The following is a 143871-nucleotide window of genomic DNA, read 5'->3' as shown; positions in this document are numbered from 1 at the left end:
TCCAAAGGACAGGCCAGGTAAGCACCTGTAATGTCCAGAGACATTTGCACCTTGATGAATGGGAGAGTGAAGAAACTGAATTTCTACTGAGTCGCATTTCCCCAGTTCTGTATGATATCCTTGCCACAGGGATGGGAGTCCCTGCTGCAGTCCCACCCCTCCATCATGCTCCCTCTCCAAGGGACTCCTCTGAAGCTCTCACTTCGGTCTTCACTGCTCTGAGGGGGTACAAAGTGAAAAGGAGGAAAAAGAATTAACTTGGTGTCAGTGGAAATATTGCTCCTGAGTTTGCCCCAGCTGCCAGATGTGGAAGTGGCTGGCAGGGGCAGAAGAGCTGCAGGTTTTGGACTGGAGCAGGTTTTGGACTGGAGCAGGTTTTGGACAGGAGCAGGTTTTCAGTTGTCATTGACAGATATTTGTGGGAAGCTCTGAATGTCCAAACCTCCTCAGCCATTCTCTTGGCATTCAGCACAGTAGCTGAGGGGGCTAAAGCTGGGCTGGAAGCTGCAGCCAGGGAGTCTCACCATTAATTCTGCCATTTCACCCTGCACATCTGACCTCTTTAAGAGTGATTTGATGTTTCTTTAAGAAACACCCTGTCTCTATGAAGAAATGCCAACAGAGAAGTTTCAAGCTTGCTATTTTTATTTAAGCTGTTGGAACGGTATGGACATAATGTAAGAAATGAGACAAGCCAAGAGGGTGTCTCTGTCAGTCAATGACTCAGTCTTCAGATCAGACAGATGCAAGCCCATATAAACAGGTTCAGCCCAAAAGCCATGATAATAAATAATTTATTTTCATACATTTAAAAACACCAGATACAGTAAAACGAGTGTTTTCTTTGGAAGCAGGCAGTACTGGTCGGTTGGATCTGCTTCCCACACCAGCAATAACATGCTCTGAATGAGTGGAGGGAGATTCTGACCACCATTCTGCCAGAGCCTACTTGGTTGAAGACTGCTGAGTCTTAAAAAATCGCTCTGAAAGGAATTAATTCAGTGCTTTGAGGTCCGTGGCATCGTCAAGATTTCATTCCATCACTGGAAGCAGCAGAAAGATGGAGTCAGCCAGGTGGGCATCTGAAGAAAATGGACTTTCAAGGCATTTTTTCTCATCATTGTGGAATTGCTGAGTTACCCACAGCTAATGGAAAATGTCTCAGGACATTTAAAAATTATTTTAGATGATCTGACCTGCCACATTAAGCTGGGAAAAGAAATACATGGCAAAACATGGGAACAGCGGTGTGCTCCAGGCGAGGAGGACAGCAGTCATTGCCAAGGAGCCCCTGGGAGCTCCAATGATCTTGCAGGGCCCAGCTGGCTGAGAGGCACCCAAGTGACCCTACAGATGAAGGAGTTTGGTGTCAATGCAGCAGCCTGACCTCTGATGTTTTAGGGTTTGAGATCCCTGCTGGTCTAATCAAAAATTTTAATATCTTACTCCTTCAAAGTCTCACTGCTGGTATGTGAGGTAAAAATCAATACAGGAACAAAAATATATGCCCAAGTGTGCAGGTAAGGTTTCCAAATATTTCAAATCCTCTGTTTAAGTTGCAATTAGAAAAGAATTCATCAGTAAGCTGGATATGACCTTGCCAGGAGAAAGGAAGAATAAAGCAGGCAGTATCTTAAGCATCATATTCCAGGGTAAGTGGTCTCTCAGTCTGGTACCCATGCATCTTACTTTGAGGACAAACCATATGAACACAAATCTTTACTTATTATTTAATATGGTCATTTAGGAAGCAAAACAAATAGATATTTATTTTTACTATCATTTAGCTGTGTATATTTTGTATTTGTCTAAACAAGGCAAAAGTACAAACTGCTTTTCTCACTGAGCTCCCAGGGAATTTGGCAGATTTCTGCTGCATCTTTGGGTGTAAACGTGGAGTCACACCCACTCTTACTTGCAGCAGCCCCATTCACATATTTGCATTTATAAACTGAGATCCTGTCCTGTCTCCATTTATAGATCAAATGCAGTAAGTTTAGCAGTGAGAAGTGAAAAGATTTCTGTAGCTGCTGGAACTGGGTGGGCTCTGCAAGCCCCAGCTGCTCGTGGGTTTATCATCAGCAGCAAAGTCCATGGGGTTGATAAGCGGAGACATGACCTGACTTCCCTGTACAGCCTGGGGTTGTCTATGAGGGTGACCTCCGAGCTGATGGGCATAAGGAGCACTGTTTAACAGTCCTCACTTCCTCAGGTGCTGCTGCACTTCCAACACCTGCAGTGGGCAGGGAGCACCTCTGCCAACTCAAACACCTCTCATCAGAAGGATAACTAATCCCTCGGAATAGCCATGGGATATCCAATGCTGCTTTGAAAAGCCAAGGATTAGGTTCACATGTCCTGGAAGACAGCACCCAGAATGGGTTTATTTGAGGGTTTTGAAAGAGTTGGAAGGGAAGAGAGTGTGGAGCAGATTCTTTTACTTGAGGTCCTTCGTCAACAGGACAGGAAGAGACGTGCAGGTCAGGGCACTGAAAAATAAAAGGCAAAGCAGGTACAATCAATGACAAATATGGCCAAAAGCCAGGCTCTCAGGCTGAAGGCTCCAAGATATCAAATACTTTGTCAGTCTCAGCAAGCTGGTAAATTAAGAGAAGGGTTTGGAGCTGATCCTCACAAAGAGTGCTTTCAGCCCCAGCTCCTACTTCTCCTACTTCAATACTCTGGCAGCTGGGAGAGGGCACAGGGAGCCTAATTTATGCATCCAGCAGCAGTTTATGACAGGCTCCATCTCATCTCAAGCATGTGACATAGACACACATCATTGTCCAATTCGCAGATTTTTGTATCTAAAAGTTTAATAAGCGCTTCATTTGATTTCTTAATGCATTTCACAGAAAGTGAACATTTTTCCTGGCAGAGCAGGGACTCTCAGCTCTTTTATCTGCACCCCATAAAGGGCTGGGATGCCTCTTTCAGCTTGGCCCATAATTTCAGAGTAATCCAGATTTTGTTTTTCCTGCAGGTCTAAATGAAAAGTGAATGTTTTAAGTGAAGGAGTAAGAGGTACATTGAATTTGGAAATATGACCCAAGTAGCAGGAGAGCTGTGGAAAAATTCAAGGAGTTACTAAAATCTTTAAAACTCAATTGTTTAGAAATTAGGCACATAGTTTTAAAATTACATTTTGGCAAAGCTATGTAAGTTACCCTTCCCATCATATATTTTATTAAACCTTTGCCATATATCCAGTCTTAACTGGCCAGCAATCTCCCCCAGGAGTGTCCCCTGGTTTCCTCCAAACTCACTAAATGACCAGAGCACATGTCCAGACATTGCTCATCAGCACTTGTAGAAGCCTTGGTGCTTGATTCTAAATTCCTGTCAGCAAAGGTGAACTCCTGCCATTTTCCCTTAGCAGTGGGTCCTCAGGAAGGGAGGCCACTGGAGGAGATGATCTTTCTCTCCCATGATATTGCAAGTATCATAAGCTGAGCAGCTTTGAGTTTCTTAAGAATGAGCTGCTTCTCTCACGCTGTAGGAGCAGAAGAACATCTGGTCTTAGCTACTGTTTTTCAACTGGATCATCTTGTGCCTCACTAAAATGAATGAGAAACACATGCAAGCTGTATTTTCAAAAAGTTGTATTTCATTGATGCAACTCAAGTAGTGATTTTCACATGCAATTAGATACACAGATGTAGACAAGCAACAATTTACACACACACACTGCATTTCCAGCGAGGCCCTACGAGCATTCCCAGATGCTTTACACATGGAAATAGGCACAGGGAGAGGAGGCATGGGAAAGTATTCACATGTGCAATTGTATCTTCCCACAGCAATGCCTGGGAATTAGAAAGGACTGACTGAGACAATATTTTGGATGTAAAATCTGATGACACTTTCAATTCTGTTCTGCAGGCCCCACTATAAATAATGCTAATTATTAATTATGATCTGCCTACAACAGCACTTCCCCAGGCACTTTGCAATAGGCCAGAGAAAAGGAGCTGAAATCACCCTGATGTTATTCTGCTTTTGAGAAGAGTATTGGAACAGCCATCAGTGTCCAAAGCACTGCAGGAAGAGTATAAAGATGTCCCCAAGACATTGATGAAGAGTGAGAAACTGAAGAGTAACTGGAGCCCTCTGCTTTGGAGACAGGGTGGGAGAGTTGGGGCTCCTCATCCTGGAGAAGGGAGGACTCTGGGAAGACCTCAGAGCCCCTTTCAGTGTCTAAAGAGGTTCCAGGAGAGCTGGAGACGGACTTGGGACAAGGGATGGAGGGACAGGACACAGGGTATGCCTTTAAGTGACAGATGGCATGATTAGATAGGATATTGGGAAGAAATTCTCTCCTGTGAGGGTGGGCAGGCCCTGGCACAGGGTGCCCAGAGCAGCTGTGGCTGCCCCTGGATCCCTGGGAGTGTTCAAGGCCAGGCTGGACGGGGCTTTGAGCAACTTGGGATAGTGGGAGGTGTCCCTGCCCATGGCAGGGGTGGAATGGGATGAGCTTTAGGATTTCTTCCAACACAAACCATTCTGTGAGTCCATGATTCGATGTCCCTGGATAGCTGCAGTCACCAGCGTCTGACATCTTTCCCCAGAAACGTCCATAAAGGATGCAGGGCATGAAGGCAGTGCCAGCTGGGTCACAAGTCACAACCACTGAGTTCCCAACAGCTGAATGCCTGGATGTGCAGGTCCTTGCACATGGAATTACCTGCTGGAATCCTGGCTGAGAGCTTGCAACAGCCTCTGCTCATTTCTCTAAACAGATAATTTCTTTGACCCCCTTCAGTCCCTGTTTCTATTAACAGGCCAAGCAAGCTCTAAGTGCCAACATACTGAAGAAGTGGAAAAGTTGGTTTATAGAAAGGAAAAAAGGGGAAGGAAAAGAAAAACAAAAGCCAAGTTATTTCCACAATGTTTGCATTCCCATGTCTTAACCACAGCATTCCCAGCACGTGCATTTTTATGGCGCATCTGAAAACCAACCACGATGCAAAAGAAGTTTCAAAGTGTTTAAGGAAAGGAAAGCTGAGAGGGACATAAGGGGAGTGAAGTCAGACAGGGAGGAGCAGAGCACGGCAGCAGTGCTGGACTCTGCTGTCTCTCTCCTGCAGTCTCAGACAGGACCTTGCTCTGCAGGTGACCCAGGACAGCAGCACAAGTTCAGGACAGGAAGGTCTGTAAAACTCAGTTACTTAGAGGGTTTTCATTTCCCTTTTGGTAGGTTGAAGTAGCAGAGCATGACCAAAATATGTGTAAGTGCAGTTCTTTTGTCCCCGTAGTTAAAACAAAGTGAGTTTTGGAGGTGTGGCTGTTGCCCAGGTGGGGAGAGGGACTGGAAGGTGTCCTGTGCTGTCCCTGGTGGTGGTCAGTGGCGGAGAGAGGGGAGCACAGGGACCCGTGGTGTTAGGGAGGATATGTAAGTGTGGAACATTGCTGATGTCGTTTACTGGACCATGGACGTTTAAGGGATCAGAGCCCTTGGACAGTCAGTGCCACAGCCAGTACCAGTTTATACACCCCTGCAGCACCTCCTCTGCACACAAGGGACAGCAGCAGCCCCTCACCCACTGAATTCCTGTCCCCAACAAAGCTCCATGCAGATGCCAGGAGCCACTTCCCAAGCAGTGAGTCCATCCTGTGTGATGGGGCTCCTTTACTCTCTGAGGATTTTGTCAAGACCTCAGTATTATTAAAATGTTACTTTTAAAGTAAATTTCCTTTTTTTTTTCCTTGTAGTTTATAGAGTGTTGCTGAAGACCCTCTCCCAGCTCAAAACGAGGATCCATTCCAGGTTTGCAGTCATATCAACAGTAGGTTGGTGATTTATTTTAGAGGTGCTGGTGTAATTACCCATACTTCACACATGCCTCCCATTCAAACTGAGTTCCCTGCAGCTAATGAGTCTTCCCAGAGAGGAGAAGGAGGAGGTCTGGTTGGTTCACTAAACCCCTGTGCAAGTGAATGAGCTTCTAGAATGAATCCAGTGTCTGTAATGACAGCATGTCCTTAAAGCTGTCAGGCCTTATTACAAATAAAAATGGCTCAGCTTCCTTAAACTGAACATTTCAGCCACATTTTGCCAACAACACCATGCTGATGTTCTTTTTTTCCCCAGCATTTCTGTTTGGGTCAAAACACTGATGGATTTATTTTGCCATTATAACTTCTGTCATCTATAGCAGCATGTTGGCTACACAAGGCAGGGTTTGGCCAATAGTGCCCCAAAAGATACTCTTAAATATTTGGATACCTGAATCCAACGTGTGCTGATACTGGAAATGTTTGGAGCAGGGATTACAATCAGAATTATGAAATGCTGCCTTTGGTGCCAAGTTGAAGTGGTGTTTTTGGCAGGCAGTGATGGGATGAGCTTTGTCACCATCACACCCTGGTGGGGTATCTTTGTGGGCTGCATTTTTGCACCCTGCATTAATCTGGGTGTATCTGTGCATTACAGAGAGGTGATGCAAAGCAGAGCTTGCCAGGTACCTGGAGGAGGTGGGATGGACCTTTGGTAGCCTGTTAGAGCCACCAGCTGCCCACCAGCCCTCTTTGCGCAAGACAGCCACGGGTTGGATCGGGGTGTGGTGAGTGGGTGGTGCCAGGTGCTGGTCTGGGCCTTGCTGGTGGCCATCCCGCCTGCAGAGCTGCTCAGGGCAGCCTTTGAACTCTGTCTGAACGAGCTGAGCACTGGCCCTCACATAAATGAGAGCAGCCTGGAGACTGTTATAAATTACAGGGCTGCTCCAGCCCCAGAGGCAGGCACACATCTGGCTGGGCTCCCACCAGGGCAATGGGGCTGGACGTGTTGCTCTGGCTCCGGCTCAGTCAGACTTCCCTTTCTGGGGTGATCTTCTCACGGCTGCTCAAGGTGGGCTTGGGCTGTCAGAGATGGGAAACCTCTTCCATCTTCCCTTTGCTGGAAATACCAGTCCTGATGTAAAGTGTTGTCAGCTTCCGTGCCTGAATTCCTGATGGCGACTGTCCCACTGACCGGCCTGGCCCAGGTAGGGTCACCCTTCTGTCCCCATCGCCCACAGCTCTCTTCAGGATTCCTTGACAGGATCTGCCTCAACAGTGGCACTTTTTCTGCCCAGGGTTTGGATCCAAACCAGCAAAAACACTCTCAGCTGAGCTCCAGGTGCCCTCTGAGCTGGACCTTGCTGACCTTGTCCAGCCCTCGTTCTGGATTGCTGGGCTGATCTCAGCAAAGAGGCTCAAAGCAGGTGAAAGTCCCCCAGACCAACATCTCCCACCCCTTGTGTCCTCCCTGCACAGGTGTGAAGACAAACCCTGGCCCTTTCCATTTAAACTCTGTAGACCTGAGATACTGTTCTACAGCTGCTACTGGCTCTTCAGTTGAAAAGGTTTTGAGTTTTACCTTTTTCTCTAATCATCTAAAAATTAGTTTCTGGAAAGGCAACCAGAAAGAACCAGCAAACCCCCAGTGCAAACCAGTCAGGAGCCCTGATAATTTTCCTGGAATGGGACATAAGCAAAGCAAACTAAGGAATTCTCATATTAACACAAAACATTTCATTCACTTCCTTGCAGGTGATTTCACTGCTCCTGAGCATGAAAACCCTTCCAAGTGCAGTTCCCCTCTCCCAAGTCAGGTAGAGAAGTAGGAGCTTGGGCCACCCTAAGGGCAATGGGCAGCACTTACAGTGCTTACACTCCCCATCACGAATGAGCCATGGAGCCCTGGCCAGTACACAGCTCTGCTCTTCCTTTAGAATGAGGCAATAATCAGTCTTCATGTTGGCTTTTCACTTAGGTGCCCATGAGGATTCTGAATCTCTTCAACTGGCAGAAGAATGGCATGGAAAAAAAATGGACTTTTTTTTTTCCTGTATATTCAAATAAATTGGTGGAATATCAGCTATATAAGCTGATGCATCTCTTCTCAGAAGATTAACTCTTAACTTTATATATGAGTTTTGGAGGTTTAAATATTTGGGATCTGGAAAAAAATGCCCATGCTGCTGGGATCCTTTCAGTCTGATAGCCAACTTTACCTCCCACATCAGTCCCTTGTCGCACATGCTCTGTTCCAAAAGCCTCCTGTCCCAAAACCCAGGGCTTTTCCAAGAAAAGGAAGAGTGTTCAGTTTTTACCTTTTATCTGGTTGCATGTTCAGGGCTGAATGCAGCTCCCAGGAAATCTTGGACAATTCAGCTGACCTGCCCAAGAGAGAAAAATTCATTGTTTGTGTCTGTGGTGTGATGATCCAGAGTCCCCCAGATAGAAGGTGCTACAGAGGAATGGAAAAATTGGATTTTTAAAGTGCTGGGGGTGCCTAGAAGGGGGATGAGGTCTGTGCATGGCTATGCCAGCCTGGGGAGTACAAAGTGGGTTCCCATATGGTCAGTTTTTAGGATTTCTCCTGTTTCAAATCTGCATAAATGGTCCACTCAAGGAGGCCAAACTATTAAAAACAGCTGACAACGAAAAAGGGGGAGGTGAACGCCAAGCAAGCAGCAAGTAAACTCTGTAACTGAGCTGACAGATGGCAAATTAATGTTGTCAAATAGAAAGAAGTACATAAAGCTAAGGAGCACTATGACCAGATTGCTTTCTTGCACATGGAGTCTTTAATCATATGGATATCCTTGCTATTTTTACTCTAATGAGATTGGGAAAGAAAAATAAGACCGAGGCATCAAATTTAAGATGAATTTGCTTTGAATCCACAAGAAATTGAAGCCCTTACAGAAACAAGGAGAATTATTTGCCAGGCAAAATTTGTATCACAGATGAACTTGTTTGTGCTTCTGAATTTTGATGTGTTTATTTTATTGGTAATATTGCTGTAGCCAACAAGAGTAATAGCCAGTGTAGACAAGCAGGCAAAGGAAGTTGAGTGAAAAATGATGTTCATGGAGCTTTTTGCCCTTAGGCAAAGGCAAAAATAGAACCTAGCCCACCAAAACCCTTACCTCTCATTGGTAAAAGGGGAAAAATAGGAAAAAAAACATTTCTTTTGCAAGGTACAACTTGATGAAATACCAACGAGCCAAGTACATGAACACCAAATTATTATTTTCCCTTTGTGGGGTTTATAATGAGAATACAAATTTAATTTGTTCCATGTATTTCTTTAATGGTAAGTGTGAAGATGTCTTTTAATCAAGAGGTTAATGTGGGCTCTGACAACTGTTAAGGTATTCACACCTCTGATTAAAGGGAGGATCCGCTGTGTTTGAGCAGGGAGCTCGGTAAACAAATACATCAATCATGAGAAAATCCCCCCAGAATGTGCACAGTCAGAGAGAGCTGCCAAGGCAGTTAAAAGGAAGCAATTTTCCACAGTGCTTGGAGGTAGGTAATATAAAATAATCCATAATTAAGTTTAATCATGGCTTATCAGACTTTCCTAGGTCTGTGAGCATTGTGGCTAATGTTTAACATATTGCCTCAGCTCTAAGTTTCCTCTGATGCCATTTCATTGATGCAACGAGCCCCTTTTATTTGGAAGTGGCAGATGTGATAAATGTGTCTGGAGGCCAGATTTGTCACTGATATGACTTGGGATAGCTCAGCAAGTGCTGATATTGGGATCCTCTGATAATAAAAATTGGGTTTGCTCAGTGGAGCCAATGGAACAATCCAATTTACACAGAAGAGCCTGGCCCAGCTGTTGGAATGGTCAGATCCAAGCCTCTCAGTCTCCTTCAGAGGAGGCTCAAGGAAGAGCACAGCACCTCCTACACCTACCTAAAGGAGGGGGCAGTCAGGGGGTCGGGCTGTCCTCAAGGCAACAGGGACAGGAGGAGAGGGAACGGCCTCAGGCTGGGCCAGGGCAGGCTCAGGGTGGACAGCAGCAGGAATTTCCCCATGGAAAGGGGGGTCAGGGATTGGGAGGAGCTGCCCAGGGAGGTTTGGAGTGCCCATCCCTGGAGGTGTCCGAGAAAGGGCTGGAGGCGGCACTCAATGCTTTGGGCTGGGGACAAGATGGGCATGGGGCACAAGCTGGACTTGATGGTCTGGGAGGTCTCTCCCGGCCTTAATGATTCTGGGATTCTGGGATTTTTTTATTTTATTGATTTAAGCTAGAAGCTGCGTCAACCCCCTGTAAGGCCAGTAGTTGCTTTACTGGAAGGGGAAAGAAGTTTTCTTCTTTACTAGAAGGGGAAAGAGGTTACAGGCAAGAAACCTGTAAAGCTCCACAGGCTTCTTGTCTGCATCAAACAGGAAACAGCTCTGGGGTCAGAGCTCAGGATACAGAAGGTCATGCAGTTGGGGATGGCCTAAGCTGCTTGTTAGAACTAAAGAAGTCTTCTGTCCCCATCCCGCTTACATATTAGGAGTATAGAATTCTTACTTCACTATAATGCTGTGGATCTTTTTTTTCTTGGTTTCTCAGCATTTAACAAAAGCTGAGAAAAGTTTTGCAGGTAATTTTTCCATTTCAGAAAGAAATCCAGTTTGGAACAAAGTGGGAACTGTTCATTAATCAAAATATGCCAATTAATACTGTCAAAAGAAATGTTCATATGTACTGAGATGACATTTACAGAATTTAATTTATTATCATTAAAACACCATCCTGAAAAAAAGAAAAAATTCACTGAAATGCAAAGTATCTTACTTTTGATAAAAAATTTGAAGGAAATATTCTGGAGAGGGGACACATTTTGAAACATCCTTGTCCACTTTGGCAGTTTTTTGATTGGCTGCAGAACAGGCTTTTCACAGAGCTCCCCTTTTAACTGGCCAAGAGAATCTCTGCTGACTGTTCCTCAAACCTACTCTTCCAGCATAATGTTTAAATGCTGATTCCCAGTTTTTAATCCAGGCCATCATATTTTCCTTTGATTTCAGGAACATCTGGACTTAGGCAAACCTCTCTTTATGTTTGCTGTGGCCTTGCTGAGCCATGCCAGGGGCTTTGTGAGCCGTGTGTGATTTGCAGGCTCCAACTCTGTGAGACCCCAGGGTCCTCAGCATCCCCCAAAGGCTGTGACTCCCCATGCCATGTGGGGATTGACTCCTGATCCTTTATCACTTAGTTCCCATGGAAAAATCCTGCCCTTGGCCCTGGCACAGGGTGGCCAGAGCAGCTGTGGCTGCCCCTGGATCCCTGGCAGTGTCCAAGGCCAGGTTGGGCACTGGGGCTTGGAGCAGCCTGGGATAGTGGAAGGTGTCCCTGCCCATGGCAGGGGGTGGGATGGGATGGGCTTTAAGGTCCCACCCAACCCCAGCCATTCTGGGATGCTGTGACCCAAATTACAATGGGCTGTTTCCACACAGCAGAATTGTGCAGTGCATCAGCTGTGGCCCGGGGGCGTGGGGGTTTAGGTGTGAAGGGCTGTAGATACTGCTGTTATCCCAAATGCTGGGGCCTGGAGAAGGGCTCAGAGGGCTCTCAACCATCCCCATTCCCTCCTGAGCCTGGCAGGGATGGAGCTGTGCTCTCCTGTCAGAGCAGATTGTGCTTCCCTGCTGGTCCACGGCTTTGGGCTCAGTTCTTCCAGAGCTGTGCATATAAGAAACCAGCTCATAAATAAAGTGTTTGCTGTTTCTCTGGCAAAAGGAAGAAAAGCTACAAACACTTACAATTGATTTTTGTTTTTCAAAGTGTTTGGATGGAAGCTGAAAGTCTATCACAAAGATGCTTCTTTGGCTTTGATTTGACACTAGATTTCAGTCGGTCCAATGGAATTTTAATGCTGTGGCCAAATATAACATCAAATAATGAAGAACTTCAATGGTAAACATTAACACAAACAGGCATCGAGTATATTAAACATCTTTTAGAATGCAACAGGCCAAATCTGCAAATTGGGAACAGGTCCCTGTGCTGGCACACTATAAAAGCAGGCTTCAGTTTGCCATCTCCAGGACCTGCCGATGGAATACAGGGAATATCTGAGCTGGAGTCCATTACCTGTTTAGATTAAACTCTGTGTAGCATTGATTCAGTTATTTATTTTGGCTAAAGGAAGCAGTGTTCAAACATGGGTGCCTAAATGGGATGTCCATAGCCCAAACCTGCACTAAGGGGACCAAGTGCTTATTCTGTAAGTCTGGCCACTGAGGTCAACAACTGAGCCCAAGGTCAATGTTGAAAATAGGGCCAGATTTTACAAATTCAGGGCCTGCTGTGTGTGGTTTTTCAAAAATGCAAAATCCCTGCTAGCTCCCAGGGGGTGCAGGTGGGAGGGCTGAGAGCTGACCCAGGGACAGGGAGTGCCCCTGGAGCACAGCATGTCCTGCCCCAGGATGGGCCCTGTCCCTTACCTGTAATGAGCACCCTCCATGGGTGACTCTGGCCACATCACCAACTCCTTTAAAATTGCCCAGTCAAAATTAACCTGAAAACTGCCACTGCTCAAGTTCTGTCTGCCTAAAATGGATTAATTATCTTTCACTGCCCAGGCTTTAAGGGGTTGCTGCCATGCATCCAAGTTGTAGGGATTAATGGCTAGAAAGCATCTGATGGGGGTTCAGCTCTCCTGGCTTTGGGCACACTGAGTGGGTTTTGGTGAAAAAGAGTCCAATATTGGAAATGTGCACTGGACTGAGGAGTGGTGCTCCTGCTTTCCCCAGTAAGTAAATAATAAATAATGCAATAAATATACCCCGTAACAAGTCTTCCATTAAAATAATGCCTTAGCTCTAGAAGCAGTTCATGCATGAACCCCCATAGCATGCAAAGGCACAGACATGTTGCCTGAGCATTACATTCTTCTCTTGGCAACTGAGCTGGATCCCAAATGCCAGCTTCCAGCAGGGTTGTTTTCCCCACTTTGATTTTTAATTACAGATCACATGGAAGGATGGAGAGGAAAGGCCCAAGTTTTGGGAGTTTTTTTGTTGGATTTTTTTTTGTTTTTTGTTCCTCATTTAATAATAATTTAATTTGTATTCTGATCTTCAAATCCCAATAGCATCATGTGAAGTAGAGAAACTCAGCAGGGGAGGGGGAGGAGTGATAGGGGAGGGAGCCAGGGCTTTCTATTTCCATATGGTGAGCCTCTCTTCCTCGTGATCACAGCTTGTCATCTGTCTTCTTTTAAACTTCAGATCCCCTTTAAAAATCTTCCCAGCAAAGAACAGGCCATAAATGTGACATAAAGACAGTCCAAGTGAAGAGATTACCATGGGGTAATGGTGAAGCATGATTTCATTACAGGATTTCTTTACACGGGGGCACGGATGCAAAAATAACCCAGTCCCCAGGAATTGGGTGTTTCTGGAGTGGTGCACAGTGGCCCAAGTGTTATTTATATTCTGGGCAGATTAGCCTGTGCATTCCCCTTCCATTTACTTGGCAGACAAAATGATTCATGTCTTCCTGATAAACTGGGATCAGATCAATGACCACCTCGATTTATCTGGGTTTAAAACAGATCATCATTGTGGCCCAGCTGAGCCTCCAGCCCCGCTGCATCACCCTGCCAGGGACCACTCAGTCTTAATATCCCACCAGCTGAAGGAAGGAATTCTTTCTAGCTTAGAGACTTTCTGTAAAGTAACTAATGTCATCTCCTGATGTGCAGCCATGGGAGAACAGAACAGATATTGCACCTGGGGGTTTGAGCCCCAGATGCTGCCTACATGCAATGTTTCTGAGCATCTCTCTTAATTGAGTTATTTCACACAAACTGCTTCAAACATGAAGTGAAGAGTTTGTAATTGAACTCAGTGTAATGCAAGGATCCCTGCACTGATCTCCATGCATGCCCCTTGCAGTGCTGCAGTGAGGGGGGACTCACTCACAACAGCCCATTTGTCCTGGAAACCCTGGACATCATTAAAACATAATGATTTCTGCAGAAAGACCTCCCTTCCCTCCTAGGCTCTGCTCCTGCAGGAATGGTTTGTTCTGCTGATGGAGCAGGAGTGCCACAGGCTGGGTCTGGCAGCGGGAGGGGAGCTGGGGAGCAGCAAAGGGAGTGCTCAGCCAAAGACCCTCCCCAGGTGTGAGCAGGGCTCCAGAGCCCCTCAGAGCCATGCCCCAAGCAGCTCCTGGGAATCGTGGGCATGGGGACAGCCAGTCCAGTTCCCTTCCTATAAGGAGGGAAATCCTTCACTGCAATGGGGACCCATAGAATGGGAATTCCAGACTTGGGTCAAGGCATATTTCCAATTTTAACTTTGAAATCAGTTGCTGGAGGTTCCTGCATCCTGACATAGCCAAAGCATGTCCCTGTACCCACAGGATCTCTGTACCAGAGCCATCCTTTCTGTCTTTCTCATCCCATAGATGCTGCAGAACAGATCCAGAGGTGGAAGGAGTATTGCTGTGGAGCAGCCTTGGCACCCAGCTCACAGCCCCATGAAGACTTGACTGGAGGTGGCTCAGACCCTCCAGGCACAGTGGTGTGGGCACCAAAGCTCCTACTGGGAGTTCCAGCCATGCAGCCCTCAATTCTCACTGATCCAGCCCCCCCAGCCCTCACCTCCCACTACTCCTGCCCCTCACCCCTCACTTCCCACTGCTCCTGGTCCCCCAGTCCTCAATTCCCACTGCTCCAGCTCCCCCAGCCCTCACCTCCCACTGCTCCTGCCCCTAACCCCTCACTTCCCACTGCTCCTGGTCCCCCAGTCCTCAATTCCCACTGCTCCTTGTCTCCCAGTCCTCAATTCCCACTGCTCCTCGTCCCCCAGCCCTCAATTCCCACTGCTCCAGCCCCTCCCCTCCCCAGCTCTCAATTCCCACTGGTCCAGCCCCCCCCCCAGCCCTCTCAATTCCCACTGCTCCTGCTCCCCCAGCTCTCTCTGGGGCTGCTCTGCTCAGCAGGTGCCTCTTTGTCCTTCCCTTCCCACCTGTGACGGTGCAGATGGAGGTGTGGGATCAGCCCTCTGCAGTCCCTGCTGCAGATAAATCCAGGTCATGGCCCTCATAGGAGCCCCATGGGACATCCAGGAACTCTTGCAGGACACTGTGCCCAGCTGGCCCAGCGCCGGGGGCCACGGTGGTGTGGGCTGTGCCAGGCTTTTCTGATGATCTGCTCTGTTTGGATGAAACATTATACAGAAAGATATAGGCAAAGCATTATGCTCACAGCCTTTGCCAACAAGTTATGTTTTAATGTAATTTAACTGTAATCTCAGAGTGTTTTTGTTAGCTATAATTAGTAAAATATGTCTGTTTTCTGTGTTCCTTGAAGACGTCTGAACTCCTGCCAGTTCCCTATAGTTTTCCTGACATGCAGTGTAACAAGCAGACCACCAAAATGTATTTACCAATAACTGTTTATTTACATTCCATGAAATCTAATAACATTTGCTGCCTTCATTCGGGATAAATGCTGGCCAAAGTGTAAAGCATAAAAAAATAAACACTGCCTTACTCTCCAACCTAGTCCACAGAATATTTTATTTTTGCTCAATTTGTCCTACCTGTTAACATTTTGGTATTCTGCTGCTTGGAAGTTGAAAAACTTTAAAAAAGGTTGAAAAAGTTCTGTAATGTATCTTCCTGTTCAGTCCAAAACCTTGCAGGGATTTCCTGGACATTTTATTTTTAATTTTAAAGTCTGCATGAGGCTGGTATTTCATTTCTTTGTTTTCAGCTCTTGCAAGCATTTGAAATGATCTTGCAGAGAAAATATCCAGGGCACCAAACAGCAGCGCTGGTTAGTGTTGCACCAGTGCCAGTGTAAAGCACTGCTTCTTCTCCCAGAGTCATTGGCTTTGCAGGTGTAAAAATAATCACAATTAGGTCTGTATCTTGTTACTAACCAATGTGGTCTAGTTCAAGAAAGTGTAACTGGGGGCAGAATTGTCATCTCAAACCTCAAACAGGTTCCTCTCCTCCTGTATCTGGATTTGTTGATCTGAGTCCATGCCCGGCAAACTCTGATGGTGCAGGGAGGAGAGGTCACATCCAACAGCTGTGGGCAGCATCCACAGCTGGGACAGTGTGAGCCCAGCCCATCTCTGTCAGGCACGTGTGGTCCTGGCCCAGCTGGGGAGAGAGGATTGGGGTGAGCCTGGCTCTGGAGGGTGAGCCTGGCTCTGGAGGGTGAGCCTGGCTCTGGAGGATGAGCCTGGCTCTGGAGCTGCGTCTGGCTCTGGAGTTGTGCCTGGCTCTGGAGCAGGGATTGCTGACCCAGGACAGTCTCAGCACTCACCCATCTCAGAGCTTGGCAGCAGTGGGTGCCTGTGGAGCAGCTTGGTGGGCCAGGCTGGGCCGGGCTGGGCCGGGCTGTACATGCAGGATGCCAGGTTTCCTGGTGCCATGGGTGTGTTGTGCCATAGCCCAGGCAGAGCTGGGCACAGTCATGGCTGAACTGAGCAGCCAGATGGGTTTGGAGGGAGCCCAAGCTCACCCTGCGCTGCTCTGGGCAATGTCACCGAGTCCCCTCCAGGGCCAGCAGGGCCTGGGCGGCTGAAGAGCTGCTGTCATTGCTGTGCCAGCACCCGGTGTGTGTCCCTACTGAGCCCGAGCTGTGCCTGGCACGTGCAGCTGGGCTGGTACAGGGCTGTCCCACTGCTCTGCAGCCAGCACTGGCCTTGCATCCTGCCCCAAAGACTTTTCCTTGTAAACTCACCCAGTCCAGCCTCTCTGGCATGTGATTTGTGGGGCCTTTCACACCATCTAGCGAACCTCAGTTCAACCAGATCTGAGGCCTGAGACACCTCACTGGTGCTTTGGAAGGGCAGCTCCGTGCCTTGGGTCTCAATGGGACAACAGTCCCTCTCCTGGGGTCACTGCGGGGTCTTTGGAGGAACTGGCTCCTTGACGAGCCCCAAACCACCATGACACTGCTGCACCTTTAGAGAATTAACCTTTAGAGCTGTTCCCTGGAAGGCCATCTCCATCTTCACTGTGACATAACTGGTATTTTGTTAAGGCAGAACCCTCTGCACTGTAGATGTTTTCAGGTAAGGAGCTCCAGAACTGGGGCTAATTTGAATATTAACAAATTAAGCCTCAGATTACCAGAGTTCTCCAGGAGATTCTGAGCAGCCCCATTCTGAGGCAGAGATCATAGGACATCTCAACTCCATGTTTCCAAACTGCCTTGAGCTCTCTTGTTTCTGCACTCACTTCAATCGAGGGTAAGATTTCCCCTGCCTTCAAATGAGAGCAAAGTTTTAATGCTTTTGGGGGGTTTGCTTGAAAAATGTCAGGCTCAAAGGTAATAGAAATGAAATTCAAAATCCAGTCCAAGAAAAAGCAGTGGCTGGTGTGGGGTGTGGTGCCTGCCCTGTTGGCATTTCCCTCTGACCTCAGCAGTGATGGCACAGAACTTTTTCCCCTGCCATGTTGCCCATCTACCCAGGCTGCTAGCAGATCTCAAGTATAGATCCTTTGGGATAAAAAAAAAAAACAAACAAGCAAAAAAACCCAAAAAATCTGAAAAATATGGAAATTACATAGAATTCTGTGATTCTAGACCCATTTTTATTTTATTTCATTGCCTTTCTGGGTTCTGTAATTTTCTAGCTGCAGAGCTCCTAGTGTATGGTTGAACTTGTACTGGTGAGATGTTTGGGGAGGGGAGGAAGGAGAGGGGTCCAAAATGCATTAAAAACTCCAGGAAGACTTCTCTGCTGTTGACCACATTCAACAGACAACACACCACAGCATCCCCTTGGTGTTCTGGCAGGATGCTCAGTAAATTGAGCTGCAAATAACCCCATAAACTGTTTACTGCTGAAATTTTGTTTCCAAAAGCAAAGAGCTTTAGAGAGCAAGTGTGTAAAGATGCAGCACCATGTGATGGGCGTGGAGAGGAAACCAGGCAAGAGGTGGGCATGCATGTAGGGCTGGTCCTGCCCCTCCAGGGCCAGTCCTGCCCCCTCAGCACCTTCCATTCAACCCAGTGCTCCCTCAGCAGCTGCTCTGGTGGGAGATTTCAGGCTCCAGGGAACCCCGTTCTGCTGGGCTCGGCCAGGCAGGAGCTGCCACCAGCCAGTCCAGAGAGATGATTTGGAGCATTTAGCACTGCTATAGACCAGCCTGGGCAAGTGAGAGGCCAAGAGGATTTTCTGGAGATAATTATAAATATTGGGAATTGAAAAAGAAAATTGGGATGTGCTGACAGAAGGAAAACCAAAGGAAACAGCTTCTGCCCCGAGTTTACAACCAAGCTGTCCTGCAGTTGTTGCTGGACTCAGGGAAGATGTGACTTTGGAATGGGAGAGGAAATCACCTTAGGGCATCTGAACCACAGGAAAAATTTGGGAGACAATGGATAAAAATAATAAACAGGCCAAGCAAAAACAAAAATCCTTTGTAGAAAGGAGAATCCTTCACCACATGAATGTGACTGAGCACAGTCCCCAAGCCATTAGTCATCAAGTGCTTTATTGTAAGTTCTGGTTCTTTCTCATTTAAGCTGGAAATGTCTCTATTTTCTGTCTGTAAAAGTGACAATAGAAAACCAGTGTGACAATCTGGGCTCTTGGACAGTGGTGGGAAGATGCCAGGCTGAGAGAGTTTGGGGTGTTCAGCTTGGAGAAGAGAAGGCTACAGGGAGACCTTAGAGGCCATTCCAGCAGCTAAAGGGACTCCAGGAGAGATGGAGAGGGACTGGGGGCAAGGGATGGCGGGACAGGCCAAGGGGGAATGGCTTTAAGCTGGAGGAGGGCAGGGTTAGGTGGGATATGGGGAAGGAATTGCTTCCTGGGAGGATGGGCAGGCCCTGGCACAGGGTGCCCAGAGAAGCTGTGGCTGCCCCTGGATCCCTAGAAGTGTCCAAGAAGCTGGATGGGGCTTGGAGCAGCCTGGGATAGTGGGAGGTGTCCGTGCCATGGCAGGGGTGGAACAAGGTGATGTCTAAGATCCCTTCCAATCCTTATAATTCAATAAAACTGCAACATGGCAAATATTAAAAATAAAGCAGGCCAAGAACATTGAGTTGTTCTAATTTATTGGAACTTGTCGACATAGACTGGTCTCCTTTTTTCATTTGAAATTGGGATTCTCTGTGAAAGTGTGTGGAGAGTGTGGAACTGGATGGGCTTGAAAGGTCACCTGGCTGAGTCCCTCTGCCCCCAGCTGAGCCTTGGCTCAGTCCCTTTGTAGAATGCTCGGCAGAAGAGGTGGAAAAAGTAGGCCAGGCTCTGCTCACAAACACACCTCTTACATGTTGCCAATTCTAATGGAACCAAGGAATGAATTAGAATTAAAAGCTGGGCAAAAGAGACCAAAACCTGGTTGAACTCTCAAAGGGACAGTGAGTCCAGCTGTAGCTACTGGCTAGACATGTGTAAAAAACTTTAGAAACTGGGCAGAATAGGCCTGTGTGTTCTTAGAGAGAAAGAGACAGTGAAGGTGAGAGGGGAAAGCAGCCTCCTTCACACAGCCCTGAGCCCTCCTTGACCGCACCCCACCCCAACTCTGCTCCCTCTTTCCAACTCTCCAGCTATTTTTTGGTGATTTATTTCACAATCAAAACCTGCTTTGCAAGAAAAAAAAAAAATCAAACAACAACCCAGAAAGCTGTCTGACTCATCCAGGCAGGATCCAGTTAGGTTTGGATGGGAAAAGCAGCAGAGGGGTGCAGGAGCAGCTGCTGGGACAGCATCTCTGGGATGTCAATTCAGGCCTGACCAAAGTAGCTTCTTTTTTTTCTTTTTTTCTTTTTTTTTTTTTTTTCTTTTTTTTATTTTCCTTTTTTTAAAGTACTCTGACAATTAGTGGTAAAAAGGTCACTAGTAAAAATGTGTTTTGTGGTTTGCAACTTTGCATTAAAAAAACCACCACACTTCTGGCACCGCGTGCCAGGGCTGGCAGCCTTTCCCCAGCCAGGACTGAATAAGCACACAGCCTGAAAAGCCCATTCACATCAGTCCCTCTAGGTCAGGCTCTCCTTAAGTTAGCAGGGTATTTGGGAGTTTGTGTTGCACCTGCCTGCAGTACATCTGGCTGGAGAATTGAAAAAAAGCAGGGGTTTAATGTTGCCTGGTCCCAGCTTCTCACTCTCTGTGAGCCCTGCAATATATAATTTGCAATTAAAATATAATGAAATCAAATTGTGAGATCATTTCAAAGTTAGCGACCTTAGTGTTTAACAGGTTGTGAATGTTTTGAGAAAGGCTGAGGTGATAGAAATATTTTATTCCATATTCTTTATCCTTTAGAGACCTCAGAGTAATAAACAATTAAGTTGAATTCAAACTAACTGTGGATACTACAAATTCTCCTTTATTGTGTGTCCAATACACTGCTTTTTTTTCTTTACTCTCTTAAAGAACAGGGACCACACTTGAGGTGTTATCAGAGATGATGAAAGCAACTAAACATCACAGTTCCATGGAAGGTTTTGCAATAGGAAATCGTATCAAATACAGCTTGGGAGGGATCTGATGCTCTATCTCGAATACTTCCAAGCTGGCATTATTTCAAGCCAGACATCTGGGGTCAGGTGCCTTGTTAACACATTTAGGGCTTGTCTTCAGTGAGTTTCATGGAAGAAGCAGCAAGTTGTTGAACTTGTATGAGACGTTGAACTTGTATAACTTGTTGTATGAGACGTTGAACTTCCCAGCCTGATTTCTCATGGATTTTGTCCTCCTTTCAGCCCCACCACCTCTCAGTTTCCTCTCACCTCTGTGACACAACCCAGCTGCCTCCCTGTGTGGAAGAGCCTCGAGTGCAGTGGCATTAATGAGATTTCTCAGTAGGATATTCTTGCCGAAAAATTACCAGTGTCAATGACCAGCCCAATCCATCTTGTGACTGGCTCTGGTCTAGAAGTGAAGTGTTTTTTTCTGAAGTTGTTATAGAGTTGTAATCCATTTTCTTCCTAATGGGCAAAATGACTTTGGCAATGTTTGGGTGGAATTCCAGCCACATTGGAAAGGAACAGAAGCCGCATTTTTTCCTTTAACAAGCTAAGATTTCATTTCTACACTTTCAAAGTTCATGATGGGATCCATAGGAAAACAGAGGCAAAACCCTGCTGGGTCTGGACTTCCTGATGAAGATGCTCTGCAGAACACAGTGCTGGCTCAAGGACACGGCTTCCAGCTCTTTTACATCATGCAATTCCAGTGCTGTCATGTTGGGGTGGGTTTCAGAAGGAGAGAAAAACTACAATACTGTGACAAACAGCAAAAAATAGTAGACAACACCTGCAGAGTACAGGTGAGATCACACAGCAGCAATTCAGGGATCAGAGCATGAAAAAGGGAAAAATTAATCTGTTTTTTCTCTGGATGATGCTCCCCAGGGATGAGCACATTCCCTCCAGAAGCTTCACACTCCACCCAACCTGCGCCATCAACCAGGAGCTACACTGGTGACTTAGGAAAATGAGGAATTCATTAAAGCATTGACACCTGCCCTCGCCACTGTAACTGTGGCAGGATTTACGGTGTTGGTTTGGAGGGTTTCATGGAACTGTGGTCCATCTGTCTGGAAACACATCAGGGCTGCAGGGGGCTGCTGCCAGGGAGGGAGGGGAACTCAGGTCGGGCCGTTTCCTCCCGCTCCCAGGCTCAGTTGCTTTCGAGATGCACGGTGCTCTTCTTTCATCTCTTGGATTCAAATCCACCATAATAAATAAAATTCTTCCTGTCTGAAAGATACATTAATTTGGTGGTCTCAAAAGTAATGAAAATAAATACTTGACTTGGCATGTAGAGCCCAACTGGAGTGAGGAGCAGAATGTGTGTACTTGGAGCTGTTTTTACAAGAACATAAGCTGTGGAAAAAGCTTGGCTTTTTGCTCACAGGCTCTCTGCGACTGAAGAGAAATGGAGAGACTTGAGAAGTTCAATCAAACAGACAGAAACATTGTCAAGTATGAGTTTTCTATCTCGGTTTAAATGGTTTGAAAAGTGCAGATGAAAGCACTGCAAGAGGAGGCACTGTCTGAACCCAGAGGGATGCCTGGCACAGCACTGGCTCTGCCAATGGAGAGGTGGCAAGGCTGGCCTGCATTGTTTCAGGTCTTTTTAGAACACATATGGAGAAATTGCAACAAAACCAAGGTTTTGTTAAATTAAAACCATTTAATTCCCCAATTAAAAGGAACCACCAACCACCATTCACTGTGGCTGTGGTTGGAAGAGCCTGGTCTTTATGCCCTGGGGGTGAGTTGGTGTGTGTGCTGGTCAAGTTAATAATTCCAGTTATGATCAGTGCTGGATCCAGTATCCTTTCCTCATGTGGCAGCAGTGGGAAGGGCTGGCAGAATGGGCAATGGCAGCCTGGCAAAGTGAGATGTGCTCACAGCCAGGCTGGACTGGAGGTGATCCTTCTCTTCCCCAGCATGTGGCCATGGGCCTTGCCTGGCACCCAGGCCTGGGACTGCCAGGGCAGGCCAGTCCTGGGCTCTTGGGGCTGCTCTGTGCACAGCTCATAGGGAAAACATCCACTTGTTCTTTGGCTGGTGTTTCTGGTTCTCCACTGGTGTTTCTGGGCCACCCGGGCCAGGTGTGTTCACACACAAGTACACACATGTGTACACATGGAATCATTGAATCATTAAATTGTTAGGGTTGGGAAAAAAACTCCCAGCCCACTGAGTCCAGGCTGTGCCCCATGCCCACTTTGTCCCCAGCCCAGAGCTCTGAGTGCCACCTCCAGCCCTTCCTTGGGCACTTCCAGGGATGGGCACTCCAAACCTCCTGGGCATCCCCTGCCAAGGCCTGACCGCTCTTTCCATGGGGCAATTGCTCCTGGTGTCCACCCTGAGCCTTCCCTGGCACATGTCCATACACAAATACACACATACACACACAAAACCCCCACTTGGTTCTGCCCTTCCCATGCCCCACTGAGGGCAGGGCAGGACATGCCTGGACACTCAGACTCCTTCTGCAGCTGGGGTTTGGATCATGGTGTCAGTTCCTGCACAGCTGCTGCTGCAACAACTGAGGTTGCCAAGGCCGCTGGTGCAGCCAGCGACACTTCTGACCCCAGCAAGGGTGGCACTGGCACAGGGAGAGGCACTGACACAGGGAGAGGCACTGGCACAGGGAGAGGCACTGACACAGGGAGAGGCACTGGCACAGGGAGAGGCACTGGCACAGGGTGTCCCAGGACAGCTCTTCCCAAGCCAATGGGTGCAGCAGCCCCATCGCTGAAAAGCTGAGCCCTTCTCAGGCTTTGCTGCTATTTAGCATAACAGTGGGTTTGGTTGTCGTGTTCCTCAAATGATGTTTATCATTTGAGCATAGATTAATTGTCCAACATTATCTGTATGTATGAACTATGGCAAATCATATTTACATTATTCAGAATACAGACAGAAGCTCCTGGTTACTTTGGACCACCTTTGACTTGCTAACAATTATCTTTTCCTTTGTCTAAAAGAGATGTGTTCCTCAGACAGTGTTCTTCTTACTCTGCAAACTGAATATTCTGGTGAAATATATCCATGTGGCTGCTTGGTAGTACAGTGAGTGATGAAGTAAAAAACACACTTTAATAAGCTTTGTAGAAAATATCTGGCACCTGAATGCCGTAGAATGAGAAAGCCATTTCAGTTGTGAATTAATGAATTGCATCATAAAGCCAGCTTTGAGGCTGACGCAGATATGAATAAAAACCAACATGTGTGCCTTACAAAGAACCCGATATTCTATAAAATGCTGCAGCATAAAGAGGTTAATAAAAAGCTCAGCTTATTTTAGATTAAATTAATAGGGAGTCTGAGGAATGCATCCAGGATCTCTTCTCTCTGCTGATAACCAGGATCATTACTGGCAGGTTCTGGGAAGGGAGCTGGGACAAGTGGCACCTACTGTGAGGTGCAGAGTCCAGAATCACTCCAGGCTGATGGGGGGGGGAAGGTGCCATTCTGGAAGGTCTGTGATGGTGGGACAGTCCTGGGGCAGGTTCTTGAGAGAGTCAGACACCACTGGGTGAGTTCTGTGTTCAGGGCTCATTCTGAGCCCACTGATTTTCCTTCTCTGGAAAAGCCAGCAGAGACACCACAGTCTGGAGAGAGCAGTGCTTCATTCAACACTTCTGACAGCACTTCCAGCTGTGTTTCAATGAGTTGTTATTTTGATAAACAGCGTCCATGCCAGGACCTTTCCAGGTGAAAAAGCACACACTCAGCACTTCCCAGGAGCTGCAGCATTCCATTTGGATGCAGAATCCCTGTGATTTCATCTCCAGAAGCTGCTTGGTTTCATTATAACATTGCTTTGTGCTGGTTGTGTTTTGAAAAGTTGGCTACTGTGGTGGACTCAGCCCATGACAGGGTTGAGATAGGGTCAGTTTAGATACAAAACATCCAGGAAAAGCAGCTGTGGGGCTTGGAGCTCCCTGTGTCAGCTGTTTTTAGCACAGGCAGTGCAGCATTTCCAACAGCAGCACTGGGCAGGGCAGTGATGAGCTTTGTGTGACTGTGACCAGCCAACATGAGCAAAGGGATCACTGCTGGAGACCGTCCCTAAATCAGGGGCTTTCAGACACCATCCAGCACCAGGCAGTGTGTCCAAGGACACTGAGGGAGGGCATCTTTTACTAGCAGGTTATTTGGTTTGGTTGTGCTGGGTTGTATCTCCTCTTCACCATCTTCTGCCTCACAAGGATTGCCTCCAAATAGTCCAAAACTGTAAACTACCTTAACAAAAAACAAGCAAAAATGGGAAAGCCAGGAAATAAAAATATATTCATGGTTGTAGAGAGGTGCCAAATTGTTTAATATGCCACAAAGATTAATTTAAATGTTGGGAAGCACACAAGTTACCCAAAGCCATTGCTACCTACTGCAAGGAGCTCATCTCCTCTTTCCCCTTTCTTACATAGCCTCCTAATCTGTTTGTCCCTGAATGGGTGAGGAGCTTTGGAAGTATATTTTCTAGCAGGCTAATTCAGATTTCAACAAAGAATTTAGCCCCAATGTTCTGAGTCACGTGATACTCATATTTCCTATTTAGCTTTGGGAAGCAGGAGAATTAATCAGGCTGTAAGCACACTGATACAAAAAAAAAGCAGGAAAAAATTTAATAAAAGCTACAGTGTTAACAAATACTGAACTAATGACCTTTGATATATGAAGCAAATGCTTCACCTACTAGCCTATACAAGGTTTCATTACCAGCCATGGGAATTTACAGGTGTTAAATTAGCTGCAAGATAGCTCCCATATTGTTGCCTGACTGCAATAGAACATATTGAAAAAGTTAATAAAGAATTGAGCATAGGGGCTGCAGGGTTCAAACAAGACCCACTTGCCAGTTCAGTCTGAGGTCTTCATCAAGCTAAATTCCAGCACAGGCCATGGTTTTGTGTGTAATTGTTCATTCCCTTTGCTCAGGCTGCAGGACAGCATCCACCATAGATGCACCAACTGCCAGAGAAAAGGAGAGGCAACACAGAGGCAACCTGGAGCTGCCCTGATCAGGTGGAGTATTGACATATGCCCTCTTTTGATTTTTTAACCTTTTTACCACAGTCAACAGATAAAAATTATTCTAAATGGAAAACCTGGACTTCCTTTTCTGAATCTGCTGCCACCAATCTCTTGGGGAATTGTAGAGGTTGAAAATGCACCCAGACTTTCCAGGCAGCTGTGATCAAAGCACAGGTAACAGCCTGTAACATTTCACAGTCAGCTATTGAATCCCACACAAAGGGTATTCCACGTTGTTCACAAGTCCTGACAGAGACAGGATGCTCACATCACTGCTGGGAGTCATTCAGTGCAAACCTGATCCCTTCCATCAGTGCCTCCCAATGCCTCCCAGTGCTTCCCAGTGCCTCCAGTGGTCACTGGTGTGATGGGAATGGGCTCCCTCTGCACACTCTTTGGAGTAGTTACTGTTTCCTCTCTTGTAGATAAAATTATGTTTTAAAATTACAGTGTATTACGCCTAGGGGCAGGAAGGAGAGGTGAAGGGAAGAAGGGGGTGGATTTTACATAAGTGGAACTCTGAGATGAAATTATCTATTTTTTTTTTAAACAAGATTTTGTGTATTCAGAAACCCCTTGGGATCACCAAACCCCCAGTTCGAACACTCAATTTCATCTAATAATATGCATAATTTACCAAGTCTTTAATATACATCTCACAAATATTGAAAAACATGGGCTGATGGTGCCATCATTGGCCGTGCAAATTGCAATAAAAAGTGGAAGTGAAAAAGCAAAAAATAAACAGAGAAGGAGTTTCAGAAAGCCTTGATAAATCCCCAGTGTGTACTCAGAGCATCTCCAGGCCTGCCTGCTTCCCAGACCGTGGTGTCACAGCCCAAGTTTTGTGATGGGAGTGGGAGACTGGGGGCAACTCACACTTCCCAACTGACACTTGCTATAAGAAAGAGTCAAATCAAGAGGCTTTGACTAAGCTGAACAGAAGAATCAAAAGAATCAAAGACAAGAGAAGGAAGGCAAGGAAGAAAGAGCAGATCCACCTGGTTATTCATGGGGTTGTGTGTGTGTGTGTGTGTGTGTGTGTGTGTGTGTGATCACTTCTCCTATGGCTGATTTTGTACCCAGAGCTTGAATGGCTTCACCACCAAAGGCAGTGCACTGCTACAGTGGACAATCCATCCCTCAGCTGGGCACTGGAAATGCAGAGGGGATCAGTGCTCTACTGAGCAATTGCAGCTCTAACTTAGGTAGATGAGGTCACAAATAAAGGCAAAGGGCTGGGGCAGGAGAGGAAGGGGCAGCTCTGTCCATTTGCTGACATTCGAGTTTACAGACTTCAGACATTCTCCTTGGTGCTACGGAGAAGTCACATATTGTTCCACAAATACAGCGTTCGTTTTCCATAAACAACAGGCATACAATAATTTTAAAGCTAAATTAGCCCATGTGCATCATGCAATGTCCCCCTGTAAAGAGGGGAAAATATAACAGATGGGAAAATATAATAAAGTAATTTTATGACAGTTGTAACAAGCCAAGAAACTCTAAAATGGCAGCAGATAGAAAACAGAATTATAAAGTACATGCATTGTTAGCTCTTCACTGGCACAGAGCTGGTTGGTGAAATCAGAAGACAATAACCAAAATTCCCAAACCCAGCAATCTTTGATTGCCCCCCCCCCCCCCCCCCCGCCGCGCCCAAGCTCCAGTGGCCCCCCAGGGGAGACAGCAGGGTGCCCCCGATCTGTGCAGGGTGCAGGGAAGGCAATAATGAACATCCAAGCACTGCTTGTCCTCGGAGAGCTTCCAAGCATGGAGGAACAGTTCTTTATTTGCTATTTCCTGCTGCTCAGGGCTGCCTCGCTGACCCCTCTCCTGGTAAATGAAACACCTCTGGCAGCGCAGTGAGTTTGATTAAAACCCAGAAAATATAGGAGGTAAGACGTTTTCAATAATGCTCCCAAACTGCGCCTGATCTGATGGCCCGGAACGCACTGGAGCAGGGAAGTGATCGCAGAAGAGATATGTGCTTTCCTCCTTGGCTTGCAGTGAAACCACCTCTGGAATGAATCTCAATTGTTTTTCTTAATCTTTCTCCTTTTTTTCTTTTTTGTTTTAAACACAGGTTCTATATGGTTTTCTCTGATGGTGTCTCCTGGGGGCTTGTGTTTTCTCTGCTCTTTAGCACTGAATCACAGTATCTTACGTTTATATATGGTACCCAGAGGAACCCCAAGCATGCAGAAATTATAAGCCAAATTTTGCTCTTGGAAGCATGAGCTCAGCTCATACCAAAGTTAATGGGAGGTGAGCACAAACATCTAAAGAGAAGAATTTGCCCTTTCAGACAAAGAGGAATCGTTTCACCCACCGCTGAAGTGCAGCTGCCTGTGAGGCAAAACATGGCAAATGGTTAAAGGTTCAGACCTTGGAGGTGCTGATCTCTATCAGCTCTTGAAGACAACGAGACCTAAGGATAGTCAACACCCCAGCAGGGTGCTGAGCTGGGTTTCAATTGTCTCGAGGCAGTGTCTCATCAATACAAAACTTTCTTGGCTTTTATGGGCTAAAAATTAAAGAGCTCTTAAAATTAACTTTCTTTGTTTCTATTTTGAGCTGACTTTGACTTTTCAACTTGTAACATTTAATTTCAGGGCTTTCTAAGGCCAAGATTTGCAGACTGGGAAGGCTGAGCGGAGCCCTTGGGCGCTGGTGCAGAAACCACCATGGCAGAAAGCTGTGCTTGTTCTGTTTGCAGCACTAATGGCAGAGTTATTTGCACATTCAGGAATTATACATCAGTTTGGTTTTCTTGCTCTAAAGACCCTCAGGTGGCACAGACAGTCAGTGCAGAGGATGTTTAAGTTCCCTTCACTAGCACAAGCCAGGGTGTCAGGTTAGATGACAGTGGCCTATGGCACATCCAGCTGCCTGAAGTACTCCCTCCCTTTCCTCCACCACCTGATGGCTCTGACAAGCACTGAGACAGATCATGGGTTTAAATCCAGACTCCACCTCACCAAATACCAAAGAAGAAGCTCCCTTCCAATTCTCTTGCTCTCCTTTGGTTTTGCTAGCAATGGCTGAATTTCCAACTGCTCTGCCTGAGCTCTTTTTTGGATAACCCACCCCAAGATGCAATCCAGATGCGTAGCCAAGTGCCTTAAACCTCCAAACTGACTAAACCAAGTTATATAAAATCTTCTGAGTTTGCAGAATTGAGTTGGGAGTCTCGAGAAAACAGGCGTGCTTAGGGGATTTCCAGTGCTTCCTCCTCCTCAGGCTGGCAGTATCACAGAGCAACCTCTTCCCGTGGTGTTCTGGCACTCGGGGGCTCCATCCCAGCCAGAACAATCATTTGCAAAGGTGCCCAAAGTTAAAAAAATTGTAGGAGAAAAATATTATTTGGCATCTTCAGCACACAGAAGGCTGCTTTGAAGCATGGGACAAACTGATGGCTCATTACCCAGGCGGGTTCTGATATCCCCGACTCTTGGGGTGATGGTTCAGCCACAGACCTCTGTGGAGAGCCAAGCACTGCAGGGACCCCAAAGTAAGTCCAGAAGGCTTTTTTTTTTTCCTTCCTGTTTCACTAGTGGATGGGATTTATCCAAAAGCTAAGAGCCGTATTGAAGAAAAATTGGAATAAGGAGCCAGGACCAACTCTCACAAAAGTCCTTCCACTCTTTGTTAGTGTAATTAACACCCGGAGGGCAAACCTAGGCTTTGGGAGCACCTGAAGGAAGCCTGGGGGTTGCAATTCACGGCCATTCAAATACTCAGTGGCATTTGCTAGGATGGTTTTGCACTTTGCTAAATGCAAATGTAATTCCACTCGCATTTCCAGAGGACCTCTGCCTCTCTCCAAACTCACTGTTGTATTTCAAAGCTCAGAATAAACCAGGAGCCAGATTACCTAATAAATAAAGGAGCTTCATCGCCTCCCCATTCCCCCATTCGAGCTCCGGGAGCAGGAAATACCCGGCTGTGTTTCGAAGATGTTCAAACTCAAGCGCTCTAAACCTTACGGGCAGTGCCTGGTAACTGGCCTGAGGATCGCTGCCAAGGCTGTGCAAACCCGCAGGAGCTCCGTGAGCTCCGATTTGGGGCTGGATGAGCGGGATCGTGCGTGCGTGCACACACGGGGCTGCTGCGGCTTGGCAGATGAGCAGCAGCTCATTAAGTTGCAATAACTCAATCAGCCACTATCATCCCAATCTCGAGTCTCTAACGCAGTGGGTTGGTTGTTTCAAAGGCTGAGGAGCGCTCGCAGGTCCCAGGGGCAGCGGTGGGGTTTGCAGGTGCTCCAGCCCTCTGGAGATGAAGGGTTTGTGCCGGTAGGTGAGTGCAGCGCGGTGCCCAGCTCGGGCCGGCCGGGCTCCGGCGCCCCGTGCCCGCAGCCTACCGCCCCGGGACAGCCCCGGCCGGAGAGGAGCCGGCGATGGCATCGTAGGGCACACACAGGCTGGGCTTTGAACGAGGGAAGACAATACTTGCCCAAATCGTGGGGGGTGGGGGGGGAGGGGACGGGAGGGGAGGGGGAGCGCCTGACCTCGGTGTGACTCCGCAAACCCTAATGTCTATTTATCGTTGTCATTCTCGCTCTTTAGGCTTCCAAATGCAATGAACCAGTTTCCCTGAGATCATGTTTTAAATATACTGCCCTGGGGCTACTCCTTAAAATTCAAAACATTGGAGGACACACAGGAAGGGCGTTTCGAATCATTTTTGACAAGCAGAAATTCTCCTTGACAACCTGAAAGGTGAACGCCGGGAAGCCCTGAACCCCACACACGGCGCAGCACAGCATCAGAACAAGACCACAAAAATGCAGTTTTCTTGTAAGACACTGCCTTTTCATCTGCACAATTTGCCAGCAAATCTGAGCCACGTTGCCGAAGGTTTAGATGTTGAATAACCCCTCAGGACGAGAGGAGGTGGCAGGGGAGTTCTGCCCTGCACAGCCTCCTTCAGCAATTGCAGACCTGACGGTGCTGAGGGCCACAAAGACACAAAGCAAGCTAGAGAAGGGCTCAGCTGATGGACACTGTCCCTCCCCATCTCGTGCACTGGCTGTCCAGTCTCTCAGATGGAAAGGAAAAATCCAGGCAGATGGTGGTCTGTGCCCTCCCATCAGAGCCCTGTGGCTGGGTCCCTCCCCATTTGGGGCAAAGGCAAACTGGCACAGTTTAAAGCCATGACTTCAGAGTTCAATCAATCAAAGCTCTGCATTTCTGCCAGCAGCCATCCCAGTGGACAGACCATATACCTTTAAATGCTGCTCACTTGCCTTCTAAATGGGAGAAAATAATTTAAAAAAAAAAAAAAGAAAAAAAGAAAAAGAAATCTGTCAGGAGTTATATTACCTGCAACAGCTGAATTTAATTAGTACAGCAATCACAACAAATCTTTAAAAGGTCTAAAAAGCTGTGAAGGGAAATTTTCTTTCCTAGCATAGACCTGTGCCTCATGGGCTCTGTGCAGGACAGAGCTGCCATGAATGACTCATGTTGGAGACACTTCACACAACTGTGCATTTTTGCAGTCATGGCATGAGCTGGAGTATGGAGACAGGACATGGAGATTTTGGTACAAATCAGAATTTCATCATCCTGTTGCTGACCCTTTCCAACCACTGGCCTATTCCTGGATGTGCTATTGGTGCTCTGTGTGCTCCAGTCACTGCCATCCCTCCCTTAGCTTTGCCTCCAGCTGGGAGGGGAGTTTTTCCTCTGATAAAACCTGAAAAAAACCAGCAACAATAAGGAGACAGTGGAAGTTTTGCTGCTTAAGGCCCGAGAGCAGTGCAGCAGCCACCGGGGAGACAGCAGTCAGTCCAGGGGCAGTTGGGTCATCTCCCCCAGCCCTGGGCTTCAGACGGGGCGGGTGGAGAGACTGCATTCCTCTCCACAACACGCAGCCTGGATCAGTTAGAAAACAAAGATGTTTGACCAATTGGGTAACACCAACACTTTTGTCCTTACCAGGTTTTCACTGTGTGTGTGTTTACTAGAGCCTAAAAGATCAAGGATAATGACTGTCTCCGAGGGATGGGCACAGATGGCAACAGCACTGGCATCCCTTAAAAGCCTTGTAGTAGGAAAATTACCCCTGGTAGAGAAAGGATCCCACAGCCTTGGAACTCAGGTGATGTGGGTTGTGGCACTATCCCAAAATGTGAACCTGGAGCATCCAAAGAGTTCATTTGTGGTGCCAGCATGGTTCTGTAGCCCCCAAAGAGTCCACAGCCTCCTTCATCCCACTAGGCTACTCCTCCTCATGCAGGCTTGCTTTTGTGACCGTGGCCATTGGAAAGGGCCATCATTACCAGTGCTGGGTGTCTCTTTTCCTGCCCTCTTGTTCTATTTTAAGGACAATATAAGATACAGTATGTGGTTTAACCTGTTTACATATGAAAAAATGGAGGGAGTATAAAAGAGTCATCTGTCTGGGGAGGAATTCTGCTAAAAGAGGAACCAGAAAGAACCTTTTACCTGGGGTAAAAGAACTACAGAAATAGTTAACTTAAACACAACACAGTTTGGTGCAGCTTGGCTCTGCTCACAGCCAACACATGGGAAATCTGGGCAAAACCATATTGCACTAGTTACAGGCTCATCTTGTGGACTTAGAGATGGAAAAGGCTTATTAGGTCATTGAATCCATCCCACCTGCCAGTGAAGGATTGTTCCCTGCAGAATTTCCTCTATTGCTTTGTACAGTCCAATTTTAAATGATCCAAGCGATGTGGTCTCAGTGACTTCCTTGGGGAGGCTCTTGCACAGATATATTTTGTTTGACTCAATCCTTTAAATGGTTAACCCTTTTCTTTCCCAGTTTGTCTTGCATTTTTCATTCTGTTTCCACTCCCTGAAACATGGGAAGTTTAATTTTATGTTTCCCATGTACTGTACTTACACAGTTATGGTCGTACACCACTGCAGCTGCCAGCTCTGAAACACAGCATCATCTCCAAGGGCTAAAAACATGACAATGTATTGTACAAAACCCCCAAATTTGCTTTAACCATGTATGCCAATAAGCTCCTCAAAGCCAAGAATCATTCAGGACATTCCAGCACAACATAACTATCATGTGGATGCTCCAGTACATTCCTATTTGATGGAAAATCAATGAGTTTCTAGCTCAATACATTTCATTGTCACCATTAGGATGTAAAGCCAGTACAGTTCAGAGCTGAATTTGAACACTGGCAAACTCATCGCAGATTATCCCTGTTAATTTGGTACCTAAGGGCAAAATTTAATCCAGGGACAAGCCTGGCTTATATTTTGCCCATCTCAGTGGAAGTGATAGTATAATAATAATTCTAGATAACCAGATAATGAGGTTTGTGCTACATATCAAGAACAGAAAAATCCTGACCTGGCTCTTCATTGTTTCATTCTTTCTCTAATTGCTTCTTTTGGCATTTCACTGTGAAGTGCACCATAAATACTGACCAATAACTATCAGCTCACAGGGCTGCTTCCGTCGTTGACACAACTCAGCTCTCTTGGCAGAGTGGGAAATCAGAGCCCTGATGCCATGGAGAAGGAAGGCACTGACACAGGGGTCTTCAATGGAGCCTTTGGGATTTTTTCTTCACACTGGAAAAAGCAAAGAAATCCAGGACATGCAGTTCTGTGACTTGAGGAGCTGCAAAGACGGAATACAGACAAGGAGGATAATGTACAGGTTACAGAGCAGTGTCCATCCATGCAACACCAAGGACATAACAAAAGGTGTTGCAAAACCCTGTTGGTTTCCCTCAAATCAAAGGCCAGGGATTGCTCCATTAATCTCTTAATCCACAGGATTTATAGAGATTGTGAAGTTTTCTTTCTAGAAAGGAAATTTGCACAGACATAGGTAGTATATTTTATCAGAAAAACTGATGCACATGAGAACAACCTGCCAAGCCTGGTTGGGGTCTAGAGGACAGCTATGTAAGACACTGTGTCTTAAAAGCTTGGGGTTTTCTTCCCCCAGCCCATTGTGATTTTAATATCAGGCAAGTTATATTCCTCAGACATAATATACATATATTTATATACCAGTATGTTTAGATTTTGTTGCTGCTGTTGCTTTTGAGACCTTTTCCCCAGACAGCTGTTGATCAAACATTCATTTCAAGGAACATTTTAACTACTTCCCAGCAGCAACCCAGATCAATCCATCCCATGCTGATTTAGTTGGTGGAGAATAATGTTCCTCACGAGATGAAGAAGCTAGTCAGATGACCACCTCTGGGCTTTGTTTTCCTTACCAGTAACACAGAGATGGTGTAGCACAGTAACTCAGAAGGGTGGGAAACAGAGGCCTTGCACAGACTGTGCTCCATGTCCTGCAAGGACCAGCCCAGCCAATTCCCCCATGGCTGATCCCATCCCTGCTGGTGCTTCTCTGGCTTAGGGCTGGGTTGTGCTAAGCCATGACTTTGTGTGAAAGGTGGTTTCTCACTCAAGGTAAGCAAGAGAAAATTATCCGAAACCACAGCCTTCCACTGGTTTTTGTTTGTTTCTTTGTTTGGCAACTCCCAAACCACACAGCCTATATTTAGAGGGAGGATCAGGAAGTGGTGGAGAGGCAAAGCTGGAAGGTAGGTGTAGGTGAGAGGCAGGTAGGGGAGGGGGCTCCCAGATGGAAATGAAAAACAAGGCAGGAGCCAGATTTGGCAAGAGCGAGCTCCGTACCGGCCCCGGCAGCAAGGGGCTGCCAGCAGGGTGGGAGGGGTGCAGAGGCATTGAAGGGGAGATGCCAGGTGGAGAAGGGAGAGGGGAGATGAGGTCACGGAGGTACTGGTGGGTGGAGTAGGTCCCATGAGGGAGGTCATATCCAAGAGTGCAACTTTATATAAGCCAGAGAGAGTGATGAATTATCCTGTTTAGTGCGGCAGAGATAGCAGAGAAGGAGGCTGAGGCTGTCTCCGACTCAGGTTTCCTTATTCTGAACTTGCTAAAAGATCACCTTTTACTGCCTCATCTCCAGCCAAACAGATAAATAATCCCATGCCTCTCCCCCAGGCTGGCTTATCACAAGGGTGTGAGTAAGCCTTGGTGCCTGGATCCAAATCCACACTCCCAGCCTCCCAGGATGTCCATCACGCTATTCCATTCAGACCTTACATGCTCAGGATTGAGCATATCCCCAGCAGGGGCTGTTCCACGAACCCTACATCACTTTCCATGGGAGACCTTCTCGGTGTTCTTCAGAGAGGCCTGCTGCAGTCAGCAGTAACCCCACGGGCTGCCGTGAGCTAAATAATCAGAGAAGCTGCCCAACAGGTGAAAGGAGTTCCTCGTGTGTAGCAGGATCCTTCCAGACCTCAGATCCAGTTGTTGATCAGTAATTTATTCCATCATCTAGCGATGGTGGTGATCCAGGCAAGGAGCAGTTTTTGGGAACTGAGCAGACCAAACCTGCTGCCAAGAACCAAACACTGCTGAGCTCCTCACCATTTCATCTATGCAGACAACAGCTCTCCCCATCTTCCCTGACCCCTTCTGGTTTCACCCAAGGCAGAGCCTGCTTTAAAGCACTGTCTCTTTATTCCCATACAGATCTGGAGGTGGGTAACAGGGTGGTAGCAACATCCTGACCCTAACGTGTGAGATGAAGCACTTTGAGGCTTGTGCAGGAGTTGGTATGAATGGATGGTAGTGGTAAAGACTTGAGAATGGTGTAAACACTGCTGCTGCAAGCTCACAGCTCTGTGTGGGTGACCCACCAAGCCAACAGGTCTCCCCAGCTCCAGGATGTGCAAGTATCTCCATCCAGAGCTAAATCAGTGAATCCAGCCTATGGGGCTTCACGTGCCCCTTTCCACTCCAGTCAAGTTTGAAGCCTCCGAAGGTTCCACCAAATTCCAGAGGTTTTAGCATGGCTCCTGAGGTTTTTAAGGACCCAGGAGACAATGACCTCATGTGCACATGTAACACAGCACAACAAGGGGTGATAACAAACCACAGGATGAAAAGTATGTTGCTCCTACATTGCATATGATGAAATTAGTCATGTGGTGATAAAATCCACCACCCTTCAGGTAGAACGTACCATCCTTCAGCTGAGATGCAGTAGCAGCAATTTTCCATTTGGGATGGTACCAGGCCTCAGGATACAAATCACCAGGCACCATAAGCCAGTCAAGAGCTCCTGACCTGATGCAGAGAAGGACCAAACGTTCTCCATTATTTCTAAAGGAAACAGCAGACTCAGCATAATCCTACCTACACCCAGGCTCTAGTGAGTCAGCTTCAGATTGGAAAATTCCATTACCACCCATGGAAACCTGGTCAAACAACGTCCCAGGTCATGTAGGGACTGCACGGGAGCCCAGGCTGCCACAGTGCAGACTGTGCCTGCCTGGGTCATGCAGAGGCTTCCCAAAGCTCTTAAATCCACCCAATTCAATAATGCATCTTCTTGGCCCAGCCAGGCTTGGAGGGAGAGAGCTCAGCACCACCCACAACTAGGCTGGCTCTGAAATTGGGGTGTTTTGAGCTGCTGCAGTGCTGTGGAAATACCGAACATACCACTCAAAGTGCTCTGCATCTCAGCCCTTGCTTGGCTGGAGGTAGAACTCTTCCCAAATCAAGTATTCCAGGCTTGCATGTAAATTAAAGCTCATAAATCAGTAGAGAAAAAAATCTTCTCTATGGCAGTGGCCAACTTGTTACAAGGGAGTTAAAGGCTGCAGACGGTTTCAAGAGAGCCTTCCTGGCTGTCAATAATGCACGAGGCAGCAGAGTTGTTTGGGTTGGGAGCTTGAGTCAGATTTTTCTCCCCTCTTTTGAGGACAATGAAATGTAACAGCTTTCCTTCCCTTCTGAGCTGCTCTGAGCAGTGTGAGCTGGGAGACAACAGCACAGATAACATCTCTGGAAATCATGAAGTGACTGAAGAATGGCTGAGGAGTTCTGAATAACTAAATAAAGCCCTTTGTGTTTTCTTTAGCAAGTAAAGAAAATACTTTTAGCATTTTAGTGTGACTTTTGGGGTCAAGAGGGAATCTTAAGTCCAAATACAAGAAACTGGTGTGGAAATTACTGCCACGAGTCTGATAGGCTGGGAGCTTGCCTTAAAGCTCAGATGAGAGAATACCGCTCACAGAAGGCAGGCTGAGGCTGAGGTTTTGCTCAGATCATGGGAATCTTGGCATTTCTGGAGGTGCTTGCTTTTAAAAGGTTGAGTGTACCTCAGCAGCCCACGGGAAGGGCAGGGACTGAGCTCCAGTGCTCCCCAGAAAGGGAGAACACCCTGGGAATTGTGGCAGGTCTCCTGTCCAGCAGCACTTCCAGGACACCAAGCACAGAGTCACTATTCAGCCATCTGCAAGTGCTTCCCTGACATGAAACACATCTTCCCCTTAGGATTCCCAGGTCCACTTCACCTGCAAATGAAATGTTCCCAAAGTGTTCACCATGGGACAGCATCGAGAGGCTCCACCCAGTACCCTGCACAGAGCATCACATCTGGGGCAACCCAGTACATCTGATGTGAAACCATTGTGCTTTTACCAGTCTCTTCCCCAAACAGGAGCTTTCAGGTTTCCTTCTGTGTGCCATTATGAGAGCAGCAGCTCTCCCAGCACCAGCTGGGAGATGGAAACAGTATCGAAAGGAGCGAATTAGCACTGACTCCAGAGAGATGTGAGATGGGAGGAACTAAAAGGCTCAATAAAGAAGCGGGAAATTAAGAATTCCTATTTCTCAGCTTCCTGATTTTTGATGCATTTACTATTGGAATTGCCATCTCTACCCATCCCACTAGACGTTCTTACCTTTGTTTGGCTTGTGCTGTTAGTTCCAGTGCTATAGTCTGAATAAAGTCAATATGAATAATTCTAGCTTCAAATACACATTCAATGGATTTTTGAAGAGTATTTTTTGTTTGCTGAGGTGGTAAATGAATAGTTACATTAGTACATCCACCAGAGACATATCAGACCTGGTTCCAGTTTCATATACCCCATCTGTCTTAATCAGCCGGGGTGGAACAACCCTGCTGCCATGAAGAGCAGAAGAGGACATCAGAAGCATCACATTTATTTCTTAAGCTAACAGTGGTACTGCTGGAGCATGAGAGGCTGTTGTTAGCCCAATACAGCTGGAGAAACAGACAAGCTTTCAAGTGCACAAGGGCTTCTTCTGCTTTCCTGGTATCACCACAGTTAGCCTAATAAAAGCCATGACCCCTCTCTTCAAAATGATCTTTGTTACTCATGACATTCAGTCAAATGAAAAGAAGATTACAATAAATAGCATGTGGATTTTGTCTTATTTTCTTCTGTTTCATAACTGTGTCTGCAAGTGGGGAGCACCAAGGATTCCCAGAGAATTTCCTGTGCCTCCTCTAGTGTGGAGCCTTATCAGGAACCCTTCTGCTTCCAGAGCCAGCAGCGCCTGACATGCCGTATCCCAGGTACCATGGCACAGCCTCCTGTGGCAAAGGATCGCCTGCATCTGCTCAGCTCACAGTCATTTCCAGCCACCTCAGGTTCGCTGCAGCAGCTCTCCTAAACCCCAGTACATCTGCTGGCTTAGAGGTACCACAGCAAAGTAGCCTAACAAACCAAAGGAACTGGTTTTAACAAGAATCTTGGCTTGTTTTGACAATGCACTGAATCTTCACATTGGCAATATGAATGATTTTTCAGGAAAATGTATGCATCTTCGCAGCACTCAGCAACTAAATCCCCTTTTCTCTTAATGGAAAGGGTTTCCTGGCTATCTGCTTTCTTATGGATTCCAAGTCCCTCGCAGCTGTTTGTTGTCTAGGCTGGAAACACTTTCACATGGAGCTCAGCGTGCCCCCGTCATGTGCCGTGTGCGGGCAGAGGCACAGGGCACGAGGGGCACACCCCGTGCCCCCCTTGCTTCCAGCGTGCTCCCAAAGTATGCAGGGGCACAGAGGGATCCCCGTGCTCCCTGCCCCTGTGGAGCAGAGGTGTTTGCGATGGCTGCAGGAGCGGCCGTCTCCTGCACCCGGCCCTGTTACAGGCAGTAGCAAAACTCCCAGAGTTCAAAGGCATTTCATGCTCACTGAGCATTTTTCAGCAAGAAATCTGAGATTAAATAAACTTGAATCCACTCTGATGAGAAAGCAGAAGATGGAGGGCGAGGAGCTGGCTCTCAGCTGCACGGCACAATCCCGGTGTACCTTGGAAAACTCCCAGGTGAGGTGCACCTCAAACCCACATTGGCCACATTTCCCTGCGGGGCCAGGTTTGTGCCTGTTGGCAACGCCGTGGATTTCAGTGTGCTAGTGCCACGGCTGCCAGCCTGCTGCACACCCCAAAGTCACCTGAGATGCCTTCTAGCCATTTATCCCAGGGGATTGCTGAGGGTGGGATTGACAGTGGATTTGCATGTTTTCTCTATTTTCATCCATAAAAGATGACCAGTTAGCTTGTCACCAGCAGAAATATCCAGCTTTCAGTTAGTACAGGAATGAGACCCTGCCTCTCTGGAAAGAGCTGAGCTGTTCACTAGCAGAAGGCCACATTCTCCCCTTGTACTGAAGAAACAGGGCCCTGAGCACATCACCAGCCATGGACTGAAAGGTGGCTGTGAGCATTGCTCATCCAGGCCTCAGAGAGCACAAAAAATCCAACTGTTTGATATTTTTCCTCTTCCTGACAACTCTGCCTCTGTGGGAAAAAGGAAGTGTTTGGGTCACACAGCTGACTGAAATGTCATTCCCACAGATGAGAGCTGTTTGTGCAGTCTCAGTGATGGAGCAAGCTGGAAATGCTTGTCCTGGGCACCCCCCCACACCTGACCCCCAGACAGCAGCTGAATGCAGGTAAGCTGGGAGGTTATATTCTGCAGGTGAGACCATTCCCCAGAGCTGGGGTAAGGTATGTGCTCAGCTTCCAGGCTGGGATTCACCATCACCAGGCTCCAAAAGGTGCTGGTGCTCCTGCAGATGTGCAGATGTGTCCAGGGCATGGAGCTCTCTGCCCCAGAGTGCTGCAGAGCTTAACTCCGCTGACTTCCTGAGACAGACACATAACCCCACTGAGGATCTGGGCCCAGTGTGGTTTGGAAAATCCTGCTAGATACCATTCCATCTTTAGGTGATTAAATACTTCTGAAATCCCATCCCAAACACCCTCAGAGACTTTGGATAGTCTGCACATAAATCTTTCCTGGGCTGCCCAGTTGAAAGTCACTGTGGCTTTGCTGGAAAAACTTTCCAGGTCAGGTCTGACTTAGGTCTGTCCTTGAAAAAGCCATGGAAATCTTGAGCTGAGAACACTGAAGTGGCAATTAGCACATCTTCTCTGCTGTAGACAAGACAAGTCCAGGACAGATCTGAAAGCTTGAAAGACAGACATACAAGAGTGTTATGTCCTCTGTCTGAGAGCTGAATTCCAGGGAGGGTGAAAACAGCAATGTAGGACAGCTGTGAGTTTGCTTAGTATTAATATAAAATATAATGGTAATTCAAAACAGAGTCTTTTGGTACAGATCTGAACTACATGAGCCAAGTTATGAAATTATATTAGCAGCTGGATCTGAGGAGCAGCTGAGACTAAGCTGGCCAGCAATTGCCATATGTCTCATTTGCAGAGAATATTTAAATAAGTAAACACAATGAGTTAATATATACATGAAATAACTTTGCAAGATAAGCACCTAGTGGTGTGGCAGGTTGTCAGAATGATCACACCCAGGGGAAACCCTGAAAGGGAAAAATGTATATGGCACAATGCTGGATATTTTTTGAGTATTCAATTGACTGAACAGCATAACCCAGAATGGTGAACATTTATGATGATCCTTATCTGCTGGCAGGTGAGAGGATCCTGTTGCCATTGCCAAAGCCTTAACTCATCTTGGAACTATAAGCTGAAACCTTTTAAAGATCTTCTAGCTACATCCCTGTGTAGGCAGAAGGGGCTATCATTTTACCAGCATCAAAGGTATAGAAAGTCATGCTGCTTTCCAGTAATTCCCTGATAACACCTAGAGGGTGAAACAAACCTGCTGGTGGTCTAATCTGAACTGGAGGAACAAAAAAAAAAAAAAAAAAAAAAAAAAAAAAACAAAAAAAAAAAAAAAAAAAAAAAAAAACCCACCAAAAAAACCTATTCCTTAAAAACAAGCCAGACAGATTCAGTGTCCTGAATTCATCTTAATTTGTGCATGTATCTAAATGTCTCCAGTGAGGGCTTAACCTACAGAGGATTTCATTATTTGACCCAATGGAAGCTCTTGAGGCACCACCAGAATTCAGGGATTTTATTAAGAAATCTCCCCCCCTTGAACAGCAGATTGAGGGCTTGAGCATGAGGTCAATGGCATCCAATTGCTCCACATCCACAGCTCCCAAACACATCCAACCCCCTGAGCAGTTCCCTCTGACTCTGAATCACATTCTTTTATTGACAGAGGAGGCAGAATATTAATTGCATACCAAGGACATTTTTGCACAGAATTTTTTTGTAATCTCAGCATCTCCCTAGAAGATGTCAACAATTTGATTCTAATAGGCTCTGGCAATGCATGTACTATCAGTTTATCAGCCTCAGCTTTTTTGCTTTGGGTGGTACAAAATGGTACTGAAAATTAACACTGCTATTAATAATAGGTACTCAAAGTGATACTTGCAGTCATTTTAGAAGAGTTCAAAGCACAAGTTTATTTTGGCTCTCTAAACTAGATCACATAACACTGTTTTAATTTAGAACAGGACCTTGCTTCAGTTCTTACATGGGTGGGTTCAAACAGGACTGACCATCTCAAAGATGCACAAGCTGAATCCTCCTGACTTCATTCTTATTCACTCTCCTTTCATGCAGGACAGGATAAATTGTGTCATTCAGTAGAATAAAACCACATCCATTCAGGTTTACTGGGGTTTATTTCCAACAGGTGTAAAATGCCTGTTTTAACATAAAGCAGCAGTGCCTCTCTCCAGCAAATCTTCTACCAGTGAGAAAGGTTTACTCCATGAGGGCAAAGAGCTGTGTCGAGACCTGATACATGAAAGTAGGTCTCACCAACTATCAATATCACTTTTTCCTTGCCCCTTGTGAGTAATTAATGAACAAAGTTAAATTTTATAGAGGCTGGTTGTGATGGGTAGCAGATGAAATGCTACCCATTGTTGTGATGTTTGGAGGATAAGTGCTTTAGGATTCAGTGTGACTGGCAGAAGCTGCACAAAAAAATTCAGTTGCCACCCCATCATCCTCTCCCATTTTGCTCCCTTGTGGGCAGCTGCACATCTGCCAGGCAAGGGAGGCAGAGGAGCTCTGCACCACAGGGCTGTGCTTGGTTTCACTACACACACCTTCCCACCTCTCTCAGCCCTGAGCCAATAACATGAAGACTCCATACCCCCAACAACAGGTCTCAAAGGTAATTTGCACTTTCACAGCCTGGTTTGAAGTTGCAAAGCATATTGAGGGAGCTAGTTAATGATACAGACAGGTATAAAATATATGCAAGTGCATAAAACAGAGGAGTGAAATGGCTCGAACCAACCAGACAGAGCAGTCAGCCCAAGAGCACAAACATAGAAATATGATGGGTATGAAATCATTGGAAGCCAATCAGTAAGCTCCAACTTCTAAAGCAATTTCATAATTGAGTAATGGGACACAGCAGGGTCTGAACTATTGTGTATTATAATCTGAATGGAATGCTGTGAGAAGGCTGGAGCAATCTGATCGCACCGAGACCTCGCTCACAAGAAATGCCTTTGACATATTTCCTTAAAGCGCAGCAATAAGAGCAGAATAACTGCTTGTTAATGACACCCTGATGGGTTGTCTGCAGCACTGAAAGTGAGATAGCATAGATTGGAAAGCATGTGCCTCTCCTTGGCTGGAGTTAACACAGCAGCCCCCACAGACTGCCCACCCACTGCAGCCCTAATCGCCGGCATGCCTGTACAATCACCAGTTTCACTTCACTACATGTTTCTTCCCCCAGAACCTTGCTTATAAAACAAGAGGCACTAATAATCTGAGATGATCCCATGCCAGCCTCCTATCATGGCACAGTGTTCCTACTCCGTGCTGGCCAACCCATGGCTATCTGCACAACTGTGTAAGTTGGGTTCTGTTCCTTTCCAATTTTCAGTCCTTCCTTGGATATGTGTGCACTGACTCCACCAAGAAAATATAACCTCTTTCTGGTTTAAAAGACATCACCCATTCTACCTCCTCTTCATCCCTTCTCTCTGCCCTACATGCAGACAAGCTTGGAAAGAGACAAAAGCTGGGCTCTGGAAGAGTTCAACAGTGGTACAGTAGGATGGGTTTGGGTCTGGATCCCAGGAGGTGCTGGGGGAAGCAGGGCAAACCCTCAGCCTGCTGTTGGGCAAAGGCTGGAATACATCTCTCTTGTTCACATCTCCTTCACAGATGTGCTCCATGGTGGACAGGGCTGTTCTGAGGCAGCAGACCTTGTCCTGCTTCCTGTGCTCCAGGCCAGCTGAGACAAGAGTGTGCAGGGGGAGAGGGTGCAGCTTTCTGGGGAGAAAGGGACAGGCTTTCCTGGAGAAAGCTGAGTGGGTGCAGCAGCTGTGGCAGAGTTTGCATCATGGTGGCAAACTGGAAGGCTCCTGAGCCAGGAAGTGTGACTGTGGTGGGGACCAGACTCACATCCAAGCCTCAGAGGTGACACAAAGATTGGGAGCCAGAAATCTGTGCAACCCATTGAGCTGGCCACTGAACCTTCTAGGGTTGCAAGAGACTCCCTTTTCTCCCTCAGAGAGCAGTTTGTGCTTTCAGTGCTTACTCTGTTTCAAGAAGCAACCTTGAGCACTCTTGCTCTTTTACAGCATTTTCACACTCTAAAAAGACATCAAATGTTGCTGCAGTTGGGTTGAGGGCTCCAAGGAGCCTGAGGTGCTCCATCAGCCAAAGCCCCAGCAGGCAAAGAACAGGGAATGAGGGAGCTTTTCAAAGAGCTGAAATGCTCCTGGGGACAGTCAAAGGAATTCATGTTGCAGAACCAGATTTTTGTGGGTCACTGAAGATACAAGAAAGCTCCAGTTGGGAGTTCATGAATGGGTTTCTAGGCCTGGAAACTGATAGTAGCACCACAGGACCAAATGTCCCAGGAGCTCCACTCTCAGCACCTCACTGTGACAAGTGGCACCTCTGGCCCACCCAGACCTGTGGTGGCTCTGGGGGAGAGATGGGCAGCTGGGTATTTCCAGGGCTTAGGAGTCAGGAACAGAGCCAGCAATGAGAGCTGGAGTGGGCAAACCAACACAAGAGAATGAAAAGAAAGTGGGAATTGGGCTTGGAAACTGGAAAGGCACTTTCAGAAAATCCATCCCACATAATTCTAGCCCTTTAAATACTAGCCTGGCTTCTCTCCTCTGCCCAAGGAGCTGTTTTCATAAAACCTGTTAAAAATCCCTTGCTAAATTCTGAGCTTACAAGGACGCAGCCCAAAGCTCAGTCAGGCTTGTTGCCAGAGGAGTTAGTGGGCAGGTTTGTTCCCTGAACAGACAAGTGTTGAGCCAATATTGAAGAGTCTCAGCAAGCATAATGAATACCTATAGCCAGGTGCAAACATGGAGAAACCTATTCCAGAGTATTCCTGTCCCTTTCAGATGAGGAGGTCATCTCCATGGACCCTCCACGGCCTGGCAGTGCCAGCTCCCTGGGTTTTAGAGGGATTTAATCAGGCCCATGTGAGCTGTGTGCATGCATGCAAGACAGCCTGGACTTGGACTATCAAACACTAACAACAAACTGCTCACTAATAAGCTCCAGACCAAGATTTCCTTTCTTTTCAGAGATTATTTTTTAAAAAAACCTTCCAAATAAGTTTCTCAAAGAAAAATCTAACCTTTTCATATAGACAACTCACATACTGGAAAAAAAAAGGCAGAATTGCTATTTAGATTATTCATTACAATTACCCACCTATTTCTTGCTACCAGTGCTGTTTCTTGTATACCTAGAACTGTGGAAAAGCTAGGGTCACCTCAGAGATGGGAAAGGTCACTAAAAGCAGCCCTGGGGTATCAAGCCAGATGAGGATGATGGTGGGACCTCCTGACCTGGCATTTGTCACATGTGCACCAAAAAGCTCCTTTTTAGCTCATCAGTTGTTTTTCTGCCCAACTCCAACCTTCAATCCACATCAAAAGGCAATCAGGAGAAGTTATCCAAGATGTTCCCAGCAAATCAGCATAAACATTTTATTAAAAAAAAAAAAAAAAAAAAGAGCAGCTGTTTATCTCCTAAGCACCAGCAGAAGTAAACAATAGAACTTCACTGCAAACCAGAGCTTTGTAGGTTTCCCTCTTGCAGTGTAAGTTCTGTGTGAGTGGTGTCCCCACGTGTGCTGGGATGCCGTTGGTCACTGTCCATGTCCAAGGGCTGTGACTGGCAGGTAACAGCTTTCATCTCCCCCTCTCCAGGTAATGATCCCATGTCCCACCCCACAGTGTGGCCAAGCTCCAGCACAAATGCACCCTGACCTCCCTGGGCTCACAGCACTCCAGAGCCTTAAGGTTCACAAAGGAGAACCTTAACCTTAACCTTCATGTCATTGCAGAGTTGTATTCTACCTTCTTCAGGCACTCTAGAAAGGTCTTATCTCCTATCATGAATCTATCACACACATCCTGCAGCTGTGAAAAACCTCCTCTCATGTAATAGCCTGAATGCACAACACTTGAAGAAACCACAGAGTGGGGGGATGTGCTATGTCTGTTATCTTCCTTCATTTTCCCAGTGTAGCCATGGCCAGACTGGACCGTGCACGCGGGTACCCTCTGGCAGCTGCAGCTCCTCAGGTTGGGCTGAGTCTGGCTGAGTTTTCCACCTAGAGACAAAGCAGCACATGGCTATGTACCCAAAAACAGGGCACACGTTTTTCTGACTGACAGGTCTTCTTAAGTGTTACATTATTATTATTTTTTAGCACTACAAGTATATAATTTGACTAGTTTACAAGGAATTACTGGAAGTGAGACAGTTGTGGAATTCAGCACGTTTGTTTCCTCTCGCTCTGAAGCTGACCACAGAACAAAGTAGGCTTTCAGACTTAGCAGATAGTTAAGATTCATGTGCCATGGATGCACATGAAATCACCTTAGAGGAGATCAAGTGTCAGTTTGAACCAGCAGTTCCTCAGATCTGACGCTCTCCTTTGGCAGAGGCTTGTCTAGCAGAAGACACAAGCACATGTTCCAGGCGGTCTGCTCCAGAGAACAGATCCTCTCACTATCTTCCTCCTGCTTCCACATCTTACATCTGCTTGGAATTTGGAGGCTGATTTAGGACCTGACTCTGGCTCCTGGCGAAGGCATCCTGACTTGTCAGTCTCTGCAATGGCTGCTGCAAGAAGCCTTGATAACAACTTGGGTTATGTCCACTCTCCAGAGCCAGCACCTGGTGCGGGGCCATCTGGACACTTCTGAGGTGCCAAACGCTGTCGTTCTTGTTCAGCCCAGCTTCCTGCTCCAGGCAAATGGTATTTGATGAGTGGCTGCTCAAGCACTGGGGGTTTGACCCTCACGTGTCTCCAGCCCTCCCCAGCAGTGACATGGTCTGCTCATCAGCTGTTGACTCAGTTTGCAATAGAGCCAGCTGAAAATTTTTCAACAGAGCAATTTCTCATCCAGTAAAGTCTATTTAAAAATCAAAATATTTCTCGGCAGTTTGTCAATTTCAATGAAATTTTACACCAGGAGAATGTCAAAACATGGTGTTTCATCACCACCGCGCTGGTTCCTCTCAATGGCATTGACATGCTTCATTTCATTCTGGTCTTCTTGCTTCCACTGCTGCACAGAGCTGAATATTGACTCAAACCTTCTAGAGATTTTAGATTTTCCACTGCCTAATGTCTTAGTTTTTCCTGATTTGGTATCATAGGAAAGTAGGAACAAATCATTTAAATAAGGTTTTCTTTTCTGAACAGTTCCTAAATTTTCATTTTGTGGGAAACTTCTAAATTGCACCTTTTAATTTTGATTCAATAACAAAAGGAGCTGGGAGTGTCAGAGCTTCTCCTACAGTGGAAATTCCACCTTCTGAGCAGCTCCCATTAACACCCAGCCTGACCCAGCTGCAACCCTTGGGTCTGTGGGAAGGTCCGGGGCAGATCTCCTTCCCAAGCCCAGCAACAACCAGAGAACAAAACTGGCAAATCAGCCCTTTGTGAATCATCACGGCTCTGATGGAGCCTGTCCTCCGTGCAAGGAAAATGTACCTCAGCAACAGAAATAAGATCTTAAATCAAATCAGACACAGCTTGAAATATTTATCTACTGTTCTGGGAAGAGGGATAGGAGAGGAACAAATCCTCAGAGTAATTCTGCTTCTAAGATGGAAAGAAGAAAAGAAAATCTGAACGCAGTTTTACCAAAAATGAGGGAGATGACACACCAATGTGAAGAAACTCCGGCCACTGAAGCGCCGTATGACACTGAACAGGCAGCCTCCCCACAGGCTGAGGAGCTGGAACCCACACGAGATACCTCCAGAAACAGAGGAAACACTTGCTGGTGTAAGTCACAACAAGTGAAACACAAGACCGCTCAATGCAGAGCATCAGATCTGGGTGAGATTCAGGCACTCCCCTCTTCCAGAGCAGCACTCTTGGGACAGAGATGCTCCATTCTTTCTGAAGGTGCCCTGTGGCTGCTGGAGCTCATCTGCCTGAGCCCTGTTTCAGATGCTGCAGTTCCTCACTGTGTATTTGGTGATAACCTGGCAGGGCAGGAAGCAGAGGGTGGGTGACCATACAGGCTGTGGCACCATGGGGTGACAGTCATCTGCAGGAAGACAGAGGAGCATGAGCTGGCAGGATGAGATGTGATCCAAACCACTGGTTCCACACTTCTCTAGAGGAGCCATCCCAGAAATCCAGTAGCACCCAGGGGATTGTTTGCCTCAAAAAAGGCTTCAATCCTGTTCCAGGGGCAGTTTCTAAGATCACCCATAAAATGACTTCACCTCTGCAAGGCAAACTGAGGGTTACAGTCCTAGGAGGTGAAGAACCTGGCCTGTAAGACAATTTAAAGGATCAGCTTGGTTGATCTTGACCAAATGGTTCCAATTCCCACAGCATTCACTCCTGCATTCACCCACCAGCATTCTGTTGCACCTAAGCAGGCTACAGCCTTTGGATCCCATGCAAGAGGAATGTGTCCAGTCTGTGACCTGCTCTTCTCTCCACTTCCCTCCAGCCTTTCCCCTGGTCATCCAGCTGGAGCCGAGTCCAGCTGCGAAATGACCACACTCCCAACACAAAGCAGGGGCAGTGAGTTTTCCCTCTCATGGGTGCCCATTCCCAGCCAGAGGGTTACGAATTGCAAGGTTAGATCATTAGTAAAACAGGGTGGGAACTTCCTAGCAGAGGGAGGAAGCCTCTCAGGGCAATCTCAGTGCAAATAAACAAATAGTATATTTCAAACATGACTGATGTGGAGCCCCAAATATTTGAGGCTGGGTACCCTGAAGCAGAGCCCTGCAGACCAGAGGCCCCTCTGAAATGCAGTGATTGGAGTGCAGTAACCATGTAAAAGGAGAGCGTGAAGTGACAGAGCCAGACTGCGGTTTTGCAGCTGCACTGGCCTGGGCGATGAAATCAGGCCCAGACAGGAAGCAGTTTTCCTCAACAGTAAGCTGCTATTTTTACCCATCTCAGTTCTCCAATCAAAGAGACATTTGGAGTCAGTGGACTCTGTTCTGCTGCCTGTCATGACAGCACCAATGTCTGGAGTGGGGCTGAGCAATGAGCACTGCTGGCTCCCCTCTCTATCAGTATCCCCCTGCTATCTCAACACATCCCTGATCATCTCAACGTCCCCCCTGAAGATCTCAACTCCCCCCTGGTCATCAACATTGCCTCCAGAGGTCAGAGCATTCAGGCCTGAAGCCCAGTGGCTGCATCTGCCCTGTGTAAGAGGGCAAGTTGGACTTCCCATGGATCAAACAGCCCAGGGCAAGCACAAGAGGCTGCAGCAGCCTCACCAGCCATTGACCCTGCTGCTGCACCACCCAACACACAGTGTTAGCCTCCAGGAATTATGGAGGAGGAGCTGTAGGGCATGGATGTGTCCAGTGCTTTCCTATCTCAGCTGCTATATGAGGATCTCGTGTTGCTATTTATACTTGGAGGCAATGGTTTCCTTCAGCTCCTGCGTGTCCTGGCCCTGGTCACAGCCCTGGCTACCACCTCGGGGCTGCAGCTGGGCTGGGCAGTACAGGCAGCTCCATCTGCCACTTTGTGCAAGGTGACAGCTCTGTTTATTCCCCATTTCTCCTTCTCCCCACCCCACAGCAGCGATGTGGGCTGAGGGAGTGGCAGCACTTCCCAAATCCCAGAGCAATAGATCTGGAGTGAAGTCACGAATAACGGCTGCTTCACAGGAACGAGCTGGAAAATAGAGTTAGGAAGGGGGAACAAGCTGTTTATGCCAGAACCGCTGACATCCAGTAACACCAAGAAGCAATGAGGGGGAACATTACCATCCCCTTCTCCAATAGCTGATTTTCCCCCAATTTCAGTACTTGTCTGTGGGAAATGTGAGCTCAGCTGGAAGGTGAACTGAGACGAGCAGGGGTTTGCAGCTCTGGCAGGAAGAAAGCCCTGGCCCCAAGTCCCACCGAGGGCTGGGGCAGCTCCCTGCGGATCTGTGCCATCCTCCTCCCCAACAGGCACCATTACGGGCATTCTTTCAGCTCTTTGCTTGATGTCTGTGCACATGCAGTAACCAGAACATCCCATTACACCACCCTAACCCTGTCACTGTCCCTTTCAGCAGATGTTTAATAGCAGAAAATGCTCTGTTTCTAGCTCTCTCCAATGCTCCAGTCCCAGCTCTGTCTCCCTTGCTCACTGAGGACCCTGCCACACAGCACAGACAAATCGGGAAGCTGAAGACTAGACTTAATAAAAACATATAAATTAACATATGCCTCCTAGGGGGGTTGTTAAGCTCAGCTCATTAGTGGTTTAAAGCATATCCAATGCTCTAAGTTATTTGTTTGTTTGTATTTTTGCAGCTGTCCTTAGTTTTCTTAGGTCAAGTAGAGGTGTGAGGTCCAAAATAGCATTGGGATGGCTGAGCTTATGTTTCCAGTCCTGAAAAAACAATGAAGTGCTAATAAAAAAAAAAAGCCTTGTGAGAAAGATTTCACTTCGAAGCTCTTTGCAAACAACACACAAAACAGCATGGAAATGCAGGAGCCTCTGCTCCCCGGGGAGGGGAGCTGCTGCCAGCTACTTTGGGAGGAGAAGTGGAATCTCAGTGGCCTGGAGAGAAATTTTGGACACGGATACCAGAGTAAGAGAAGTCACTGGATCTTTGCTCTCTGAGCATTGCAGCTCTGCTGGGTGGCTGATGGGGTCAAAGAAGCCCATCCATCAACCCTGCTGGTCACTAGTACTGAAACCCAGCTCTGCCTGCACCAGTGCTCACAGCTCCGTGGGAGCAGCCCCAGGCCCTGCAGTGCCTCTCTTGAGCAGAGGAACTTTAGCCCAGGCTCGTTCTCTAGATGCAAATCAAGGAGATGCCTGTTCCCAAAACACAGGGACCGTGCTTGGGTTGCAGGGAACAGCTTTTCCTCAAGGGAGCTGCTTTGCCCCCATACCTTGCCCTCAGAAACAAAGAGGTGCTTGAAGCAGACCTGTCCTGTTTTAAAGTGCTCCTCCCTTTTCCAGTTGAGCTCAGCATACTCTCTGGAATGCACTGAGCCCAGCAGCTGCTGCACTTCCCTGTGCAGGCTCTGAAAGAGAGAAGATCTGACTTTTCCTCCAGCTGGCAGTGTTGGAGTGGACCTGCACATTTGCATCCTGGAGTGGACAAATACTGAACTGTGGTTGAAGATCCCCATTTCTGCATGGGCTTGGTCTCATTTGGTGACAATGCCACTTGTTTGAGATCTGCTGGATGAGTGGCTGAGGGGTGCAGGCAGCACGAAGGTGGTGTGCTGAGGACAGGGCAGCACGTTCACCTTCAGACGACATAAAATCAGACTGATGGTTCAGGCAAAGCCTGCAAACCAACCGTGAGCTTAGGAGAGGACCTCTTCACTTGTTTTGGTTAACTCCATCAAAGACATGCCATCACTTTTAAGCAAAGAAACTCCACTAAAAATAAATGACACCTCAGCTTGTGATGCCTCTCCCTTCCTGGGTATAAACACTGCTGGGAGGTGATGGAAGAACAAACCATCAAGCAACACTGATGGAAACTTTATCCCTAAAAATTGCCCTGAGCACAGCAGGAATTACTGCTGAGTGTCCTACCTTTGAGTAGAGGTCAGGCAGAATCTTCCCACAAGATCCCTTTCTTTCTACAGCAGTCATTAACTGCAACCCTTTTTGCCATCAAGAGAAAAAAGCCACACCTTTAGAGCCTCAGAGGTAAAAGCAGAGGCTTTATCACAGTGTCCAGTGATGGGGTGACTTTTTGAGCAACACTGAGGCACTTGGACTGTCCCTTCCATTTAACAGCAGCCTCTTAATAAGCAAAACCCTTCCCTCCCCTGGCACTCCTGTCCCCACTTCCACCTCACAAATTTAATCTTAGAAGTCACTAACAGTGGTCTCAGCCCAGGCAAAACTGTGACTCTATGAAAGCCATCAGGATTCCCTTTTTTGGGAGTGGAGCCAGAATCCCACCAGCCAAATTTCAGATGGGCAAGAAGAGGTTCACTCTCAAGTAGGAGAGATGCTGTGTGGCTGCAGGAGGAGTTAAAGAGACCACAGGCAAGGCTGCACACCCAGGCAAGGGTTGAGCCCCTTTCCTGCAGGCAGGACAGGAGCTGAGGCAGCCTTATCTCACACTGCTCAAACTCAAGCTCATTTCAGGGAAGTGTTGTTGTTTTGATCCTTCTTTGAGGGAATGAGCTCAGATGAAACTGAAGCAGGTGCTAATTAAAACCAGAACTATTCTTCAAACTCGGCTTTTAATTACTGTAAATATATGTCACGGAAAGTTGCAAAGAAAAATAGTAATTTCTTGTGCTACCTGCCATTTTCACTTGATTACCATCATACTTTTCTGTAGAGCAAAAACATCAGTCCTTCATAACAAACTCCTCTCTTGGGGGCTAGTGTGAATTGAGAACTGTGAGGCCCTGCCATGGGTTCCAAACCTAGCAGCATAATGTCTGTAACAGACATGCTACCTAATTAAATTGTTAGGGAACAGGCTTTTATATCTTTAACACCTAATTTACTATTGTTTCTTTGAAAGTGTTTGGCTTCCCTGTGGTTTTTTGGGCCTCCCTTCTCAGTTTTACGATGGCTTTTAAGTTTTTCGTGGGTGTTTCTACTAAATAACCATTTTGGAAGTTTTGTCAGGGTCCCGGCTCAAGTCGGACCAAGGGAAACAGGGGCCTGTTTTACTGTTGTTCATGCTGGGTGAGTTACCACTACCGTGCTAATTATGCAATTACCCTATTTTAATAGCTATTGTACACTACTTTATTGCTAACAAATCTGATTTCCTCTTTCTTTGCTAACCAATTGAACAGTAAAGGCACAGGAACACACACAAACGTTATACAACTCCATAAACCTCAGCACCAGAGCTGGCAGGGCTCTAACCATAAACAAGCATCTTCAAGGCAGCAGGTTTAGCCAAATCTACTCCACACTAATGACGATATAATTTTTGTTTATTGGGAAGACACAAAATTGAATTAATTTCTCAAGAACAAAATGCTCCACAGCTGTTTCTCAGGGAGTGTGTAATGTGTTCATAACAAAAATCAGGGGATATACCCGAGATGTTTGGATTGTGCTGTACCAAAAATGAGTAATGAATGTGTTAATCAGCTACTTCCTCCCTTGTATTTGTAGGGAAAAAAAAAAAAAAGGAAATATTTGGCCCCAGATAGGTGGGGGAACATATGTTCCAAAATATTCCTGAATTCTGCACAGTCATTTGGAGTCCATGACTGACAGAACAAGGTAGGGTACTCAGGGATATCAGAATGCAGAGGGGCAGGATGAAAAGGGGAAATGTTGCCCAACATCTATCCCATACAAAATTCAATCATAATAGTAAAACTTTATTTTTCTCCTCTGCTTGTTTTTGCCCACAGCCAGCCCCAGGTCTCATTCCCATTGTATTTGAAGGAGAACCAGTCTCCAGGCAAGTAAAACATACATTAAATTCAGCTGGACTTTCAGCAATAAATCATTGTGCCTGCTCCTTTCCACTGACACTGATGGGCCCCAGTGTCCTCCTCTGCACCAGGAATATCCCTGCAAACAGCAGCAAGCTCTGACACTTCACATTCCTCCTTAAATCCATCCGTTGCCAGCATATCCACCAAAAAAATTGACAGCAAGAAACATTGCATTAGGCTGCTGGTGTGCTAAGACCACTGTCTATCATAGTGAGCAATATTGGCTCGGCTCTCCCTGCGCTCGCTCTCTGTCTGCACCCATCTGCTGCCTTTCCTCTCCTGCTTGTCACTGGGTCAAGGACAAAGCTTTGGGATGCTGGGAGGCTACCAGTGAATACAGAGAGGCACACACATATGTGTATGTGTATATCTAATGGGTGTGTGGCTGTATGTGTGTGTTTATGGATGCATAGGCATGTGTATGTATATATTTCTATATCTATCTATATCATGCATCAAAAGCAGCGTGGGCAGCAGGGTAAGGGGGGATTCTGTCCCTGTGCCCAGGTGAGCCCCCACCTGCAGAGCTGCCCCAGCCCTGGGCCCAGCACAGGGAGGAGCTGGAGCTGCTGGAGCCAGGACAGAGGAGGCTCCAGGATGAGCAGAGGATGGAGCAGCTCTGCTGGGAGCAAAGGCTGGCACAGCTGGGATTGTTCACCTGGAGAGGAGAAGCTTTGGGGTGAGCTCAGTGTGGCCTTGCAGGGCCTAAAGGGTGCCTAAAGAAAAGAAAGATGGAGAGAGACTTTTTACAAGGGCTTGGGGAGACAGGACACAGGGAATGGCTCCCAGTGCCAGAGGACAGGGATGGATGGGATATTGGGCAGGAATTGTTCCCTGTGAGGGTGGGCAGGCCCTGGCACAGGGTGCCCAGAGAAGCTGGGGCTGCCCCATGATCCCTGGCAGTATCCCAGACCAGGTTGGACACTGGGGCTTGGAGCAGCCTGGGACAGTGGGAGGTGTCCCTGCCGTGACAGGAGATTGGATGAGGTGATTTTTAAGGTCCATTCCAACTCAAATGATTTTGTGATTCTCTGATTCCAAGACTCTGGACTATTCCAGAAGACTGTCATGACAACACTGACGGCGATCTACCTACAACCTCTGCCTTTCAGACCCCTTGTTCATTTCCCAGCCAGGCTTTTAGCATGTCCTTCAGAAGGGTCCAAACCTGATCACTTGGTCACAGGCTGTGCTCCTCAGAGTTGTATGGATGTCAGGTCACTGAGAGGAGATACCATACACAAGCTTCATTCCACCAGCTTCTGCCCCCCACCCTGAAGGAGTTAAGCAGAACTTACAGCATTTTTAACTTATATTACTCACTTGTATTGAATTATTCTTGGATCAGATATTAAATGGAGATTTTCCATATAATATCTGTCACAGATGGAAAAAACCCCATCATCTATGGATGAGTGTAATCCATTCATTGGTTTACGGATACAGTCCTCTCCAGGGATTGTCAGAAATAAACAAGATGTCCCTGTTTGCTGGATTTTTGCATTTGGATTGCTGAGCTAGCTGAAAAAATGTGTGAAATCACATGAAAGCCGACAGCTCCCTATTGACTCGGCATATGAACAAGCTCCCATGTGTTATTTATTCCAGCAAGCCTGTTGGACTGTGGCATGTACATGAAATGCAAACCCGCTCTGAAATTCGAGGGGATGATAATCAATAATGCTTTGTTTGGAATGCAGCTTTCATCTGCAGAGCCCAGAGTGGTGGCAGGGAGCTGGGGGAGAAGGGAGGGGCAGACTCACAGACCCTCACTCAGAAGACACAACTGGAACCTGTCTCTCCACCCTGAAAAACCCAGGGACAAGCTGCCTGCTGACAAGGCACCTTTGGCATCTCAGACATGCTAAATCCGTGGATTTTTGTTTGTTTGCTTGTTTTTTAACAAAACCGTCTCTACCAGAGCAGTTTTCCAGTTACCTGCAAAGACCAACTGCAGTGGTTAAAAACTACTTGTTCTTTTGGGAATTCCTGGGAGGAATTAGGGATATCAATGTGCCCAAAGCAAGGGTACGGCAGGATGGGAAAAGCCAAGCCTATTTCCAGCCCTTGCTTTGATTCCTGAACACAGGATTTGCTGCAGCATCCTCTTGCCAGGCTGGTGCCACCACATCCCCGCGGGTCACCCTGGACGGGCTCACCCCGTTCCCTCGGCAGCGCTGCCTTGTGCTGAGCGGCATGGCACAGCTCCAGGACAGCATCACCCTCACCACACAGCTACCACTCGCTCGGGATAATTAGTATTTCCCCCATCTGCTAGATGAGCCTGGGGAGGGGAGGCAGGGGAGTGCTGCCAGGGTGTGCTTAACTCTTCCATCCTCAGGCATTTTGCTGCTGCTCCCACTCCCAGGCTCATGACAAACCCAGCTCGAGCCTCAGGAGGTCTGGGAAAGGTGGCTGGATTCTGCCTCCCACCTGAGCCTCTGAGGGGCTGTGGGAAGGAGAAGGGTCTGTCCTGCTCCCACGGGAGCCACCACCAAATCCCTGCGATTCCCTGTATGTGGCAAAGCACCCGCTGCTGTGCCCAGCACGGGCGGCCTCCAGGTGAGCAGCTTTGGGTTCCTCAGCTGCAGACCCCTGCCCAGCTGGCCCTTTCTGCCCTTCCCAGCCAAGGCAGGGGCCCATTGCCCGGGACAGTGTGTGGGCACCCCTTGGAACGGTGCCCTTGCGTCCAGGAGACAAAGGAGGATGTTAACAACCGCAGCCCAAAAGGCAGATGCAGGATTAGTGCTCCTCCCGGCAGCAGGCTCCTTTCCTGCATTTAAGTCAACACATCACCCGACACTTACTTCCCACCTTCCCTGGGGTGGCCAGAGATCTCCCTTTCTAAGGTTAATACCTCCTTCTCCCCCAACACCCTGAAAGAAACAGGATATTTCCTAGCTAATTTGTATGTGTCTAATTTTCATATCAACAAAGCAAAGTCATGATTTGAGGCTTTTTCAGCTCTGCTTTCTTGCTCACCACATTCGCGCTCTTACTGAGGCCGTTTCCATTCCTCCACTCCTTTCCCAGATTTTGGTATCCACAGGTTTCTGGGTTAACAACAAAATAACACAGGCTGGAACCTGTTCAGGTGACTTTTTTTAATAATTATTTTTATATTCTTGCTTGGAAAACCTTTTCCCCTCTCTTTCACCCTCCCCGCCAGGGAGTTCAAAGGGACATGTTCGCAAACAGGGGCAGGGCAGCTCTCCACACCCACACTTGCCACCTTGAGGGAGGGAGTGGCACAAAAACTCGCTGGTGAACATTTGTGCAAATATTCATTTGGCATCTGCTAATGTCAAGTCTGGCTGGATTGGGGCTCAGAGCTGCAGAAAAGCATAAATGAGTCAGGCAGACAGCAAAAGCCGAGCTCTTCGTTATGCAAACAGGAGCCTCTCACAGCAGCTCTTGTGCACAGGGAAGGGGCTCACGCTCCTTGTAATTTCTGTCGTGCTTTGTCCTGCCTTTCAGTTACCATTTTCTCATGCAAAGCCCCTGGTGTGCTAAATGCTGGACAAACCTCTAGCCCCAAAAAGCACAGCCTCAATAAACCCTGGTTCAACATGGAGAGCTTGGCAGCCATGGACGGCAGCAGCAGCAGCAGCAGGGATGGGGGCTGCTCTCGCTCCTGCCCGTCGTGGCTGTTCTGCTTTATGGCTGTTACTGCCACAAAACCCGGCCAGGACTGAGTTCCTGGGATGTACACGGAGCTCCACAAGCCTTTGGTCCTGCCAGCTCCCTGGCTATGGCAAATGCAGTAGGGCAGGTAGTGAGGGATGGACGGCTCCCTGCCAGCACAAGCAAAATGCTCAAACAAGTGCAAATAACCCACTTGCCACACATTAAGGGGGCAGCCACAGCCAGGGCGTGTGGCTTATTAGTAAAGCATCCACATATAAAAACAGACCCAGGCCTAAAGGCTGGAGTCAGTTCTCATTCACTTACCTGGTGACAAACCTTCCCTGAAATCAGCAGGACCTCATGGGGCACAGAAGAGCTCCCACAGCCACGGGAGAGGTTTCACTGCTGTAACTTTATCCATCCCTTGTAAATTCAGCAGCACCAATGCAGTGGCTCATGGACCACACAATCTATACTTTAGAAGTAATTAAACAAGGAGCAGGATTGCTTCCTGGAAATGATGCCTCCAGCACCGAGCACATGGATCCTGGCAAGGAGGTCAGAGCACACCTTGCTCTGGGGCTTCAGATACAAACTGGTCACAAACATTTGGATGGCAAGAGCTGGACTGGCCGTGTCAACACAGCCCTGATTCACCCAGCAGCTGACCTCCCCCCTGGTCCCCTGCTCTGGCTCAGTGCTGCCCTGCCATGGGTGACACAGGGCTGGGGCCAGGAGGAGAGGGCCTGGCACTGCACTGATAACCATGGGAAAATTCATCACTGTCATTTCAAATCTTATGAACCGAATAATCAATGTAAGAGCTGGCTGGAAATCTCCACACATTTACAGGTAAGAAAAATTTTTCATTGAAGGAAGCTTGGTTTTTTTGTCAAAAGCAGAAAACCTGGGACCTGAAATGCATTCTTTTCACATTTCAATAGTTTTATATTTTTTTTCTAGGCTGGTAAAAGACAAAGAATTTTCCACGAAAAAAAAAAAACTGGTTAAAAAAATGCAAAACTTAATCCTTTTCCTTTAGCTGTACTTTCCAAGGCACAAATGACAAAATTCTCAGTCATATTTCACCAGACCCCTAGCTGACTCCTGATTTGTTTAGTCCTTGTTCAATCATCCCAGTCCAACCCCAGGTTCAGCATGGCCTTGGTGAAGGTGTCCCCTGAGATGGTGCCAGGACCAGGCACAAGTGAGGGTGTCCCTGTGTGCCCAGGGCAGGTGGTCACTGGTGCACAGTGTGGTGGGATCTTCTCCAGGACCCCAGCTGCACCAACCATCCTTGTCTGGGTGACACCATGGTCAGAGCAGAAAGGGGCACTGACTCTCCCAGCAGCTCCCACCAAGTGTGGCTCCCTTGCTGTTCCTTTAAACAGCTTTCCACTGCCAGAGGGCAGGGTCAGATTGGATAGCAGGAGGAAATGCTTCCCTGTGAGCGTGGGCAGGCCCTGGCACAGGGTGCCCAGAGCAGCTGTGGCTGCCCCTGTATCCCTGGCAGTGTCCAAGGCCAGGCTGGATGGGGCTTGGAGCAGCCTGGGACAGTGGAAGATGTCCCTGCCATGGCAGGGGGTGGGACTGGATGAGCTTTAATAACTGAGCCAGTCTGTGATTCTGTGACACATCCCAGCCAGAGAAGCCCTGGGAGAAAACCTGCGCTCTCCTCCAGGGTGGTACAGTGTAGGTATAGGTGTTGGATGTAGGTGAGCAAAGACTTGTTCCTTAACGATGCAAACAGCTGATGCGTCCATGGAGAAGGACAGGCAGGTGAGTCAGGTCTCCTGCTTTCCCCATTGCACCCACAGCCTGAGCAAGGATGCCTGGATTCCCAGCAGCATCCCTCCTCACTCCCAGAGCAGAAGGGTCTTGGGTTCCTGCGTTTGACTGAAAACACTGGGGAGATGAATCTGAATTCCTCCTCATCAGCCTAAAGACTTCCTTATTTTTTATGACTGGGAGAGATTCCCACCAGAAATGTGTTGCTGGTTATAATTTAAATGTTTCTTCCAACTCAGGAAATTTCCAGGAAGATCTAATAGGAAATACAATCATATGCCCACAAGTTACAAACCAGTGATCCTGTTTGTTTAATTCATTTGCCCAGAAAAATATAGTGAATACAAAACTAACGGTGTTTTTTGTTTGTTCCCTAGAACAATGTTATCAGTACATGACCTCGGTGCATTTTTATTGCAACTCTAAAGGTTTTTCCAGCTGGAAAGTGAGTCAGCTTAACTTTTTTCTTTTAAATTAATGACCATTTAGTGTCAGATAAAAGGTTTAAAGGAAAGGATTAAATACCACTTTCAACAGAGATGGTGGAAGATAATTGACTCAATTTACCCCTGATATCCATGCAGGACACCAAATGCATGTGTTTGAGATACAGCAGAGCAAGGGGCTCCACTGGAGGGAGGCCCTGCACTCTCCCCGTGCAGGTGGGTGCTCACATTGTCCCCTCCATCGTCCCAGCACATCCAGCATCTCTAGCGGGTGTCCCTGCGCCCTCCAGGAAGATGTGCTTCCTGCTCAGGAACCAGCTACACCTTTCAAACAGCAGAGAAGTTGCTTGGCAGATGTGAAGCTGATAATGCACACCCAAAAGGAGATAACAGAACAAAATGCTCCAGTTATTTGCCAGAAGACAGAGGCACAGCCCTCTCCTGATTCTCTAACCTCCAGCCATAGTCGCATTTTCACCTGCACCCATCACCACTTCTCTGGAAACCAAATGACTTTTAATCTTTCATTCCATGCACTCCTTTGAATCATTTTTTCTGCCATTTTTCAAGAACTTGGGGTAATTTCTCCTGGAGCAATGATTTTCTGACCTCTTTGAGCAGGAGAGGTCACAAAATCATCACCCCACCAGCAGGGCTGCTTCAGGTGTCATTGCTCCTCTCTGCTCACAGCCAAACCAACCCTGGAGCTTGCTGGCCCTTTTCCCTGTGGCTGTAAGGCTGCCAGGAGAGGCTTTGATTGCTGCTCTGGCGTAGGAACCTCTTGGCTCAGGTGGAAAGGTGTTTAATGAAGCACATAAGGATTCACTCCATCACTGCTCCCTTGCTACACAGAAGTCACCTATAAATTTACATGTCATGAATTCCATCCAAGGGCAGGGTTTTGGTTTACTTGCCAAGTCAGTCACTTCCTGAAGGCGATCCCTTCCTCTCGAGGAGGCTGGGAGCTGCCTGTGGGATCTGGCTTGCTCCATACACTTGGAGAATGATGCCCTGAGAGGAAGAAGGGCTTTGCTGGCTTGTGGCTCAGCTGCTGGCAGGTGGTCCCAGCACCTGAGTGAAGCCAGCCCATGTTTGGAGGAGCCACCTAGAAAGAGTGAGGGTCTGTCCTCACTGTGTTGTCTCACAAGCAGGCTGTGGTCTGGGCTCACACCTTGCACAGGTAAGAAACAAACCTCCAGCCCTGAATCATTTGGCTGCTGCAGCAGATCAGAGATTAGGGCACCTCGGTCCGCGTTCCGACCACCCACGGCAGTGTCTGCTGGCAGCATGTACAGCCGGGCCGGGCCCACAGCTGGGCCCACAGCCGCGCTGCCCAGCCCAGCCCCTGCTGCTCCTGGAGATGACACCAACCATGGCAGGGCCCAGAGCTCTGGAGACACACTCGCTCCCACCCTGCAGCTGTTTGTGGTGCTTCCCAGCAAACCATGTCATGCAGCAATTTAGCTCCCCAGAGCAAAGGGACTGTCATGTGCATGGATCTCCTCCTGAAACCACAGGAGAAATCTGGCTGTAAGTTGCCAAACGGATGGGACTCAAGCACTTAAATCCCTCAGGCCACAAAAGATCTCAGCCCGAATGTGTGTGAGGAGCTTGTAGGATCAGGCTGTGAAACACTGAGGGCAAAACTTGCCATGTTCAAGAACAGACGAGTAATCCCAACTTCTCCACTTCCAGAATGGGACCACTTGTGCTCAGCTGTCTGGCTGGCTGACGTGAAAGGCAGCGAGGACTGTGCAATGTCTGGGTCACCCTGTGGAGGAGTAGGACAGTTCTCCTCTCTGACTTCATGCAACACACAGCCATACATCCCTGCCACATCCCACACTGGTGCTGTCTTGATGATGAGTAAATGGGATGGTCCCTCTCTGACACAGGAAAGGCCTTGGAATCTAAAAAGCACCGAGAGAAAAGGCAAGGTAGGATTTGCAACCAGGGTTGCCACATGGGCAAAGGTCTCAAAAGTCTCATTGGAGGAGGTGCCTGTGGAGCTTCTTGTGGGGATGGAAAGGTAAAAGAGCGAGGATGGACCATACAAGTGTCCTGCAAGGCCATCATGGAACATCTTTGGTGCTCCTTCAGCCAGCACAGGAGTGCGAGAACAGCAGGCCTCTGTGACACAGGACAGGGCAAGGACTCAGAGCACATGTGGAGTTATTTCATTCTTTTTCCAGAGCTATTTAACATGGATGAAACAAGATTGAACCCCAGTGGTTTTTACTGGGTGGGATGGGTGAAGCACCAGTCTGTACACGGGTGTGCTGACCAACACCCTGCCCCTCTGAGGTTGCTCTCCAGGCTCCCACTGTCTGAACCCAAAGCTAATTTCCATGCTACATGTTAATTTTCCCCAAGTCAAGAACCCCTCTCTTTCAGCAGTTTTGACATTTGCTGCCTTTCATTGAATTTCTCTGTGTTGGGAGAGCAGGTGAATGGGAGATCCCAATTTCCTTTCTCTGCAGTCTAGACTATTCATTACTTTTCTGTCTCTAAATGAAGTAGGCACAGTCCTTTCAATACCTACATAAAGCATTCCCTCACCAGGCCTCTAAGTATTTTCATTGTCAGCCTCTGAACACTTATTATTTCCACTATATCCCCTTTTGAGATCAGATATCCAGAGAGAAGCTTGGTGTGTTAGCAAGGGTCTCCTCCGGATCTATGCTGTGAGCAGACAGGAATTAGGGAATATTTTACATCCCTCTCTTTAACCATCCTCATATTTTGTTTTACTCTCATAACAGCAAAGAGGAAAAAAGACCCCAGAGTGGCTGTTATTGCACTCATTTTGTAAGTGTAAATTACTAAAATTAACGTGGAACCCGACAGAGTGCAGGCACAGCTCGAATTATTCCTCACCATGCCTTGCCTTGCAGTTATCAGGGGTGAATTTTATCTGCCATTGTGCTGCCCATTCACCTAGCTTTGTGTGGTCTGACAATATCTCAACCCAAGGTGGTATATGGTTGCAGGCACTGCCGCTCTCATTATTTACAATGGCTAATTAAGATCCTGCTACAACCTTCATCCCACCCTTAATTCTTATGAAGCAGCCAACAAAAGGTTTTGATTTCCTTTTTGGCTGGAAGACCTTTTGGCTTCTGCAAAAAGGGGATTAAGAATGAAAGCACATAAAGGTATGTGCACAATCACAAAGTCATAACAGCTCTCCCAGTGCAGTCTCCCAGGAATGAAACGCAGCATTAGCAAGAAGGGCTAATTGGGACCGGTTTAAGGAGTGCACATTGTGTAGCTCAGTCCAGTAACACTTTTGATCAGGCAGACAACATAGCCACAAATTGCTTTCTTCCCCCTCCAAAATATCTGACCCTACAGGAAACGGTGTTTTACCTTTCTCAAGGAATCCAGACAGGCAGGCAGACAGATGGTGCGCACGGGCTGTGTGATCACCCAGCTCGTGTGCCCAGGGCACAGCCTGCACAAGCCCAGCTCTCTGCCAGCTCTAGGCAGATGCAGGGTCCCTATCCCTCGCCCTCAGGGTCCCCAGAGGCTGGTGCTGGCTCTGATGGTGATTGCCACTGTCACTGTCATGGCAACTTTAAGATCAGATGGAGTCACACACAGGCAACTCACCCAGACATTCTCTCCAGGGAGTGCTTTAGGCACTGCCGTCAGATGTGGGTTTCCAAGTAATTGCTCTCCATCACCTCTTTGCCTTTCAGAGGAGTTGGGTCTCAGATCCCTGGTTTCAGGTTGCTTCTAGAGAGCCTCCACATTGCACACCTTGCTCCAGAGCCTCCCCATTGCACACCTTTCTCTGGAACCTCCTCACTGCCCACCCTGCCCCATGGGGATCAGCTTTCCCCCTGTCCTGTCCCCCCATGGGCAGTGACCCCATGCAGGGTCTCCTGCGATGCTGTGGTCCCCAGAGCCTGTCTAAAGCCCAAAGGCCTCCTCTGTCTGTCCTTGCATCCCCAAGCCAGCTCTGCAAGTCAAGCCCGGGAATCTGGTTCATTAGTTCTTGGCAATGCCACCCCCCCAAATGTCATGGCATGCAGGAATCTATGAAAACCAGAGGTCTGGGACATGTGTTTTTGTTTGTTTGCATGTGCCAACATTTCCAATGGCTCAGAAATGTGTGCCTGTGAAAGCTGCATGTGTGTTATTCATTTAGGATTATTTTCAGTCTTTATAATAGGAGGCTCATTTTATCCTTTTGAAAGCTCTCAAGCAGAGATGATCACAGCCCAAAAGCCTGCCATGGCTGTGAACAACATCTAAGCTCTACATAGCTGTCTCTCCTTGGAAAATGGTCCCACCAAGGAATGGAAGGGTTTTCACTCAGTGCTCATGTCAGATACACACATAAAGAGACAGCTCATTTCTCTAGACTCCTTTGTAAACCCCAGCCAAGATTTTTACATTCTGGTTCATGCAAATCCGATCATCTGATCAAAGTAACATGCTACTACCCTGGAACTCAGGCCCTGCTGACGGGCCATGGCCCATCCCTCGCACACCATTGCCTTCACTCTGGTTCCTGGCCGCTCCCTCCAGCCTCACACACAAATCCCTGTGGCCAGCAGCAGCTCCAGGCCTGTGCCATGGTCACCTCCCAGCTGGCCACAGTCACCTCTCAGCTGGCCACGGTGGGCTCTGATCCCATCCAGCTCCAAACTGGCCACCACAGGGGCTACTGACTCTGCACAGCCTCACAACACACTGGGACAGCCTTTCCCTGCGCCCTTGCTGCTCCATGCATGCCAGAGCTTCTGGTGGCACCTCTCTCCTGGGTAGCCATAGGGGTGTGCCCCAAAATGAGCACATGTCTCTGAATCTCCAAGCTGCAAAGTTTTGGGGTGAAATATTTCAATTACAAATTTCTCCCATGATTGCCATAGCTCATTGCATTCACTCAGGACAAAAGCAGGTTCAGAATTTCCTCTTCGGCAGAAAAGAACTGGCCCTTCCAAGACTGGGATTGTATAAGCCACTGAAAACACATTCCAAGGGAGGAAGAAGCCCTCAGCTCGGAAGGGGAACATCAGCATCACCTGCAGTGCTTCCCCCAGCTGGGCCACACTGTCCTGCATCCAGGACATCCCTCAAAACATACCACAAACTTCAGGATGCCTGTGCTGCTTAACCCAGGAGGAAACTCCCATCAGAGGCTTTGGTGCGGTTATGTCTTCTGTTATTCCTGGCCGCTGTGGTTGTTTTTTTCAAAACAAAGGCAGTGTTTTCTATCCTTTAGGCCTGAGCAGACCAATTCATCTCTCTTTAGATGGGTTTGATGTGGCTTGGGAAACTCAACCGGTTGTTTTCCAAGCCCAGCATAACTCAGTTATGCTTCCTGTGGCTCAGCCACAGGTCCTCCAGCCTGGCAGCCCCTGGGATGTGCAGACAGTAACCCTTTAGTCTGATCCAAGGCTGGGAATCAGCCCTTGCCCAGGCAGGTGTCAGCCACCTTCACGCTGCATTGGTTGGACTAAACTTTCCGTAATTTTCTGAGTAGAAACAAGTCCCACCCACAACAAACAGTGAGGGACTGGTCACTACCAGCCCAGAGCTCACAGCTTGGCTTGTCTGTGTCAGTAACCACTAAATCCACAGGTCTTGATGGCCACGGAGCCCCCAGTATGTGCCAGACCTTGCTGAGGGATGGGCATTCTGGAGGATGCTCACAGTGTAGATCTCCTTGCATTGGCACCTTAACACAGGCACTAAAAATGCCACGGGAAAGAAAAGAGTGTTCTGAGCTTTGCTACCATCAGCCAGGATTCAGCCTCTTATAAAAGGGGGTGGGCAGAAGGAGGGCAACAGGAATGGGTGGGACAGAGAGAAGGTCTGGGCTGTGCACCCATCTGTGGGCTCCAGAAAAGGTTCCATCCAGGGCCTCAGCGAGTGGAGAAAGGCAGCATTTGCTAAAGCAACAGAAAACTGCCAAAGGATTGAAGGTTCAGTGGGGGGCTCAAATCAGTTTCAACTGACAAATAGGCAGGGAGACTATTTTACGCATCACATGATTTTTTTTTAACTTTGAAACTTCTATTTCTCTTTTCTTACCCTGTGAAATCACATGTATTTAAAGAAATTAAATAAATCCTCACTAAGACTGAATTAAATGACTCTGGAAAACTCAAATCATTCCACTCAGAACTTTGTCTTGCTTGAAAAGAAAAAAAAGAAAAGTTTCAGTTTGACCTGGTTTTTCCTCCCTAATTTTTCAGCTCACACTGTTGGAAATAACAGTCTACATAGGTTACATCATTTGTGAGGAATCTCCTCTCATCTGTCTCCAAATGAATAACAACAAACATTCAAAAAATAATTGAAGTTTTATATATATCCCTTGGCCATTCAGGTGGTACGGCTGGCACGAGACATAGGTACTTTAAACAGCTGTTGTGAATCTTAAGTATAAACTTCCACCCTTTGGCACAGCACCAGGAAATTCTGCATAGGAATATACCTGCTCTGCCTCACAGCAGACACAACCCATGGTGTTTAATACCTTGAGAGTGGACAGCAGAGAAAAGCTATTTTCCCGAGGGACACCGCTGCTTTGTGTGACCCTTTTCCCTCTGTTGGATGAGAATGACTGAGCAGGGCTCACGGGAATGTACAGACCCCCCCACACACAGAGGTCCTATCAATCAGCAGATACTTGTGTTGTAGAGTAATCCAGTGACCTAAAAAAGCCCAATTACCACTATACACACACACACATTTTCACCTATTCCAACGTTTTTTCCCAAAGGAAGGCATGGTAACACAGTGTGCTCTGGGAGCTAAAGTAACCCATGTTTTCTGATACCCAACCTGTCCCACTAGAGCTGACTCCAATTGCTCAGTCAGATCTTCCTTGGTGGACAAGCTCTCCTAAACAACATAAACACCATCTTCTCCAGCTGGAGTCTAAAATCATGGCTGAACTCCTGTTCCACTGCTTTTGTGAAAGTACAGAGACACCAAATTGAGCAGAGAATCAAGGAAAGCTGATGGACATCACCAGGCACATGGTGCAGATCACCACCCTTATGGCCCATCAAGCCTTGCTCCAAGAGCTGGTCTAGGCTGGCTGTTTGCCTAAGCCAGACCTAACTTTCACTTTGCCATGTTTCCATGAGCAGGTAAGTAAACTGCTGCTGCAAAGACCAAGGCGGTGCAGCAGGCAGGGCTGGGCTGAGCTCAAGCCTCACACTGCTTTGCCCCAAGCTCTGCCCCACTCCAACATCCACCCACAGACACAGAGGGCTCACAGACATGAGGGCATCCAGCCTGTTTAGACTATGGCCTTAACTCCAAAAGGGAACACAGAAATTGGGTCTTCTTGTCACTTAACTACTAGGGCAGCACCCCTTCCCAAAACGTCATTATTTTTGACCTGACTGCTTCCTTCTCCCCTTGGTCCACCTCATGACATTTATTGGAAGATGGATCAGCCGTGCTCCCAGAAGCTGTTATAATTACAACTGCACAGATATCACACATGCTGATGTGTAAGAGATGCAGCTGAAGGGATCAGTTCCTGTCACAGGTGGGCTACACCTGGGCAGGTGCAGAAGGGCAGGGCTAAATCTGCAAACATGCTCCTGAAAGAGGCTGCCGCACTGCTTCACATCTGTGAAAAGCTCATCCAAACTGTCTGTGTGACCTAGCACCAGGGGAGTGATCCTGAGCTAAAGACTGCAAGAATGGCACAAGGAAACAAACACGGATTTCCCATGCCTGTGCTCCCAAGGGATTGCTGCCAAAAGCCAGCTGCTGGCCGAGAGGGGCAGATCAGACTCTGTTGGGCACTCCAGGTCAGAGCCTACCATGGCACTTGCATTTGCATCAACAAGGCAGACACAGAACAGAACAACCCTGCTGTTAAGCAGGAACGACCACACCAACCTGGGGGCTCCAGCTGCAAGGATGTGAACTCAGTCACCCACTGACAGTTCTGTGGCAGGGGGTAGGAAGACCAGGGCAGCTTGGCAGGGGGCTGGAAGGCACTTTGCACAGGGACCAGGACACTCTTCATCCTCTTGGCCAGTGGTAAGCCACAGGCAGGTAACAACACTACCATGGCGTGTTGTGGGGTGAAGGGTTTGCCCTGCCTGGGCCAGGCACTCAGCCTAGCTGAGAAGCTTTGCCCAGAGGGAGGAGCCAAGCATTCCTAACTGGATATAATCCGCAACATAGAAGACCACAGTCAGCCTTTTCCACTGGATTCCCAGAGGAGCAGCTGTCTTCTCCACTGGATCTTCAGAGGAAGAGTACACCCTTCTACAGGCTCACTGCTCCAACAGAACCACAGCTGGCACTGCAGGAGGGCTGCAGCCACCATTTAATGGGATGGCTACCAACACCCTGACCCACAGGGTGTCAGGTCATATTCTGACTCTGTCAGTGTTGTTGTGTATTACGGCATTGTTTATTTTATTTTTATTTTCTTCCCTAATAAAGAACTGTTATTCCTGCTCCCATACCTTTGCCTGAGAGTCCCCTTAATTTCAAAATTATAGTAATTCAGAGGGAGGGGGTTTACATTTTCCATTTCAGGGGAGGCTCCTACCTTCCTTAGCAGACACCTGTTGTTTCAAACCCAGATACTCGCTCTTGAGGAGAATCCCAGAATAGCAATTAAATCCTCATTAACAATCTTCAGTTATAAAGTAAATTAAATGCAAAGTCTCCACAGGAAATCTCAGGGTGACTGAAGATTTTCTGAAAGGACAAAATGAGGTTAAACACCATAGACAAGCTATTTCTCTGCTCTGGATGTCAGAGAGAGACCTGTCCAGCAGGGCTGCTGACAACCACCTCTAACCAGCTCCTGGCCCGACCCCCAAGCACAGCCCAGGCAGGAGAACCATGTGCCCATGCACAGGGCTGTCCCTCACTGAGCACAGGATGGATTTCCCCTATATCTGTTCAGTCTTTGAATGTCTCCTACCCAGACCACCCTTCTGTCCAACGTGACAGTCCTCTAAAGGGGACGAGTTGCAAATTCTTCTCACCTTTGCCCCTGCTTTTGTTGTTAATAAAGCCTGAAAGCAGATGGTCAAATACAAACGATGTGCACCATCAGCCAACAAATCCCTCCAGCATCACCTAATCCAGGTGAGCATCAATCTCCTCACCACACTGCCTTTCCCCAGCCTGAGGAACCTGTACCACTGCTGTCCAGGAAATACTCCTGTAAGCCGATGACATGAGACATGGAGGCCCCAGCTGCATACTAGCTGTATGGCCCATCACTCCCATGTGCCAATCTCCCACTGTGGGACAGGGAGCAGATCCTCCCTGGTTGCTCCCAGCCTCAGTCTGGAAGAGGAGATCCCTTCTGCCCACACTGCTCCAGCCTTTATTGCCCCCACTCCTTTGAATTTCTCCAGTAGCAAACAAACTCTGTTGTTCTAACAGTGAAACCATGGCAATATTTCAAGGAGAAGAAAGGCACCGATAAAACCTTTCTCACTCTGGAAATCAACTGGGTGTCTCCTCTTGGAGGTACTAACACAGCAAATCTCCAATTGCTCCCAATCCTCCACCCCAGCACTCCTCTGAACTTTCCCCAAATCCTTCCCACATGAATCAATCTGAAGACAAAGCTGGCAAAGCCTGCCAGCCCCCACCAACCAATTCCACCCTTGGGTCCTGCTCCTGTGCTTGTCTCCAGGTGCCCCAGGAGAGCAGCTCCCAGGAATCCCTGGGACAGGGGCTGTTGAGTGACCTCCTGTGCTTAGCTCGCCTGAGGCATCACCTGTACAGCTGCCCAGCTCCTCCTGGAGCAGTGTGGAGTGACCCTGCTTAGCACTGCTCATTTTTCTCCAGGCTTGCAAAGTTTGGAGATTGGTTCAGATAAGCATCCTCAAGCTTGCATGCTTATCTGCACCATCTCCCAAACAGCTTTGATCTGCAGGATTTGGCTGCACTCTCAAAGTTATCTTGGGAAAGCTTGTTCTGGGGAGAGTCATTCTCCTGATTAACAAGAAAATCTTTCTTATTGGTTTTGAGCATTTCCAGCCCTGGCTGTAACCAGGGAGTGTAGCCATATCTGCAGACAGAGAGAAGGAAAAGCCAAGTGAGCTTCTCCTTAAAATTCCACTTGGGCTCCATCGCCATTCCAGCTAAAATCTGATACTTCATCCTGCTTCTTTTCCCCACTTTCTATTTGTGGGACATTTTGCATCACCCATATCCTGTGCAAAATTCCTGGAAGGAAAGCTGGCTGGACTGACCAGGGAAACAAGTTCCTGGATGAGCTGGGTGAACCATGCAGGACAAGGGAGAGGGATTTGTCTGGCTGAGGGCAAGTTTTAAAAGGCACAATTTTGAATTAAACAGCTGAAAGCAAGAGCCCCTCTAAAAGCTCTAATGAAGGAAACACAAGCCACACGTAAGTACATGTTAATGCAGTCAGATACTCACTTTCCAGTTTACTTTCTGCTTGGCCACAGCTTTAGGAAATATTCCTTGGACTGCAAGGTATCAAATGTGCTGCTCTTGAAAAACGCTGGCATGGATTCCTTCACACTCAGCCCACCATCACCCCACTGAGACTCTTCCTTGTGGCAACAACCAAGGAGGAAGAGGAAGATGGTGTTAAGGAACAGGAGGAACATCAGAATCAGCAATGAGGTTTATAGTGGGGAAACTACCCTGAGCATTTCCTGCTGGCCTCGCTTAAAGGATAAATATGCATTAAAAAACCACTACTCAGGGAGGGGAAAGAAGTGTGAACAGCAAAAATATGTACATATGTTTTAAATAATTTTTTTTAATTGTTGAGGCAGTAATACTTGGTTCATGGAACTGCAATATACAGAGAGGTGAAATAAATAGCTTATATATATATAATATATATAATATAGCTGGTTTTAAAATATTCCCTTATCATTGGTGTAGTAGGTCATCTTGTAGTCACTTGAATGTAGTTAGCAGCATTCTCCAGAAGTGAGCGGGATGCAGGATCACAGAGCCGTGACTCCCTATGTCGTCAGGAGGGTTACAGAGGATCGGTGCGCCGAGAGCTCCACGGGCCTCGTCCCTGCAGCTCCCACCGCCTGTCCTGGCCGGCGGGTAGCAGGCAATAAATAGATTACTGCCAACCGGCACTTGGCGGGGCAGGGTCTCAGTAACTTTGGGAAAGAACTTTGGTTTTCTTTGGTTTTATTTATTTATTTTTAAGAATTCTTTTTTTTTTTTTTTTTTTTTCCCTCTGGGGATATGCTTGAGAAGTTGTCCTTTCCAAAAAAAGCAAAAGAAGCACCTGTGTGTCATCAACAATAAGAAGTCAATTTAAATAGAGCAGTTAATTTCATTTTTCAAGTCACAATAAATCCCGAACAGCTTTCCCCAGCATTTGCCATCTAGTCTTTTATTAATTTTTTTTATTTTTATTTTTTTAAACACAATGTACAAAAATAGAGCTTCTTCCTTATTTTTAATGTAAAAATATTCCTCTGGTGCAGTTTTTTTTTTCTTTTTGTGGTTTCTTATTGTGACACTATTTTTGTCCGTTTTTAGCTGGGGTTGGTGGGTCGTATTCTCTTAGTCCTCTTGGTGACTGTTGTGTACTTGAAAGGTTTCTGTATCTCCATTTGCCCCTTTGGGTATCTCTTCATAAAGTGTACATCTTGCTGGTTTTCCCGGGTCTTGGGCCCTTTCCGTGGCCTCCCTTTTTTGGTGAATCCAACATACCAGCCTGAATATTTTGCAGACATCAGTGCCGTGTAGTTGTTTTCTAGGACTTTTTCAATGAAGACACACTCCTTACTGGTGCCATCAGGCTGAAAAAGGAAAAAAAAAAAAAAAAAAGGAAAGAAAAAATAAATAATCCAAATGCAAGCTCAGTGACCAAAACCCAATTTGGCGTAAATAAAATCATCACATCTGGACCTCTTTTTTGGTTCAAACATTGTTAATAAGAGCCATAACAAGCATCAGCTAAAATGGATTTTTTTTTTAAAGCATGAAAGCATGAGGTCATAATTTCTTTTTTTTAAATGCTCTTATCCAAGGGGAGAAAAAAATTTCAAAGACAACAGTTAACTTTAGCCAGTCCAGTGCCTTCAACTGCAAGCAAAGCACAAAATCCAGCTTTTGCTTTTTTCCCTTAGGGAGAGAGGATGAATTGAATTCGTGCCAGGGAAACATCATACTAAGTCAGAAAAAAACCAAACCCCAGAAACTCACATAGCCCAAACAACAGTGTTTCCCCTTCTACCCCTTACTCCTGATGTTTTCTGAAATACCTTATGGGCTTTCACCCACAACTACCCAAATCCCAATAAAATTATTAAAAGATTCAGTCTAAGCCTCCACAGCAGTTTGAAAACTCTCCCCCATGTGATCCCAGGGCATCCCCTGGCAGATGGACCACACGTGGTGCTCTAGGGGTGCTGGAGCCATTGGGGACCCCGGCACGACTCCAGTCCCTGGGACCCTGGAGAGCCCTGAAGACAAACCGGGCTCAGCTCAGCCTGGAGATCCTACCAGACCCAGAACTGGGCTTTGAACACAGCAGAACAAGGATCTCTGCATCCAGGACTCTCACACAGCACAGGCAGCACTGGAGGGAGTGACAGCATCACACAACTGCATCTTCAAGTCCCTGAGCACAAAGGAAATTGTTCTCACCCATAACCTTTTGCCAGAAAATATTTTGCCTTTTAACTGCTGAGTTACTGGTGCTGTACCCAGAATGTCACGTCATGTATACTTGCACTTTGATTTATGCATCAGAAGATATTCAGTAGTAGATACAGGATAAGTAGATAGAAACCATTGCCCAAGACTTCATTTGAAGCTCAGCAAAGTCAAAGGAAGGATTTCCATTGTAGCCCAATTCAGCTTCCCACTGATATCAAATGAGTTTTTTGGAACTACATATACTACTAGGCCTACATATACTACTATTAAACCCTGCCCACCCAAACTAAACACTGTCAGACCCTCTCAGTCTTCACCCATCATATCCTGGGGGGGCAGGGAAGCTGCAGCAGCATGAGCTGCTCAGCCCCCAGCCCTGGCTCTGCTCAGGGGCTCCTCTGGGCACGAGGCTGGGGTAAGGAGCCAAACCCTGCATGGTCACCATCCCTTCCCCAAGGACAGCTCAGCCTGCCCTTCCAGGGGAGCCATCCTGAAATGCGCTGCACAATCTCTGTGGAGTTTGCTGCAGTCTGTGGGAAGGGCAGGCAATCACAGAACAGGAGGGAAACCCTCTGGGCCATGCTGCACAGGCTTCCTTGCACCCCTGGGCCCCAAACACCCATGACAGGGGAACCATCGAGCACCATGACCCAGGCTGGAGGTAGCAACAGAGGAAAGTCAGGATGGCTGGTCATCACCAGCCCCCAGGGCCAGCCATTTCTCCAGGACTCCATGCCTTTAGCAGAGCTTTGGTTCCATCCGTGTGCCAGAAGGTGATGTTTACCCTGAAGTCAGCACTGCACCCTCCTGCCTCAAGGCTTTCGGCACCAGAGAAGACCTCATTAAGAGGGTGAATTCTGGCAACTTTTCCAACAGTTCTGCTAATCCAGGGCCTGCACAGGGGCTCTGCCTTAGGACCCAGCAGTCTCCATCCAGAATAGGCACAAAGGCCCTCATTTTACCATCCATTTTACCTCAACTGGAAGCTCACAAATGCTTTAATGAACAGCAGAACTGGGCAAAGCTCAGCAGTTCCAGTTCCTGGGGGTGTCATTCTCCAAGTCCTGGGTTTGATCAAAGCCACATGAGTGGCAAAGGGGGAAATCAGTCAACACCACAGGGTTCCACCAGATTTCAATGGGAAGCCATAAAAACAGCTCCAGGTTTCTCAGGGCCCAGCCTACTACAAACCCTTCCCCAGTGAGTGGAGAATTTTTAAACAATACCATGGCTGGGATTCAAATCCACCCAAACCCAGGTGCCTGTGAACCAAGCGGATCCATACTGCAGGTAATTGGAAGGGTTGTTCCCTTCATGCTCTTGGGAAGGGACTGGATTTGAGCCCTGACCTTGTTGCTAGGAGAATTAAGGGGTTTTCATGCAATTTGGGAGGGTTCCGCTTGTACTGCAATGTCCGTTTTTCATGGAAAATGAGGACTGGAATGAAAAGAAAATGTGTGTAGGAGGGGGGAGCTTATTCTATTAATAACAAAAAAAGTATTTACTTATACCTTCAAATTTGCCGACAGAGCCTAAGACGGAGACAGGAGATGGAGGAATAACAAGGTGCAACTTCAGGCCAACCTCAGGGCTAATTTGAAGTAAACAAGGTGCATGAGATAAAATAACTTCGTTCTGGAAGAGGAAGAGCTAAATGGTTTGATAACATGAAATTACAGCAGCATTTACAAGTACCTAGAGATAAATCAGGATAAGGACCTCACTTCCCCAAACAGAGCATTCCTGTATGTGCTAAGACACGTCACAGACACACAAATGGTTTTCAAATACTGACAAGATAATTTTACCGTTTCTTTTATGGTCCCCAACAGGATAAATCATTCACACAAGTTACCTACACCATGAAGAGCTGTACTCACAGCAATATATTAGGGGGAAAATCAATTTGTGAAGGTTTTCAGTAATTTTTAAGCATCAGGTGCCCAACATTTAAGATTTAATTAGTTCCCTACTTAAGCCATAGCAAATCACTCCTTGGGTCTGTCAGCCATCCCCTCGCTCCTCCAAAGAGAGGGAGGTGAAAGAGAAAAGGGAGACAGCTTTGGCCAAGCATCACTCCCTGCTCCAGCCATGGGCTCACCCTTCCCCAGGAGCTCCTGGTGCAACCGACCCAGGGCTGCACCCTCCATCACCAATGCCAGCTGGGAGCTGCTGCCAAGCCACATTTCATACACACTGCACTGGCAGGGATGCGCCCTGCAGAGCACTCACCCTCCAAAACACGCAGCTTTGTGTTTTCAACTGATTCTTGACAATAAAGAAATTCTTGAAAGCCTCAGAGTTCCACAGGGGCTGTCTGGCCCAGTGTAATGGCCTGGCAACAGGACAGAGGAAGTCCCACACCCAGCCCCACATCCCTGTCCCCTCCACAGCAGGAATGAGAGCTTCTTGTGCCCCTCGTGTGCCCCACTGGCTGCTCCTGCCTTTTTGGCTTCACCATCCCACTGGCAGCAACTCCAGCCACACTCCCTGCTCAGAGCAGGACACAGCAGAGGCACAACTCTGCTTCTGCAAAGGCTCTCTGTAAGTCAGAGACCAAATTGTTGGTGTTGGCCATGGGGCTGCTGCCTGGCCATGCAACAAGGCTGTGCCACCTGGCAGGTCAGTTCTTTGCAAAGAAACCATTCAGAACATGTTTTTGTTTAAACACAGCCCAAGAACTTTGGGAAGATGTGGTATCTGTTAGCTAAATTTCTGATAAATGCCTTATAAAATGCCTGATCGAAATGCCACCTTCCAGGGAAAGCTCTGGGGTGTGGCCCAGGTCTGTGCAGAGTGAGGCGAAAGCCCAGCCTGAGCAGCACCAAGGGCTGGCTCCAGCAGAGCATCTCCTGGAACAAGGGCTGGGGAGCAGCCTCGCTGGCAGCAGGTCAGTGCCCAGCACCAGGCAGAGACCTGAGTGGTGCCAGAGTTTTTACAGAGCAGGGTTAGAGCAGCAGCACCCCAGGCTCACCCTGCACTAAGGGGTCTGAGGAGAGTTCCTGCACCGTGAGCCGGCTCCACCCCGCGCAGCTGAGCGCAGCAGAGCCGAGGGGCCGAGCTGAGCCGGGGCTCTCCGAGCACCCGGGGCTCACCGAGGAGCAGCCCCAGATTGTTTGTGCAGAGCATTTGGTGAGGGGCTCTCCAGTCTTAAACGTGAAACATGCTGAACTGACACTAAAGCAGAATTAAGTGCCAAAGCATTTGCTGCTTCTACAATTACACTCCGGAGCGCTTTGGTGCTCCTGCTCTCCTTTTTATGACCCAACTTGGTCTTATTGTAGTTTGGCTTTCTCGTTTTAAGTTCTCCAAATGGAAAGGATCAAAGAGCTCTTTGTTGTCCTAGCAGGAGCGCTCCTCGGAGCGAGGCATTCCTGCCACGAACAGCTTGCAGCTCAGGGGGAATTCGCAGCCGCTCTGTGCCACCAGCCCGAGCCAAAGCATCAGCAGGTGCAGCAGCCGCCTCTGCCCTCCCCCGCAGCCCGCCACGCCGAGCCACCTGAGCAGCTCTTTATGGCACACGGAGGTCAGGGCAGGTTTTCTCATTTACGCTTCACAAATCTGGCGCAGTGGGCACCGGGAAATCCAAACTTCCCTCGGCTCGCACAGCAACAATGAGCTCGCGCCAGCAGCTCGGGTAACACCGAGGAGCGGCGAGAGAAGCCTCCAGGATGGAAAAGTTTCTCTGTTTGCAAAGATCAGGGCACAAATTAAGCTTTTATTAGCTAAGCTTAGGTTAAAACACGTCCCCTCCTCAAGTGCTGCTGCAATTAGGAGCTCTCTGGGTGAGCGACTGGTGATGTGCTGCAAATAACAAAAAGCCCCAAACACCACCAAACACGCCTGTGACAACCCAGTAATACTGGCTTGGCACAGGGCACAGCAAGTCTCAGCACTCCAAGTGAGAGAGGGCTGAGTCTCTGGTTTAATTATCACCTTTCTCCCAGCTCAGTTCCCAGGCTTGAAGTCAAACTGTGGTGACACCAGCCCTCCGTACAATGGAGAGCATCTCCCTCTGCGAGGGAAGCAAGCCCCTGCCTCCCAAAAATCCTGGAGCAGGAAAAGCTACTCAAGCAAAAGGTTTCCAAGAGGTGCATGCAACCCAGGCTTTTACAAGGAAAACCGCTGAAAATGGACCCTTCCTGCACCCATCCTTCTCTCCCCCTCCACAGACAGACAGAGGGGGCTCCCAAGCCCTGGCACCCCACCGTGCTGTTTTTCATGCCACCCCCAGGTGTGAGGCACACCCACTGAGCTCAGCAATCATTTCAAAGGGCTGCTGAAATTCCCTCGGACACTGACCCTGTTAGATTCACCCACTGCATTACACAGAAGAAATCCCACCCTAAGTCTCCTAAATTTCACAGCTGTGACAGCAAGGAAGACTAGGGTTTCCAGGAGCAGCACAGCTCAGTAGTCCCCGTGAGCTGTTCCTGAAGGATGCCCAGCTGAGGACCCAGGGCTGGTGCCCCAAACGCCACTGATAACCCCTGGCAGCCCCGGAGCTGTTCCCCAGCAGTGCCCAGAGACGTGAGGCTTTCAGGAAGTTCCTTCTCTGCAGTTTTGCACAAGCTCAGCTCAAAGCCAGAGGGCCAGTGCTCAGAGCCTCCTCTACACTTGCTCCATATGGCTTGGAGAATCCCAGGTGGAAGGAGGCAATACAGGAGCTGTGTTAATGTCACAGCTTTTACCACTGCCCCTCTCCCCCTTGACACACACAGAACTTCTAAAGGCAAGTCAGAAAACACGATGTGGAAGTGAGCATGCCCTGCCAGAGCCCACAGTTCTGGGGAGGCAGAACCTGCTCACTCACTCAGCCATCCCCTGCACTTTATGGGCATTATCGGGACAGATCCATCAGCAGCATCCTGATGCTCAGCATCTTGGATTTATGACAAGGCATCCTGACCACAAAGACACCTCTTGACCCAAATGCACATTCCTGCTCCTAGTGCAGGCTGTAAATCAGGGAAGCTGCATCCATAACTGCCAAGAGTCACTCAGCCTCATGCGCTTTTCCTCCAGCTCTCTGCCCTCTGAACCTGCACAATCCTCCCAGGAAAATACTTAGGAGTCATGATGGGCAGTTCAATAAAAGTGTCTGCCAGCACAGTGGAGAGTTAATTATGTACACAGGACATCTAAGTGCATTCATGAGGCAAGGAAGTAACACAAAACCACGCTTTCTCGTGGTCTCCATTCAGGCTGGACATCAGGCGGAGTTTGTTAAACATGGGAAAGGGCTGCCCATGGACATGGAGTCCCCAGCCCTGGAGGTGTCCCAGAGGAGATGCTCCATGGAGGGCACATCTCCCTCCAGAAGCCCCATTCCAAAGCAGCCCTGCACAGATTTGCCCCCAGCTGCCCCCAGGTGCTGGGAACACCCCATCCCTCGTGAAAACAGGCAAAAAAGGGCACGGTCCTGCACGTGTGGGTCAGGACATCCAGGCTTGGCAGAGCCCTGTGCCTGTCTGTGCCGGGCACAAGCTGAAGGAACCAACGAAGGAAGAGAACAGTTTAAAATGTTTCTTTCCTTCCACCTTCCATTCCAACATTCCCCTTTTCTAACTAAGTTTTGCATTTCTCACATTGCCCTGGGAGAGCTCTCTGTCACAGGACAAACAGGAGTACACAGATTAAAGGAGTCTCTGTAGGCTGGACCAGGCAAGGCTGGGGTTACACCAGGACAGGCCTCCTCACCTGCTCCTTCCATCACTGCCACGGCTCCTGCCAACACTGCAGTAGGGTGGCCACAGCCTGAATTAGGGCAAACCAGGTGGCTTTACCTGGAAAGATGCACATTTGCTTGACAGACATTCCTAAATGCATCTCAGAGAGGTGCATGTACTTAATGAGGAGAAATATCAACTGCTTTTTAAATTCACTTTATTAAACCAAGAGAAAATTTAGGAAACTTAACTCAAAACTGCAGGTTCCCTGGAGCAGGAAGCTGTTGCTCTTCAGGAGGTCTGACTCCCCAGGCAGGTTTCAGATGTGATATCTGAGCAGATCTGTGGCATCTCCTGTTATCTGCACCCACCAGGTCCAGTTACACAGAAGATGGGAGGGGCTGCACATGATAAGGGATGGGAAGGTGTTTTTACCCCTCTGTACAAAGCACAGCCTGCTGCTGAAGGGCTCTGCTGGCCTTTGCTGGGAGCTCTTTTCCAGCAGTCATTTCCAGCCTCCACAGGCCAGACCTGAACTTTCTATAAAAGCCATCTAAGAGCAGCAGGGTATTTCAATTCAATATATAATTGTAGCAAGGTGGGAGTCACTCTTCTCCCTGGGAACAAGTGACAGGACGAGAGGACAGAGACTCAGGCTTGGGGAAGATTCAGGCTGGACATCAGGGGGAATTTGTTAGACATGGGAAGGGGCTGCCCATGGAGATGGAGTCCCCAGCCCTGAAGGTGTCCCAGGAAGGGCTGGAGGTGGCACTCAGAGCTCTGGGCTGGGGACAAGGTGGGCATTGGGCACAGCTTGGACTCAACGGTCTGGGAGAGCTTTTCCAACCTCAGTGGTTCTATGATACAGAGAATTGTGCCACTACAGGAAAAGTTTTCTTAAAAATGTGTTTAAAACATCAGGTGTAGATGATGAGTGAAGCAGGATAACGAGACTAGAACAGTTGCTGACCTCATAGCAAGTTTTGTGTTTGTCCCAGATTTATTCACATTAAACAAACATGCACACTTACTGTAAGTTATTATTTCAAACAAATGCAAACTCATGCAGCCAAGATTCCAGTAGTGACACCACTTTCCCTGGGGCAAGCTTAAATGGGGGGAATTTAGAACCGGAAAGGTCATTGCTTGTAGGGAGGATGGCATTAGTTCTCTTCCTGTCAAGTTATATTACTAAGAAAAGAGAGATAGCCATCATCAAATCAAGTGCCATCCATAAAAAATTATCATCCAGATTTGTTCCAGCCTGTGAGTGACCAACTTCCTTCCCTATGCAACAAATTCAAGGCTTAAGACTTGTCCTCCCTCGGGAAAACTTTGTCTCTTTGGGTACCCAAAAGACAAGGAAAGAGAATCTCAAGAACAAAAATGTATTTAAGCAGGATCTACTTTTCTTGGACCTTAAATATAGTTCTGTAACTGCCATATCAAATAGACTCTATTTTGCTACTGTTAGAGCACAGGTTTTATTCTCCACTGCAAAAATAGCCTCTGTTTTCTCACCTCCTCTCCAAAACCAAACTGCAAGCCAAGGAGAAACAGTCCTTGAGGAGCAGGAGTCCCCTGAACGTGACCTCTGCTGCACCCGTTTGAGAGAGACCAGGCTGCACTGCTTCGTTCCTTCTTGCAGTTAATTACATCAGGGTATTTGCTAAGTAGTGCTTAGAAGAAACATCACCCTCAGCTTAAGAGATGCTCAAGACCAACAAAAAATTGCACTTAGGAGATGAGATGCTCTGAGGAAAGCAATTAAAAATCCAACTTGATAACTGTCAGCACAAGATGCATTCAGCAGCACACCCTCTCCACCCAGACAAGACAAGGCATGACCAGGGCTCAGGGATCCCCATCAGTAATTTTAATTAACATTAAACCTTAGGGAACTGAAATAGTCCAACAGGACACACAGCTGCAGCCACCACAAAACACAGGGGACAGGAGGCCAGCAGCTTTATGGTGACACTTGCTTCCTGAACACAGCAAGGATTAAATTAAATTATCATACAGCTTTCAAGAAGATGGTTTTCTTCCCTGGAAGGGGATAGACATCTTCCAGCCATGGGATAAGGAAACGATTCAGAGGTCAAGCTTACAAGCTTGGTCTGCAAGTGAACCTTGACTTTGCAAAGCTTAGTCTGAGAGAGAACTGGGGCTTCTTAGAAATATCCAAAGGAAACACGACATTTCCTAAAGAGAAATCACAATAAACCGGTAAATGTGTTACACAGCTCTCTGGTGACCTGACACAGCCAGGACACAAAATGTTCACATCCCCAGCAGAGTACCTGTGAGTCCTTATCATAAAAATAATACTACGAAGAATATATATTTTTTTTTAATAAAAGGACCACTTGCTTTATTTCAGAGCAAACAGTTGAAGAATTATGGCTGTGCTGAGAAGCTTAAGTTAACTGGAGATGTTCACATATAGGTAAAAGGTGACTTTCGTGTATTTTGGTGCCCAAAACTGCCCCAGGACTGGAGGTGAGGCTGCCCCAGCCCAGAGCAGAGCGGGACAATCCCTGCCTTGCCCCTGATGTCCCCAGGACAGGGATGTCCCTCCTGGCTTGAGGGCACTGCTGACTCAGATCCAACTGGCCATGGACCAGGACCCCCTAGGTCCCTTCTTGCAGCTCCTCTCCAGCTTCTCAATGATGTTTGGGATCTGAGAATGGAGGAGTGTGGTTTAGTTTCCACTTCTACTTTTAATTTCATGAGAATCTCAGCTTCTAAATTTTCAGAAAAATAATTCAATTTTTTTCCACAGGTTGCAGGAAAAAAGCCTGATCAGGTAAATGAAGAAGATTCTGATGGCCCAACCAAAATAAAAGTGGGTTTGTCATCTCATTGATATTAAGACCTTTGCAATCCTGCAGGCTCTGATTCCAGATTTTTGGACACTTGAGATGGTTCCGGATCAGGTCTCCCTGTCCAAAGTATGGCAATGTCCAAAGTTGGTTGGCTTCAGGGTCCAATGCATGTGTTTATTTAGATGACTTAAACTAAAAAAACTCAGGAGAGCGAAGACCCAGACTGCAGTTCCAAACGAGATCTGAGCGAGATCCAGCAAAAGCCATGTCAAGGTTTGCTTTCGCATGAGATGCCAAGTTGGAATGGTTTATGGTTGAGCATGTCACAGAGAGATCCACAAAACACATGCTATTAAACCTGACACCCCACCAATCCTGCTCATGTTTATGTTGCAAATTCAGCATTCAAAATTGTTAGGTTTTACAAGCCCCTTTCAAGCAACCCAAATACTGTGCAACTCCTGGAAAAATTCTGGATAAGCATCAAACTCCAGTGAAACTTAGAGTTCTGCCCCAAATCCAAGATGCAGTTAGGTGTGGTTTTAAATATACAAGCTGGGGAGGGAAAACACCACATGTACTGCACCAGAGTTCCAAACTGCAACCCTGGGGTGCCCCTGCCCTCTCCACACACCTCCTGGCACCTTTGCAGCACCCCTGGCTTCCAGGATGGCCCTGGCACAGCAGGCACCAGGAGCACTGGCACCCAAATGTCACACAGGACTGGGGCATGTGGAGGGCACCAGGCTCGGGGCTCATCCTGGAGTGTTCTTACCTCAGCCCCCAGACCTGCAGTGAGGAACTGGTTCTCCACCAGCAGCTTTTCAAAGACAACTTTTCAAGAAAGCTTAACCTTGCTCTCAACCAAAGCCAAACCTGCTCCAGGTACAGCAAAAAGGCTTTGGAGGATCCCTTGGTATCTCCCACCTAAGTGAGTCTCCTTCCCTACAAAGGGAGGCTCCTGCTGAAGCCTCCACAGCTCCTTCTCCCATGGGGCCAGGAGGAGTTTCAGGAGCCAAGAGCACATTTACAGGCCATGGTGGGCACCTTCAGTCTTTGATGCTGTCAGAGTTTTTTTAGCCAACTTTCCTGACTAAACACACACATGCCTCAAGAAAACCCCTATTTTAAAGCTGTAATGTAAACAACCCCAAATTATTACTATCCCCTAAAGGCTACTGCTGGCAAGCATCAGTGATAAAGCTCTGCCAGAGCAGTCTGGCATCCAGCAACAATTTGTTTGTTGTCCTGCAAAAATACAGAGAGCCTTGCCATATGGTATTAGCAACTTTCTGGTAACATTAAGAAATGTATTGGCTTGGAAAGCAGTTATCACACCAGCAAAAATGCTGTGTCTGAGAGGCAGGTCTCTGCTGTGAGTGGCACCAGCACAGTGGTGGTGCTGGTCAGGGCTGGGAGAGGCACTGGTGGCCAGCATGGCCATGCCACCTCCTGTCCCCTGTACCAATGACAAGGTCCTGGCACAGCCAGGCTTTGGCTGGCACAGCTTTTGTTCAGGAGCTGGGCTGTGCCTGGGGACCAAAACTCATGCTGCTCGTTGGGAGTGCTGGGAGGGTGCCAGTGCCGCAGACGTGGTGTCAGGGGACATGTCCCCAGGAGGCACCCAAATTATCTGTCACCTGTCTGGAACCCCCCAGCTGTCCACAGCTTCCTACCCTTCACCAAACAGCTTCTCCCCTCTGCTCACATTCAGTTCAGAGAATGGAGGAATAAAATGAAACTCATTAAAATGCTTTCACAAAAATAATGCCCCTGTATGCCCCCAATACTACCATGATTTTGAGAGTGTGTGGACAACAGATCACTGAGGATCTTTGAAAGAAGCTGAGAGTGTGAAGTACCCTCCCCACGGATACCTGCTGCACCCTGAGCACCAGTATTGACCAGACTGCCTCATCCCACAGGGGGATGTCAGGGAACTTCCCTGGAGATGGTGCTGGGGGTCAGGAGATGCTCTGCTCTGCTCCCCTTGCAGCAGCCACCGACCCTGGCTGTGCCCAAAAGAAGGGCAGGCTCTGGCCATCCTTTGATGGTTCAGACTTCACACAGACCCCTGACTGCAAATCCTCTCCTGCCAGAGAGGGCAGAGTAGGGAAAGGCAATCTCTGCAGCATCCTGCAGTTCTAGGGAGCTGCATGTGCTGTAAGGACAGGCTCAGCAAGAGCAGCTGGAGCCCAGCTCAGGTAAGAGCCAACTGCTCGGCCCAGGCTGCTCCTCGCTCTGGGAGACTTCAGTGACTTACCCTTGCAGCCTTCAGCAAACACAACATCCCCACTCTAGCCATGGCCTTATCTCAATGCACGAGATAAGAGAAGCTGAGGCAGAGAGAGAAACCACAGAAGGACTCCCCAGGAGAACCAGTTAGAAGCTCAAGAGCTCCTCCAAAGAGACCATCAGCTCCTCTTTGCCTCTAGCACTGAATTACTGCCAATATTCAGAGTTGTTGTGTTCTAGATTACTTGGCACAAGTGGACAAGTCACATCGTGCCTCTCCTTGGAAAAAGAACTGCACCTTTGAGTCCTCTTCCCCCTGTGTTTGTAAGAAGTCTGAGATAAATAAACAGATAAATAATTGTTTAAAAAAGATAAAAAAGTTTCTCAGAAAAGCAGCTGGCATTCTTGTTCTGAATTTTCATATTTTTGTCTCTCTCCTTGTAGTATGATTCCACCATAAAGCCTGGAGAAGAGAGGGCTCTAGGAAGAACTTATTGCAGCCTTTCAGTATTTAAAAAGGTTAAAGAAAGATGAAGACAAACCTTTTAGCAGGACCTGTTGCAATAGAACTAAAAGAAGATAAATTTATAGCAGATATAAAGAAGAAACTCTTTACTTTGAGGGCCCTGGCACAGGGTGCCCAGAGAAGCTGTGGCTGCTCCTGCATCCCTGGAAGTGTCCCAGGCCAGGCTGGACACTGGGGCTTGGAAGAGCCTGGGAGAGTGGAAGGTGTCCCTGCCATGGTAGGGGGTAGAATGGGATGAGCTTTAAGGTCCCTTCCAACCCAAAAAAATCTGTGATTTTATAATAAAGTTCAGTGGTCCAGAGAAAACCTCAGGAAGACCAGAAAACTCAGGACCTACAATTTTTATGTAGCACCAAAAACCCATGATCAAAGAAACAGATGGGCAGAAGTAAAAAGAAATAAAATTAAATGATTCTTGGGCCTTCTTCAAAACAACACCAAGAATCCACAAAAAAACACACTCCAGATTGTTTTCACCGGGTGTTACTCACCTGTAACAGAGAAGTCACTGCTTTACAACACATCCCCTGTCTCATTTTCCAAAGCATCACAGAGTGCCAGTGACCGCAGCAGCTACTGTTGTAAGTCAGGAACCTGCCCAAAACAGCTCTGAGCCCTTTGGTCACTGCTCTGTGAACACACACAGCAGCACCTGAGAGAGGCAAAACCCACAAAGTTTGGGGCTCCTGAGCAGGCTCCATCAGAGGGCTCTACTAGGAAACTCTGGTGGAGGTGCAATAAGGAAATAAGGACACAAAGGCTGCTCTTCTTACCCGCGGGGGGTTAATCTGCTTCCCTACAACACAGCCAGCTCCAAGGCAGGGAAAAGCCCTGTCCACCTCTGGAGCTCTTGTGTTCATCACCGCTTCCAGCTGAGAACAACAACCTGCTCCTGACCGTGGCACTATTTGTAGGTGAATATGGGACACAAAAAGGGCTAAATTCAAAGCAGGTTTTCAACTGGGGAAGACCCAAAACTGCTGAGTGAGGAGGAGATCAAAGCCAGATGGCATGTGCTGGTCTGGTTGGGATTCTGCAGTGCAAGGCAATAGGAAACTAACAGAGGAAAGGCCCGGGTTGGTCCCATGGCTCCTCTCCTGCCAAACGAACATAGCAGGACAACCATGGAACGATCACTTCGTGGGCTTCATTCCCCTCCACCTCCAGACGGAATTTAAATATTTGTATAAGCCCAGGCATAACTTTTATCTCATGTTTTCCTTGGGGTTTACTGGCTGTTTAGAGCATTCAGGCTAAAAAGCATTCCCTCAAACTCTTGCCACAAAAAGACCTGAAACAATGACACTAATTAAAACCACACTCTTTGGTATCAAGAAGACATGCTATTGTTTTCTTTTGTTGCTCATGAGGAGCTGCTAATGTGGGCAACACGTCTGGAACATTTTCCTGCCCAGTGCCGCGTTCCCTCCGGCCCAGGTTGGCTGCTTTGGGAACTTGTCACAGGCTGGGGTGGGAGGGCAGCAGTATTTACAAGAACAGACTTATTTATTCTTTGTAACAAAACATTTGCCAGCTTAACACCATGAAAAGCACGTTGGGGAAAAAAAAAAGGTTCACACCGCCTGAAAGGTGACAAGCGAAACAACTGTCCTGCCTCAGTGCCCAGTGGGCCAAATCAAGGGATGAACCTTATATACACACTCCATATGAATATATGGTATGTTTGGAAAAACTGATGCTGACTTTGTCAGGATACTCCTGGACACTCCATTCAGAACAGAAAAGGCTGCGGGCTGCCCTGTGCCACTGCTGACCCACTGGGACAAGGTCTTGCTGAAGAAAAAGGATTTTTCTAGGATTTTGTGTTCAATTTACCTCACCTGAGTGCTTCTAAGGTCTCCATGACTGGTATCAGCACTTCATAAACATTAACAACATTATCCTTGCAACATTTCTGGGGAAAATGCTATGATCACATTTAAAAGATGGAAAATTAAGGCACAGAAAAATCTAAGGTAGGTTTGTGTCCAATGCAACCTTCAAAAGCATCCAACATGGTTTAAAACCATTTAAAATAATTTCCCTGTCCAAGACCAAACAGTGGGGTCCCATGCAGGGTGGTAACACAAGCGCAGGAAGCAGAGACAATTGGCTGCTTTGCCCCAGCCCTCCCAGAGTGCCGATTTCCACTTCTCTCTGATTTTAAGCAGTGCCCTGGATGCCTCCTGCCTTGACAGGTAGCTCCAAAGCAGGTCAGGCACAGGGTCCTGGCTGGCAGCAGGGTCCTGGGCTTAGCCTCCACAGAGCACCTGTTCCCCAAGGAAGCACAAGTGGAAGAGGGAGGGATCCTCCAGGGAAGGCAGTGTCCCACAGGTGTCACTCCTGGAACCACAACAGTAAATAATTTTTCATCAGAGCCATTTGGTTTCTGGTTTCTGTTTGGAAGCATGGCGTTCACTGCTTTGACTAAAAACAAAACCCTGCTTCCCTTTTTCATGACCACAAAGATGCTAGATTTGAATTCCTGGTGGTGCAAAGTGAGCACAGCAGAGGTTTGAAGGCTGGAATATTCTATTTGACATTTATTTTTTGGTGGCACTTCAGCTTTGCATAAGACTCTGCCTGGTTAGCAAGCCTCCAGCTTTTCCAACAATAAAGAAGGACCGTGTGAATAACAGAAATACTACTTCAGTACACGAGTTGGGCTGAAGGGGTGAACATGCTGTGATTTGTTACATACTTCCATTGGGGAGACATCCCCAGTGTTCAGATTCCAGCCCTGGCTGTGCTGTGCCAGTCCCTGGCTCCTGGCTGGCAGGAAGGAGCTTTCTGCTGCCCAGCATGAACCACAGTACAGTGCTCTGCTTGCCAAAAGGAATTCTGGGGGAAATTCATATTTGAATGTCCCCCCAAAGAAAGATCATGTGAGGAAGGTGCTGTGGAGGTGGCCATGGCACTGGGATGCTGAGGTGACATCTCACGTGAGGCACGACCCCGTGCACACCTGCAGCAGCACTGGAGAGCCCCGTGAGGCTGTAGGGCTCGTTTGACAGCCTGGGGGGTCCAACAGAGCACTCAGGAGAGCCCCTGGGACAGCAAGAGCTGCCCTGCAAACCCCACATCCCCTGCCCTGCTTCTCATTTAAGGCTGACAGACGAGGCTCAAACACATCATTACAGCCCTGAGGAGACTGCTCAAGGTAACACTCGGGTTACAGATGAATTAATAGGAAACACTTACCTTCCCCACTAGCTTGCCTTTCCTGTTCATGCAAAGGTAGAAATCTGTCTCCTTCCCTTTGATCCGGACTTGACTTCCAAAAGTGTCTGTTTCCACTAGAAGCTGGGCTTGGAAAGGAAGAAGAAAAGAAAGCCTTTACCAGTGTGGTCCCCTGAAGGCACAGGGCGCAGAGCTCCCCAGGGCACTTCCCCGCTGCCCAGCTGAACCACACCACCAGAGCCCGAGAGCTGTGCAGGGGACAGCCCCAGGGGCCGAGCTCACGGCTCGGTGCAGGTGCAGGACTGACTGACTGACTGACTGACTGACTGACTGACTCCACTCACTCCCACACAGATACCCCGGATTTAAAGCTGGTTTACCACACAATAACCAACACACGTATGGGCTCCATCTGTCACACCAACCCCACCACCAGCAGCAACATTAGCTCAGTGTTAATAGAACCAGAGAATTGCTTATGTTGGAAAAAACCTCTGAGATCAAGTCCAACTTGATGGCCCAGCACTGTTGTGGCCACCACTACATCCTGTCCCCAGGTGTCACATCTGCATGGCTTTTAAACACCTCCAGGAATGGTGATGCCACCACTGCTCTGGGCAGCCTGTTCCAATGACAAGGCTCTCCTTCACGCTGCAGGAGGGTTCTTGGAGGGTAAGAACATGAATTTTATTCTCATGAAGATGAAAGATTAGCATGACAAGAAAGAAAATCCTTTCCCCACAGCCAGCAGCCCTCCAACACTACACAGAAGTGGTTCAGCCACACACTCCAGTGCAAAACATCACACTGACCTCCCAAAAGTCACCACAGCTGCTAGCAGGGAGAAATTTGGCACTGTCTGATGCACACCCTCCTGCATGTGTCCTCCATGCCTTGTTGTGCATTCAGGAAGTCACAAATTTCTTCCTGGCAGTCCAGGCCGAGGTCTCAGGCTCTAGCTGGGAGAAATGTGGCCAATCTCAGTGTCTGCCGGAGCCTTCCCCCAGATTGGGGTGACTCCGGGTGGTGGTAAAGTCTCCCCTCCAACCCGTGCCTTCAAAGAAAGACTCAGTAGTCTTCAGTTGTCTGGTCTCAAGGCAGTTTATTGCATGTTATCTCAAGGCACACAGACTCCCTGACATTGTCCCTGACTCCTTCTCCCTCTGCGTCTCTCTCTGCGTCTCTCTTCATCTTCTTCTCTGTCTCCGTCTCTGTCCCTGTCTCTGTCTCTCGAGGGGCTGGTGCCATCTTTTATATCACACATTACGTATTAGGTGTTTATAGTTTTTCCCCAATGCCTATTACCTATGTTGAACAGTGACTTTCTACTCTAAACCAATCTGTGAGTGCCAACACCACCAAGAACATGGGGAATAGGAAGGAGAAAGAAGGAGGACAGGGCACGCCCAAATCCCTCCATCTTAGAACCTCTGACCCCCATGTACAAAACTCAGACCCCTCTGTACAAGGCCTAAAACCCCCCTGTACAGCACTCAAAAATCCTACCTTTCACTTTGTGATTACTTCTATTATAATATCTAAATTTTTGTGATTTCTTGTTCTTCCTGCAAGGTTGGTAAATTGTTCCATGGGTCAGACTCAAGACCACAGGGGTTCCTGGCCGCCTGCCAGGGTCTCAGAGGCTTCTGCCCTGGACCCGGAACATCCAAGAGTGTCTGAGGGACACCTTGGGTTCCGACAAGTGTCTAGCAGGGTATTGATGCCACAGCTGGTTTGCAGCAGGGGCCAGGGCAGAGGACAGATTTCCACTGCATCTCCATAAACCCCTTGCTCTGCCACAGCTGTACCTGCAGAAGGGGCCAGGCTGCCACCCAGACAAGCAGCATGCCATCATCATCATCGTCTCAAAAACCCAGACAGATCCAAATCCAGCCTTTTATTCCATCTCTAATCTAAACACAAATTCCAGTCATGCTCAAGATTTGGATTCCAGGAATTTCCCCGGAGAGGCAGGAACAGGCAGACTGGACATTTTGGTTCAGATCCATCTCCGACATGGAGGAGGAGAAAGGAGACATGGTTGAAACACAATGCAAGAATGTGTGAGTGTCAGCAAGTGCAGCTCCACGCTCCTGCTCTGGAAATACTCACGCCTGTGAGTGCTGAGCCCCACCGTAGAAATACAGCTTTTGCCAAACTCTGGAGAATGTTTGATCTGTGCTGCAGAAAGTCACATTCTTTTTGGCATTCATATTTCAAATTTTAAAGCCCTCTAAGAGTAAATATGTTCATTGTAAGGATTTACCATGGGGATAGAAATAGGAGTTTGTTTCATTTAAACACATTAATATTTTTCCCACTTGTAAAGTCAGGTTTTGGCTTCTGCAGCAGTGCAAATATCACCAACCTTTAACTCACAAGGGCCCTAAATAATTTTCCCCTCACAGCTCAGTCACATCTGTAAGTTCAGGGGTTTCCAGTTACTAGCTGCTTACATTTATTTAGATCTATTTGTTAAACCTGTTATCACAGGGGATATTTAAATTATAACTTCTTTCTGACAGCAAGTGGGATAATGTCTGTATTACAGCAGGATATTACTTGCAATCATGCACAGATATGGATATTTATGGAAGTTTTTCAGAAACGCCTCATAGGTTTAGGTACCTGTGATGGAGAGCAGCCTGAAGCAACAACTGGGTGCTGCCCACTTTGTCCCCTCACCTGCCAGGGCAGTATCCAACCTGTGACCCCTTCTGTGAGGAAGGGCCTGGAGCCAGAAATAACCCTTCAATGTGAGGATATCAAGGGGAGCCAGCCAGGAGGGGGGTGATGGCACAGGGCCAAGGACAGCTCCTCCAGGGCAGGCTGAGCAGCGTGGCTGGAACACAGTGAGTGGCCACAGCTCCAGGAAGCTCAGGGAGGCTGCTCAGGTGCAGTGCTGCATTAACAGACAAGGGAACAGCAAAGGTAGGACTGGCTGCATTTAGAGAGGGAGGTGACTCTGAAAGGGCTTCTCCTCACATGAGCAGAGGATGGAGGTCAGCCTCAGAGCGGGAGACCAGCAGCCAGCATGTGAGTGAAGGTTGTGGAGCCAGCAAAGCCTGGTCCAGGAGCTGGGGCCGACACCCAGAGCACCAAGGAGCTGCCCACAGATGTACAGTGGCCAAACCACCCAGGCACGAACTGGTGTGGGGCCACCCAGCACAGGGGTCAGCCGAGGGCTCCACACAGGCCAGAACAGGACAGCACAGCTCCCTCTGAGCTGCGAGGGAGCCCACTCCAGCCTGAGAGTAAAAAGCTACTGAGAGTGACTCTGAACATCAGATACAGGCTCTGGCCAGCCAAAGGAGGAGCTAACACCGACAAAACCCTCCAGCACAAGCGCCGTGAGCTGTGCTCCCACGGGACAGCCAGCAGCTCCCAGCCCTCTGACACGGGGCCCTCTGGCAGCCCATGCTCAGATGGACAAACACGGGGCACACTGGCTCATGTTCCCCACCCCCTCGCTCTGCAGCCAGTATGACTAATATCCAAGCTGATTTTAATTTGAAAAATATCACCTTAAAAAGATGCCGGTTCCCTGCTGTGAAAATTTAAACCATCTGGATGGAGTGATTTCAAATAATTAATCTAGGACTCCTTTGGCACCGCTACTAATTAAAATATGATACCTTCCTCCCCCTTTTTAAATACAAAATTAAACTAAAGTTTAAAGCTCTAATAAAATAATGTCATAATTTAGAACTAGATGGAAGTCCCCTTTCCTGCAGGCTGCAGAGGTTACGGCAGCGCTGAGATCCCTCCCAGGCAAGTGCCACAGCACAGCCCGAGCAACAGAGGATAAGCAGGCATCCAGTGAGATATTTGTGCTGGCAAACACAGCAGCATCCATCCCAGGGTCCTGACAGACAGCCCAAATCCCCAGGGACCATCCTGCACCCCGTGCTGAGGAGTGGGAACAGAAGCCAGGAGGTTCAGCAGAGAATGTCTGATCCCTGCTGTGACCTGAGCTGCCCTAGGACAGGCCAAGGCCTCACAGAGGCTTCCCACTTCTGCGAAATCTGAGTCTTAAGATGTTGGAAACATCTCATTTCTAGGGATCCCTGACCCCCTTTTCTACAAGAGAGATCAGTGCAGCTTTAGGGTGGGTTATAACCCAGCTGGCTACAATCCAGGGCTGTGCAGCACCCCTGACTGCTGATGCTTCCTTGTGCAACAGGCATCTCCCTAAGTTCTCTCAGGAGCAGGGACAGATGCCTTAAACAACACATAAACAGCACATCTGAAATCTTCTGGGATGAAACCCAGCCCTGAAGGATGCAACCAGAGTTCCTAGGGGGTGGAAGCTGACACAGCACAAGGGGCTGCTCATGTCTCCCCCTCTACTCACACACAGCAGGAGAAAAGCTCAGCCACCACCAACACATTTTACATTAATTCAAACTGGACTTGGAATGCTGTCCTGTCCTGTGATAAATATGCCATGGCATAATGGAAGTGCCAGGGAAAACCCAAAAGAATGTACAGGAGAGTTCAGGTGAAATGAGTGCCACCATGCCAGAGCAGCAGCCCCACAGCACTCTGCTGCTCAGCACCCCTGACTTCCAGCCCCATCTGTCCCTGGACACATCACACAGAGATTACAATCTTTATTTTCAAAGGCCCTGAGCTCCAATCTTCAGATCAGGTGTTATTGTTTAAATTCTTTGACAGCTAGATATTCTGATATATTTTCCAGGGGAATAAAATAAAGAGCAAAAGAGAAAAGATGTCTTCAGAGGGTGAGATCTCCTGCTACATGTTTTGCCTTATTGGCCCATTTAACCTAAACCTTCCTGAAAACTCCCACTGGAAGAGACTGGAATTCCTCACAAGTCTAGGTGAAAAGGATTACATGTATATATATATATGTTGAGAAGCTATCTACCAGCTAAGAAAACATGAAGTCAGGGAGATATGTGAAGGTGGCAGAAAATATGCCAAATTATCTTTCAGATATTTCCTGGGAGTGGGAGGACAGGAGCAGAAAAGCACAGGGAAAGAGAGGAGAAAGAGGGCACCTGAGAAGTGTAAGGTTTACAAGTACCAATCACAAAATCCTTAGGTCCAGATAAAGAAAGAGATGAAGGGGAAAACACACGAGGCGTGCAGAAGGACTGGATACTTCAAGTCTGTCCACTGGTTTGTGTTTTTTTGCAGGTGAAACCCCTGAAAAGGGAGCCACAGGGAGAAGGAACACAGCTGCTTACACTCTCCACAGGCACCTTGCAGCTGGCCAGACACTGGGGAAAAGGATCTCAGAGGGGACAAAGATTTTGTTGCTTTGGTTGCACTTCTTTTTCTGAAACAGTCAGGGGAACCATTCTCAGACTTGAAGCCATTTCCAGCGAATGAAAAGGATGCACTGACACACTGAGGCTGGGAGCACAGCACCTGGGATGGAGGGCCGCTTTCCCAGTTTGTTACCCTGGTGCTGTGAACCAGGACATTCCCATTGTTCACAGTGCATAGTTCACATCTGATGGGAGAGCAAAATCCACTCTCTGCTGGATCTTCTCCTGAGACTCCCAACATGGGCAACAGTGCTTAAAATAGATGAAATCTGTTCAAACACTGTCTACCCCTACCAAAACCACATGAATCCCTTCCACGACCACAACACAGGAGAGAATGATCTTGTCTCCACAGTCATGATGTAATGATGAGGGAATAACAGCAAAATTAGGTAAAGTCTGGAGGATCTAATGAAGCCTGCAGGCTGTGGCCCAGTGAGGGAATCAAGGCTGCATCCCTAGGTTTTGTCTGCATACTTGCATAGTCATGCAAATTGAATGGTATTTATCAGTTATAATCCACAGAACCCAGCTCCCTTCTCAAATATTCAGGTGCAAATTAGAAGTAACCACCCCAATCAGCGAGGCTGGTGCTTGGGAGGGCAGAGCTCTGACCCGCATACCCCTGCCCTGAGCTCATCCTGTCTCTCCTGAGCACAGCTTATGCACGTCAAATTATTAAAAGGCATACTCGTGGGGAGGAAGACTAAGAGCAGCTTCGAGGTCCAGGCTCCAGATATTGTCTCTTTTAAGCCACCCTGTTGCACAAGCCAGGGAAGTGCTCGGTGTCAGCACAGAAGCTGCCCAGGGAGCAGCTCCCAGTCCTGACCCAGGTTTGAAAGATCCTGTTACTCTAAATGAGGATTTTTTAAAAATGCTGTAACTTTCAGTACCCTAACTGTTGCACCTGGGGACAAAGACTTTTTGGGGTGTAAGGTCCTCAGGGCATCAAAACGTACACCGAGTGCCAAGTCCCTGGCACGTTTTCCTGCCCCATCACGGGGTGGGAAGGGAAGCAGGAGCGAGGGCTCAGTGTGAACAAAGGACAGGCTGCAGACACAACCTGCCATCCGCAGAACAGCGTCAGTAGCTCTCAGGAACCAGACAGGTTAAATATTTGCATGGGAGACATCTGAAGAAAATCTATAATGCAGCAAAGACCTCAAAGGCATTTCCACTACGGCAACCTGATCTTGTAAATACTTCCACACAAAGGACTTCACACACATCGGAAGTCCCTGAGTGCTGATAAAGACCCCTACACGGCTTCAGGGTCCAGCGCCGGCAGGGTGGGAGCACAGCCCGGGACAGGCTTTGGGGACAGCTTCCCCCGAGGGCTGTGCGCTGCTCACCGCCCACCTGCACCGCCCGAGGGGCAGCAGGATGGGCAAAGGAGCAGGATCCCGGCACAGCGCCCAACTTCCCTTCCTGGCACGGCTTCCTTGGGGCTTCACCTCTGCAGCAGCCGACGGGAACTTCAGGCTCCGGGCGATGCTTTCGGGCACTCCCACTCCCAGAGCCTCACACCACGGAGGCTCCTGTCCCACATCCCGCACTCTAAGCTGTCCCTTGGCGCTCCCTGGGCTTGTCTGCAGCACACAGGGCCAAGACATGCAGAAATGTCCATGCTGGTGCCAAGCACACCAGCCCGAGTGCCCAGCCCTGGCCAGCTGCGCAGGCAGGACATGCTGTGCTGCAGTCAGCCCTCAGGGTGCACAGCCCAGGATGGTCAGGACAGAAAGGATCACTCTCAGGCTGTTTGATATAATTCTCCACTATTTAATAATACTCTCTACTTAAGCCTGACACACCATTCCTAGAAACATGAAATCACATAATGGTTGGGTTGGAAGAGATTTTCACGCTCAGCCAGTCCCAGCCCCCTGGGCAGGGGCACCTTCCACTGGACCAGGTTGCTCTAAGCCCTGTCCAGCCTGGCCTGGACTGTTACAGAGCTCTTACCTGTAGGGATGCCCACCCAAAAAATTCCCCTACCACTTCAGCAGTGGGTAACAAAACACACCCAGGGGACGATGCTGAGCTGATGTTCCCCGGGCATCTCAGGCAAATTCTCCCTCCCCACCCTGTAGAGATGTGTTGTTTATTCTGGAATGGCACTATCAAGGTAAAAAAGGAGGTTCTAAAACATAGAAGTCCTCTTCCCCACACTGCCCAGGCTCCTATAGGATGACAAAGCTTCCAAACATAGTCCCTACAAACTCACTCTAGTCACCACATCTTGGGAGAAGCTGAAATGAAAATGTACTAATTTGAGGTCTTTTATTAGCCTACACATATGAAAATTGTTTGAGAGTTCAGCAGATATAAGACCAGAATCAGACCAGAATAAATACCAAGGTAGGTCTAAGAGATTTTTGTCCAACTTAAATAAAACTTTAGTAAATCCCTGAATCTGTAATTCTATGAAAAACAAAACAAATAAACAAACACACACAGAAACATCCCTCCCTACCTCCCCCCATCGGAGCTATAAGTACCATATTATTGGCACTACCCAGAGGCTGGTCATCCCTTAGCCATGTGAGAAATGAATGTAAAACACTGTCATTCTAACATGGAGCCATTTGCACCCTTTTGCACATCTAAGAAAACAGGATTAAGCAGTGAGAAATCAGACTTGACCTCTTGCAGATGTTTTATACATAATTCACCATAAGAGAGACTAAAAATATTTTGGCAGTTGCTTCAGTGATGGTGAATAAGCTTATCTAGACAAGATTCAGTAAAAGCAGAGGCGGGTAGGTTGTGTGCTTTAAAAACGCCTGGGCGGGGACAACTGTGAACAAATTCTGCCCTGAACTTTGCCACCTGCAAACTTGCCATGACTAAAAAATAAGCCTGGAAAGAGAAACGTTCAGAATGTTAGCACAGAAATTCCTCTATCTCACCAGGGTATCCTGCTGCCTCCAAGCACAGCTCAAGTGGACAGTGTTTATACAGAGGCAGGAAAACTGCTTGACAAGCTGCCAGGCTCTGAGTCTGGAATTACTGAAGGATGAGCCTCAAAAAAGTTCAGAAGACCTGTTATGCTTGAAAAAACACCTAAAATTAAAAATAAAGGGCCAAACCCTGATGTCTTTGATCATTCTCATTTGAATAAACTCCTACTGACACAGTCAAGCCCAACAGACAACGACCTCAGAACCTGGCCCTGAGCTCCTCGCTGAAACACATCCAAAGTGCTGGAGTCTCTCGGGTTTGGACAGAGTGTGAACCTTTCCCGTCCCCACAGAGGGTTAGAATTATTGCAAGAACAAACCCCAGTGAAGGTATTTTGACTCTCATTTCCCAGTCTCAGCTGGACCCAATAAAAACACTGATGTACACAAAAATAACAATAAGGAGAGAATGACCAGCCCAGGACTCCACGTGCTCTCGTGTCTCTGCAGAGCTGCTCCTTGTGTGCCCAGGAGCTCAGGACAGAGCACGGGGACCCTGCAGCACTGCCCACCTCCCTCAGGCAGCTGCTGGCAGGCTGCTCCTCCCTAGGGATGAAGTAGGAGTGATGTCAGCACTACCATCTCCTCTTTCCGAGGAGTCCCGAACACATAAATCTCTCCCACATCCCAACACCGAGATGGTTTTGCACACTCCAGAAGTCAGCCTGTCCAGGCTGCACTGTTGTGTTTGTGAGTGCTCCAAAACGGGGCTGATCAGGAGAAATGTGTAAAGCATCTGCAGTATAGGTTGAATTAAGATTATCAGACATGCCCGATATACAAAGATGTTAGGTTCTACCAAGCAGGGTTCTTATTCTGCACCAGTAAAAGCTGAAATTAAGATAATTATATTTATGGATCAGAGTATAAGTGTGTCTATGCATTTTCTCAAAGGGACTCATTGTAACATTCACTTCTTTCAGCAAGTGAAAAATATGCTGAAAATAAAGTTGCAGGATGCTCTGGTGTTTTAAGTGGGATTCTTGTGGCTCTGAAACCCAAAGGAGCAAAGGCAGCAGCACAACCTACCAGAAGAAAATATTCTGGCACATGGGGAAAATTCCTTTCTGTTTTAAGATTTTAAGCAGGATTTTCTCTTAGACATGGTCACAAACACAGCTGCAAAGATACCTGACTTCTTAATGCTTGTGCTGCTGAAGCTCCCTTTTGCCAGATAAAGGATAACTTATTAAATGCAGTACAGAAAATCGTCGCTCTTGGGTCAGAGGATATAAGAGAGTGTGACTATTTTGGAATAAACATTAAAAGATGTGGGCAAGGACTGATCTTCTACAGCACCTGGGGACACCTGGCACCAGCTGCACCCTGAAGAGTGCCTCAGGGGAAGGACTGTGGAGAAAAGTCCTCTGCACCAGCCCCTTTGGAGAAGTTTCTCCCTACAGACACAGCACAGTTCTTACAACTGTTCTCAGGGCATGAGCAACAGAAACAATGCAACAACCACCAAAAATCAGGTATCACATTAACTCTCCCTTTAACACCTTTGGTTTCACATATTTATTTTTGGAAACATTTATCATGGGACTTCTCTTAAACTGTTACCCCTAGTCCTCAGCATATGTAAGACTATATACTTCCCTTTTACTGCATTTTAATTGCATGAGAAGTTTTAAAAGTCTTTTTTTTTTTTTTTCTTTCCTGAAGTCATTTGGGACAAAAGGCATCTGGCACTGGGTATTTAAATAAGACCTGTCAGAACTGTAAAATTAGTTTTACGTTTTAATAAAGGTACTTTAAAAATCTCAAATATAATTCTGCATTCAAACCGTGTTTGGATTAAGTAAAGCAGATCCCATGTTAAATCTTAATATTAAAAATAAGTCAAGTACAGAAGTAAGCCAGTCCTCATCTGTGGCATTATAAACAGCAGCAAAGAAAAGAGGTAATATCTCCAATATCTTTTGGGGGGGGCATTCTGAATTTAGAGAAGCAGCATTGACAGCAGAAAATCTAATATTTATATTATATTGTATTATATTATATTATATTATATTATATTATTTGCAGTTTATCTCAATTTATCTAGAGACCCAGGCCACCTTTAAAGCTCAGACTCAGCCCCGTGTGTGTTTCTATCCAAAATTCTCTCAACACTTTCTTGTCCTCACTGGGACAGACCATCCTGCCCTCCTCTCCCCACCCTGAAGGGATGGCCCCAAGGACCTGCATGGCAAAAGATCCCTGGAGGTGGTGGGTGCCACACTGGCAGGGAACAACTCTGCTGTATGTGTGCAGCCCACACCCATCCAAACTGGGACTGACAGCGCTCACTTAGCTCGGAGGGCTCTGTGATCAGCTCTGCAATGGCACAGAATTCACTCCAAGGACGTGCATACATACAGAGGACAAACCCAAACCCTCCTTCCCCTCTCGCTACCGCACACCAGTGAGCACATCCCTCCTCCCCACCAGGACACCTTCTGACTCTCCTTCTTTGATCTCCCTCCAACCTTTGGAGTGCACAGAGAATTGCCCACCCCTACACCTACACAGACCTGAACATTTGCAGGCAGAACTGCTGGCCACATCTGTGTGCCAAGCCCAAGGACTGGGCTGCCCCCACCTTTGGCATGGGAGGACACAACCACCTTTGAACCCTGCCAAGGTGACAGGTCTCCCCATGTTTGCTGCCACCACCTGAACCCAGCAACCACTGCTGGGACACTCATGACCAGCACCACTGGAACAGAGGAGCCCAAGGACGCACCAGAGTGGTGAGACAAGAGACGGCCCCTGGCCAACAACACCTTCTCCAGGGGCTTTATAGCCCAGCACAAAGCTGCAGCCTGACCTGTGCCAGAACGGAGCCACTTCTCCATCCAGGACCCCAAAGGACAGAGGAATCGGGTAACACGAACTAAGGAGCTTCAGTGCAAGCTCCTGGTGGGGAACTACCTGACATTTATGATCCCTTCCAAACCAAACCATTCAGTGACTCTGTGGCAAGGCTTTCCAGGTGCTCAGCAGGCCTGGCCCTCCTCCAAGGTCACAGTGTGGATGAGGGGAGCAGGCAGGGAAGTGTCACAGGTGCAGACAGGCTCGGGGCAGCCCCCATCCCCCAGCCATGCTGTCACCTCCCTGCCGTCAGCTGCCCAACCTGGCACTGCAGCACAGGTCACCTCTGGTGTGAGGAGTTAACGCTCATCCCCCAGCAGGCGCGATGAAAAGGAGACAAAAAAGCAGGATGCTGGTGAATGACAGCAGTGGGTGGCCCAGCCCTGCACACAACAGGCACAGCCAAGTGTGTCTGGCACCAGACAATGGTTGGGCTGGAGGTGTGTGGGGCGGCAGCACCAGCGCCATTCTCACGGTGGGGCACCCGGCCATGTCGCCTCAAAATCCACTCCTCTCCTCACTCCCAGCTCTGCTCCGGGGATGGGTTTGTTTTTTTCTGTGTTGTCCTTCCTGTTGGGACATTTGCAGCTCTGAAAAGAAAGCAGGTCAAGCCCCCTCAAAATGGTGTATTTAGAGCTTCCCCTTGAGTTCCCGTGGCTTCCTTGCTGCGCTGGAAAGTGCAGCTGGATTTTGGGGTAGCAGCCTGACCCCTGGCTGCTCGGGCCTTATGTCAAATGCTGCTAATGTGTTTTGCATTTGTGCTTGGGGGCAGGAAATCTCAACTTCCGGGTTAATTATAATTTATATAGCAAGATCTCAGGCTACGGGAATTTTTTTCTCCAGCTAATTAAGAGGTGCAATTACCTTTGAGAATCAAAGGGATATTCTGGTACCCAGCTCTGAGAAGCAGATTACAGGCACTTAAGACATAAGGACATCTTTGCTTTACTACATGTTCTTAGTTTTTGATGTTGATCATTAACAAGAATTTGTCATATTTCTGATCTGTCATCACAATGTCCTGCTGACCACCTGCTAGAAGCCACTGCAACAGGGTAACACAGAGCATTGCTGCTTTCCCTGTGATTACCTATCCTTCCAGCAACATACTCAGCTGGCCTATCACCTGCTGCTCAAGGCTCTAAGAAAAACTTCCTGCTTATGAATTAACAAAGCTTCATGATGACCTTGAGGTGGGCAATACCTAACAGCCACAGACCACAAGCTCAGGACTACTTACTCCCAAAGCAAGCAGTGCATTGATGAATGTTGTATTATTTTAATAATAATGTTTGTATTTATTTGTAAATATTATTATAAGTAATAATTACAAATTGATACAATAATTATAATAAGTACTGCATTAATTTAGCAATAAATATTACTAAACTGTCCCATGGCAGCCGCTCTGCATTGCCCTGTCCTTCCCAGTGGTCGAGTGCAAACAGGAGGATACCGTTTGCAAATCCACCCCTCCCACAAGCTCCTCCCTTCAGCTCCTTGCCTTCGTGTTTGTGCAGAGGCTTAACAGTTCCAGCTCTCTCTTCTCACTACTCCCGGAGGTAACTGCTGAGCCATTTGCAAGGGGTTAATGTAATTGAATACTCAGATGTGGGGAGTGGGGCATTTGGGCTGAAGACAGCAGTGAAAGGTTCTGAGGAGCCCTCAAAGTCTTGCTCTGGGGTCTCAGCAGAGCCTCAGCCTGGCCCAGAGTGCACAAATAAATCCTCAGCCACTCACTGTTTTTTAGGGATGCGCTTGGCCATTGCTCTCAGTGAAACGGAGTGCTTAAGTTACAAACTGGTGCCATGCATTTGTCAGTAGCCCACACACGCTGCAGGGCTCACACACCCACAGCAGCAGCCTCCACCCTGACCCAGAGCACAGCCAGAAGCAGAGGTGAGGCTGGCAGAGGCAGGAAGACCAACCCTTCCTCCGAAGAGGGGATTCCAAGAAGCTCTGTCTTGTGTGGGTTAGAAATGAAGCTGGCAAAGGCGACGGGAGCTCAGCAGCTGGTACCCAACATCAGCAACTCTCTACCATGACTCGATTATGCTGTGGCAGCTTTATCAGGCTGCCCTTTGATGTGCTGACAGCAGCAAACTGGCTGTGCTGAACTTGTGGCCACGCAGGCGGAAGCACGCACCCCAAAACCACACACCGTGTGAGGCATTTTGTTAAATGAGGAGGAGATAACACAGCTGACACCTTGGCGTGGAGAGATGCCTGCTGGCACTGCTCATCTCACAGGGAGCTCCAAGAAGCTCCTTTAGACCTGACAACCGACTTATCCCACAGGTATTGCCATCCCTGGAAGCCATCCTTTGGTAAGTGGCTGCCAGAGAAAGGGCAACAACATCAGTTGTCATGAGTCATTTTACAAGAACATCTACAAAACTACACAGACCTGTACCGAGCAGAGCATTTCCAGTACAACCAAGTCCCCAGACAGAATAATCTGTTTCTCTTCAGGAGACTAAGCAAAATCAGGAAGGCTTTCCTCTGCAAAGGTTGAGAATAATCAGGGTAGAAGAGAGGACAGCAGTTTTTAGACCATTTATTACTCTACACAGGAAGGTATCTTGCTCCTTTTTGGTGCAGGCAAGAGGTTGGGAAAGGACCTAGCTCAGCCCTGGAAAAAGCAAGAGAAGGATTACAAAACTATGCTTGTAGTCTCAGCTTAAGCCAGGAACCTGCAGAACATTCAATGAAAAAGGTTGTAAATGCTTCATCAACAACATGACCAAGCTACATAGGAAAGAAAAAGAATGGAAGGGCAGATGTAGAGGGAAATAAATTTACTCCAGCATTACCTTTCCCTACAGCTTGCTATTTATTGAAGAAGCAGCAAAAGCTTCAGTGTGCTTCAGGATACAAACGCTGACACGGAAATTCAGAGCCCTGAACCACTTCCAACAGGGAAAATATACTGACCGCAGTCTCTTTGGAGGTCAAACAAAATCAATAGCCTTTCTCTCCAGTCTGTCTCTAAACTAAGCTTCTTTCAAAGACATCCAGAGAAAATGGATCATCTTTTGTTGTTGTGTGTGGTTTTGGGTTGGGCTTTTTTTGTTTTCTTTTTTTTTTTTAAGTGGTCAAACATTCATAGAAGCATAAGAACTCCTTCCTCCCTAAGCATACTGAAAGGATTTTATAGAAGTCAACACTGCCCATCAGTTTTACTACACAATAGATGAGTTATCCACTTCTTGGGGAGGAAACCAAGCTGGAAGCTGCTTAGTGCTCAGCAAGAGAGGAAAAAATAAATCAATGCATTTGCTTGATTGGGGTACGTTTAAAGCTGGTTGTCAATTAGTTCAACACAGTTTGCTGTTAGAGAGCATAACAATTTAGCCCCAGGAGCCGAACTTTGCTGCATTTCCTCAGATTCCTCCTGCTGAGAGACAGATATTGAATGCAGCCAGGTCAGGCACAGAGGAGGAGGAGAAGGGGTGAGGCTGAAGTCACAGCCACAGAGCAGGAGCCTGACATCAGATACAGCCAGTGGTGACACCTTCCTTCTGTTCTGAGCACGCAGCACACCAGACTCGTGTCCAGGGAGGAGCAGAGATGAGAGCTGGTTCTCGCCCTGGTACACAGCATGCCTCTCCCCTCCCCAGCACATATCTTCTGAGATAAACTACAGCTTGCACAGCCTTGTGCAGATGGTATCATCCGTTCCACACAAGGAGGTCACCCCAACGTGAGCAAAAGGGCAAAAGGACTGAAGCGGGAGAATGAAAAACTTCGCCTATCTCCAATTTTTTAAGTAATACAAATTCTTAAAAATCTCCATACAAAAATCACAAATGGGGACAAACCACAAAAGTCACTTCCCAAGGGTCCCCCTGAATGCATCCAAAGGAAAATCACCGCATTCAAGCAAGGGATCACCAATGGCGTTACCTGCTAGTTCTGTTCTGACAATCAGTGTTGAAATTCACTCATCAAAGCAATAATTCAGGCTGAGAAGGCTCTCGAGAGGTGACCCAGCTCAACCCTCTGCTTCAAGCAGGACCACCAGGGCTGGGGACTGTCACTTCTCAGCTGTGCTCCAGCTGCCCTGCAACAGGTCACTCTCTGAGACGGTGACATCCTGATCTAAGCACACCTAAGGGTGGCATTACTGTGCCACAGGCATGGCTGGAGAGGGACAGACACATCTGCAGCTGACTGGGGCCCCAGTACCAGCAGGACAGAGCACTAACCCCAGCAGAGCGAGCTGCCCCCGGCCGTGACCGTGAGACTCTGGTGCCCTCACAGGCACAGGGAGTCACGTTTGCCAGCAGGCACCCATCCTGCGCTGCTGGACTGCGGCTGGCAGAACCTCCACGGGCTGTGCTCAGGCCACGCTGTGTCTCCAGCTGCCCTTCCAGGCACAGCACACCGTGATTCACAGCCAGCCTGCACTCACACCACGGGAAGGAGGGTTTGTTCCCTCAGCCGATGTAAGGGACACCTAATTTCTGAGTGAACACATTTAGCATCCTATCATTACGATCTTAGTCCCGTGCCCACACGGGTCTAATGGTGCTGGAAAATCCTGGGGAAGCTCAGAACAGGCTCCAGCAATGGTGACCATCAAACGTCCACCCCAGCTCCAGTAGCAGCAGGAACAGCCAAGGCTAGGAGCTAGAAACAAAAGTGCTGCTTCTTTGTAATGCTTTTTATCTCCCCTCCTCCAGCCCCCCCAGGTGGGACAATTTACCCGGTGACTATAAAGCTCTTACATTCTTACATGTGCTTGTTAGCACCCCCAAATTAGTAGGTGTAAAGTCAATATCCTTTTGCCTATTTACTCCTAATGAGTCACCAGTCAGAAACTTCACTTGAAAAAAAAAAAAAAAACGGTTACAAATGCAGATGCCGAAGCAATGAAATAAAGGCAAGAATCACAAACGTTGCACAAAGGCAAGGGGCTGGGCACACCACACAGCACCAGGCCATTGTCACCGGCTCAAACCTAACAGCTTTGATTTGCCTCCCACCGGCTAAAATGGTTTGAAATGCAAGGTCTGAACAAAGGTGCAAGACACAGGAGGAATGGGAGGCACTGTTGGGCACGTAATCTCCTTTCAGTCTCACACAGGAGCTCCAGGAATGGCTCTGTTGAAGTCGGTGGAGTTTGAGGAGTGTAGGAAAAAGGATAATCAAGCCTTGGCTGCAACAGAGATCCCTCTGTGTGATCTCTCCACTTAACAAGCAGAAACCTTATTGGGGATTTATGCTGAAGTTACCTTTAGGCAAGTTCCTTCGGCACTGGAACCTGGTCTTACATCACTGATCCCAACAGGACAAGACCGTCTTTTGGGAGCTGCAGTGCTCGCCCTCTAACCAGCCAAGTATGTGACTGGAAACCAGGAGCCTGAAGCATCCCCCAGTCTGCTTCAGCACTCACCGCTGCAAACTGTGAGCCTTGCAGCTGTCCCTGGCCAAGCACTGGGGACACCTGCACAATATTTTTTAGATTTATCTGGTGCTTCCATGCCACCCTATTCCTAGCCCTTCCCTGCTGCTTCTCTACTCTAAGGTCCTCACAGCCTCCAGAGGCTGTGAGTGACATCCCATGATGCTACAGCTCCCCTCTCACATTCCAACAGCCATTTCCTCTCCTTCTTGTCCTTCCACAAGCACTTGAGAACATCAGATGTAAACCAAAGCACACCAGCTCGAAGCCAGGATCCCAAGCATGTCACCCACCATGTGGTCAAACACCAAAGGCTCACATCACCATCGAGCTGCTCAGGAGCAACGTCCGCTCCTTCTCTGCCCCACCAGCCCAGCTTTGGGATGAGGCCAGAGCAGCTGAGCAGTGGAGGAGAACAAGGACTCCTTTCCACAGAGAGGGCTGGAGCCCTCCAGGCAGCACAGCTGCTGTCACTGCTGAAGAACACCCAAAACTCAGCACAGCTGAAAGAGGCAGGGTCACAGTGGATGGTGGGGTTTTGTTCGTGCTGCTCTGGGAAGTTTATGCTGCTCTTGGCAGCTGCAAATCCAGAAGAGGAGAAGGCCTCTGGGCACACATTTTAGCTCATAGAGACAAGGGCAAAAAAATTTGAGCACCACCCTGTCACGCTCCAAGCTCCACCACTCCAGGCAGCATCAATAAAGGACAGACACATTCCCAAGGCAGCTAGAGCACAACTAAGGGACTCCAAGCTCAGGATATATTGAGAAGGTCTCAGCTCCTGTGTTCACCATAAAAGCATGAACTGTCTATTATGGACATTCAGAAAATGCTGAAAGCTCTTCAGAGACCAAAGCGGGCACTATTTATTGCTGGCACAGCTCATTAAAAGGGATGCTCGCAGAGTGCAGTAACATTCCCATCTCCCTTGAACCCCAATACCCCCACTCTTCCTCACTGGAAGAAAAAGTAGGCGTTTCTTCTTTTTTACTGGGATTTCTCATTGCCTTTACATCCAGCTCACCTTCCACTTCTTGCGAGCAGTGTGACCGCAGACGCTCCACATGTGTTCTCCTCTGCACCCGACTGGCAAGCAGTCTGGAAAACGCCAGTATTGGAACGGCCTGGATTCAGTGGTTTCTGAATGCTGATCGGACACTATTTCATTCAAGCCACAGATAGTCATTTTTGGGGGATATTTTCAGCTCCCTTTTTGGAATCTTCCAGCTTTCCAAGCATCATGCATCAGCAGTTTCTCCTCTTCACAGCTTCGTTATTTTTCACCTTTCTGCCGAGCCCCGGTGCAGTTCTGCAGGGCCTGGGCGCTCCCCTGTTCTTGCAGACGGCCATGCAATGCCACTGGCCTTGTTAATATTTGCTGTGCTCCACCTTGCAGCTGCGGAAATTCCTGACTATCTATTTTTTCAAAGAACTGAGATGAAATCCGAGTGACTGGAGTGCCTTATTTTTTATACACTTAACACCTTTCTTGAGGAAATCCCAACCTAAAAACAGGAACAGTCTCACAGCATCTCAAAGCACCAAATAATTCCTTCTAACCAGGCTACCAGTGTGGTCTCCATTAGCACTGTCTCCTTAGCATCTCTCCATCTGCAAAGCTTTCATCCTGCTGGCACACCATGGGGTGAGGGAGTTCTGGGCTGAGGAGAGACATATGAGGACACTGAGACAATGGAATTCACGTCACTTCATTGTACGTGAGGAACAAAGTTCCTTCCGTGTCCAGTGTCTGGAGGGTCCAGCCCCAGTGTCCCACCACCCCAGATCAGCCAAGTGGAGTAGGAGATGCTCCAGGTGAGTGGTGTGGCCCATGCCAACACCACTATGAGTCTCCAGAAATCTGACTTTAGGAATCTCAAACAACAGCCGAGTGAGGTTCCATGGAACCTTCAAGGAGAAGTGTAATCTTCACATCAAGTTTTGTATTCCCCATCCTGTCTATAGTTAGGCAGTTCTTAACAGTGTTATTGACAGTTCTCATTTCTTCCAAATGTTTCTTGAAGGAATAAATTTGGCCACTTGACATCATGTATGGGAATGTTCACCCAAAGCAAAACGTACAAGACCATTTGTTGACAATGTTTTCCTTCCTTCTTGTCCAAAGTAAAAGCAATTAAAAACCCTTTTGGAAATGCAGACTAGCCTATTTGTAGGGTGCTTTTAACTGCACCCCAAGAACCAACTTGAATTAATCAATGACTAGCCAAATGCTTAAACATCGGAAAACCTCAGAGAGCATAAAGCAAGGTTTGGTAACAGACACCAACGCAGAACAACTGCAATAAACCCAAAGGAGCTCTCAGCATTTGTGCACAGAATCACCCCTGGCCTAGAAATATATTTAAAATAATACAGACGTCTTCCAGAACTTCATCACAGAATGGTTTGGGTTGGAAGGGACCCTAAAGATCACCTGCCAGTGTCCCCCTAGCAGTCCCCAGTACAGATTTCAGACAGAAGTAATCACTATACTGACAAGCACAGCACATTTCTGGAGCCATGGAGGAGAAAGGAAAGCCCTAAGTTTGTTTATGTGTTATTTCATCAGAGCCAAGGAAGAACATTTAACAAAGCAGCTGCTTGACCTTCATGGGAAAGCACCATAAACACAGCAAGGCAGGAACAGATAACATCATATTGACCTGTCTTCAGGGGCTGGCATTCACATTTTCATAAAGTGTCTCAGAAGATAAATCACTATACTAATAATATTTGTATTGATTATCTAAACTGAAGCAGCAATCGACTCCATTGTCTCACTTCCTCTTAAATTGCTCACAGATGGGATCCTATTTCCTATTCTGCATTTCTAATGGGAACACTTAAATCACAGTGGAGAATTATACACACACACACAAACTGTTAATAAAAACCCTTTTATGACTTGCATGAAAATAAAGATTTTTCACTTTGTAGCTCACTTTCCACTCTACACAGGAATTAAAAATGACAAATTATCAGCAGATCTCTAAATTGCCTCTCCTCATTATTTCTGAGTCTCTAATATTTGCTGACAGACAGGCCTATGCTTTCCAAACCCTGACCAGTGCTTGTGAAGACTTGTGAAGTTTAGACACAGAGTTAAAAGGAGATTCTTTTTTTCCCCATGAAAGCCAAAGTTCTTTAAGCTATCTCAAGATCCAAAATCAGTGTGGTGTCAGAGGCACAATAAATGTAAGGTTTTGCTGTTAGTGGAGGTACAGAACAAGGACTGTTGCACAGAAACTGGGCTTCAGGTGTGATGCTGGTTGCAGCAGGAGCTCAGGAGAGCAGCTCAAAATCAAAAGTAAAGGAAATTGCCAACAAATTAATCGTTTGAAATAGGTTTGTCATGAATCAAAAAAAGCTAGGATTTTTCTCAAACTTCTCATCCTGCCTAAGCAAGGCTTTTCCCCACCTTGGCACAGGCACAGAATATGGCAGAATAAAAACAGAAAATGTCTTCAGTGTACAGATGGTTTGTGTAAGATGCTAACAGTGTGTTTCAAATGGAACCTTTCAGAGCCACCAGGAAGGTGAGAGCAACCAAGAGTTCTCGCTGCCCAGAGCAAGCTGAGAGCTGCAGCTCCATCCTCAGCCCCAGCTCCATGCCCAGCTCCATGCCCAGCCCCAGCCCCAGCTCAGGCTGCTGCCTCACACAGAAGCTCCTCCTGGCTCAGCAAAACCCTGAGCTGCCTGGAGCTTCAGCTCATCCCCTCATCTGCTTTCAAGGAAAAGCTTCACCACTGCCCCACTGCAAATGAAAAGGGGAGACGTTTTAAGGAACAAAAAATAATACAGCTCTCAGGGATAGCTGGGCAAGCAGGGAAAAGCCCAGAGCCACAGCACAGCAGCTGGAGGGTGAAGGCTGCTCGGCTCAGGCCTGTCCCCAGGACCCATTGACTGTACAGCTGCCATGGTGAATGATCATCCCTTACGCTGAGGTCAGCTCTGCCCTCGGGCTAAGTAAGTGAAAATAAATGGTTTAGAAGATAAAAGGTCTTTTAAAAATTTATTTGTCTTGTCGTGATGTCAAAACTGTAATGGGAAGGGACTGGAGGCAGTGATACTTCAGTTAAATGGGAAACAGCCATCCTGATGGGTCAGCACAATAAATTACAAAGCAGATCCCAGCTCATTCGGGATTTGGGGCTGAGCTGCACTGACAGACAAACCCGTGCACGCACCTGTTCCTGGCAAGAAAAGCAGCTTGGAAATACACGTGGAAAAATTGTGGAAATACAGCGATATTTCACAAATTCAAATTGATGTTTGGACTATATCTGTTATCTTTCTTGCACAGAAATTCTGAGCCTTCCAGCCACAGTAAGTTTAGTTTTTTACTCCTGCTCTTTCCAGGAGAGGGATCAAAATTGATTTAAACTATTCCAGGAAGGGAAAGGGTTAATCAGATTTCCCAAGGCAGCTTGCTGTTAAGGTGCCAGAAATACTGAGGGAAAGAATGACTTGCTAAGGATGGGACAATGGCACTGGTATTTTGCATTTGTTTCCAGGCTTTCAGATAGAACAAATGGGAGTCATTAGTGAAATGAGTTTAGGGAGTTCTAAATTAGCTGTCAGGCTGCCAAGCCCGAAGAAGTGCTATGTCAGCCATTAATTATGGAGAGCACCGGATTACCCAGACCTAGGAAGGAATCCTGCAAAATTTAGAGTCAATTAAAGGAGGCTATTTTGCTATAATATTTTCCACACAAATTACACCTCCTTATGGAACAGAGCCCACTTCTACCACAAATGAAATCTCTAGCAGGATGGAGTGTGGCTGATGTCTAGACAGCTGTAATGTGCTCTCCATGGGCAGGTCCGCTGGCATCTCAGGGCAGCTCCAGCTTGAGCAGGGCTCACCACCCCGGCTGGAGCGGCCCCAGGAAGTGACACCCGTTTGCCTCAGCGCCTTGCTGTCTCTGTACCACCCAAAGAAGCACATCTGTCTGTGCCCTTCCCTTCCCTTCCCTTCCCTTCCCTTCCCTTCCCTTCCCTTCCCTTCCCTTCCCTTCCCTTCCCTTCCCTTCCCTTCCCTTCCCTTCCCTTCCCTTCCCTTCCCGACAAACCCAAGCTTTGCTAAGACCCCAAACCCATCCCACGGGAGTTCTGAGCTAAACCCACTGAACCCGGGGGAGCCTCTCAAGGGGCTGGCACTGCTTCAGTGCCCAGTGCTGATGTCCCACCTGTGCCCTGCCCCTTGCACAGGGTGTCCCCAGATAAAGCCTCCACGCTGTAGACTAGAGAGCTTATCAGTAGGAAGGTTTATAAAACACAGCGATTATAACCTCTTGAGGGACCTGAGAACGTTTTTGGAACGGCGATGGAATGGATCCATGGAGCAAACACCACCTGGAACAGGCGATTAGTGAGGTACCTCCACACCACAGCCCAGCCTCCGGGACAGCACAAATTTTAGTTCCTCCACCGCAAGGAGCAGAGGGCTCTCACACCTCTGCACTGATGGTAGTCACTGCTCAGTGCCCCGCAGGACAGCAGTAGCTGGGGACAAATGAAACCAAAACCCCAATGGCAGTGAAATACAAATGAGGCAAAAAATGCCTTCACCCAACCAAGAGAGCTCTGCCTGCCCAACTGCGCCGGATACACAGATCGTGAGCAAACAGGATAGAATGTCTTCTGCCTTTTGTGAAATGAAAATAAATGAAAGGATCTAAGGTTTCAGGTCACTGATCTCTCTCTTCCCTATCTGTACCATTTATCGGAGGTAGAATATAAAGGTTCCAGGTCCTTTTTTTTTTTTTGTCAGCACTTTAATGGTTGTTTTCTCTCCTTCACCCTTTCATTTTCTGAATGAAAGGACCACTTAGGAACCTGTAAAGTAATAAGCTTATAATAGGAATATTGTTTTTCTGGGCCAGTGAAAATTCTTTCTGAATAGGTTAAAGGGATTAAAATAAAAATGCAATTTGTAAATAGATCAGTCCTTTAATTAGTTTATAGTCTGTTAAGAGATAATATTTTTGCTCACACAGATAATCTATTATCTAAAGATCTCAGAGCACTTTAGGAACATCAATTAAGCCTTTAAAAAAGAACAACCTTGGGAGATAGGTAAATGTATTTAGATTAATTAGTGCTGCTGTGAGCAGGAGGCATTATTATTAGATTTAATTTAGTCCAATAATTATCCGTTAATGGACTCTAATTCATCTGAGAAGGGATCAAATCCATCTGATTAAATGGATTACATCGACTCAATTAATTCTATTAACTGACTTAATTTGCCATTTAATAATCTGATACACGGGGCCAGATCTTGGCCCCGAAGAATGCATAAACCAAAAATTACACACCGGAATTATTATGACCGCAGAATTATGCATTGCAGAGCATGCATTTTGCCTTGCGCATGGCATTTGCACGCCTGGATAAAGCAGTCAACGGGGATTCCTCTGGCCTGATCCCCCAGCCCTGCAGCATCATTCCTCCCTGAGCCAGGGCTGGCTGCTCATTTTGCTGTACTTGGGGTGGCTGCTTGGAAAGCAGAAGTTCCCTGCCTGAGATCTGCCACTTCCCCTCTATTCTGGGCATTCTTTGCAGCCAAGAGGTGAGAAGTTTTACAGAAGTCAATAAACCTTGCAATAAAAGTAACCTCCCTTCAAAGGCAGGACAACCCTCCCATTTGGAAGCTGGATATGTGCAAAAAAAAAAAAAAAAGAAAAGAAAAAATCAAAAAACAAACAAACAAACAAACAAAAAACCACAAAAAAAAAATCAAAAAAAGAAACATTTGGACACTATTGTGAATGTAAGGGAAGAGGGGAAAGAGGTGCTAAAACATTATTTATTCCGCTATCCTTAAAACGGGCTGGTGCTAATGGGCTGGTGATGAGCACCAGGGGCCTTCGCCCTGACAGAGCTTCCCACGGCGTGGTCCTTGCGGGATATCACCTTCTCCCAGTTGGACCGGACTGTTGAGAGAATTCACGGCTGGAGCCAGCACACGGGCACCTTTTCCCACGTCTCTTGCCTTTTCTCAGACATTTCTCAGACGTGCTTCTCCTCCCAAAGCCTTCCCCAAGCTGCAATCCTTAGGCCAACCCACATCGCCCTCGCCGTGCACTCCCTCGGCAGGGCCGGGGCAGGAGCCGGGGGAGCCGGTGCCATCTGCGAGGGTGGCACAGTCCGGCTCTGTAACGCAGAGGGAAGGGGAGGGAAAGGGCAGGGGGACACTCAGCCATCTGCTGCGTGGGAGGTGTCCTCCTCCAGATGCAGACCTGACCGGCAAGACGGAGATGTGGATCAAAAGTTTGCAACTGCTGAGATCCCCAGACCCGGTTTAAGCCTCTCTCTGGTCTTGATCAAAGGTTACTCCATAATAATGCCTCAGGGGGAGGGGTTCCTGGCACATAATGAACCCTGTGTCATTGCCTTTGTGTCCAGGTTGGGCTGTAACACAGATGGTTCTCACTCCAGTAACTCCGACATCTCTCCCCCCTCCATTATCCCGGACAGGAGCTTTGCGTGGTTCCATCCCGGCGTGCCGTGTCCCACCTCACTGTCTCCCCGATTATCATGCTCCAAGTGCTCCGTGCCAAGCAGCACCAAGAGCAGATTTCCATAACCTTTCACAGGGCTGGGGGCGAGAAGGCTCTGCAGCCTCGGGCGCGTTTGCTGAGGAAGCTCTGGGGACGGAGTCGGGCGGGTCTGGGGGTGCAGGCAAACAACCCACGGAGCACACCGGCAGCGGGAGCAGGGTTTGAAGACAGGCAGGGATGGGGGAGCAGGGTTTGGAGGCAGGCAGGGATGGGGGAGCGGGGTTTGGAGAGAGGCAGGGAAGGATTCGGGGTGCGGGGGTTTGGAGACAGGCAGGGATGCAGGAGCGGGGGTTTGGAGGCAGGCAGGGATACAGGAGCTCCCGGCCCGGAATCTCGGGCTCTGTCATGGCAGCACCATCGTCGGCCACGAGCACGCTCCCGCACGCGCGGGTTTGTTGTTCAGACACGATTGCATATGTATGAAGGGGACAAGATGGGCTTTGACACATAAATTAGCACTTGTCAACTGCTCCCGGGAACACTTCCCTGCTGCACCCACTGTAAATGCCGCCTTCTTTCACCGAGAGGAAAACTCCATCACGGCACCTGACAGCCACCGCGGGCAGGAGCCGCACCCGGGCGGCGACGGCAGCGCCCAGCGCCTCGTTTACACATCAGAGCTCAGGAGGATGAATGCCATAAATTGACAAAATAATTAGCAGCCAAGTGGCACATTTCCGCCCTGTAATATCTAGAAATTTGGGAATGACAAAGGACAAGGTTGATGAGACCTGAGGGCAGGGCTTTCTCTGAGAGAGGGGCTGACCCTACACAAGTGCCTTGGGGGGGGGTCACTTCCCACCTGCCAGGTGCTCTCTGGCTGTCGCTTCCCGTGGAACAGCTCGCTGCTCCTGCACCTGTGCCAGCAGTGGTAGCAGCTGCCCTCAGTGCTCAGCGTGTGCCTCATCCATCCTGAAGCTTCCTGAGGGAACAACCGCTCCCAGATTTTGACCTGCCCTCCTCGTAGCTCAGCTCTACCTCACCAGTGCTGCACCCGACAATTCCACACAAATGGTTGAGCCAGCAAACTCACACACCTGTGCAGCAGCACAGGAACACACAGGGCCGCACATCCCAAACACAAACAGGACCAGTGTTCTCAACATCCCTAAAATCCTCCCAACAGACAACTAGAGTAAAAGCATCTTAGCAGAAACCATCTCAAAATGAACCAGAATTACAGCATTTTTCATAGCCCAGCCTCTAGCAGCATTTCCAGCATGTTGCTTGTGTGCAAATCAGAACAAGGACAGTTGAATGCACTGCTAGCACAGGGTAAGTATTGTTTTTCCTGCAAGATCCACACACACTCAGAGATTCAGCTTGAGCTCTAGGGAACTCTCAAAGCTCTCAAAGTCTACTTTCAGTTCAAACCAAACATCCCACCACCCAAAAAGATGAGAGTGCTTCATTCAAACACTGGATTCACTGAAATGCGAGTCCAAGAGTTCATGGCGAAAGGACTTCCCCAACCACCAATTTCGGCATCATTTATGAATTGCAGTAAACACACTGTGAGCTCATGGCTTGGGGAGAAAGACATTCTTTTCTTCAACCATACACTAATAAATTGGGGCATGGCAGTACTGTGGGAACTGCCTGCAGCTGGGAGGCAGCACCAGCAAAACAAATCTCATGTTCTTAACCTGGAAATGTTATTTTTCATTTTATTTTGGTTTTTATTGCTCTTATTACTTTTCTCCCAAGAGGTAACACAACATCCTGGATTAAAGCCTTTGACCTGAAGTCTGGGGGATCCAGTAAATATTCTTACCATATTTATCTCCATCTTCTCCTTTGGCACTGATCCTCCTGCCGAGCACTTGGATGTGCTTCCCACTTGTCCTGCTGTAAAGCTGATAGAGCCGAAGCTGCTTCCTGCTCACATCATCCCTCGCTCGCGTCTGATTCTCCACGTGTATCCGAAAATCCACATTCTCCTCAGCAGCAAACATCTGAGATGGGTGGGGAGTGGGGAGAGAGAGCAGAACAGACCATGAACACAAGGCTCTGGGGCAGAGGGACTGCAGACTAGCCTGCCAGGGGCACGGGCACTGGGGGACTCAGATTTGGCTGCCTTTCACCTGGCAGCAGTGTCAAGTACTCGTGTATAATTCCACCCAGAGCTGGGTCTCCACAGTAAAACAAACCTGGGCCATTACAATCAAACTGGGGGTTTTTGAATAAAAACTTCTGCTCATTCCCGCTTTGATTAAATCCTAGTCAGCCATGCTGGCCATAAATTAGGCTCCCCACTATATATGCACAGCCTCTAGCAGGTTACATGGGCACAAATTGGAAAGTGTGGACAGCCAAACCCTTCTCAGAGATTTGGTGCATCACTTTCAGTAGCTGCACTGATTGTCTGGGTTAACTACAAGAAAAAGTCAAGGGAAAAAACTCTTCGTGTTGCCCTTAGCAGTCTGGACTTGAACTTCACACTGGCATAAAATCCACTACAACCGAAGTGACACTTGTATACTCTTCAGCTTAACTGACTAGATCTGCTTCTCTGCAGTGAAGCCACCACATGGTCACCAGCCATGGATGTGTTTCTGCCCACCTCAAAAGGGCCACAGGAGGAGTGGTGAGAGTCAAACCAGCTTTTCCACCAGTGGCTGTGATCAGGAGGGGTCTGACAGCCTCAGACACCTCATCTGTTTGTTCTGGCCAAGGGAGTAAATTAACCTTAGTTCACTACAGCTTAAAATATTAATGTAAACTTTTCATTTTGTTTCCTATTTTAAGTATTCCCAAGAAATATCAAAACAGTAGTCCCACTTTTCCTTCCAAAGAGTCTCCTGACTTGCCCAAGGTCAGAGGACCCAACAACACCACTGTTCTCAAGATGCCTTCCCAAAGGGGAGACTGGGCAGCATGCATCCAAAAAGCTCTTCACACCCAAACAACAGGAAAGCCCAAAAATTGCTCCATCTATGACCTGTGGAGCATTTGCACCACAACATCCACACTGTCCACTCCAAACTCACAGATGGGCAACATTTTGGTGGCAGACTCCCTTTAGAGCACAATAAATGACACGAAACATGGTCTGCAAGCAAAAGTGTTCTGATGTAGCAGTGTGGGGTGGGAATTGGCAATGAAAATGGAAAAGGTGAATAAATCCTTGTTCAGATCCACTCCTGACTAAAACACATAAAGAAAGTGGCCACAACACATCAAAGAGCCCCACTTCAGCCTTCTGCACATCATCTCATACCAGCAAATACAGTGAAGCCTGAAAGTGAAAGCCTCACTAGAACTTTGCAGCTTTTCCAGTTATCCTGGGGACACCCAGGCCTGCAACAGGAAGAAAATCTCTCTCAGGCAGTGCTGCTGAGCACCAGACCTTCAGAAAGCACCCTAAGCCAAAGCCCAAGATCAGCAGAGCAGCAGCAGCAATGAGGTTCCCAGTGATGCTTCGGGATTGCCTTCAGTGCTGTTACTAAAATCTGGGATTTTGGTATTTGATGTTTTGAGGAGAAAGTGATTTATCTCTGATTTGGCTGTCAGATGCTCATAGGGAGCCGAAGGCAGAGGCTGGGCAAGGGAGGCTCAGGGCAATGCTGGGACATTCACTGCGATGTCAGAGGTGACAGACAGGGGTCACAGTATTTCCCACTCTCAGAAAACAGGGTGGCCAGGAGCTGTGACCCAGAGCTGGGGAGCAGGAGGAGGAGCAGCCCCTAGCCAGAGGGCATGGTAGGGTGCCACATCAGGATGCTGACAGAGCTCTGGCCAGCACAGAGCAGGGCTCTGCTTGCCCTGCCCTCCCCAGGCACCACAGCTACACCTGAGCAAAGCACACAGGACTTGACTTTTGACAGAAATCATATTAATTTCTTTTTCTCCTTGCCATGAATTTTCTTGCTTTTTTTTTTTCAAATCCCATTGTTGCAAAGGATGCTAAACTACCAAACACAGAGATGTTCCAGTCATGCTGACAGTCTGCCTTGTGCCCACAAAGCAAGGCTTTTTGCAGCTAAAATTCTGGCTCTGTTATTTTAAGATTTAAAACAGATTTTAAATCAAGATGACGTCGTTACATTGCTTTCACCACATGTTAATGAATTTCACATTTTTCTAGGAAAAAACCAAAACAGGTGGGATTTGAAGTGGGGGGAAGGGCAGGTTGCTTTGCTTTTTTGGAAACTCCCAACAGAAAATGCAATCTATTTTCCAAAACACATTTTAATTCTCTTCTAATTGTTTCTGGAGCACTCACACTGCAGAGGCCCCAGCCCTTAGCTGCAGTGCCTCGGTGGGCCCAGGAATACCCACGGAGCTTCCTGCACAGTGCTCAGCTCCAACATGTCACCAACACACCTGTGCACCTTTTTCACTACTGTCTTGCCTAAGATCAGCTAATTAAGCACCCTTTCCTTATGCAAGTAGAGCACCAGCAGCACAGGGGGTGACATCTCCTCTTCCCCTGTCCAAGAAGCTGGCTGGCAAGCCCATAGCCAAGGCCTGAAGTAGCTGATGCAGGAATCAGCAGGTGATGCTGACCCCGAAATACAGTCAGCCTAGTGTGTGTCACTCCACCACTTCCCTAGAAGTGCCCGGTTCTGACCCAGGCCACAAATCTTGGAAAAGGAACAGGCTATAGGTTCCCCTTGCAGCTGAGCTGTCTCCTGGCCAGAAGCCGTGGTAAGAGCAGCAGTGAAACCACCCGGATTTAGCCACCTGCTTAAAGATAAGCTCACACTTAACCACCGTGTGGAAACAGGATGCTCTGCTGGAGGGTGGCCAAAGGGAATTAACAGTGCCAGCCCAGGCTGCATCTGGCCTGCAGCAGAGAATATCAATACCCCCCAAAAAAAACTTCACATAGTGTTGATTTAATGAGATAAAACCTGTTTGATCATTGCTAAAATCCATTCTCACAGGACTTCTTCCCTACAGGGTACACTCCCTCAAGCAGCAAACCTCTCTGAGATAAGGAACTCCATGTATATACCAAAAGACAGACTCTTCTATAAATCTCATAAAAATTGGTAACATATGTTTCCTTTGGCAACTGATTGCCAACACGCAGTCAAGGAGGTCACCTGAAACCAAGTAGACTCACCCTCAAATACACTTGAATGCAGAAATATCTTTAAGACCCTTAAACTGAAGGGCTTTCACTCCTGTTCACCAAAGAAAGTTTTCCTGTTTACTGCACATAACATATCATACACAAAATGAGGCCCTTTTTTGCCTTTCAGTCTGATCATCCACACCTCCACATAGGCAGCAAAACAGACCCTGGGTCCAGAGCTCCACACAACAGGTCTCTGAAGGAAAGGGCTGCTTGCACCTTCTAGCTCCTGAGCAGCACTGTGGGACACAAGAGACAGGACTCTTCCAGGGATTTGGGGTTGTATTATGGTCTGTCTGGCATCTGTCCAGCTGGTATGGGCTGCTATCTGTGCATGTCCATTTCAGCATCTCAGGATAGTGGTTTTGTGTAACTCCATCTCATTCTTTGGCAACAATTTATAACCTGCAAAATCCCAGTTGTCCAATAAGAACATTGAATTTAGTTTCATTTTCACTCTTCTCTTTTCCTTTTCCATCAATTCCTTATCTATTTATTATTTATTTTTCACTACACCTTTCAATGATAATATCCAGCTACAAACACAGCTGGCTATCCAGAGTTTATACAAGGGAATAAATAGCATTTATTTTAAAAACAACCATCACCTCAAGCCCCAGAAGCAACAGAAATGTCTCACTCATGAAAGGAAGCTGCTATCCCTCGTCTGTTGTCCTTGCCCTATCATTCAAGGTGGAGCATTCAGTCCTACCTCCTTTTCCAACAGCAAAAGGAACCAAAAATGACATCCAGCAAGTCCACAACGGGAGATTTTCATGTGCTCTTTTGCCAAATGTTTCCCAAATAAGAGTGAATTTCATTTTAAATGGCTTTACAATGATCCTTCAGCTTAAAGAATGACTCCCCTCTTTGTTAAATCCCAGATGGAGGGTGAGGGAAAGACCATTTTGCTGATGCAGCCAAAGGTTTCACTGTGCATTAATCCAAGAAAAGCTCAGGAGCGGCAAAAGCCTCCAACAGCAGCACTCTGATGTCAGCCCTGCACAGGCTTGTGCCCCATCTCTGCTCTCACAGATGCCTCCTGTGAATGGAGCAATCCTAGTCTCGCCAAGGTCAATGAAACCTGGCCGTGCCAAGCCACGTTTGCAGGATTTGGCTTTCCACCCAACCAACCTCCACGCATTTCGGATTTTTCTATTTCAAGCTTTCCAGTAATGGGGGATGTTAATCTGTTATTGTTCATGTCATAAAGTGTTACAGCATGAGATGTCCAAGGCCCACAGCATACCCATGTTAGCTGGGAGCTGGACTTGAGGATTTCCTGGTGTTTTGCTATTTATGCTACGGAGATCTCAATAGAGAGCTCCATATGTCATTCCCCCACCTGAACCAGGAATACAAAATCCCTCTAGCTAAAGGCCATACCGATTGCAAAAGATAAACAAATCAGGCTATTCAAAGTCCTCTCAAACCCCATCTGATAAGCAGGAAATACTTATTACCTTTCAGCCATCAAATCAACCTAATATTAATGATTTTCTCCATGACCTTCTAAACACATGAAAGTTAACTCAATAAGGTCAACAAGAGGATATCCAAAACAGATCTCTCTCTCAAGCCCTCAAAGGCAAGTAACAAACCACTTTGCTTCCATGACTTTGGCGGAATTCCTGTATACAAATCACAGCAGGATTTGCTGGCTCCTCATGACAGCCACCCTCAGCACACAGTGAAACACATGCACTCCTCTTTCCTCCATTTAACTGCAAAGTCAATCCACCAGCAGGATGTTGTTACCATCATGTCGCAGAGCCTCCCAGAGCCAGATGGGAGTGGATGAGCAGTGCTTGGGCGTGGTTCCTTCTGTGGGTTTAGGAGCACATTTGGAAAAGCAGCTCCACACTCAGATGTGCAGAGAAGGTACTTTGCAGTGAAGCTCTGTATATCCAATGGGAGAGAGGCCATGGTGCAATAGTGCCAGAATTCCACAAATGGAGCTAAGCCTTTCCATATAAGAGAACTTAGAGCTTTGCTTTGGTGTTTGTTTCTTCCTGATACCCATTGAAAAATAGTTTTTTCTTGAAAAATAAATATCCAAAAATTTAAGCTGCACTCTTAAACTGTGGGAGATGTCACCATGGATGGTGACTAGGCACCCTTTGGGATGGTCAGTGAGAAAGGGCATGGAGCACTGTGGAAGTGGTTGTTCAAAGTGATCAGATATGAGATTCCACAAAAAACTCTACCAAAGGCATTTACAAAGTATTTCACTTGAAATGCTTTTTGATATTTCTTTTTGGTGAGAAAGCTGAAAAAGGAGAAAGAAATGGGGTGATGCAGGGGTCAAGCCTGCCTGTCCCTTTGGATTTCAGAAATGTTAAGTAAGACCCAAGGAGAACACATTTCCAGGGCTTAGAAAAGCGGACACAGCTCCATGAGGTGACACATACTTGGATCCAAAAGCTGTTCTGCAAGCGAAGCCTCCTTTCCTCCAGAGAGCTGACTTGTGCATTCAGAAAGGCAGATTGAATCTCCTCGGGCAGTGTCAGACCTCTGCTCCCTCTGAAACACACAACCTCTGAGAAATGCAGCCATCACTCAGCCACACTTCCAGCAGCTCCGAGACCCCACCAGCTGTCCAAGCCATGCACCACTGCAAAAGCAACGCATCTGTCGGCCTTGGAATGGCAGGCACAGTGTTACTGAGCCTGGTATGAAACCAGGAGGGAGGCTGGAGGGAGTGCCAAACAATTGGAACTTGAGAGCTTAAGGAAATGAATGTTTTATGGCCCATCAATCAGCATTTGACCGTTTTCTAGAGAAAGATGATGCCACCTTCCAGAAAACTAAGTTTCTCTTTTTGATGGTGGAATGAGCCATAGCCAGAACTGTGAAAATGCACCATGTGTGATATGGTGAGATTCTAAACTTGTTGGACCCTGGGAAATGGTTAATCCTGGGGAAGAGCAGGGTTTCAGCCTTGATGAATGACTTTTAGGAGCCCAGCTCAGCACCAGAGTGCTGCTGAGGTGCTGAAATGCAGCCCCCAGCCTCTCATCTCCCCCTGCACCTGTCTGTTCTCACTGGTTCAGAACAGGTCGCTGCCAGCAGCTCCCAGGTCACATTACTGACAATGTCACCACAAGCAGCAGCAGCTCAGCTGCCTGCACTAGGCAGCCCCGGTGCCCCCCATGCCCCTGAGCTGTGCCCTGGTGCTGCAGCACCAAAGGGGCCAAGACTGAGCCCCCTCCCAGCATCCAAAGGCAGCTCCAGTGGGACCAGTTCCTGCTACCTGTGTTGACCAAAGCAAACCAACCCCATGTACCTAAGCTGTGGGAGGCCACAGCTTGCCATGGGCTCTTGACAGTTCGAGTCTCCAGAAATACAGTTTAGACCTTAAATCTTTTTCTTATTTTTCTCCAATTGTGATATATCTTGATGAGGATGATGGTGATGATTATTAGTTAATAGCTGTTTTAATAATTATAATATTAAAATAATAATATTATTTTACCATGCTATCCATCAGGCAAGGAGCAAGCAGGGTTTTTTCTTCCTTCCTTTCTTTCTTTGTCTTTTTTTTCTTTTTTAATGCTTGTTATATCTCTGCTATATACTTCCTCTCCACACAGAAATATCCCTTCAAAGCTTGATATTATTGAGCAGCTTTCAACCATGCCCAGCAGAGCCATGTATTCTCTGCATTTGTCTGGCCTTTGTTTCTAGGAATGAAATACCAATGGCTGAACAGTGTGACTTCGTTTCACTCCTTCATTCCAATACTTGTTCTATTTCTATCCCACTGGGTCAAACTCACCTATTGTGCGACCTCACCGATTTCAATTACATCAGGGATTAATTTGTTCCATTGCGTTGAAGCTGTTAATACAATCCTGGCTGGCTCTAGATTAGAAAAGGCACGGTGAGACCTCCCTCACAGGCAGTGTGTTTAACAGCAGTCTTGATCTTCAGTTTTGTTCAGCGGTGGGGTGGGTTTTTTCTTCCCTTTGTGCCCCTTTGCCCCTCTTTTCACAATCTTCCCCTTCCTTTCTAAATTGCCCTTATCAGAACTGGGTGGTCTTTCTGACTTCCCCTGCGCCTGGCTAAGGGTTGCCTCCCTGAGACGCTGCCCAGGGCTTGTGAGGGAGGTCAGAGCTGCAAGGTCTGACCTGACAGCACACAGGTGTGACCACTCCAGCTTTGGCACCTCTGCATGGGGTGCACTCTCTGCTCCAGAGGAAGTTTCTGTGTTCATCCATGTCCCCTAGACTCTGTTGACCAGTGGCAATGTCCTTCATCCTTCACCTGGGCCACACTGGATCCCACATCCCTAAGAGGCTCTGTGCTGCTGCCACTACTCCTCACTGCTCCCACCACGACACACAGATTTCTCAGAAGTCATTTCATGTCCCTGTCCCTCCTCACAGCATCGGTGTTGCTGCAAAGAAATCTGCAGCAGGCTTTGCAGAACAGCCCAAACCAAGCCCTGTGAAACTATGGACTGGGGAGCTCAGCATGGTACAACTGGCTCCACTACCTTAACAAAAAAACCTTATTTTCTTGATGGAGAAAGCACTCCTGCTGAAATAACCTGCCCTGGTATGCAGGAATTAAACCCGTGCCCAGCACAGGTGGCTCTGCACAGGTGAGAACAGGGCTGAGGGGCTGCCTGCCCCACCCAAGGGCGCTGCTGGCTAAGCACACCGGCTGTCCCCATGACCCTCTGCTGCTCACCCAGCGCTGGAGGAGCCTGGGTGGCCACAGCAGTGGGGCTGCAGTGGAGACCAGGGCAGAGCACCCAGCGGGGTGTTCCTGGGACAAAAGCTGCAGCACCCCACTAAAAATACTTACTTTACCTCTTCAATTGGACCTGAGTTCAATTACTGAGCAACCTGCCAGGTTCAAAGCACCCCTGACCTTTTCTCCCCTTTCCCCAGGGGAGATGCTCCTGCTGCAAACCTGTTTGGCCACAGCGGCAAGGCAGAGTGGAAACCCTGAGCCCACTACCCTGAAACTAGTCAGGCATTTCCTAAACCTTGGAAAAAGGCAGAGTTATTGACCACAAGGACTTAAAATGTCAGTTTGAAGCACAGGCCTGCCAGGTTCAAGGTGATATCTCTGCTCTTCTGCTTGATACCAGCCCAGTTGAGACTTCCACAAAAACAGGAGCAAAGGCACGAGATACAGAAAACCCGAGGAATACTCAGGAAAACCCTGCCATCAGAAGGAGATGGAAGATCATCAAAGACCACAATCCCCACAAGAGAATAAACTTATGCAGAGGCAGCACCTCAGTGGTGATCCAGTGCTTATCCTGGGAGCTCCTTTCATGTGGTCCCCTGACATCCTCAAGGAACACAGATCCTTGCTTCCACTGCAGAAAAGCAACTCCCTCTAGGGTAAAACACAGCAACTACCGAGCAGTGCACACCAGGTTAGGGCAGAACTCAGAAAATACCTTTTTGCATTGCATTTGCAAAGAAAACAGAGACTTGGCCAGCAACTGTCCCCACAGCAGCTCCAAGTACTGACCTCAGGTGATAGGTGGCTTCTCTAAAAGCTGATTCAGTAGAGATGCCTGGGGACTTGACTGAATTATCCCAGCATCACTTTCCTCTATTAAGTGTCCTCTCTGGAAATCTTTTACTAAGCCCTAGTCAGTTCCACTCGTGCTCGTTCTGAAAAGGTAACACCCAGTGACCCTCTGTGGGAACGGTGCCAAGGGGAAGGGACCTCCTCTGGAGTCCCTGCCATTCACACCAGCCCGGTACCTGCTAACAAAAGGAATGAGCAGCAGTTTGCCATCCAGATTTCCCTCTGTGACAGAGTCCCCTTCCCGAGGAGCCACAGGATGAGTCATAGAATGGCTTGGGTTGCAAGGGACCTTAAAGATCACCTGGTTCCAACACTGCCACGGGCAAGGACACCTTCCACCATACCAGGTTGCTCCAAGCCCCAGTGTCCAACCTGGCCTTGGACACTTCCAGGGATCCAGGAGCAGCCACAGCTGCTCTGGGCACCCTGTGCCAGGACCTCCCAACCTCACAGGGAAGCACTTTTCCTAACATCCCATCTAACCCTGCCCTCTGGCAGTGTGAAGCCATTCCCTTTTGTCCTGGCACTATATCACCTTGTAAATTGTCTCTCCATCTTTTTTGTCAGCTCCCTCACTGCTTCACCACTGCCTGCTCCTGTCTGAGGACTGATCAATTCTGCTTGAGTCACCCTCAATGCTAACCCAGTCTGTTGTCCCAGGCCAAAGGGCTCCATGAGCATTTTTGCTCCAAGTTATGAACTCTGCTTCAGGCTGTCCATGGAATGCCCACAAAACCCATCAGCATTAAGAGGGAGAAATAAAAAATATCCTGGCTGGGTTGGTCTGTAAAGGCTCTTCTGCCAGCACAGCCAGGATCACCTCTGCCAGCAGTCACAGAACTTCTCCTTCCCCAAAAGCCCTTTGAAATACATTCTCAAGCCCTATTATCTCTCCTGTTTATACCACACTCCCTCTATCATTGAGAGATCTCCAAATAATTTATAAGCCCACAAGCTCCTGCACTAACAGGGCCATAAATCACATTTATAAAGCCCATCACTTGCTGTTCCCAGGGCTGTGGGCCGGGCTGGAGCAGGCGGCCCTGGGAGCAGCTCCTGAGCTCTCCACACCCGCACGTTCCGAGGAGAAGGCGGCTCTGTTCTGCACCAGCCACAGGTTTGTTTCCCGAGCATCCAAAGAGGATCCCAGCCAGTGTCTTGCCTCACTGTGCTCTCCCCATCCCACCCCAACACAAGCACACAAAAGAGGGTTTTCTTTGCACAAAATCAAAGCAAGGGAGGAGGATGTTTTTGGCTACTTTCCTCAAGGAAAAAGGTTGCCCATCCAATAATCCCTAAATGAGCAGTGGGTTGTTGGGCTTTCATGTTTGCCTTCGAGCCTCCCCTTGCTGTACCAGGTTGCTGGTTTTCTTTTCCACAGAATTGCAAAACCCTTGAATAATAAAATTTGTGCATGGAAGTGCTGACACAACCCTTAACTACAACATCCTGAACATGATACCAGAATAAGGACGCTCCCTGTGTGGCCCAGCCTATGGGTAAATAAAGCATTTCAGCAGCCAGCACCAACAGATCATAAACCTCCATGAGCATAAATACCAACAACAACCCCAAAAGATTAGAGGGCTTATGGGCAAAGCATGCTGGGATGATTTAGAGCTGGTGTGGAAGGGTCATTATTGCTGAATAGGTGGGGATGAGTGGGCCACAGAAATCAATAAACCATTCTGCTCCCAGGGAAGGAAGGGACCACGCTAATTGTGCAAACACACATTTTCCATTTGAGGCCGGAGCTCTCCGACTCACCCAGCGCGGAGGGATACAGGGAAGCCACTCCACGTGCTGGGGGACAAGGACCTCAGTCCATGACATGTCCCAGCACCTGTCACTCAGGGCACAGCTCACCTAAGCCCTTTGCTGGGCACAACCTGCTGCTGGAGGCAGCTTCAAATGAATGCAGATGCAGGCAACATTCAGCTCCATTAATTCTATTTCCTAGGGAGTTAATATATGGCTGGCACAGGTATCTCACTCGCTTTCAGCATCACCATCAAGTCAGAGCTTTTCCAGTGCCCAGTTCTAGCACTGAACAATCACCCAATGGGTCCTGCCAGCACCAGTTACCCTCAAGCACCAAAGACAACTCTGGGATCCATTTCATCCTGATCAAATAATCCCATTTGGAAGTTTCCACACTGGCATCAGAGATGGAGGTGGCCACAGAGTGAGCCACAACAGCTCTCTGGATCCTCCAGTGAGGACAGACCCAGAGTTTTGCAGATGGGTTTCCAGGCACAGAGCTGCTGAGGCACAGAGTTCAAAGGCAGTGAGCAATTCCCAGTTCCTCCTTGGGTGCTCCCCATTCCCAATTTTTCTACTTTTTTCCCCCCCACTTTCTTTCTAGGAAACACAGTAATGACAAAAAGACACTCACTTTGGAGAGTGAAGCCTATTTATATACAGAATAAATCTATACCATACAAATACACAGCTGTTTGTACCCAAGGGGCCAAGGGTAAGCAAAGCCTATTTTGGGGACACACCAAGGAGGGAACCAGCAGCCAGTGGCAATGCCTATTATTCCCATGAAGAAGCCTGAGCTCACAAGCACATACAGCTGCAAATGGTGGCTGCTTTTACTCCTGCTGGTTGGAGCTGGCTGATGGTGGTAAAGCACAGGGACCTGCTCTGCTCCCCCTGCATGACCCAGTCTCCTCCTCTCTGCCTTTCCAAAGGTATTTTAAGAAAACACTTTCTAGATCAGTTAATAAAATAGCTTGAAGTTTGCCCAGCTCACGTCAAGCTTACAGCTTGCAGTTAATGGATTTCAACTTAACTTGGGATTTTAAGAGTTTTTAAAACAAGAAATTTCATCTTCCCTCCAGAAATAAATTCTTCAATAGCTTCACTGCAAAAATATTCCCAGGAATGGACAATTCTACTACTTATGTACTAAAGACGGCCTAGGAAAAAAAATCAGATTACTACTGAGCCTTATCAAAAATATGGCATAAACCATGTGTTGACTTTAATCCAAACCAAACTGTCAATCTGCCTTCAGGATCCCATAGAACAAACATGAGCCTAGGGCCAGAAAAGAAAGGCTGAGTTTGTTTTCTAATAGGAGATTTGTTCTGATCTCTATTAGCCACACTTCTGCCTGGAAATATTTACACTGCAAACAGCAGACAAATAGGATTTCTTATCTTTCAGCTTTGTTGAGTTAGGGATAAGTCTCATTTGGTATTAATTAATTTAGATTGCAAGTTTCCCATTTTCAGGGAACAATTCTCAACTGTTTTGGAAAATAAATCTGTTTTTAAAATGTTTTAAATAAGGGAAAAAATAAAGTTGTGTTAAAATCACTGAGGTTTGGGCTGCTGCATCTCTGCACAGCTTGGGGGTACCGGGGAGAACCCCACATATTTTGCTCCATCCATTGCCAGTCACCAGCAGTGGGAAAATGAGGCTGGGGGGAAATACAGGCCAGACATGGGCAGATACGAAGATGAGACCTTGTGGCATGAAGCTGGGGATCCCCCAAGAGCCCTTTCTTTGAGCCACCAGCATCCACGCCCACAGCACTGAGGTGATGTAAGGCCCCATGCCTCATCCAGACACCCCCAGGTCCCTGCCTGGTCTGGGGACACCCTCTGGGGACCCTCACCCAAGGGCCACTAACCCAGCACAGGGCCGCTCTTCCAGCTCAGCCTTGCTGACCTCAGATCAGACTGCACAAATTTCCTTTGGAAGTGAAACCCCACAACTGAACCTGACACCACTGACCTGGTGCTCAGTGTCTTGGCAGACATGGTGATGGTGCACAATGGGGAAATCAGGCTCCCAGAAATGAAAGCTGAGCAAATAAATTCAATTTTCTTGTTTGCTACATTTAAATAGCAATTAAATTCTTATTACCTACTCTTTCAACATAAACAGCACAAAGCAAGCCTTCTGCCTTGCTGGCAGACTGCTCCCATTTATTATAGGACAAGGGGGAATGGGTTTAAAGTAAAAGAAGAGAAATTTAGATTAGATGTTGGGAAGAAATTCTTTCCTCAGAGGTGGTCAAGTGCTGGCACACATTGCCCAGGGAATCACAGAATATTCTGAATTGGAAGGTCCACATTAGAATCATCCAGTCCAACCCCTGGCCCTGCACAGACACCCCAACAGTCCCACTCTCTGCATTCCTGGGAATGCTGTCCAAACACTCCTGGAGCTCTGGCAGCCTCAGGGATGCTTCATCCTTGGCAGTGCTCAAGGCCAGGTTGGACACTGGGGCTTGGAGCAGCCTGGGACAGTGGGAGGCATCCCTGCCCACAGCAGGGGGGGGGGCTTTAAGGTCTCTCCCAACTCAAACCATTCTGGTTCTGTGATGAGCAGGGCAGACTTTCCATGCTGACCAGAGCTGCTCTCACTCCTCCCTTCCAGCCTGAGATGTTCCAGCTTTGAGAACCCCAAAGGAAACACACACAGAGTCCCTCCCATCCCCACAGCCTGGGGTCAGGCTGGCACGGCCCATCTCCCAGCACGGAGTTCCAGGTGGAATTCCAGGGGAAGCTTGCAGCACTGCCTGCTCCCTGGGACAAAGGTGGCATGTGCCTGCAGCACCCAGTGCTGTCCCTGCAGCAGAGCTGCTGCTGCCTCATCGATTGCTGGGGGCTGCTTGCTGCTCTGATCTCAGCTGGCCGGGATTCTCCCAATCACCGCGAGGTCGCAACCACAGGGTCAGAAACCTGCACTATATACATCATAATATATTGTACAGCTAATCAATACTGCACTGCCCTGTGCAGTGCTACAGTGCAGCCTTCACACCCAGGGACTGAGGCTGCTCACGTGGGATCATAACCTTCCAGCCCGGGAGAGTAAGGGGGCCAAAAGCAGCTTCATGTTAGAGCTGGAGAATGTAGCTGGAAACGGAGCACATACTCCACTCACTGTTCGTTCCTACAACGCAGTTGAATTCCACCTGTGGCTTGAATTCATTGGCTTGGGAAAGCAAATACAGTTATCTGATCAGGATTGTACCCGACACTCCAACGGGAGAAGCGATGCAGCCACACCGTGAGGAGATCACCCAGGGTGTGACAGAAAGGAAGTGACCCCAGTCCCTGTAGTCACAGCACTGCCAGCTTTCCAGACCACCCCTCTCTTCAAATGGATAAAAAGCATCAGAGAAGCAGCAAAATGCCCTTTTACCAAAAATGTCCTTCACCCACTTTGTGATTTATATTCCCATGGCTTCCCATCCCAGCAGCTATGCCTACAGACACCCAGCACACACACTACACACAGTCATTAACCAGGCTCACCACTGCTCCTGGCATTTTTCTGTTAATTCTGGATTTCTGTGCAAGAGCAGCTCAGAGTATTCCAAAAGATACAAAAGCTTTTTAACAAACTGGCCTTCAAAATGATGCCAAAGATAGTATTCTAGCAGAAAAAAGGGGATTTGAAATACGTTGCAGGAGAAAAAGGAACTGGGAGGACTAAGGAGTGCTGGGAATACCTTATAGGAAGAGCAATCCATTATTAATTGCTGCATCCTGACATTTGTATCCACGCAATATGCACTTCTCTGGCACCTTCACCAAGGTTTAGCATCCCTGCATTTGGATTTTAAAAGACGAGCAGAGGAATCAGAGCACACTGGGCCCCTCGCCATCCTGCTTCCCCTCAGTGCCAGCTTCTTGTTGTTTCCAGATCCAGCCCCTTAGCCTGGCCACCATGGGGGCTCTGGGTCTGCCTGTGGCAAGTGCCAGCACCCCAGCCTGCCCCTGCTTCCATCTCCACATGGGTGAGCCCACGGGCTGGACTCTGTTCCATCTCCTGTCCATCACCAGCCACTCAACAGTGAGTAGGATGTGCTGGGCCATTCCCCACTGCCCACTTCCTATCACAGAATCATTTAGGTTGGAAAAATCCTCTAAGATCACCAATCTACCTGTTAACCCAGCCCTGCCAGGCCCATGGCTAAACCAGATGCCCAAGTGCCACATCCACACATCTTCTGAACACTTCCAGGGATGGTGGCTCTACTCTTCCAGTGCTTGACAACACTTTTGTTGAAGAAATTTTTTTCCTAATAGCCCATCTAAACCTTCCCTGGCACAACTTGAGGCCTTTTACCCCAATGCCACAGCCTCAGATCTTCCCCTATCCTCCCACAGCCTCCAAAGCAACGCTGACCTCCAGCAGCATCAGCAGCAAACTCAGCAGCACCAGTGCAGCTCCAGCCCTGTAGCCAGAGAAGCACCAGCCCAGGCAAGGAGCCACATGCAGGAGATCATCAGAGCTGTTCTGCACGCTGAGCTCCAGAGGTTAAAGGTGTTCTGGCTCTCCTGGCTGCAGAAGAACGAAGGCAGTAACTCCATGAAAAGGCACAGTGAGCAGGGTGTGAGAGAGCCTGGCAAAGGGGAGGATGTGCTGTCACTGCGTGGACACTGCCGCGTGGTTCAGCCTGAAATGCAGCTGTTTGTGTAGGCAGAGCAGGCAGGGGCTGAGATAGCATTGCCCAGGCAACCAACCCCACATGGACGCACCAGGGGCACAGACCACAGCCCAGCCCCTGGAGGGGGAAGATTGGCATGTCGGCTCCCACCCGCCGCAGCCCCTGGGGCTGTGAGGAGGTAGCACAAAAGGAAACACACAGACCATGACAGGCTAAGCCTCCTCCTTCCTCTGTGTTCCCCTTTCTTTCTCTTCATGCTATGGCGAGGCTGCTGAATGGCAATAGCGAAATACTTTTGCAGAGCCAGACAGTCTTTTATATTTTGGGGTTTTTTTCTTACTTTCCTTCCAGCTTCTTTGACGGATGCCTAATCCTCCATGGACATCTGGAGAGGCATCAGGACATAGAGGCGACATGCCAGGTAGGCAGCACATTGCGCAGCTCTGCATAATGTCTGCTTCTACCTGCTGTTATGGTACAGCAGGTGACCAAAACACAAAAACCCAGGGAAGGAAAGAAAAACAATCATGTCTGGACCTTCCAGGCCACAAGTACCCAGGTGGAAGCTCCCTGGTCTCAGCATTAGAGCACAGGAAGGCCATGCCCTGCAGCAGAGCATCTCACAGGCAGGAGGGCATTTAGGTGCCTCCCTGGGCCCAGGGCTTCCAGCTCCCCCAGCACCCACCCCAGGCTTCCCAGGGCCAGAGCAACTCGCAGACCCCAGGCAGGGACCCTGGCAAGAGGTATCCCCATGTCTGTCCGGGCACCAACAGCAGCCATTCCTCTTTTCCCTTCTTAAATCACATTCCATGAACACATTTTTTCACCTGCACTTATCCTAATAAAGTATCTAAATCTGTGGAAAAACAAAGCAAAAGCAGCTCTGCAAGGGAGAAGAGGAGAGAGCAAAGCAGAGTCCTAAGGAAAGGAAGAGATACATAAAAAATCTTCCAAGGATCTGGGAATTAGCTTTACATATCCAAAATAATGATTTTCAGTCCCAGGTGAGTCTCTCTCTTGAGCTCAGCCTCCCACAGCAGAGAGAGATACCCACTGGCCCGGCTGACCAGCTCAGTGCTATCATCTTACAGCAAAATCAAATATTCAGTGTGGCTGCCCAAGCCCCCAGTGCTGCTCATCCTCCCTGAGCCTCCTGTCACCCTCAGCAGTCACTCCCACCACCAGCTGCATCCCACATGCCAGCCACAGCTGCAGACCTCAGGCAGTGCCACCCCTCTGCCCGTTCTGCTCTTTTCTCTCCCACCTTGATATGCAACAGCCAAGCTACTCTGTAAGAAAAACTAATTCTGAGTTTGAGCAGGAATTCCTCCTGTGAATTCCACTCCACTCCAAACCCAGCACTGCTCCAAACCCAGTGTGTCTCAGAATCCCACACTGCTCTGAACCCCGCACTGAACCTCACACCACTTCAAATCCTGCAGTACTCCAAACACTGCGCCCCTTGCCTCCATCCAGTCTTGTACTTGTTAGGTGCAATAAGGAAAGCAAAACTGAAATACAATACAACCATCACGCTGCAGCCAATTAAAATCTGAACCTCATGGTGTCCTTCTAGGCACTCTTCCCAAATGCTGAAGCAGCTCACGTTTCTGTCAGCCTTGCTGGGGTAAGAATCTGGAAACAGCTTTGCAAATCTTCCTGCTAAATGTCTTTGAGGGGTCTTTGTGGCAGAGAACCTGTCCCAGCGCTTTGAAGGACTGGGGACCTTCAGGGAGAAGCAAAGGCATGGTGTGCCCAGGGCAGGCAGCCAAGAGCTGCTGGTGGGGCACAGGCTGCACATCCCCATCGGTGTAGGAGCAGGACACACACCTACGCTCACCCGAGCTAAGCTGAGTCTCGCCCCTCCCACAGGAGAACCCCAGCACACATCAGCCCAAGCACCAGCCCACTGCCACTCAGCTTCCCTGCTCCAGCCCAGGCAACTGCTCCAATGTGTTTCCTCTTCCTCCACAAGCCCAAGCTCTCCAAAGTTCAGGAGGCAGAAGCAGATACACAGGGCAGCTTCAGGACACAACACTTCATAGTCTGGTGCAATGAGTCAGCAGCAGGGAATAAAAATCCCTTGTGGCAAGCCACATGGTTGTTTCCTGGAGAGCAAGGATTTTCCTGGAACAAACGATTTCACGTACAACAGGACCCTGCCTCTGCAGGTTGCAGGCCAGCAGAGGCATACCATGAGGAACTGTATTCACCACTGGGAATCCAGCACAGCACCAAGCCAGAGCTAGGGACCATCCCATCAACTCCAGCCCATGATGGGGCCATGCACTTCCACATCGCTGAGCTCCTCTGCTCATTAACTCAGGCTTTGCTCACGCAGTTTCTCTGGTCTTCTCACTGCCTAGTAATCAAGGCAGGTGCAATCCAAAATATCAACAGAGGGCTGCCCAGCCTTTCACAGACCACATTTGCCATATTCTGTCCTTCTCAGCATGATTTCTCCACCCTTGTGGAGCAGGAGGCAGGTATGGCACAGGGATGCTGTCCGAGGATGTGGTGCTCCCAATCCAGGCTGAACAGAGAGGGGAAGCATGGGATCACCCAGCCCGGGGGGCTCTGGGCACCACTGAGTCTTGGCATGCAGGGCTTGACTACAAGGAAGGAGCAGCCCATGGACGCACCACCTACCCCCTCCCACAGCGCTTCAGGAACAACATGGGGATGCCCAAAGCTCCATCCCTGGCAGCACACGCAGCCTTGGCGCCTCCTCAAGACAGGCACTGTGCCACCCAGAGAGGACAAAGGCAAGTGGGTGCCCATCTGCAGGGAGGGGAGACATGAGAATAACCTTGTTGGTGATGTGGAGTCTAGCATCCTGATTTTGGTGCTGTCACCAGGAGGGCAAGGACAGGGCAGACAGGGAGCTGTGGCTCTACCACTGCTGCACACCCGCAGAAAGAGTGGCCAGCCAAGGCAAGCTGGGCGGGTTGTGACCAGGACCTCTTTTGGCTTCTCCACAGCGAATCCCCGGAGCCATTTGGTGGCACTCACCACCCGTCCTGCTTGTCCCAGGGAGGATGGCTATGGAGCAGCAGGCAGGGAGAGGGGAGGGAGCTGCTCAGCAGGCTCATGCCTCTGACATGTCCTTCTGGCATTCCTGCGTGTGGTTCCGCCAGACCGCAGGATCTGGCTCACTGAACGTGTGGAAGCAACACTTCTCCGTGTCTCACTTTACAATGTCCCAAACAATAACTGTCTGTCGCTGCACAGGAGCTTAGGAGAAACATAAGTTGCTATTGGCATGGCACACAGCAGCCTTCCTCTTACACAACACCAGCAGATGTGAAAATAGCCCAGTGCTGCCTTGTGCATTCCTCTGACCTCCTGTTTGCTTCTGGATCAGATTCCAAAGCTGGATCTTAACCTACAAGAGCCATAAAAGCAAAGGATTTGGCCCTATCAGGGACCTCTTCATAATCTAAGACAGATGCACTCCGTGTAGGAGAACATGGCGAGGTTTATCAGGCAGGGAAGAGGCTGAGGCAGGACCACCCTCTACTTTGCAGCACAGCCAGGGCAGCTCACACTGGCATTGCCCCGTGCTCTGCCTGGCCCTGCACTCAAGGTGGCTCAGGGACAGAAGAGCTGGAAGCTCTTGCAAACCAGGACAGCACTCAGAACCTCAGATCCTACTGCTCAACTTACACTGAAGCTGCCTCCAGCCCCCACCTGCCCTGGCAAAGGGGGCCTTTTGAGGTCCCATGTCCCCAAATTTGTTATCCTCGGTGTCACTGGTGCTGCCAGAGCCAGCACAGCATGGGGCAAAATCCTCCAACCCTGCAAGGTGCTTCTGGGGTTTCTCACCTGCTTGAAGAGCAGAGATTGACTCCAAAGCCAAACCCCAAACCACTCTGGGACATACAGAACAAAAAAGCACATGGAAGAGAAATTGCTCCTGGAAGTGTGAAAAGGTAGGAGAATAAACTGAAGAATTCTAAAGATGTGACAGAGGGAGAGTTCAGTAACCATCAGCAAAAGAGCATTCCTGAGAACAACCTGCATAAATAAATTAATGTCTCCAGGGTCTGCAAGGGTATCCAGTGTCCCTGCTTTGGAACTGCAGCGACTCCAAGCATCAGAGTGACTTCCTAAGAGGCAAGAGAAGAAAACAAGAACAGGGGCATTGCTGTTGCAGGGGAAAGTGAATGACCGCTCCTCCAGGCAGCCCTGGGAGGTCCAGGGCCACTCCCAGGGCTGTGCTGCACCCACGCTCTGGCAGTGCTCCCCTCTGCCCCACCATGTGTTAGTCCCTGTGCTCCTTGGTGGAAATGTCACACAATGGCAAAGCCCTGGAAGAGTTCAACTCATCCAGGGGTCTAAATCCTGCACCTGGAAACTCCCGACCCTCCAACCTCCCTGTGGCCAGGGTTGGGGAACATTTCCCAGTGCTGCCATAACCTGCCCACAGGAGATACTACACCTGCCCCATTACCCACTGGCAAATGTAGGGTGGCCTTGGGGTCTATGAGAAAGCTTTTGGCCAGAGCTGAGCACCCACCACAGAACTGCAGCAGCTCACACGTCAATGCACCACAGCCCTCGTACACGAGGATCCACCAGAACACACAGAGCATATCCAAACTATGGTGTTTTGTCCCCGAATCCCTCCAGCCCCACACACACTAGAGGGATTTCTACCTCTGCACACAGAGCCACAGGTACCAGGCAGCAGTAGAGCAGAGTACTTCTAAGACCAGCACACAAGATGAGCCACAGATCATGGCTTGAACGGAGGGCAAAAGGCAGCCTTAGAACATAATCCACTTCAGGAACTCTTAAATCTCCCCAGTACAACACAGAGCCCTTTAAGCAAAACTAAACAACTTCCTTTAGACTAAATAAATATTAAACCTAAGTGATGCATTAATTTACTCCAGTTGACCAAAGGCTAACTCCTACCCAAACTGATCATTATTAAAGAAATCCTATAATCCCTTGCTCCCATTCAGGCTCAAAACATGTAATCCCATGAATAAATCCAGAAAGAAAGTGTAACAAAATGGGCAATAAAAACTTACAGCATTCACATCTTTTCATCTACCATTAATACTGTAAACACTCACTCGAAGGCCCTCGAGTATGACTAATCTAATGTTTTGGCTCCCCACACCAATCGCCGAAGGAGCTCCGCTCTGCGTGTGACACCCAAAGAGCTCCTCTGCCCCTCCAGCCGCAGCCAGGACACCTCCGCAGAGCCCAGTGCAGCCATCGCACCTCACAGCCCCCAGAACGCTGCAAAATCAGCACAAAAGGTAGCAAGTATGGTTCTAATAGCACCAGAGCACAGAGCTTTCTTCTTTTTTTCCTTTTTTTTTTTTATTATTTTATTGCTTTGGAAGCCTGCAAGCTCCAACTGTATAAATGCCAATAACTTTGTTTTAAGGCTGCTGAAGTAAGAGATCAGATTTTAGCAAGTGCTTTCCAGGCAGCCAGCCAAACTTTTTCTGATTCACTAAAAGCACCGAAGGGAGGGGGAGAGGAAGGGGGCTGGAGGGCTGATTAACTTCAGTTACCGCACAAGCGCAAAAAAACCTCTCCCCGCTGCAAAGGGTTCCGGCGCTGCGAGCCCTGCGCAGCCTGTCATTCCTCGGGCTGAAAAAAACACGCACCAGAGAAACAGAGCAAACACCTTCCAACCGCAGGGTAATTTACAGCTGTGGATCCTCTCCTGCTGAGGAGAGTGCTCCACCACGGAAGGCTCTGCTGGTGTCAGGTTCGAGCTGCAGTTTTTGGAGGGGGAGAGGAAAAAAATGTGATCGGGCATTTTTTGGATGGATGTGAGAGCAGGGGATGGGGCTGGTTGGGGTTTTAGCTTGGCCAGAGGGATGGAGCCCCCTCCAAGGCTGTGCTCATCCAGGACCATCCCCTGCTGCAGATCTGGAGAGAGTGAGCAGGTGCAATCCCGGCCAAAGCACAACTCAGTGCCAAGGGTGGCACAATGTTCCCCAGCTCCAGCGGGAAGGTGGCTGGAGCCACCTTAGTGGCACCTGCTCTGCCCGGCCCCGCAGGTGGGTCTGTTCCAGGATGTCTAGCTAAAATCCCTGGGGCAGTGGGGCGCATGGCCACGGGGGCAGCTGCCATCCCCATTCCGCGGGCACCTGGGCTGCAGAGCCTCACTCAGGGTGTTCCTCCAACGGCCTCATTCCTGCCGAGACAGGATCAAAGGCTGGAGCTGACTTGGACGGCGTTCTACCGAATAATGGGGAGGGAGCACGCAGCCTCCTTCTCTTGGCTAGGAAAACTTGTGTTTTTCAAACCATCGGTTTTTGGGAGTGAGTTACCAAAGAGGAGAAGAGGGAAAAAAAAAAAAAAAAAAAAAAAGAGAGAGAGAGGGAGGGTGGAAAAAAAAAAGAAAGGGAAAAAGGGAAAGAAGGGCGACCAGGAGAGCGCCTGCTCTTCCAAGACAAGTGCATCAATCAACATTGTGCAAGGAGAGTCCAGCACTCCCTCTCAGATCATTAGCCAGGCTAATGCACTCCAGAGGATGCCGCTACGGCAGGCTACCGGCGCACCGGCTGCACCCCTGCCCGTACCCGCCGGCCGAGCACAACGGGGCACAGGGGAAGCCCCAGTCCAGGGCAAGTGACACTCCAGCATCTGGTGCGGGGCTCGGTTTAATATAGCTATAAAAACTAGAGGGAAACAAGTGAAAGCCCCAGCCAAACCTGCCTGGCACTCGAGGTCAGCACGCCGCCTTTGTTTCTATTTTACAACCAAAAGCGAGAGAGGACAGAAAGGACACGTACCTGTACCTGAAAGCACAGCAGCAGGAAATGTAAACATCTGGAGAGGAGAAAAAAAAAGCAACAAAAGATCAAATGATGTGGTAGAATGATTAAAGTTGATTTTTGTTTTGTTTGGGTTTTTCTTTGTTTTTGTTTGCAATTTTTAAAAGGGCTCAGAGCGATGCTCTGCTTATAAAAAGGCTCAGGTCCCCATTATCACCTGGCTGCAAGGAAAATGCAACCGGAGCCTCCAGAATGAAAGTTTAAAAAAAATTTTAAATATTTTTAAAAATTAAAAAAAGTATTTAGAAATATGCCATAATCCTTACAGGCAAGTGCAGGCTGAGAGCAGTGAATACATCGCTGGGCGAGGAGGGGGTTGGCCGGCGGCTGGTCGCTAGCGGAGCGCAGTCCCCCGCCGCCGCGCTGACATGGGAGCGATCCGGCCGGCGAGCTCCGATCCGCGCCGCGCTGCTCCGCGCCGCTCCGCGCCGCCGGGAAGTTGTGGTACCGCCCGCTCTGCCTCCGCCGAGTGACTCGTCAGGCATCAGCTCTCCTCTCCCCCTGTCTCTCCTCCTCCTCCTCCTCTCCCTCTCTCCGCCTTTGGGGGGATGAAGGTGCTTATTGTCAGTAACTTCCGATCATCAGCAAGTGCCCCCCCGCGTCCCCCCGGGCCGGGCCAGCCCCGCTGGGCGGATGGAGCCTCTCGGCCGCCGCCGCGCCCCGCTCCGGACTCCGCTCCGCACCCCGCGCCGCGCGCTCCGGGCGGGCGGCATAGCGATGCGCGGGGCGCGGGGCGGGAGGCGGGACCCGCCCGGGCGGACCCGGGGCTGGCACCGCCTGCGCGGAGGGGGCACCGCCCGGCCGCGGGCAGCGCCGCCCGGGGAAGCGTTTTTTTACAGAATAAGTGAGGGAGGGGGTCGGGCTCCCCCGAGCCCTCCCAGGCCCGACAGAGCGGGCGGCGTCGCTCGCCCTGGACGCGAGGGGCTCGGAACCCCCCGCACAGCGGCCGCTGCCCTGTTCCACCGACACGTGTGGCCGCGGTTGCCCGGTGCGCCCTTACCTCCGACGGGGCAGGAGCGCGTCCCGTGCCCGCCGAGCCCCGGGCGGGCGGCAGTGGGGCCCGGCAGCCCCGGAGCGGCCCCTCGCGGGCCGGGACAGCCGCAGCCGCCCGGTCCATGGGCCCGGCACCGCTCCCCGGCGGGACGCGGACGGCAGGGTCAGAGCGCCGGGCTGCCGGCGCTGCCTCCGCCGCTCCGCACGGCTCGCCTGCCCTCCAGCGGCCGGTTCGCCGCCTCGCAACGCCCGCAGCCCCGGGGAAAGCCCAGAGGCTTCCTCCGCCTCAGCTTTGGGGAGTTTTTTTGGTTTGTTTGGGGGTTTGCTTGAGGTTAAGGAAAAAAAATCACACGCTGATAGCGTGTGGTAACTCTTTCCTATTGTCTGAAAGCTCGTTTATAGCAGACAAGATGCCAGGAACCGTTAACCTCCACACATAGCCGAAGTCTCCAAAGAGCACCCAACGTCAGTTAACACCTTATTAAGTGAGAACATAACCATAACTCTGAGCTTTCCAAATTCTCCACTCAAATAACAGCGTGCATCAGTGCAGCGTGTTGGGCCCAGCTGCTCCCACCCCTACAGGGACCGAGGTGCTTGCTCCCCCAGCACTCTCAGCCACATAGTTTCAGGCCCAAGAGGTACAGAAAACATTACGTTTTAAAACAGTGATCAAAGCAAGTCCTTATAAAACTTCCAGCACTAACACATGTCTGTGATGTATCTAACAGACTTCACACTTCTGGTCTTATGGATCTGCAAATTTAAAAAAGAAAACAAAAACCTAAACTGCTGTCAATTGCTGATGTCACCAACATCAGAGGCCCCATGCATCCCTGTCCTGGCAGTCCCATGGCACCTTGCCACAGCTGAAAGCTGTTTTCACACATGGCCAAGAACATTAGAGACACCATCCTGAGCCCTACAAGTTGAGCTCACCGAGATGCCTCCACTGGAACAATTCAGAATTTGGGGACTCACAAGATCACAGTATTTAGCTTAGATGTGAAAATATTCCATATGTCCCTACTCATCACCAGTACCTCATTTCTTGGAAGCAGTTTGGATGGCAGAAGCCCAGCCTGTGCCATCTTACGCTAGTAGGTGCTGCTCAGCCCCACAGGAAAGGTACCCACAGCACAGGGTCATGCCCAGTACCAGCCCCTCACCTTGCTAAGTCCAGTATCTGCTGCCCAATGCACACAGGAGTTCTGCAAAGCCAGAGGCAGTAACTCCTCCAAAACCCTCACAGTCACCTGTGGGCATAAGCTTTGACTGCTCCTCAGGCTTTTCACCGTGGCTGCACCTGCCTCCAAGAAAAAGCTCCTCAGACAGCCACTTTTGGGTCTGCCCAACACCCAAGCTGCCCCAGGGCTGCTGCACCTGGCTGGAAGCAGAACAGCTCAAATAGGAATTTGTAAAGCTGTTGCTAACATGTATCATTTTAATTGCCCCAACAGCATGTAAAATCACAGCAGCTACAACAAGAGCTGTGAGCTACGCATGGAAAAACTCATCCCAGGTGATGCTGGCCCAGACCACGCTGAGAAGCCATGTGCTGGCAGCACAGTTGTCCCCACAGCCATGACCCAAAGGACTTGGATCCACACAGGCCAGGACCTGGACACCTCAAACAGCAAAAACTGCCAGGGCAACACCAGGGGTTGTTTTAAAGGGCACATGAGGGTTTTCTTCTTTCAAATATTGTACTTGTAATCACAAAAGTTCTTTTTTAAAATAGATCCATCCTTTGTGCCTCAGTAGTCTGGTAAGACCCCTTAACCTTCAGTATCCAAATAGTTACCTGGAGAATAATACCAATATTGGGTGAATCTCAGACTACACTACCAGTCTTGAACAACACAGATGGGGCACAGAATAAAGAAGAGGCAGCTCATACATGTCTCTGAAAAAACAGAAATATAATTTAGCAGCATGCTGTTATGAATATATATGAGCATGTGTGTATATGTATATATCTCTAATATTAAAAGTCCACACCCAAACCTGTTGCTCCACTGCTGAAGGCTCCTGTGTGATTAGATTCCCAGCACAAATCCAGCCAGAGCAGCTGATGCCCACTGGAAAACCTTTAAGGCTGTTTATTTTTCTTACAGCACGCTCAGGGTGTGAAGGCTGGTGCAGCATGTTCCTGAGAGCCTGAAGTTCTCAACACTTTACAAACCAAGGCAAGGCCAGGTAGGAGTGCACTGCAGGACACCCTAGGAGCTTCTGGGGTTACTGCCTTCCACTCACCCTTGCAAATGCCTGAATTAAGGCTGTGTCTTACAGTCCCTCGGTGGACTTACTGGATTAGTGACCATCCTTCAGCAGCTCAAATCAAAGCCTGAGCAGCCTGACCTTTCAGTTGCAGGGCATTGAGGGTGCCCCCAATGAAATGAGCTTCCCTCGCCCTGCTCCACTGGTCCATATCCCATGAGGAGCGGGCATTTCATAGAGCACGGAGCCCATTCAATGGGGCCAAGGACTTAAGAGCATGCTTGAATGGGAAGCCTTCCTACCCCAGATACCCCTTTGGAATGTGAAAGAGAAGCCAGCAGGAACAGCCAGGATCTGGCCCCGCTACATTTGGCACGCCAAGATTTAAATTAAAATTAAAAACGTGGGCTGATGTTGTACAAAGATCAAGTTCACTCTACATCCCAGCCCTGCTGCCAGGGAGCAAATCTGTGTGTGGTTTGCTCCTGTTATCTGCGTCTCCAGCCTTGTCTTGTTCCTATAAGCAAACTTTTCCTTACAGAAAATCCAGCTGAAGAGGTTTTATGAATTTGAAAGCCTTGGTAAAAGGAAAGACAACTTTCAGATTGACTGGGGTGCGTGTTCTGTCTTCATCCACTTTACACACAGAAAGACAACTTCATCCCAAGGAACGCTTCTGCCACATAATCTGGACACTCAGGGAAGAAGGGGATGCTTTGCAGTTACTGCCATTTGACAGAAGAGTCACCTCAAAATGAACCTGAACTGTTCAGGACAGGACTTCAGCCACAGCTCCCCCACATTCAGGCATTCAAGCTAAAGGGCGGACCAGTGGGGGTTGGTTCAACAGCCTGCTCTCTGGGGTATCCAGCCCCTCTCCAGTGCCCCTTAGCCAGAGCCTGCCCCCACACTGTGTCCCCCAGCCCGGCCACCCTGCTCCAGTGACTGGCACAGGATGGACACACATGGGCTTTCCTTGATCCCAGGAGCACTGCAGCTCCCCTCTGAAAGCACGCAACAGATGCTAGAATGCTTTTGAAGGGAGGCAAGAATAGGCCAACCTCTGCAGACAACCCTACACAAACCAGCGAGAAATTCCACTTTCCAGCCTTTGCACTGCATTAAATCCTAGGGCTTGGCTCCTTGGATTTATATTCCTCTATGGTTTCACTTTTCCCTAAAAAAAAAAAAAAAAATTAAAATATCACAAACTGTTAAGCTTCAAAACTTAATATTTCCTTAACTTAGAGCTTTTCAGCTCAACAGCTCTTAAACATAAACCTCTTTGACTGAAGTCCTCAGAATTAAGCTGTCTCCAGCAAGTCACCATCTCCAGCCCTGTCTGTAGGATGACCGATCCCTCCCCACACCACCACCCTGGGCTCCTGCCTTCTGCACCAGCTGCTGGCTCAGGGCAGGACCTCACACAATGTACATGACCACCCATGTCCCCACAGCTGGCACTGACACTGCAGGGGCAGTTCAGGGCTGAGGCAGGCACTGACTGGTGACATCACAGACCTCTCAAAGCCCTGTGTCACTGTCCCCAGTGGTGACACAAGTGAACGAGTGACCCTGGAGGAACTCAGGGTGGGCTGTGAGACAGGGCAGTTTCTGAAAACAATGCTGGAAAACCTATGTTTCTACTAACCTTTCTGCAGAGGAGCTGTAGCCACACTTTGCATCAGAGCAAGAACTCAGAAAACATCATATGGGTGGATTTACACAAAAAAAAAATTGGAAAATGCCATTTTTCTGGAAAATCAATGTCACAGATTGATGGAAGCCCCATTCTCCTGGGGCACGCACAAGTGTCTCCTTCAAGCAGAGCTCCACCCACTTGGAGGTACAGCAGCAGGGCTTTTATCAGCATTCTCCATCATGGCCACAATGAGGGCACCAGCCACAGCTGGGCTCTCAGGGACACTGCCAAGCAACCCAGAAAGGGGACAGATTCATGCAGGAGCACCATGTTTGCAACGGTGTCCAAGCTTTTCCTAAAGATCAGGGAAAGGCTGTGCTGCTCCAACAGCAGTGGCTAGGGAAGACTGGAGGAGGAACTGAAAAGGATCAGAAGACTGAAAAGTCTGAAGAGCCGCGAAGGACTAAGCAAGAAGGTTGTGGCATTTAGAACCATGAAGCCAAAAGGAAAAAGTAGAAGCATCTCTCCTAATTCAAGACCCTAAAAATGAAGCCAAGATCCCCCAATCTCCCTGTCCTGTGCTCTCTGGAGATCACAAGGACTGGCTGGGTGCCCTGCACTATAGTGGTCCAATTACATGTTATTGCCCTTAGCTACAGTCATTTAGTTAAAATCTATTTTCCATGTAGAAAATTGTAAGAAAAGGCTTGAAAGTATGGGATAAATATTCATCAGGGAAGAATGGCCTAAACACCAGAGGTGGCCTTATTATTGAATTGAAAGCTTTACTCATTAGCTGTAACTGTGCACTGTTGTTGGTGTCCTCACACACATTTACACCCAAGGAACAGCTTTACACCACTCGAAGCAGTGCCCAGATAACATTCACTGCCTTAAAATAGCACGGTAAGGGCTGCTAGGAGCCTTTTATCAAGGACATTCCTGGGAAAATAGCACAATTACAAGCTTTGGGACAAATGTAAGGAGCAGTGGGAAGTTTCATGAACAGGCACAGATAAAGGTGGCTGCAGTGGTGAAATGCCAAATACCTCCACAGCTACAATACATTTTCAACTCTCCCTGCAATTATTACTCATTAAAAAAAAAAACAACCAAAACAAAACCAATGTAAAACCTAAGGCTTCATTTGAAAACAGGCAAGAGAAACTGTTTTCTCTTAAATACAGTAAGTCAACAGAATTGGATGGGGCTCAGCAGGCTTCAGGCCCCAGGAATTGGTTGAGTAAGACTCCAGGACCCTTCTGACAAAATTGCCTTCAATTAAAACAAAGACTGTTTCTAGTACCAGGGTAAAGTAATCACTCGAGGTGAATCAGGCGCATAAACTCTGAGGGGCCTAGCTCTGTTCCCTCTCTTTGCCATTTGCATTACAAGCAGGGTAGTGGCCATGCCCTTGTCCTGGACAGGGCGCTGGCATGGCCAGCTCAGTGAGGATGGGTACTGTCAGAGGTGCCCTGCTGAGCATCCCTCCCAGGGTCTTCACTTTTCCCATTCTCACTTTTGACCCTTGGCCACCTTTTCCCCCCCTTCTTTTATTCATTGCCCTTTCTTGCTTGTTTTCTCCCAGGATCCTTTTCCCATAGAGGCTCTTATGGCTTGGTCAGGGAGAGGTGACAGAAGTGGTGGAAGGAGAGAAGTTTTTGAAGAAAGAAGAAGAGCAAAAGTCATCTTCATACAACTGGATGCAGGCCATACATTTAGTCCTTACAGCACACATCTTAATTAGCATTTGATATATTTGATTGATTTACTTGGTCCCAGTTAGGCACTGCTGAAAATTGATTTACGTAACACAATCCAAAGGCCAGTCACTGAAGAGCTGATCCAACATAACACAGAACTGTTCCCAAAAGTATCCATGCAGGTAAACCAGTGAGCAGCCAGGAGGGTATTCCCTGTGCTACCTGCAAACCGGAGGACAAGTCAGGCCCCGTCAGGCACACCTGCAAATCCAGCATCACTTTTCCTGCGCCCCATCACACACACTCACTGTGTTGACATTGAGAACCAGGCTCAGGCAAAGCAATCCTTAATAAATACCAGATCACAAAACCTCCAAACCTCACTCAACACAATCAATTGTACTTGCTGTTGCTTGCCAGAACCTACTGCCCACTAGCCAAGGGCAGGAATAAAGGCGCTGTGCTCCATCCAACACTGAGCTCCAAACCACCCCATTCTTTTGCAGCTTTTTCTGACATTTCTAAGTAGGATCCAGTCTTTAACACCCTTTTGGGAAAACAGTGAGGAGAATAAGGATCTAGGTGCTGGTTCCACAGAGAAGGAAGGAAAAGTTGAGAGAGTTTGGCTGCTAGTCAGTAATGGCACATAAAGAGACAGGACATGGCTTGGGGTATATGGGTAGGAGCATGAACTTAGCCCCTGAGGGACTGTCTGGGTGGCAAGGAGCCCAGAACCACCACCCATCCTGGCCCTGTTTTCCATTACCTCAGCCCACACACACTCCCACCCTCCTGCCAGCCATGCTTGAGTTGCTTCTCTCCAAAAGCTGCAAGAATTGCTGAGCACAGGCAAAGAGCCTTGCACTCATCACAGCCCCTGAACACTGAAAAGCCACTCTGGCAGGTTTGCTGGATCACAGGAGCATAGAGAACCCCAGGACAGACCTAAGGCAGCCACAAACACTTCTCCTGAACACCCTTAGGAATAAGGCACAGACTGAGAGCTCCTAACAGGATGGTGTCCTTCTGTTATCACCTCTTCTGAAATGAGATGGCAAGAGACACCAGAGACTTGGAGACAAGAGATCCATGTGGAGCAGCTCTATCTGCAGACAACATAGCACGGTCGCACACACCCACTCAGCTGGGTGGCCTCCCCTCTGTCCCACACAGGGGGACACCAGCTACCTGTTCACTGTAGGGAATGAAACACTTGCAGAAGGAAATGAAATGTGAAAAAAGCCAGGACAGACAGGATCTGCAAGGGGAAAGGCAGCAGTAGGGGGAATTCACGTACAAAGGAAAGGTGAAGGCACCACTACCTGGACAGGCATTTCATCATCCTGTAAAGAAGTCGTTTTCCCATCAGTGTTAGGAAATAGCAACGCATTCAGCTGCAGAGCTCCATGCTCTCAAATAAGCCATCCTCAAGGACCAGGATCACACAGAGGCTTAGAACCCTCAACACAGCTATCAAAACACTACAGCTTTGTTGTCATCATTACCATGGCAAGAACATGTTTCAACTCTGCATAAAGTCAAAAGCAGTACTTCAAAAACCTACATCTGGTATTTGTCTTTTCTCTTCAACAGGTATTTTCACATCTGAACTTATTTTAAAATCAAATTTTGAGGCTCTGTTCAAAGTGAAAGAACTGGCAGCTGCACGTGAACATCCAAGAGGATACAGCTGCATCCAGAGTCATCAGATAGCCAATCTAAAAATGAGCCAGGGTTTGGAGATGTGACCAGCACAACAGCAGAGGCAGGGAAAAGGCCCCACAGCCAGAAGTGGGACAGTGACCACCATAAACTTACTACTCCATGAACTGGCAGAGAACAGTGCAGGACCTAACAGAGCCAAGTGAAATTATTTTTATGCCATGAGTGTGCCTCAAAGAAGCCTGACAATGACTTGACCTACATTACACCACAGCACCAGCACAGCAATGATTTCCTTCAGAGCTGCCCATACAGGCTCTGCCTTCCCCCTGCAATGCTTGTGCAGAGAGAGCATGGCTGCACCCCAGACCTGCTTTGGTCAGTCACCTACAGACAACACCCTGGCTTTTCTTAAAACTTCAGTAATCAGAGTATTTTACTGGCTAGTAATTTCTTGCTGAAATTACCGTACAATTTTCACTTCTTTCAGCCAAAATTGAGGGCAATTTTGCTTAAATAAGCCTGTCTGTGCCATTAGCTCTGTTTCACCAGCGAAATCTGCTCTCACTGTGAATATGACATCATCTATTGACATAACCCCACCAAAACAGGCATTTCAAACTGTTATACTCTGCCATTTCACATGCTGCAATTATACTCAAGCTTAAACAAATCTCTGACACAAGACTTGCACCATTTTGCTTGTCTACCATGCACCTCCCATGGCTTTGTTTTCCCAAGAAGAACTATTTGTTTCTGGAGACTTGCACTTTCTATTGCACCCAGCATCTCAACAATATGAACTAAGGTTTTTATAAGAGCAAACACAAAAAAAATAAACTCAGTGGCAATTTTACAAACCAAATTGTGTATCTTACCTAAACAAATTGTAAAGAATGCTCAGTAGAACAGACCCCATGCCCAATCAGCACAACCCAGTGCACGTTCATATGTCCTGCAAAGCCACCTGCTGCAGGACCCAAGTGTCCAAGTCCTTCAAGTGGGGAAAACTCAACCTGCTTTACTCAGGGGGTTTCCTGCTGTGAGAACACAAGTCAGTGGTGTTAATTCACAAACACAGCAAGGATTAAAGCAGAGTTTGATAGTTACAACCGTTTGAATGTTTTCTGAGTATTCTTCCAGTCTCCATTACTGCAGTTACTGGACACAAGATGGAACGGTCATGCATTGGAAGTGACAGCGTAGAGCCAGAAGCCTTGAGGAGTCTCATCCTCAAGGTACAGACATCCATGCTTCCCTTCACCTGAAAGCCCTTACGACCACTGATGTTCTTATAACAATGGTCCAAAATATTAACTCTGGCTCTGAGCATCATGTGTAGGCCAGAGGACTTGATTGAGAGGACTTCCTGCTCATCTAAACTTTTGGATTTGTCAGAGATCAGTCTCAGCACTCACAGGAGTTTATCCACAGGCTTGGAACTCAGTGAGCTCTCTAGGTACACCCTACATCATTCAAGCTAATTCTTCTCTCCACAAAATCCTCACAGGAGTCATTATGTGAGGCAGCCTCAGACTCTGCAGCTCCTCAGAGGAACAGCACAGCCAGCGAATCCCAGATCAAAAGTATTTCATTTTACAAGCAGAGTTCCAGGCCCTTTATAAACCCAGTAGTTAGAGAGAAACCATAAACCAAAGTGCAGTGAAGCAGGTCAGAAACTGAGATGCAGGAAGGGCTGTTTGAGGCAATTACACAATTAGTGGTCACTTTCAGACAGGAATAAAGCCCCGCTTGCCACTCTAGTCTTCTTCTGAATCATCTGCTCAGTAGCTCCAAAGCTCATGGAACTGGAGTTGTTTTTGAAGCTGACAACACACGATAGTTTATGTGTACTTGGTAAAGAGAAGCAACCAAAATACTCAAAGGTAGTTTCTCAGAGAACTTTAAACCCCAATTATCTCTGGGTTCAGTATGCAGATTCCCCATATCCATAAAAAAAGAAACAATAGTACTTTATTAAAATACTAAATTTTATTTTTTCACATACATTTAGTCTCCCCACCATTTCCATTTGTCTGACCACCACCATGCCTTATCAAAACATTCCATACATACTTAAAATGAAGCTGAGGGTGGAGTCCTGTCTTTAAAAACCAAACAGGCATTTTGGACAACACATTCTTGGCAAGGTAATCTGGATGACATTTATCAGACACAGGAGGGAAAGCTCGTTCAGTATTTGTAAAAAGAACAGCCAAATAATGGTTACAGAAGTAAGACTGCAGATTTTAACGAACTGTTTAAACTGTTTTCTTTTCTTACAGAGTCTGTCTCCACTGCCAGAGAGCTTGAATGACCTGGAAGTGTACACAGAAAGTTAGAAATTGAAATCCATTTTAAAAAATCACTTCTAGCTTACTATCACCACTTATTTCATAAAATACTGACAATAAATTATAAAAA

The 143871-nt window shown here is 48.1% G+C and overlaps 2 protein-coding genes across 4 annotated transcripts in view; both read right to left on the bottom strand.

The window, feature by feature from the left end:
* Positions 1-68981: 68981 nt before the first annotated feature.
* Positions 68982-133759, bottom strand: FGF18 (fibroblast growth factor 18). 3 transcript variants are annotated; one of them, XM_053956974.1, is made up of 5 exons: positions 133494-133759; positions 133186-133222; positions 111136-111316; positions 85298-85404; positions 68982-69976 (listed from the first exon to the last, which is right to left on the bottom strand). In XM_053956974.1, exons 1-5 carry the CDS (start codon positions 133523-133525, stop codon positions 69710-69712), a joined length of 624 nt encoding a protein of 207 aa, XP_053812949.1. In that variant the 5' UTR covers positions 133526-133759; the 3' UTR covers positions 68982-69709. The 3 variants fall into 3 exon arrangements, with proteins under 3 accessions (XP_053812949.1, XP_053812950.1, XP_053812951.1); XM_053956975.1 differs by lacking the exons at positions 133186-133222; positions 133494-133759 and adding exons at positions 116856-116967; positions 118223-118445; XM_053956976.1 differs by lacking the exons at positions 133186-133222; positions 133494-133759 and adding an exon at positions 119938-120148.
* Positions 133760-143417: 9658 nt separating this feature from the next.
* NPM1 (nucleophosmin 1) overlaps positions 143418-143871 on the bottom strand; it is an 11671-nt gene continuing 11217 nt past the window's right edge. The window contains exon 11 of the mRNA XM_053956672.1: positions 143418-143765. Within this exon, the coding sequence (XP_053812647.1) occupies positions 143727-143765 (39 nt within the window). The 3' untranslated portion in view covers positions 143418-143726. The remainder of the gene's footprint in view (positions 143766-143871) is intronic.

Source organism: Vidua chalybeata, chromosome 15 (genome assembly GCF_026979565.1).
Source record: "Vidua chalybeata isolate OUT-0048 chromosome 15, bVidCha1 merged haplotype, whole genome shotgun sequence".
NCBI classification, from domain to species: domain Eukaryota; kingdom Metazoa; phylum Chordata; class Aves; order Passeriformes; family Viduidae; genus Vidua; species Vidua chalybeata.
Note: the sequence above shows the minus strand (reverse complement) of the source record. Positions and strands in the feature narration are given on the sequence as shown.

Bases quoted from the DNA above. Each gene is read 5' to 3' on its own strand.
- FGF18 (XM_053956974.1), bottom strand. From the start codon at position 133,525: ATGTATTCACTGCTCTCAGCCTGCACTTGCCT. The intron at 133,223-133,493 runs GTAAGGATTATG...TCTCCTCTCCAG, and splicing joins CTCTCAGCCTGCACTTGCCT to ATGTTTACATTTCCTGCTGC. The intron at 85,405-111,135 runs GTAAGAATATTT...TTCCTTTCCAAG, and splicing joins AGAAGATGGAGATAAATATG to CCCAGCTTCTAGTGGAAACA.